The sequence below is a fragment of the Eleginops maclovinus genome, chromosome 8 (assembly GCF_036324505.1).
Source record: "Eleginops maclovinus isolate JMC-PN-2008 ecotype Puerto Natales chromosome 8, JC_Emac_rtc_rv5, whole genome shotgun sequence".
Taxonomy (NCBI): Eukaryota; Metazoa; Chordata; class Actinopteri; order Perciformes; family Eleginopidae; genus Eleginops; species Eleginops maclovinus.
The window spans coordinates 12,408,365-12,517,309 of NC_086356.1; the positions used below are offsets into that span (position 1 = coordinate 12,408,365).

A 108,945-nucleotide genomic window follows, 5' to 3' on the forward strand; every position below is an offset into this window, starting at 1 on the left:
CTTTAAATATGTTGTTGCATAACTTGAAATAAAAAGGAAAATCTGAAAGTTAATTTAGCTTGAAATTTGGATAAGCTGTCACTAAGAGGAACAGGAATGGTTGTCGTTGCCAACTTTATAACTGTAGTGTACCATATAGCAATACTTTTTGTTAAATGTGTTTGTCTCACATCATATTCTCTTTACCGTGAAGGGTGTGGTTCACATTGTCATGGAGAGATGTGCTGAAAAATTGTGAAAAGTTGTGATGAATCCATTCTGTTTTTACTTGCTGATGCTACATGTTTAATATTCAATAACCAGATCAGTTCACAATGCATGATATTTTTTTATCACTGTTTTAATACATTGACACAAATGCACAAGCTTCAATGTGGCAATATTGGATGTTCATCAAGCACAGACCTTACTTTACCTTGTGTAAGGGCATATCATGTTTTTCATGTGAGGCAAGTTGACGTGTAATAGCAGGAACAGCAGACTATGTAACAAAGACCCCATTCTACAGACACTTGAAGTGTCCCGATGGGCCAGCGACTGGGACATTTCAATGTAAGGCAACCACAAACAATGCTATTGATTACACTTTTCCTGCTATAGAAAGCATATTGGTGCATCCCATGTGAAAATCTATATATTCATATTCAATTTAACATTTCAGAATATTTTATTTTCTTCGTAAAGGTTTCTGAACATTTTCTTATGTGGCAGTGTGTTCAGAAGGAGGTGTTGAGAGCCTTTTCACAGTTTCAGCCGTAACTGAAAAAATATAATCAGACCTCATTCTTTGTTTTCCATGTGCTGTTATATTTCACAATGTGGAGATTCTTTTTTTCAAATGTGAAAGCAAATGTTGAAAACTGAAGCTCTGCTTATTGCAATGGTCTTCAAGTTTTCCTTTTGTGTAACAACATCTGACATGCTGGAGAAAAGCAATCTGTTGTGAAATAAATGATCTATGACAAGCATGTAGGATTTGTTTTTTCATCTTGAAGTTCATCATCTCCTAAATGTACAAATATTGACAAGTAAGAACAGATCCAATTTGCATCTTTGATAAAATAATGATTGACAGTGTTGTATTTATGAAAACACATTGAAGCCTTATATAGTCAGCCTCAGGGCCTTTCAATGAAAACATCTATCTGTGATTACAAGTGGCAGCACAACAACTGGCTCTTAGTGCAGCCACAGTTTCCGCTTCCTGTGTAACCTGCCGTCACTGTCAGATGAAGGAGGGCAGCACCCATAGGCACCGCAGACTAGGCAAATTGAGAGCCCAGCTGCAGTGATTTATCTTGATTGAGTCAGGAGGCCACAGCTGATCCCTATTCTTCAGATGAAGTAGCCACATAAAGGGCAAAGGGAATCCCAGCAGCAGTAAGCACAATCATGTTGGTTCTTAATCTCGTGTTCTTGGCTCTTTTGGCCTCATCAACTGCTCAGTCAGGTAAGCAAACAATGACTATGGTTATCTTTTATCAAGCTGAGGATTGTATGTTTGGTCAGGGTTTTATTTGTGAATGAACCTGCTGAAAATGCTGCCTTTACAGGCATTCCTAAGTACATCCAGAGACAGTGGACGTTTGCTGATGACGGTCCACAGTATGAAGACTCTTATGAACCATATCTAGTAGAAAAGGTTTCTGCTTGGCCCCAGAACCAGCTAGAAGTTGTTGAGATGGGGACGATGGAGGACTTCCTTGTGCCAATTACTCCGGAGCCATATACCATGAAGGAAGAAGGTAGATTAGTACCAGCAGTGCATTTATAATCCAGATCACCATAGTACTTTTTGTTGAACCTAAACTTTCCAGACTACCTTCACTGAGTGTTTTTGTTGTTGTTTGTTTTCTCTTAGGGTCAGAAGGAGAGGAAGACTCAGCGGTGTGGAAAATTGTTCTGGTAGTGACTGTCCTGTTGGCGTCTGTTGTGGGATCTCTGAGCATTTCCTATTATATGTGTTTCTGGAGAGGAGGCCGGATTCACTATCGACCTCAGAAGGGAAATCATGCTTAAAAATAAAGTATGTACTAATTATTCTCAAGAAGTGTCATTTTTTTTGTTAAGTTCCGTATTCCATGGACTGTGAGACTATGACTGGAAATATGGCTACACAATGTTGGTTCCTTGTTCTCTTTACAATCAAATTATCTGGCAAGGAAGTGGGTCAAAGTGCAAGCAGAAAGTGATTATGGCCTAAATGATCACTAAAAGTAAAAAGTGTTATATTGCTGACAGCAGTGTTTTACCTGTACCGCTCCATGATTTAGACTGCATTATTTCAGGGTTTAAATGGGGAAAACACATTTCTGTAAATGGCTTCTCAGTAAAACACTTTTCTTGACAGTGTTCAGTTTTTGTAATGGCCACTAGAGGTCATCACTCACATTGTGTTGGTGCCATGGTCCACCTATTCATTGCACAGAACTGCAAATATGCACACTTGTAAGCTCTGTTGACTCTACAGTAAATTTACCTGCTTAAATGTTGCTCCAACCGCTGTTAAGGTTTAGTATGTTACGTTAGTTTGTCTATTAAATAATAACTTGGCTTAAGGTGCAAAAATATAATTTTTGGATAAGAATCTGTGGCTATGTGCCTAAACACCACAACATTATTCAATTGTAGATATTTAGAAATGGCATTGAGACAAAACAGCCTGCATGTGTTTAACAAAGTTATCTGGATTGCTCATTAAGTGAATAGCATTTGACAGTTTCATGCTAAGAGTCCTTAAGCTGCTCTGCATATTCTGAGCCTTTTAAATTATACATGTATAACAAAACAAATGTGATTTGACATTGTTTTTTTATGTTTCCTGGACCTGTATTTTTTTTTTTTCTGTGACCACCATCCAGCGCTCTTCTCACTTTTCAAACTCCAGTTTATTTTATTGTATGCTGCCTTTGGCAAACATTTTCCTGTTCAGAAAAATTCATCAGAATTATGGCAGGCTGTTGGCAATACCCGTGTACTGCTAAAAGTAAAGAGTAATGTTTTAATTTGGTGTCAAGCAAGTGAGCTCAGATCAAATCCACAAACATTTATAAGTCCCCCTTGAGCAGTATCAGGTGGCATTAGGGGGCCCAAGGAGACAAAAAGCTGATGAATTGAATTAATCTCCCCTCCCGTGATGGATGGGCCTGTTCGCAGGGGGCTGGAAAATGGGAGCATTGTTCATCTGTCACTCAGATTGCCATGTCCCTCCATGATTTGTGCCTGGGTTGTGAAGGCCACAAGTGGCCAAAAGACCTCCCTCTCTCCTTCTCACTCGTCTCACTGCTTTTTTCCCCCAAGCCTTTCAAATAGCCTCCACCCCCACACTGATATCCATACAGCCAGATGCAGGAAAACAAGGCTGCACTCAGGACAAGAAAGCATAAACATTTGTCACTCTAGCTTTATTTGGACCAATATGCAAAAAGTGTGTAATTTTATAAAGGAGCATACTGTTGTTTGAGGAAATATATTACACAAAATATAAAAAAAGTAATTAAATATTTCTTTCCATAAAGCAACACAAAACTGGATTATGTCTGTTATTGAAAATAAGCGGATGAGTCTAATAGAATGAAAAAGAGGCTGCTGAATATATTTGGACTTGCAGAGAAGCTGCTTGAAAAAAATGTGTTTGGTTATCTGTATGCATATTTGGTTTTGCTACAAGGTTGTGTTAAAATGATTATCTTTGCAATTAGTTCACTGAGTTTATGTGCATTATTCTGTCCCATTTAAATATAATGAATACAGGAAGTTGCATGGCTAATTTATTTTTCTAAAATTGGTTGTAAATCCTTTTTTCTTGCTGGAAGGTCCATAACAATACAGAGTGGCTGAGCTTTGCTTTTAACTATAACTCTTATTTAAGTTGTCTTGCTTCCAGGCTTTAAAAATATGAATGTTTTGGTCTTAGCAAATAATTGAACCCTGTGTGTCCAGAGCAATTGATTACCATGTTAAGCATACTGTGATGGGTGAAAAAAACAAATTTAAATCAGTTTTAGCAATTAACTTTTCCTTTTCCTCTAAGACACAGATAGTTTTGTTTAAACTTCAACTTGTTAGGGGGGGGGGGACCTTCTCGGCTCTGAGTCTTTAGACTCCTTTGTTTCTCTCAAGCACCTGCCCCTTCAAAGGCACCTGCCCCTCTAAAGGAACAGGTGCTAAAAGGTGATTGAATAGAGAAAACAGAGCTCTAATTTCTTCACTGCTATTGTGCCACATGTGGATTACAAATTGAGATAAGATAATATCTGCTACATGAGAGCAGAGGACACTGGAGTTGACTGAATCTGAGGTAAAGCAGCGAAGCAGAACAGTTCCTGAGTAGGGATCAAAAATGGCAAAGCTTCATTTTACAATAGTATACTTGGGACTTCTTGCCTGGTGCATGCTGGGATATCCCATCATGGTCGCAGGGGGCTTAACCGAACCAACCCTGAACCAGACGTTAAAAATGCTTAAGCATGCTAATATTCCATTATTACCGCTAAAGTAGAGCTAAGGCTATGATAGGAATATCCCAATACAGTATTTATTGAGAAACAAAAGCATTGGGCAATTTGAAATATATGACATGATGATGGCTCCAGAAACAAAATAAGTCTGATCTGAACATGGGCACAACATTTCCATCCAATAATTGTTCAGATGTCTAACTCAAACCCACATGGTGGTGCGAGAGAAAAAGTAAAAGCCAATTTGATTTATCCTCTGGCACAAAAGATGGTGCCATTCCAGTACACACATGATATTTTCATGCTGGACAACATTGTCATCCTTAGAGCAATAACCCTTGACTTTTTCGCTTTCATTTTTCAGCTGGCACCAATATAAATGGCAAACTCAACAGGATCTCTTCCCTTAAAATGACATGAACTAAAATCATTAGTAATGGGCAATGGGCCATAATTCTATTAGGGCTTCAATAATGGTTACTACAAGGCTCCTGCTCCTCTCTCACACTCACACACACACACACACACACACACACACACACACACACAGCTCTCGGTGCCCCCCTTTAGTTAAGGACTGTTTGTGGAAAGGCCACTTTGAGGGCACTAACTGAAATGTTTAACGCTCACTGGTCGATTTATTGAGGTCAGCAGAAGGCTACGTTTTGAGAAACAGAGGAGAGGGCCATGTTTTGATTGATTTTTCATGAATGATTTTATGCTATGAGCAAAAGAGAAACAAAAGACAATCACTGCACATCAAATCACTGCACAAAATAAATAAGGCCCGGCCTCATAAAAAATGAAGGGCAAGGCCAGTGTCGTGTCACTGAGCATTTAACTAATAAATATCAGTTTCTGTCTCTGTAACGTGAAGACAAAAAGCATGCGGAATGCTGCTGGAGTACCCTGTTATGTTCATTTAATTACATTTCAATCTCTGGAGTGGGATGAGACTAGCAGATTATTGGCATTGTACTCAGTGATTTATTTTTGAAACAGTTCCTTTAGAAATAAAAGTAAGCATAAAATAGTTGATGGAAAAATGTCACAAGTAAAACAACATTAGGCTTAAAACATGGTTAAGGAGGAAATTGCATATCATGTGAAAGCAGTTTACAGTAAATAAAATGAATGATCATAAATAATGATAATAGGAAACAAGCTCTGTCTTTAAGATCATTTTTGCAAACCCAGTATATAGCATTCCTTATGAATTTAAGACCTTTTTCTGACAGAGTGAAACTAGCAATAATTCTAGATCATGCGGATCAATATTTATTGGCTTAATAAAGATTCATGCCAAACAAAGAGCAACATGACAGCACTGGATTCAACAAAGGAGCCTTCAGTGATGAAGTGGTGATTCCTGATTTGACACATTTGATACAAGCAGTGTGCTCTCTATGCTCTCTCTCTCTCTCTTTGTGAAATGAATTAGGAGAACATGAAAACTGAGCAGACCTTCAGCGATACATTATGTATGAGGAGCTTGGAGGTTCCTATGAATTCTGTTCAGGTGTCATCAGAGAAAGCAACCAAGTGGAAATGCTGGCTGCTCACTTAAAGCACACTATCTGTGGTAATATTTCTACATGAAGGCGAAGCACGCAACTTAGGCTATATTCTTCTACTTGCAAGTTGAAATATGCAACATAACCAGGTTTCTATAGTGGCCACAGAGGAGGTTTACTGGGCAACAGGGGATTAAAGGCCTTGATCTAACCTTCAGGCTATCTCCCATCCTGCATAATTTAAGCTACTATTTGCAATTTAAATTAAAATCTATATTTTGTTTCCCATCTTGCACTTGATTAACTAGTTACAGCATTTCTGCCGTAATCATCCTTGTCCGCACATGATGAGGCTGGTAGCACAAACACCATCTGTGTATCAGTGATTCTGACAGCTTGACATCATTTCTAAAATCAGATAACTTACCATATGATTCCTCATCTTCTGTTGTTTTGAGATAACATCTAATTTCCCTTCTCTCGAGTAATCCTACAAAGACATCGTCTGCTCATCGTGAAATCAATATGCTGCGGAAACACCATTACAACAATGTTCACAGTGCTTGAGTGAATCATTGGAGATCACAGATGATGTGCACACACAGGCAGACGCAGAGACTCACTCGCACACAGGTTCCCAAACACGCTGTCACCTCAAGTGTGTCCTTTGATATAACAAGACTAATTAAAAAACCTAAAAAGCACAAGAGTGCTCCATCTAATTCAATTGCGTCTCAGTGCTCACAGACAAATCTTTGGCACGTTGAGAAATGTGCATAAAATCACACCAGAGCAGAACCAGTATCAGGATGAATTACGCTGGGTGTAGTGGGCTCACAGGGGAGAGAGGATCATGTTCAATGGAGTGCATCCTTTGCCAACAGAGAAACAGTACACTACAGTCATTAGCAGCAAAGTACAGAGGGAGGTAGCATCTATCATCACAAGGCAGGACAGGCAAAAGAAAAATACCCACGTTATCATCCTTGTTTAGCATGAAAGCATGCTAACATTAGCTAATTAGCACAATGACCAATGCATTAGGCAAAATGAAAAATTGGTGCTACATGAGTGGAATAAAGCTGTTACATTTGTTCCTATGGAGGACATTTATGTTGATTATAGCTATGCCACATTTTACAGCATAAAACACGACAAAATAAATGTTGGTCCTTGAGGGAATTTGACTGTGATAAAGCCAGTAAAGGATTTATCCTCTGGGGACCATGAAAATTAGTAAAATAATGTTTTGCCAATCCATCAGGTTAACAGGAAACAAAATTGTTGACCTGCCAGTGTCAGCAGTTGACGAGGTATGGGTTCCTTAATGTCCTTATTCATCCTCTGGAGAATATGAAGGTCTGTACTAAATGTTATGGCAAGCCATCGAATGGTTCTGGGGTTATTTCAGTCTGAAGTCCATTAGTGGTAGACTAACGGACCGACAGACTGACATTGCCATCCATAGCTAGTAGTACATGTAAGCATCTGTCGGCTACTGTACACAATGGACTGTGCCTGGGCCAGGGTTGCTAGTTTTTTTTAATACAAAATGCCTCTTAAACACTTTGTCACCATGTACTCACATTTTATAGGTTAAACAATTGCAAAAAAGAGTTCAATAGAACATTTGACTATTACAAATTTGCAGTGGCGGGCCGTGCATTTCACACCTAGGCCTTCAGTGATATCCTACAAAGTCCTACCTGAATTATTCCACCTCTTAATACCATCATTATGACGCCATGGCTCTAGAAACTATACATTTAGACAGAAACGCAGTATAACCGGGCGTTGCATCACCTTAACATAGTCAAGTACAACAGAGTTATATTAATATTTCCGAAGCATTTATAATCAATACATCAGCATTTACAGTTAACTTAATTAATCAGATTATCTGACAAACCGCTCCTTGACACCTGTGTCTGTCACATAACGCAGAACAAGTGCCAGCTGTGCTACATTACCCACATCTGACGTCTCGTCCACCATAACAGCGACAAAGGGAGCTTTTTTAATCTTCATTTTGATCTCTTCTCCCATCACTTCAGCAATAGCATAAATCAGGTCGTTTTGTATTTTGCCTGACGTCCCAGTAAACATGTTGTTTGTGGACAGGTGGTAATGCAAATCTGTGTTGTTCTCAGCAAGAAAAGAAAGAAGCTCCACGTAGTTTCCTGTTTCTGGACTCGGCGCTTTCATCGTGTCCCCTAAATGAAAGTTCCTGTTTACCCAAAAACAGGACACAATCAATCAGTCTTTCAATAATTCCCTATTTTTGTTCACCCTTTCGTTGTGGAGCTCCGTTTCCCTGCGCAATTTGCAGTGCCTCTCGGAGGCTGTGAGCCAGGGGTACCGCTCGTAGTTTCCCTGCTGTGCTAGGCTCACTAGCGTTGGAGTTGGTCGTTCCCTTTTCAAGATGTGTAGCTTTACTTGAAAGTTCGTTTTGAAAATGGCGTTGTAATTATATCTTCGACCAAATTGATCTCTTCTCCTCCTTCAGCCATTGTGGGTTGAAAAAAATAGCTTGTAGAAATCTACACAAATTAGCTCGCTCAAGTTCTAGTTCTGTTTGCTAGCTTTGCCCATAGACTGTATGGCTCTGCCTACTGCCTAGCTCTGCCTCTCAATAGTGCGTATCCAATCAGAAGATGTGCACGTGCTAACGTTAGCGTACGCCTGCTAGCTGGCCCGTTGTCGCCACCTCGAAATCTGATTGGTTAACGCCACAGTTTTGTTTGCGTTCACTTTAAGCTACAGCCGCCCGCACTGTTGATTCTGAAGGCCTAAGGGCAGATTTCTTTGACCCTAGCAACACATTATGGCTGAAATATGATTGGATAAAAGCTCTAACATAAAGGCCAGCCCTCCAAATCTCGTTCTGAGGCTGGAAGCAGCGCAGCCAAGACGAACGCTATAAAATGAAGAGAATAGACTATGGGGAATAATTTAATACGTATTTGTGGAAAAAATATATCAAAATTTAATTTATATTCTGATGATGTTTAGGCCAGCAGAGAAGGCCTTGCTGGCCCTGACGGCCCACCACTGCAAATTTGGTAGCAGACCATATAACAGGAAATTAAAGTAGATAGACATCAAACAAGCATATAAGTAGAAAGGAGGTAACTGAGCCTGTATTTAGAGACTAACAGTGGTCATACATTAAACTGACAGGCAGACACATGGTCTGATAGCAAAATCAGAAGGACTGGACTGGACAGTTAAAAAACACAACAAGTGGATGACAGTCTAAGAAGAGTTAGACCTACAGACGTCCTGTGATTTAAAGTCTTCCTCTCTCTGCCTCTCTCTCTCTGGCACTGCTATAATTTTCCTGGGTGGAATGATGGATGAGGCGGTGTCAGCCCATGTTCATTATAATGCACACCATCTATTCTTCTCAGCCTGACTCTTCGCGCTCCAGGAAATGCCAGAGAGGTATTGGAGCCGGGGAGAGAGGAGAAACTCTCATCTGATTTTATGGAGAGAATTTGCTGCTATGTGTGTGTTAGCACACACGGTGATCCATCAATCACTAATGAAGATACTGCAAGCTACTGTTTATTCTTAAAAGAAACACATTTCGCTCTGGGTATGAATAAATACCCCCTCGATATCCATGCCAGCATAATCCCTTGCAATGTGCTCGTCCTAAATTAATAATGAGCGCTCCAACAGTTAGCTGTATACAGAACATGCAGAAAAACATGTAGAAGCAGTGTTTGTCACCATGACCTATTTGTAACGTATTGAAGGCCATTCAATTCTCTCAAACAGCTACTATGAGTGATGGGACAGAACAAAGACACACTTTTCACTGCAAAATATGGATTGGTTATATTAAAAGGTGATGTCCCGTACATTGAAGAGCAAGCTGGGTTTAGCAACATTTAAATCGAAGAGCTGACAGTTACGGTTCGCTGTCCATCAAATCTGGTCAAACCACATAGAGAGAGTCCTGGATTTGGTTGCACAAGATAGTCTTCAATTCATCACAGAGTTTTACTTCTTAGCAGCTACTCCACTAAATCTGGGTGCAAAATTACAGCATAAGACACATAAAGCTCCGTCCAATCAAAGGCAATTGACTATGTAAACAGGAAGTCACTGTTGCATTGTAAACAAGAGATTTAGGGGGGCAAACCATATATTCAATTTAAACGTATTATTTGTTACCTTGTATATTAATATATACATACTTAGAAGAATATATGTTTCTGATTTAGTAACTTGAAATAAAATGACCCTAATGTCCTCACATCTGGCTGCTGATTAAGCAGATTAGAAATAATATCAATAGATACAGTAATTTCCCCCACCATCAAACTTTAGCTTTGTTGTCTTAATCCTACTAAAAGAAGTACTGAACGATTTGTAATACATGTTTTTCGGGGCTTTAGTACACCAGCAAATACTTTAAAATCTTTAGAGAGCTCAAAGTTATAAGGAAAAAAAGACTAAACTAATTTGTATCAAAGTGAAAACTACTAAAACAAGTGAAGAGTAAATAGCATATATTATACTGTAACAAGACTTGTGCCACCTGAATACACATCAGAATTAATTCACGAGTGTATGTTTATAGTTTACTCCATCTTGTCAGTTTACAGAAGAGTAAATAAAAGACCCACACATACTTTTACAGAGCCTGACATTAAATAAAGACACAAATACTCATCCACTTTATCCTAAACAAGACTAAACACATGGTCTAGACAAATGTATTATCTTTAATCACAACAGTAATGCATCTTTCTCTTCACACACAGTTCAGTCAGTGAGGGCCTGATGAGAACATATTGAAATAGATTCATTCAAACTGATAGCATCTCTTGGCTATCAGCTCCACACCAAGAGAGCCCAAATGTGTGCGAGAGTCTTTTGAAAGCCTTTAAGGATATATTGAACAAAAGGAAGGAAAAAAGTCTCTAAATGAGTTCTGGATCATTCCTGGAGCAAAGGGATCAATAACTGCCAGGCTAAGCCCTCGCTCATCCATCTGATTCATATCTTCCCCTCCCTGCTTTTCAGATATAAGAGGAGTCACTGGACTAATGCTCCCTATCTCTGGCAATATGTACCAGCTGCAAGCTGTTTCCTCAAATACATAAAGCTGTACAAAGTGATTAATGTCAGAATTGTTCTTATATCAGAGTGGATTGAATATGTCAGTATATGATGATCTTCTCTAAAGATGTATGGCAGCAAAAAGAATATCAGATGTCTATAAATAGCTCTGTTAGATTTACACTTAGGAGAAATGTAGCCTGCACATCCTATAAATGATAAAACAGAAATCAACCTACTGCCACTATGCATCCGTTTGTACACATCACATGATGGTGGGTTGATGTTCAAATGTCTTTGTGAGAAAATGCGAAACTCCCAATGCTGCAATATTTACATTTAGTGTAATTTACTCACCTGGCTATGATGGCTCTTGCTTAAATAGCTGTCTCCTTCATATGATAATGCTCAGCGGAAAACCTGGCAAGGAAAATCTACTTCACCTGTCACTGTTTGTAGGTTCACTAACTTAGTGTTTAACATAGGCTCAACTGTGTGTTCATGCAGTCACACTGACATTAAAATAAATCCATGAAGCTTGATGTTAGCATAAAGATAATTATCAAAGAGTGTGGGCATTCAGGGAAAAAAATCCTTTTATGTCCCTCAATGAAAAAGAACATTCAATTTGAAATAAGTGAAGGGGGACCCTTGTACAAAGGTCTGTAGCAATATTCATATATTGAGAAGAAGCTGTCGTCCAAATACATTGGTCCAAAGAAATGTAAAAACATGCAGTTTGAAGGCAAAACCAGAAACCAGCAAATCCAGTTACATTTGTAGTCCAAACGTAAGAAAAATCCAACCATATGTGGCACATATTTATGATAAACTAAATAAATGATAACAGCACAAATATTTGATGCACTCACTCCTGGATGGCCTCTTCTGTCTACCTCAGGAAACTGGAGCTGTATTAATAATCTTTTGTTCTTCATCCTCAAAGGGCTCCACCTGCAATATTGAGAACTGAGAGAAGACCTAAAGCTTTTATAGTTTAAACAACTCCTCCAACAATATGTCTACATAAATATGACAATGCACCACACATGACTGGATAGTAGGACGGATAAAAATAAAGTTATGAAATAATCAGCACCAGATGCCATTGGGGACACTATGTTTAAGTCCCAGTGTTATTTCTGAGAATCTTGGGATGTTTAGCAACCTTGAAGTGACTCTATATTCAACATTAAGGGAAACCAAATTAATTATGAATTTATATTCCTCCACCCAAATTTTAATGCTGCGACATAAATTTAATGGTTTCTTTTATAGCCTGTATGTTTCTCTTACATTCTTGGAAAGAACACTGTTATCTGGTGATATAGATTCAGAAAGACTGAACTGCACTGAAAGTGCAATATGCGCCATAAAGATGAGGGAAACTACATTTTTGCATCATAATTCTTTTTTATTTGTAAATATGAAAACATTGATAAGCACAGCTTCAAATAAAACCAATCAACTAACAAATAAAACTACAAATATCATGTGAGCCAAATATTATTTTTAAAATGTATTTTTGGTGTCATGGGGGTAGATATTGTGGGGGGATGTGCAACTAGTTTTAATGACCTTGTATACTGCAGGATAGCTTGTGAAATTTTCTCCAGGCTTAACTAAAGTCTTATTTAAATAGTTATCATATTTCACATCATGAATCCAAATCTGCAAAAGTAAATAAAGGTATTTAATAAAGGTAGAGGAGAAAAACACGACTTATCTCTGAACTGTACCTCAAAATGTAATTACAGTACTTGAGTAAATCTACTTAGTTACTTTACACCACTAAGTGTAAGTCATTCTGACCTCTATTCTGTCACACCCACCGTTGAGAGATATCTACATAACCAAAGCATCACACAGCAAACATCTCCATATACAATAACCTTTCTTCAATCACTTTTAATAAACAGACAGGCAAAAACATAACAACAAAGAGTGTAACAGTCGAGGAACTGCTGACTGACAGCACATCCTCTCCAGTGTCGCATCAAGTCTCACATCAAAGATAATAAACGGTGCTGTAATCCCGATTTTGGTGATCACGTGAGCACAAACTTGGCCAAATGGGAAGGCGAGTCTCGGTAGTATACGCTTCCGACCGCCATTACATTACAATGAGAGGTGGGCTGGACGATCGTACGCGGAAAAAAAAATGCTCCAGCGGCGCTACGCGTAAAGCAAACACACACAGAGGGTGAGGATGACACACTCGAGCCACACGTATTTACCATTTCAGTAACACGCTCCGAGAGATCAACAACGAGGAAGCAGTCGCCCCTGAAAAATTGTGCACATGTTTGAGATTTAATTCAATAATCAAAATCACCATTTCCCCGAAGAAGAGGAAGAAGGATGAGGATTCGCTTTTTAAATGTCGCGGTGGTTTATAAAGAACAGATCTGCAGCATGCAACATTATGTCAATGATCGGCGCCAGACAAGGACTGTCACTTTTGCTTGAATTGTGCATTTGAAAAAAGCCCAACATTTTTTTTCTGAAAGATTGAGGCTGTTGTGGCCGCGAGAGGACGTTTCGTAATGATTTAAAACTGAAAGGAAGGAAGGTTTTTTTCAAACCTCCGTCTACAGAAGCCTGCTTGTCGTTTTCCTGGTGGTGGAGAGTAAGAATAGTTTTTCTTGTCCGAACGCTTTGACTCATAATTTGGGGGGTTACACGGGAACCTGCTCGACTTTGTCCGCCTTGCCACGGAGGAGCACCGGGGGTTTTTCTTCCTCAGCGACCCCTCGTCTGCGGTCCGTTTAATTGAAGAGCAACAGAGGGATTAAACATTCCTGCTGCTCGCCTGTTTGTGTGAGGCAGACTGAGCTACATTGTGAGAGGAACGGTTGTGGTAAGAAAGAAGGCTATAAATAGCTCATGCAATTCTCGAAAACTATCACAAGTGGTGCATCAGCTTGTGGAGCCGACAGAATCAGATATCCTGCGTGTAATATCTCGGCTTTAAGTTAATTGTTTTGCACAGCAGAGAACGTGTGGTATTTTTAAAAAGAAGTTTGGACTCTTAATTTCGCATTTTTGGGGGCTGTTCCTCGGCGCGGAAGAAAAAGGAGTCGTTTTCCCATGGATTATGCTCATTTAATGATGAAACTATTAGCGGAAAGGCTGATATGGAAACAGCCTGATCTTCCTCTGTGTTTAGATTGAAATGGATACATGTCTGTGCTCTCCGCCTTTGACAATGATCACATTTGGAATCGCCTGACCTGGTTTGTAACAATGTTTTGATTCCTGCACACGCTTGGATTTACATTACAACATTATATCCGCCGGGGTTTCATGGATGCATTCTGCACTTCTTTTTGAATACGCCCATTCCTCTGCCCAACCATCCCGAGTCTATTATCTGGACCTCTTGTTAGGTGTTAAGCCTGCTTGTTTTGGGAAGACTACGGGAACCTATTTGTCAGCCCTGCTCGGTGTTTGATACCGATGTAGGATTTCGACATGCCCAGCGCTGACGACCCCAACGGCGGACGATTATGACTACAACAGCGAATTGGGTGGCTAACGGGGCAAGCCTTGAGGACTGCCACTCCAACATCTTCTCTCTGGTACAGTATCCATAATAAATCATGCTCGTCACACACACGCCAGCCAGTTGTGATTGACAAGTCATACGACCGTGGGAGGCACGCTTACATGTGTGTCTGCTGTACAAAGGTGAACCAATAGCTGATGTTGTTATTCGGTAATCATTAACACGGGTTAATGGTCCGAGAAAAAGCACCATATTGCACCTCTAGGACTGTTATAATAACACATTTAAGCCCAGAGGCTCAAATCAACATGGTTTAAAAAATAATAACACTTTATTATGCGATTCAAATCCAAAACGTCCCACATAATGACTAAACATTTTCACTATGCTACCAAAAGAAATCGACCACTAATTTTGGCATGCTTTTACAGTATTGGCATGGGTTTAGCAGATAAACAATAGATTAACACTCATTTTTCACCATCAAGAGCACAGTTTGCTCAGGCCTTTATCCTGCTCCTCTTTATAAATGATCATTTCACTGGAAATCTAGCTGGAACTCTTTTGTATTGCCAAGCAACTAACTTGGAAAGACGGCGTACTGCTGCCACAGTCAAATAATTCTCAAGCCAGAGAATAAAAAAAAAGGTTTTCAGGAAAAATAGTATGATGTTCGACAATAATGGCTCACCGGGTTATAAATTGGAAGATTAGTAACACTTTTCTGTCATTGTAAAATGGACATGCATGTACAAAAGCTCATTTTTCACATAAAAGTTGTGGTGATATTAATCTCTCCCAGAGGAAGGTTAATCTTGACAGACAGCAGCAGATAACAAGCACACAGCAGAAACAACACTTTCAGACTCAGTTTATCTGAAAAGGTTTTTTTTTTTAGGACTCCACAGGCAGTATCGTTTTTGCAGTAGTCAATGGTTTTGTGGGTGGAGGAGATTGAACAATGTTTTCACAGTTTTCATCCTGCAATCAGCGAGTTAACTGTCCTACTACAACAGGCAACCAAGTGGAAAGGCATGCGGTAGACTGAGCTCAGGCACAGACTGCTGAGAACCACAACAACATAGGGGTCCTGAGGGCTTTTTAGGTGATCATGCAGGTTGTCCGCCAGCAACAGCACTAAAAAGATGAGGAAACACATGTCCCATTGTAAAAATGTTGATTGTTATTTTAAAGCAGAAAAGGAAACTTTGTAGTCATCCAAACTTTTAAACAAATAAACCACCAGCAGTTATTCCTATTCGTTTTTGTGACTGTAAGGAGGGAGAGATTGACTCAAAATAGTATCTTTTAGCTCTTCAAAAGCATCTTGTTTCAATTTCTGTGCACTGACGCTGAAATAAACGTAACAGCGCTCCTGTATCAGACCTCTTAAATTCTCTCTGTCTGACATGTTACACTTGAAAACAGCGATTACGCCTCTGTCAACGTCTCAGTCGAGGTGATTCCCCTCGTGGAACAAGCTTTCATTCACTCACCCTGGCGTTGTTGGCCATCGTGCTGGCCCTGTGAACATCCCTTTCAAACCGAGGGAGAAAGAGAGCATCCATCAGCTGGCTTGTTGAGAATATTTATGACTGGCTAGTGCCACAGCGGTTGCTCACTGGCAGGGCTCCTACAGGGATGTCCAAGACCTAACAAAGCCCTAATGACACTCCAAGTGTCCTGGTTAGAGGATTGGACTGAGACAAAGAGACGGAATGAGGCATGCAGATTGCATCCTGGTGTTGAAAATAACATATTTGAGCCACATGAGTTAAGAAGTGTAGGCTGAGGTGTTGTTATTGTAAATGAAGGTATGGTTATTGATCCAGCATAATATGGTTGCATCTGACCACTAATGATTTGGTGCAAAAAACACTTAGTTTTTCTTAGTATTTATTTTATCAACTTGAGGATGTAACCTTTGTGTACAGGAAACTGAAGAGGGAATTTTAACCGTTTTCTGATATTTGACATACCAACAAACATCCAAATTATAATATTCATCAGTTTAAGCATAACTTGCATAAATGAGAAGAATAACATCTCCAAGGTTGATATTTCCTAACCTTTTTCTCCAGGTCATGCTGTCTTACAAAAGGGTCTCATAGCTAACTGGTGAGCGCTCTGGTATGACAGCCTGTTAAACAGCATTCCTACATGCAAAAACCTTGTCCCTCGCAGTTTAACCGGCTGCTTTTGCAACCCGAACAATAAAAAGTGCCTTTAAAAAGCATAACTTCACATACTGTGGGACTTTATGGGGACAAGCCAGGTTAGTGTCATGCACTCTATGAGGCCGGTGTCACATACTGTACTTGAGATCGCTGCCATCGCACAACCCACTAAACAACTGCCTTGTGTTGGTGCTGATCATCCATCTGTGGCAGAAAGCAAACGAGACCCTTGTTAAGTGTGAGAAAATATCAGTGCTGTTGTGCTAATTTGAAGTGGTGACGGCGGAGGGAAGGGTGGAGGAGGAGAGGAGAAACAGAGGAATGTTTTCAGCCGAGGAAGGAGTGAGTGAGACTGCAGCAGAATCTGTTTTCATTTTAGGAAAGTATTATGACTGATGTGCATTTCCTGACTGCTAGCCTCAGCCTCTTTGAGAGAGAAATGGTGAGAGTGAGACAGAGCAAGAGAGAAAATTAAAGAGAGAGGAATGTAATGAGAGAGAGAGGGAGAAAACAGTCATCTTTCTGTGGACTGGGCCGGTTCTTATGATGCCAGAGTCCCAGCCTGAATATGAAATGCAAGGAGACAGACGAGAGCCTCTAAACGCAGGAAGCCTCAGTGTGTGCGGCAGTGTGTGTGTGTATATTGTAAACACTATAAACCAGCGAGACTCTAGAGACAAACTTCAAACACCCATCACATTATACACACACACACATACACAGACACACAGACAAATACACACACGGATGCATTCACCAACACAGACGGGGGGAAAAAATAAACACCCACATGCACACACAAACATATGTAACACACATGCGCACACACAATATCTTCAAGCCACAATCGCATGTTTTTTCTCCTTTATTTGGGATGTGAATGCATCCTATATCCCAGGGACGCTGGACTGTACAAACATAGGTAGAATGCAGCGCCTTTAATTAAAGGACTTCCTCTGTCCCCTCGACAGAGTGCAACACTGGTAATTAAGTGTCCTCAAGTGGAGGTCTAATGTGATCAACTAAGAGGTGCTCATTAGCCAAACTGTATTCCAATAGAGATCTTGCATGTATAATAATGATGCTGCTGTCGGCTATGGAAATAAAGTGCTTGGAGATGAGGCAGAGAGAATACCATTAACAGCAGTGTCTTGATTTATGGCAGGTGAGTGGCTGTGCCTTGTAAGAAGAAGCAGGTAATCAGGGAAGGTGCCTTTTTAATATAGGCTGTTTGCATTTCCTTGCTATTAATGGTGGTGGATATTGTAAGGATGCTAAGGTATGAGGTAGAAGCATTGGTTGGATGAAGTGTGTGTCATGATCTGCTCGGCCAAAGAATCGATAATTTGTACTTTTACAGGTGTGGGTGTTGTTTGTGCTAACAGGATACCTAAGTGTAAAACCATTTTCTTTTGAAATATCCTTTTTTATTCAACACAAAAAGTCTTAATTTCTCAATTAAAGTAAAAAAATCTTATAACCTTAGAGCTAGTTAACATTGTCTTAATAAGAACCTGACTAACATATTGATGTTTTTTACTTGTAATTCTGGCTGACATGTTGCAGATATTGGTTACATACCGTGATAAGATATTGTAATACAGAAATGCAAAAGTTCAAACTGTTGCTAACCATTGATTATTGCAAAAGTAAAATGTCCTGGTCACAATATTTGAATAACCAGATTTAAAGTATTCTTTTAAAGATAGTTTGTTCAAGTTATGGCTATTTGTAATCAATGTATATATGCCAACATATCAATATTAGATATTATAATTCTCAACAATTGTCAAACAGGACACAATACTTAAAAAAAAAGAAATACATAAAACCTTCATTTACAAAAAACATTTACAAAGTATCTGGTCACTATTAATGCTATGCAAGGCAAAACATGAAACAAATAATACACATACAATACTTGTAAGCAGGATCAATTTATTATTGTTTATTATATCTTTTTTTTAATCTATATTTAATGTATTAAAGATGATCACCAGATTTAGGGGACTATGTGATAAGAGAAAGAAAGATCACATAAAAAGTAAACATCACTCTGAAGTGTAATTCATATTCAGATGACATTGAAGCCCTGCCAGCGTCCTCTTATACAAGGAGAGTATCCATCCAGGTTTCCGAGGCTTCACCTCCAGTCCTGTGCTTTGTACCCTACGGAGCAGCTCCATCTGCCTGCTCCTCACTCAACAGTCTACCCCCTACGCCCAACCTGTGCTCTTGGCTCTGCTCGCTTGCAGTTTTGACAGCTAGCACTGGCTTCACCTTGAGACTGCGTGTGGCGCCTCCCACTAATCTGCCCCTGTCACTACTGTGGGAATCCCTTGTCATCGCAATAGGATACAACCTGGCGGTGGCCCACCAGTGTGAACATTGCTTTCTGTGTGTCAGACATACAGGCTCCTCAAATAGTTTGCTGCCATAACGAAATGATTTGTGAACAAGGATTGCTCACTCTTGCCTCTGTTTTTACTACACAACCTTTTTCTATTAAATTCTCCCAGAGTGTAGTCATGGATCTTATCTGAGCAGCAGGCTATTCAGGGCCCTGCCACTGAGGTGAGGAACGGTTCAAAGATGGACAGGGAGGGAGGGAGGGAGGAAGAAGAGGAAGAGGAGGAGGAGAAAGAGGAGGAGGAAGAAGGGAGGGAACCACCGCTGGTCCCGGAGCTGGAAGTGGGACGGGATGGGCATGAGTGTTTTGGAGCACGGTGGCTTGAGTGTGAAATATGTAAGCCCTGTAGTGCCAGCTGTGATCTATTCTTAGCGCCCGCTGGTGTTCCTGCATGTGTGCAGGGCAACAGAAGGCTGAGTGGGACAGGAGGATTGGAGGAATGGGCAGGAACTGGTGCCACCAAGTGCTTGTGATTGCTGTAAAGTTAGCTAGTTAGCTGGCATACGGACCGATAGACTGTGATAGATCGATCGATAGATAGATAGATAGATAGATAGATAGATAGATAGATGTGGCGAAAGAAGAATTCAGATCATAATGCTACTCTGTACAAATAAAAAAAGTCTATAAAATCAGTATTAGATCAATCTTTTTAAAAAAAAATTCTCATACTGACTGTGCTGCTACACCTCTGTTCACCCTCTGTCTGATTGGTTAGCTTGCTGGCATTGCTGTGATTGGTCAACTGCTTGGAGATGTCCAACCCTGAGCATATCAAGTTCAATGTTTTAGAGAGCTGGCCAATACAAGCACGTGTTCGACATAGTGATGTCATTATGATACGGAAGTATACAAAGTGTCCAATGGAGGCGTTTCAGGCAGGGGGGGGAGTGTGTGGGAGAGAAACTTCCTCTGGGGTTAACTTTTGTATTTTAGCCTTTGCAGACCAGCGCAAAAACATATATAACCAGTAAAGAAAAGGGAAAATCCCCGAAAGCATAAAAGGCCCCCTTAAAAAGACTAGTGTTTTTTTCCACCACAGCTGAATTCAGTTGTTCTGTCTCATGTAGCAAGACATGTTCCCCGAGATGTGTTTTTCTCCCCCACAGATTAACACCACCTTCTTCCAAACTATTACATTTTGGATGTGTGTTGCTACAATTTCTCAGCCATGTTGTCTAATTGATAGATCCTTTCTATAAACAGATAAAGCTTGTGTTCGATGAGGCTGCTTCTCTCTGTGCCATCACACAATCTGTATCAATCTCTTCGCCTGAATGCAGACACATTGACAAAGAGAATTTCTTTACAGGGTGATACTGCCGTGCTTATAACTGGGCAAATATTTTCTGCAAGCCAGACAGCTTTGCCAATATCGTGGTTGGCTGGGATTCAACTGCAGTTAAAGAACACTTAGGTTAAAGGGTGTCTTTTTAGAGCGGCACAACAAGGGGAGAGAAAAAACGTTACTGTTGGCTACTGTGCTGTTGCGAATTCTAATTATCATGTGTTTATGTTCCATTGAGAGATTATCTGCAACCAATCAGACGGGTACTTGATTAGAACAAACACATTATATGCAGACTGTTGATTCACAGCCGTTTGTGGTGCATTGATTCTCCCTGCACTGCCAAACGGCACTCTCCCTCTCTCATCTTGAATTAGGCAGACACCCATGATTTTTCAGATGCAAATGAAAATTTGTACAATTTCACTCCTGGCATGCATCATAGAACACATGGACTTTCCAGTATATAAGTGACACAAAAAGGGTTTGATGTATTTACCACGAGCTGCAGGGATACGTGTTTAGGCAGGGTGGTGTTGGAATAGATAAGAACATGGCATGGTACCAGTGTATCTGCTGAAGAGTGAATGGACAGGAGAGGAGAACTTGAGTGGGATTACATAAGATTGTGTGTGTGTGTTGAACATGTTAGCAGAAGTGCAGTGGAGTGTAGTGTTAAAGCTCTGATTGGCTGCCACTCCCATGTAGTAAGCAAACAACAGCTTACAAACAGCAGCCAGGTGAGTTACAGGTTGGAACCTGTTCAGATGTGACCCTCGGTGAAGTTAATGGCTTGGTCCCAGACACACACACACACACACACACACACACACACACACACACACACACACACACACACACACACACACACACACACACACACACACACACACACACACACACACACACACACACACACACACATACACACTGACAGAGGATTTGCTTTCCAGTTATTTTTTTTGCTGGCTTGTAATGAAACAAGTGGAAGTCATGCTGATTTATGCCCTGCATGACTGTCACTTTATCTGAAATGGCATCCCTGTGGAAAAAATCAATGCAGGAAGGAAAGTACAAGCCAAATTAGATATTTTTCAGACTGCTTATGCTCCATTTGCCAAATTTTAGGAACAATTAGACTATTAACTACTTGTAGCCGTTTGCAAAAACCTCCATGCAGGGGTAATTGTACAATTACTGTGTGGTATTCTCTCATTCTCTCACTAAAGAAAGTCAGTGAGTAATCCTATACTGCAACGCTCATGTCTTGCTTCTGGTAATCCCAGGACTTTCTTGACGCATGTATGACGTGCTCGATAATATCTTCAGCCAAATTTGAGCTTATGAATACCAGCTGTAGGGGAACAAATGGAGGTGTAGTTGTGCTCAGGGGACACAACATACAGTACACTCCTTTGTGATTTTTTGAACTAAGAGACCACAGAAGATCTTAAAATATTATATTTCTACTGTAACCCTGGAGACAGAAATCTAAAAAATGGAATACCTTGCTGAATTCCTATAGATGTTGTATGTTGCCTAGCAACTGTTTTTACTTTTTCTCTGGTCTTCTGTTTTTCCTTCTCTGTGATTCTCAGTTCATCTGTCTTTGTCTGCCTGTTTCGCTCCTTTCTCCCTCCTCGTGGCGTGTCACGGGTAATTAAGTTACACCAGAGAGACACTAAAGCAGAGACTGGTTTATTTATTTGCACGTTAATAATTTAAGCTAAGCATGGCCAAGGCTTGAGCCTGTCCCATAAGGCTTTAAACGCAACCTGACGCTGCAGCTTTGTGTTGTTTTATTTGCCAAATGACTGGGGATCTTGTCAGCCCTTTCAGCTGCTGCAGTGCACTGTACACAATGTCTCGCTGTCCTCATTGGTCTTCCCCTGCTGTCGTCTGCTGCCTCCCGCCTCTCTTTGTGTCAGGTGAGAAGTCATGGCTTGATGGAGGCTTTCTGCAGCGTGATTGGCAGGTCTATCCGTCACTCAGCCCAGGGGACTCTCGCTGCTCTAATTAGGTCGCTTGGCTTGCTCACCTCCCAGGGCCGGATGCTACAGCAGAACACAGATCAAATGACGGTCCCTTGTTTTGTAGGGACTTGTAAAGGTGGCGGCAGAAGGCAGAGGAAAAGCATCTGTTTAGTGTCTGCAGCCCCAGAGGCCTTCTCTCTACACCTGTGTGGTGCTTATGTGTCTCTCCTGCTTCCTCACAAGTGCAGTAATGTGCATCCCTCTTCATTTGTGGTGTAAAATGCCAGAGGGGAGCGCGACTCCTTGTGGGTTAATTTGATTTCAGTGAGTTAATTGATGAAGGGGGAGTCGTTGCCTGTTCTGATTTCTGCCACTAGCTGCTCTAACTGGTGACTTCTAACTGCTGACATGGCAGCACAACCCTTCTCTTTGTTCATATTTGTTTCCGATTTTCCACAGCTGCCTCAATATGACAACCATAAAAATTGTCAATAAAGTTTTAATCTTTAAGATTTTAGTCCTGGTGGTGAATTGAAGAGTGGTTCATGAAGACAAACACTCCTTGAGCAGCTACTTTGTCAGGAATACCAAAGAAGAGCACCTGCTGTAGCTGTTTATAGTCCTGCCAGAATTTGTGTTAGTGAAGTCAATATTTAGCCTTTCCCATCATGCAAACAAACCATCATTCCACTACACAACAAAAAGAGTTGATGTGTTTAAACTACTCTGTGTTAATACATTTCCAATTAACTTATGTCTTATGGCAGTTGTTTTGGGTTAGCAGTAGCCGCTGTAACAGATACAAATATTATCCTGTGACTGCTTCACAATAAGATCTGTATTTTATGCTTGTCTGTAGGTGGGTATTTTGACTTGGGAGAGGTAAAGGCAGACTCCGCCACTAACTAAAATAAGATGCTATACAGAATTGGTGAAAAATGCTGGACAAAAATACTATCAAAGCCAGGTCTCGATTTGATTTCCTGAATATTTTAAGGATTGTTACTTTATGCTGAAATTTCAATTAAGTGTTATTGGGCCAGTTATCTCACAGTGTCTGTCAGAAATAATTCAATTGCACCTGTTGTTTGACATTGAATGAAACAGAGATGGCTAGTGTTGCCTGTGTCTGATAAAGACTAGGAGTCTTATCTACAGACTCGAAGGCATCACAAGCGATCTGAACATACCCCAAATGTTGGCAGCTTGTCAAGTGTCTAAACTGATTTGACGTTGATGAGAAAGCTATGCCCGTCTGACAGAATAAGTGTTTCACTTGTGCCAGAGTAGGTAAAACTGCTGATATGAGCTGTCTCTCAATTGCTTAAAGTGCCTCCTTTGTCAGACTATCAAACTGTGAGGCTCTTACACCATTGTGTGATTCCTAAAGAAGTGGCATTTTTCTTAGATGACGGTCTCATACACTTTCTGTCAGCTTTGATAGAGCGCTAGACTTCACTGAGATGAACATTTTCACATCAGCTGCAACTCTGACAGAAAAGTGTCCTTAACTCCAACATCAGATTATAACCAAATACTGCTATTTTCTTATTCTGTAAACATTTTAACAACTGATTTTTAATAGAGTTTCACTTGAATAATTGTAATGTCATTTGTAAAAGCAAAAGGAAGTCCAGAGTAATGTTTAAATATGCTGTCCCAGGCAGCTACCATGTCCCTGTGGAAAAGGTCCAACACAAACATGCATTCAGCTGCATGTTAAGAGGTCTGTTAAAATAGTCCCACAAGTTTTTTTTGAAGAAGAACAGGAGGAGCACGCATATTATCAGTCTGGAGAAGCATTCCTGCAAAGTGCATGTCAAGTGTGTTTTTCCTCTCGGTGTTGCTATCTAAGTGGCAGAGTTTTCCTCTGCATTGTGAGGCTCCTGGGCTGTAAACAATATGCAGTATATATAATATGTAAGTGTCAGTCTTAAACCTGATGTATGACAAACCTTATAATTGTCTCCTCTGCTGAAGCCACATGGTTTTATCCAGCGTTTTCTGTTCGAGCAATGTATGCCAAAGATGAAAGCCCTGACTTCCATATTTCCCCTTGATTACAAGCACATGTTTGCTGCACTGAGGCTGACCTCTGGTTGGGAAACAGATTATGTTTTCCAAGCTGGGGCTCAGTTCACCTTATAGTCAGGAAATTATTCTTAACTCTCTGGTTTTAAGTTTAGATTCCTATTTGAAATCAATGTTCAAAGAATACAAAGGAATGTAAATGAGTAGATAAACCATCTCACTGCCAAAAAAAGGAGAGAATTTTATTAGAATAATACAAAGCGCAATCTTCCAACTTCTCTGTACTAACAAAAAGAAATTCAGGAAACATAAGGTTGGCTGTTATCTCTTCTCTGTTTACTAGACATAAAGAGAGGAATAACACAAAGGCGAGAGGGAAAGCGTGAGATACTTCTGGGTGTATTCAATAGGCATCCGTGACAGTGAGAGAGTGCTGAGAGATGAGAGGGAGAGTGGAGACAAGAAAGATAATAGAGGTGAGAGTGAGGTCAAAGCTTTGGTCTGTCTTAGCAAGGGGAGGAAAAGCTCTAGTTTTTGGTCCTGCACTCAATCAGAAATTGAACTAGCTAACCAACAGAACAAGGGGCTTGGAGGAGTGTTGGCTTTATTAACAGTGAAACAAAATCCACCGTCTTTTTCCTTGACCTTTTTCCCTTTTCACCCCGGTGGTAGTTTTTAAAGAGACGGAGACTCCTGCTCAACGCAAACGTTGATTTGCTCTTCAGTGCTTCGAGGGAGGCTGAGGATTTCACTTTTTTGGAAACATACTTGCTCTGTTCTTCACCTGCTATTTTCACGAACATATATTTCCCCCAAAAATACATTATCATTACCACTGCTCATGACACAAAAGGACATTTCGGTCAGTACATTAATCTAAACTCAATCCCAGTTGGTAAACATTCTCCATTACAACACTTTTTTCAGCATTTACCACATAACATGACAAGTGAATGGTATAATTTATCCTCTGATTATAATCTAAATTTAAAATCTGCGCTTCAGGAACTTTTACTCCCAACTCTTTTATCCCTAACAATAAAATAATTATTGCAAAAATGATCAAACGTTGTTTTTATTTGCGTGACAGGATTTTAGTCACAACACTGATTTGGCACCAAAGCTGCAGAGATAATAACTCGACACGCTTGACAGTTTTACTGTGCTTTCTCTTATCTGTTACAAGGGATCGTGTATTCATACAAAAAATAAGAATAAGCTGTTTTTTAGCACCGGTATTACTGTGACTCAAGACAGCACACACATATATGCATGCTACTAGACAGTAACAGGCAGTGAAACACAGATCTTCACTGTCATCATTGACAAATAACTGGACCTCAGCCAGAAAACACGTTTGCCTCCTGATACATGTCAGTGTCTTTGAGCACTTCTGCTTCGCGTGTCATCACAGCTGTTGTGCGTGAAGTGTGTGTGTGTGTTTGAGTGCAGGCATGTGTTTGCATGGGCCTGCCCTGTGAGCATTTGACTGCAGCTCTGTTCCTCTTCCTGCAACTGTGCCACAGATAATCCTCCACAGAAGTTTAGCAGGGTGTCAGGTTAGTGCTTTACACATGGCTTTCAAATACGCAGCACCTGTGTGTGAAAGACAGTGCAGCCTCTGGCCATTCAATGCAATATTTCACCTGAAATTACATCTTCTTGTTGTAGTAATATTAGACTTCAAGCCATATTTCTGCCGTAGAACGTGAGATGATTCTCCTTTTAAAGCCCCTCTCCACTCAGAAATGTGTTGTTGTTGTTGTAACTCCTCTTGAATGTTGAAACTTCACTGAAAATTACTTATGTGCAGTTTGACTCCTGAATGATCTGCTATCATATTGCCTAATTCATCACCTTCAGGATGAATTCTAATACCTGATTTTTAAATTCTTCACTAAGCTGCATCACAGGGTCAAAATGTAAATTTGTCCAAAAGCTTGTTGTATGACTAAAAACCTGCAGAATTAACGACACATCTATGATCCTCAGCTGTAGTGTATGTTCAGGAACATGTGAAACTAAGATAGTGAACATTGTTAACATTATTAACCATTGATGCAGCAGCATGTCAGCATTGTCATTGTAGAAGTTGTTAACTTTTTCTAGAAAAAAATTCAGACTCAAATTATTATTCCAGGCAGAATATATGTCTGGAGGGGATCATTAACAATCAATTCTCCAGAGAGCATGTGTGGAATTATAAAACTAACAACTGGTTTGCCCTTATTGTGAATATATTTGGTGACATTGCCCTTGCCCTCTGCGCTCCTGATTCAGTAGCAGCAGACTGTGTCAAACAGCCGAGGAACTTTTGACATTGACTGGGAGTGACGAGGCAATGCAAGCAGATGTCTTCCTCTTTGCTTTGGGAGAAACGGCATTCTTGACCTTGTCATGGCTAATTTTAGGGCTTGGCTTATCACAGGGCCAATGTTTATATCTCCCATTACACACACTGTCATTACAGGAGGGACATGGTTGTAATTATGTGTACATTGTGCAGTCAGGATGTTCCTGGAGGTAGTGTGCATACCTCATTGTGCACTCATCTATAAGATGCTGCAGTGTTTGTTTGAGCTCATTCACAGTCTTCTACAATAGCATGGCTTTGGCTGGATTCTTCATTCGGACACAACCCTGCGACCCTTGTTCCCTCTCTCTGTGATTATCAAAGCGTTGGAGCCTTCTTTTCTTCATCCACTCAGACACTACAGGGACGGCTTTAATTATCTTTGAGCCGCTGCTTTATACCTGTCCTTGTGTTAAAATGGGTCAGTGTTTTTCTCTCCTCTCAGCTGCTCTTGGATGTCTTGGTGCCACAGACAGTTTGCCAAATATCATCCTCACAGCTGGGTGAACACAGGAGAGGAGGGCAGTGAGAGATTTCCCCCCCCCCCATCCTGCCAAATCTCTGTACTGTTCAACAATGCCTTTTTTGCGCTCCACTCATTCATGCCGAAATACAAACACAGGACACAAACAAACATGAAAAACTGTTTCCAAAGCACACATGACTATTGCAGCGTCACTGTTTTGCTTGTTCGCATATTTATGCTCATTCACAAACTTTGAATTGAATGAGTTAGAAGTTTGGCTCTTATCTGCAATAGGCAAATAAACCCCTTTCACCCCATTACATTAAAGGGAGAAGCTGCCAGTTGTTGGGCCAGGCGTATTGACCCTATCACTATTTCCTCTCCGCATGTCTCTCTCACCTGCAGCTCCCTCGTATATTTCAGTGCTGTCTCGCCTGTAGTACTTAATTCCCCGCATTTCACTCAAGGCCATTCTTTATGTTTCGCCGTCACTCTCTGCCTCTTCCCTTCCACATCCTCTCGTATCGTAACAGCATCAACAGCAGCGAGTGCAGGTATAATTAAATAAGGTTACAACAACACAACAGGGAGATGTTAAAAATGCTAACACACATTTAAACAAGGAGGGTCACAGCTGTGTAAACAATATGCCAGTGAAAATATAAAATAATTGGACAGAGTCTGTGCCGGTATTGATTAAATCAACATTGTCTGAGGCTCCACTTCATGTGAAAGAAATCTATGTACACCGAAGTAGTGTACTTCAAGGTTAACACAACACTAATAAGGCTGCTATCACGTTATGGATTTGTGCATAATGGTTGTTCCAATCCCTCTACTGGATGTGAGATAAACACATGGCTGTTTGATGACAATAATTAATCGAACTACAAGTAAACAAGACATTTATAGTCTCAATGATTATTTTAATTAACAATTTATCTCTGGCAGATTTTTTTGGAAAAGCTACACATTTTTGTTTTGTATAATGTGACGTATCAAACCAAGAGCTATTGATTTGATAATGATGTAAAACAGAGATCAGCACATTTAAGAAGCCTTAATTAGAGAAAATGAGGTGTGCTTTCTGAAAAAATGACAAATGATTAATGTATTATTAAATTCATTAAGAATGTGTTTTTCTGTTGATTGACTTATCAATGAATCAACTAATTGCCAGACCATTTACATCAGTGATTGAACTGAATCAAGAGAAAAAAAGACTGCGTTATATTTACAGCTTTTTAAATGGACTGTTTGCTGCTTTAATCATTGCTCTCCCCCCCTTCCCCCTGCAGGCGGAGTTGACAGGCATTAAATGGCGTTGCTACAGCTTCCGCAGCAGCGGAGAGTACGGACCGGTGATCTCGGCCCCGGCCCAGGACGACCCGGTTCTGCGCAGCTTCATGCGCTGCGTGCAGGCCAACCTGCTGTGTGTATGGCGACGCAAAATCAAACCTGATGCCAAGGAACTGTGGATCTTCTGGTGGGGCGAAGAGCCCCACCTCTCCGATGTCATTCATCATGAGCTGGAAGGTGAGAAAGTGCTCCTCTCTTCTATCCACCTCATTATTTTTCCGTCCCATCGGTCTTCACTTCAGCTTTCATTTATGCTCAGAGTGTTGATATTAGAGGCTTGTTCATACTGTTTGATTTTATTATTGCTCTTTATTATGTTGCATTGGATTATATACAGTGAAGAGTGATTACATCGAATACAGTCATCTTGTGGTTTTAGCGGATTGTATACAAACCTGACCTGAGAAGTAGTGAAATATATGTAGTGTGTCACAACTAGATGTACAAGATGAAACTGAAAAGTGCGACTTGCAAATAAATTTGAGATTTTATGATAAAGCCTAATGCCTGTGTGTTATACAGGACCTCCTTTATTTAACATACAGCAGGGTTCTGTATTGTATGGTGTTTAGTCTGCTGCAGATTTAATCTGTGTGCAGTTTGTTTAAGATGTGAAAGGTGCATTGATCTAGTCCTATATTTTAGCCTCTTGCAGCACCTATCTGAAATGTGTTTGCTTTGCAACTCAAGTGTTAATATGCTGCTTCAGGACTATGATGAAGCACACAGCAATAAAAAGAGATTTTTCTATTACTATTTATGTGTGTGAATGCACGCTTGTGTGGTTGTATTAGTGAAATTTACACAGATATCTTACTTGAAAGAGTGCTACTGTCAGCACTATTGTCCCTATTTATAGAAACGTTTTCGTTATCTTGCTGTGCATGTGTGTAGAAGTCTAACATATCAACTAAGCCTCTGGAAGACAGGGAGAGGAGGAAACAGGAGAGGGATTATATTGGGTTTGGTTTAGTAGAACAACCGTCAGGAGGAAAAAAGCAGGAATATAGGATGGATAGGTTGAAGCGATAGTAAGAATTGAAGTCCTCAGTAACCTATTAAAGCTGACTTGATGTGAAAAGGCCTCACAGGCACTGCAGCAGATATTTGACAGATGTTCTCACTGCTGCTGTGGAGAGCGCTTTACTCAGACTGCACAAGCTTGTGTAATAGAGAAAGATACAGTGTACATTTCAATCAAGCTTTATTTGTATCACTAACATGATTTAAGATAACTTGTTTCCTTGCCTACGCAACACTCCCAGACATCAAAACTCTGTCTGCAAATCATGTTATAGCACATTTTTAAGATCAAATACTGATGATAACTTTAATTTGTAGTGCTCACAGACTTACAAAAAAGGATGATTATATAAACCAAATGTCAGTGACAAACATTCAGCATTCAGACCAAAAATGCATTACAAGAAGCCACATATCAAATGTCTTGCAGTGGGAGATGTTAGCATTACCTCCCCAATTTCAAGCTGTTAGCTGGCTGCCTTAACCACCAATTATGACTCCGTCTGAGTTGCACTTTGAGGTCTAAAGTTAATAATGATCTTGGCCCATTTAATTACATTTTAAAGCTATTGGTTACTTAGGATTGAGGAAGTGTCCCTGGTGTAAGGATTCTGTCGCTATTCTTTTATATGTCTATGCAGAACAAGACAATGTGCTCTGCTAATGCTCAATTTTATATGTTTAACTAGATAAATCAGTGTATCAAAGTAAAGGGAGCATTATTAGGGGAGTAATACTCTGACTTAAGACGGTAGTACGCTCTGTCACTCTTGCTGTTGGGATTTCTTATGTGTTATGGACTTTAAGAAACTTGAACATCACAATCTCCTCGAGTTAAAGTTGAAGTCACCAAATGTCTTATTTGTCAGATTAAGAGTTCAAAACCTCCAAGTAATTATTACTTATTCACTTATTGTGCTTTATTTTCTATCTTTTATTCTGCTGTTAAGTTTTAACTTAAAGACCAATAATTATGTTACAAAATACAATACACTGTTAAATATAGGACTATTGGATCTTCAACCGGAAATGAGGCAAAGCCTGCGCGCTAGTTCAGGCAGTCAACTCGAGCACCAATGATACATTCGCACATAACGCCCCTTGTCCCTCTTGCAACCAACCAAATACAGTCTCCTAAATCTGGCACTCTATTTAAGCTGTTGGATCTGCCTACCTCTGCCTCGCTAATGCTGCTGCTGCTACTGCTGCTTCCACACTGCTAATGCGTTCAACTCGCTGCTGCTGCTGCTGCATTCATGTTGGCGATGCTCGCCCCTCCTCCCCAGCTTCCACCTATAGGCTCGGGGGTTAGTTATCTAATCATTAGTCTATGTTAATATGTGGAGTGATAAGGCCCGAGCCTAGACGCCAAACTCAAACCATATACTGCTTCTAATAAACATATTAATGAAACAACATTTCTGACTGAAATGTATGTATTACGGCCCCTTGTCATGTTTCAGATATGAGTTGTAAACAGCTCCACCAAAGACACATTTCCCCTCTTAACTTCTCTCATGTTTTAATTAAAATAGTTGATTTGAAATGCAGGACATTTAGGTATAATACGCTTTTCTGATCTGTGGTTTTCCTGATCTTACTTAAGTAAAGGGTCTATTTTTTCTCCACTGGTTGCTTTCAGCTTTGGCAAAAAAATGGTAGTGAGTATAAAATTACAGTTACAGGAGGGTTACAGAAACATAAAGAAAATCTGTTAAAAATAGCTGGAAACTCACCACAATATAAAGTATTGAGTTTCTCTTTCACGTTTTTCTTCTTTGATAAACTGAAAGTAAAATCACTCTTCCCCAATCTTGTTTCCATTCTGCAATGTATCAAATCTACCAATCTAATTCAGTTGCTTTGCATCGCTGTCAGTAGATAAAATCAAATTGAGCAGCCCGTTGTAACAAATGAAATACCGTTTTTGCAAATATATGTCAGATCCATTTACTTATGCTTGTGTTTTTATTTCTACTCATCCATTCAGAAATACTTATTAACACACATATGACTGAACAGCTAAAGCCAGATTTACCGTGGAACTTCACCAGTTTAATTACGTTTTGAGTCGCATAAAGAATATTAAAGTATTGTAAATGGGCATATGTTAAATCGACGGCTCAGAGTGTTTCTTTCAGCAGAGCAGTGAGTTTTCATAAGGTTTGTTAGCCATTTCATTGTAAATAAGAGTATATTGCTTAACAAACTTAACACACCAATTAAACAAAGACCAAATTCTCTATTTAAGTCCTGCGTAAAAAAAAACAAAACTGCTGTAATTGCAACTTCTGATAAACATAACACAGACTAAAAGTGTTGCACCAACCTTACACAGCAGCTCAAAGTCACCTCATTAGGCTGTTGTTTGTTTTTTAAGAAATTATGGCGAAAAATACAACCTCATTATATTTACACCACATTAACTATTTTTCAGCGCACCCGCCAGCAGCTATTAGACTGATATAAATAATCTAAACTGTTTTGTGACCTGTGAAACTGAGAAGAGTCTCACATTTACACACGGAGGCTACACTGCAACAGGTGGGATCAGGGGCAAATTCAGTTCAGCTGGCAGAGAGAGGGTGAGGAGAGATGTGAGGTCGATTTAGAAATAATTTTGATAGAGGTTGAGAGAACAAATTGACCCGCTGACAGGTGACAGGAACAGAGGGGCCCTCACAGCTGATATCATTGATATAAATGCCATGAGAATATATAGTTGGCCATTATTTAGTTATGATACGCTTGACATTGTTATATTTAAGTGACAATATAAATCACGTTTTACTTGTACGTTAAGTCAGGCTAAGTTTGCAGGAGTTTTTGTTGTTCTATAAATGAACTGTTTGGTTCAAGTATGATAATGAAGGACACTGATATGTACTGTAACCCTGTATCCCATACATTGTTAGACAGCTACCTTTAACAACCTTCTTATCAGAGTACTGTTAGTGGAAAGTTCCATTCAGATAAACTAGGGATTTGAGCCTTTGCAGATAACTTACCTGAACAAAAATATATACAACACACTACAGGAAAGGGATAACCCCAAAAAGCAAAGTAGGGTCCCTTTAACTACCAGTAACAACATGAGATGCAAATATATATTTTTTTGTTACAATATTCATGTACATAGAGCACAGGGCTGCATTGTTAGACATAAGTGCTTCATTTATTTATATTTACTGGCGCTTGGCTGCTGCTCGTTTCCATCATATCCCATGCTCATAGACCTCTTCTGCTCTGTAAATCCTGTTAGCCACTTTTCAGGGGCTTTTAAGTAGCCCATTGGATCTGTGGCGAAATCCCTATGAGTTTATTTGACATCATAAAGGGATCACAAACACTGCCTGTAAGAAGAGCTAATAAACAAACCGATTCTAATACAAAATCTTGTGATTATGGCAGCTGTCGTGATGAAGAAGCCTCGAATCCCACAGTGTCACTGGAGTGTAGGACTAATCTAGTCTAAATAAATCATGCCTTTGAAATTGTGCCAGCAGTATGAGTAGCTATGATCCAGTGTTACCTCCCTACTCCTCTCCCTCTGTACTCCAGCACTCTCTGATATTGTCTTTGGTTTCAAAGTTAAGTGTTTTAACATCACATTCAACACACTGTGGCTTGCTTTCTCTAACTCAGATGGCCTTTACTTTTGTGTGTGAGGGTTAAGTACACTTTCAGAGAGAACTGAATTCATTTGTTGAAACACATGAGTTGTGACATATAGTATTTTAGACATGAGTCATAAATATGAATGCATGCACACAGCAGGCTGTCATGCACCGACATGCACGCACGCATGTACGCACACACACACAAACAGACACAATGGTTTATGTATGACTGCACATACGATTTGGACCTTGTTATAATGCAACAGAAGTGGCACATGCTCTGTGGATTTGCAACTGCTAAGATGGCTGATGTGTGTATGTCAATACTGACAATACAAGCTGTGAAAGAGTCATTTATCACGTTTCAATGATGACTGTCATGTATAAAAGCTGTAACATTTTTTATTGCCTTTTTAAAAGTAGGCGTTTAAGCATTTTTCACAGTGTATATTTTTTTACTAAACATCACAGGAGAAGCTTGTGACAAATAACATTAAAGATACAGCTGGTAACTTTATTAAAAATAACTTTATATCCTTTGTACTGTCCCTATATACCGACAGTAGTACATTTTGAAAAAAATCAAGACACATTTAACCTTAAAATCAAAAGTCCTTTAGGTCAGTGCTGACTGTGTGTGAAGGCGATGGAGCATGAACCCTTATAGCTGCTGTAGAAACCAGCGTTGGTTAAAATTACTGTAAGGTGTTTCTCATATGAGAGGTGAATTACTTAAACATGTGTCTGAGTCGTGTCCGGTGCAAACAAGCTTCAGTCACAGCTGGCTGCATACAGACACACAATCAGCAGCCACATTACAGCGACTAGAAAGGGGAACAAATGAAAGCTCAATTTGCCTTCAAAGAACGCATATAATTTATTGGCTTCTAGACTAAATAGAGCGGTGTACACATGAAGTCAACATTTAGGTTTATTTTTGTCTTTGTTGTATTAAATGAACATTTGATGACAAAGCTGTAGCATGTTTAATAACAGATCACACAAAGTAGTATCTGGAAAAAAAGAGTCACATATTCTTCAGCCTTGATGTTAGCTCATGCTTCTTGTGAAGTACGAACATCGCCTTGTTAGATGTGCTGGTATAAGATTCATCGTCTGAGATACATGCGAGTGTCATTGGTGGGAGGAGGTCAAATTAGGATCTTCTTTTTTTCCAAATTGTTCAACATAAAAAATAAATAATTGTGTCAAATATTACAATGAGGTGACTTACAAAGTGAAATGTGCAGTGGAAAGACACTGTAGTTAACAATTCTTACTTGATAGAGTTGAATCAGTGTCTTTATGATGATGTAAGGGCAGTTAACGTTTTTGAACTGATTTACTCCTTAGTCGAAAGCAGCCCTATTTATTATTTTTAAAGTAAAATAATATTACAGGGAATTCTATGATTAACTTTTTTAATGCTTTGATTTTTTAATTACTTACTTTTCGGTACTCAGTAAACATTTGCTCTGTGTCTGCTGAAGTATAAATGGTTGCATAGGAGATGCATTGGGATCACCATTTAAAATAACATAATGTCAACAGAAAGAAAAAGATCAGCATACAATTTGTAAAAGAGTAAACTTTAAAAAATCCAATATGAATCAATTATTATATGTGTAAGAAACAATGCATTTTCTTAATTACCCCCTTTTGTTATTCTTATGTGTTTGTTTCCGACTTATTGCAGATGGGCTGCAAAGAGTTGCTCTGTTTTTTAGCAATCATCTTCTCCACTGGAGTTACCCAGGGCTCACTACTGGGCCTCTGCATTTTATCTTATAGACTCTTGTCTTTGGCTCTTGCTTCACATCCCATAGTTTTCTACTGCTGCTCTGAAACTGGCAACACTGTACTCCTTTACTTTATATCCTCTGACAGCTGGGAGTATGACACATGGGGACTGGTAAAGTTTCATCTCAGCCGAGCATCGTTCGTCTGTTCTTGCCTCCCTGACATCTCCAGTTGATTCCTTGTCCAGTAAGTTTAGCTCAACCTTGACAAGACTCTGCTGCTGTTTTCTTTGGCAAAACCTGTGCAAGACCTCTCTGTCAATACTGGCAACACTGCAGAGGCTTAGATAACACACTGAGGTGTGAGCTTCACATCATAGTCGTTCTCAACCTAACTCATCTCCCGAATGAGACTATCCTTAACCACATTACACAATTGTATTCCGTCCCTGCATCTTATTGAAGGAACTGCAGCCAGAATGGTCCTCAGTGTCCTAACATTTCTCTTGTCACTTTGCTCCTGCCATACATACTGACTTTAAAAACAAAACTCATTTTGTACTTTCAGGTCATGACCTAGACTTCTGTCCATGCTCTCTCTTCTGGTACAATTGTCCAATTATTTATCCCTCTCCCTGCAGTGGCCTTGCTGTCTCCTTTATTCCCTGTAGAGGAATGACTTTCCCACCTGAGTTGGATGAACATTAGTCATTACCTCTTCCCCATCACACATTCAAAACATATATCTGAGTCAGTTTTAAAGCATTTGCTTGCTTTTTCTTTTTTATTAACCACTTACTATTACTTTGGCCAATCCTTCTTTCAGGATTTCTGGAGACTAATATAACATTTTTTAAAGGTGTATTCATTTTCAAAGAAAGTGAAATATTCCTTTGTATTGGATAGATGCCTTATACATTTTTTGTTGTACAACATTGTTAAACAATCCTTAAACAACACTTTTATTAAATGTGCAGATGTCCTTTTATCATAAATAAAGACTAATTAATCAGTATTGTGCTGTTCAGGCTCTGAACCCTTCAGCTCTTTCAGAGGGTTGGTGGCTTGTGATTTTTAAACGCTGTTCCACTCATCACAAAGTACTTTGAATGAAACGCATCAGCTAGATCATGAAAATGGTAATGTAGTTTTTGTTTGTCAGCCAACAAATATGCTAAACTCCCAACCAAAAATGAGTACTGAAATAGGATTGATTTGCAAAGTGTGTGGGTGTAGCGTTATCTTGTTAGGAGCATCAAGCAGAAAAAACCCGAAAGGCTGATGACTTTGATAACACCATAGGCGAGGCTCCTGTGTGTCACCAAAACAGCATGTGGTCAAGGTGAATGCAGGAGGAAGAGGTAAAGGGCCATTCACTTAACACTGTGTAGCAGGTGTTAATCTATGCTGTATGATCGCAGTTATTTCATCTGAGGTTGCTGAAACATTCATCTTGTGCATCTCAGACTCATGTCACATTGCATAAGTGTTTTTTTCATGCTCTTTAAGATGTATTTGTCACCCTTACATTAAGACTCCTAACGGAAATATCTATATGTTGTTGTTGTTGTTTTTTTTTTTACCTCGAGTCTTCCTTCCACCCACTGAGTTTTTCTCTTCTTTCTTGAAACTGTAATACAGCTGAGAGGAATACAAAGTAGGGGAAATCCAGCAGAAAAAAAAGATTGTGACTGGAATCAATCCTAGCTGGGGGTGAATGTTGTTCCAGGGATGGGAGTCTTAACCACACTGTCTCAGAGAAATTATGTGCTTACTTAATTCAAAAATGAAAGTAAAAAAAAGGGAAATGCACAGGCGGTAGAGAGATGACACACGTCTTAAAATAAACTAACAAATCAGTCACCTATAAATCCATTTTTGTCATTATCTTATTTTGAAATGACTTTAAGCATCATTCAGCTGTCATCAACGCAAACAGTCAAAAGGAGAGCCAGCTGAATTAAAAACCTAGTCCATTATCAGCTCAGTGGTTGGCTGGTGCAACAAAGATATGTGACCAACAAGTGGATTAGAGCAGCAATGCTTATGAGACAATAATCAGAGATAATGGAATTACAAAAACAGAGAGAGGGAATGAATTGGAGATGACTTCAGGCACTGGGTTTAAACAAAACAAAAAAACAGAGCAAACTGCCAAATATGTAGGGGAGCGCCACAGTGTGTCCGTCTTCTGCGTAAGAAAGCTTCAGCTGGATGCTGTGCCCTTCATAAACAGAGCTGGTTGCCATTTTTTGTGGAGCTGGGGCGTTTGTGAGTACAGCACACTGCATGACAGGTTTTTGTGTGTGTGGCACGGCTGTGACTGTTATCATTCCTTGTGTGTGTCAGTAATTGGCCAAGTGTGTGTGTTTGAGTATGGGCTGGCAGAGGTTGCAAGGTAATTGTCCAGTGAAAAAATGGTTCGCCAAATTTGTGTGTGTGTCTGTATGTATCAGAACGCAGGATGGAGGGCTAACCTCTGCCTCCATCTGTCCATGTCTGGCTGTGAACTCATAATCTGGCCTGTGGAGACAAACCCTCCTCACCACTTGCCACCTGCTTCAGAAATGCAGGTTAGTTTGAGGTTATTACTGTTATGGATCCGCTGGCGAAGATGCTCGGTTAGTAATGAATGATTCATTTCCTGTTTATTTAAGGGACTGTTTCACTATTAACACAGGATCCAAATCCAATGTTACTTTACGTTTGGATTTAAGCTTGTAGCTTAAAGTTTAAATCAGGGCACCTACCAATGAGCATTTCATATCTTATAGAAAAGTGTTATTTCTATATTAGTTAAGTTTCTGTGTTTGATTTGTTCTAATCATGCAAACCGCTGCTAACCCATTTAAAAAGGTTGTATTGTGACAGTGACTAACAAAGGCATCAGCCAAAATGTTTTCGCTTGTTACTACTCTGCATTACAAAAGAATACAGATGCAGCAGCAGAGGTGCACTTCAAAAGCCTTTCTTTTCACCAGTTTATCTGTAGTTGGAAACACATAATTAGTATTAAATTCAGGACAGGTATTGAAACATTTACATCTTATCCAATTAAAACCGAACAAAGTCTCTCTCATTAAAGAAATTATTTGACTTTCTGAAAAATACACTTACCGAAGTGTAAACGTGATTTAGGGGGAGTTAAGTGCTGAGCTATTTCTTCTCTCCGCTGGTTGCCTGGCAACCTCATGGTGATGACAAAACTCCAGGAAGTCGCTACACCCTGCCAAGAAATTTTGCTCCACATAACCTCCTGTAAAATCATTTTCCACTTAGGCTTTTGTGCAGATTAAACAAACGATATAACTAGACCCAGGTCACATATTGGCTAATATCTGCTTATTCCAGATAATGTTAACATTGTGCATGTGGTTATGTTATATTTAATTTATTTTGACATTTCAATGCACAAAGAACATCAACCTTACAGGAAGAGAAATTATGCTGCAGCTAGGTAGAAAAGACATTAATTTACCGCTGACACACAATATAAATCACAAAACTAGACTTTTAAAGAGTATCGAATACAGTACTAAGTTGTTGAGTAACAAAGTAAACAAAATAGATTGTGTCACAGAAATGCCCCAATAGTTTTTGGGGTATCTAACCCTCATTAAAGGAGCCCTATTATGCTTTTTTTTGGTTTTCCCTTTCCTGTAGTGTGTTGTGTATGTTTTTGAGCATGTAAATGGTTTGCAAGGGCTAAAATCCCCAAATTCCTTCCAGAGGGAGTCTCTCTCCCGCATACTCCCCCCCTGCCTGAAACGCCTCCATTGTAGTCTTTTGTTTACTTCAACGTCATAGTGACATCACTATGTAACATTTGCCCTGCTATTGGCTAGCGCTCCAACACATTGTACGTGATAGGCGAAGGGGCGGGACATCGCTAAGCGGTTGACCAATCAAAGTAGAGCCGGCCAGCTAACCAATCAGAGCAGGCTGGGCTCTGGTTTCAGATGGGGGAAAAGAAGGGCCACAGCACAGGCAGTATGAGACCTTTTTGAACATTAAAGCATTTAAAACACATCACATTAGAAACATACAAATATGTACCTGAAAATTAGCATCATAGAGCCTCTTTAAGAAAGAGAATAAAGTAATGATCAAAGGTGTCCAAATATTACTTTTTGTGCTGAGTTTTGATATGTAATTCTTTAGGGCAGGTTTTTCACACAGTAGCAGCTTCCTCATACAGTGACAGATATTTGCACCTGTACACCTAATAGCACTATCATATCCATGCAGTACTGCCACATTCTCCTACTTAGGGCCCTGTTGAATCAGTGACGGATTAAGTGTTTTGCTGAATTGCATCTGAGCAGCGGTTGTTAAGTGAATAGAGTAGGTTGTCCATTTCACCTCGCTGATTATCGCAGCCAGGATGCAAACTGGTGATCCCAAAGTGCCGGTTCTTCTACTCATTTTGATGATTCCAGCAGGCAGCAAAAAATTCTGTATCTGGTGAAATATCACCTTTAAGGTCAAACTGGGGCCGACAAATTGTCAGTGCCATCATAATATGTGCAATTTTAGGATCTGGGAGGTAGTTGGCAGTTATGATGGGTTTTATTATCCCTTGCCTCTCCCTTTTACTTCTCTTTATTCTCCTGCCTCATTCTTCTTCTGCCTCCACCCTACCTACACAGCCATTGTTACTTATAGCATCATAATGATACCATACAACTGCAAATTATCAAGTGGAGAAGAGAATAAAGTGCGGTTGTCATAGGCGATGCTCCAAAAGCTTCACAGCATTGCTCTGCCTGCTTAGCATTGTGCCAATGTGATCCCTGCATGCACAACAGCAATAATGAGGGCTGTGCAAACACGTTGAAGCAATCCTCCCAGGATGCATGTTGAATACTGTTACAACGAGCAGGTGCCAGTGAGCAGACAGTAAAGTGTTTTTCTGACCTGAAAATGTGGGTGAAAGTGTTAATTTCTGTGCACACAGGTTTGGTTAGGAAGCCTCTTAAGGTTGGGACTCGTAGTAATAAAGCAGTGAATAGGATTTGTATGAAAGGTGTTAAAGATTAACAAGACAAAGGACACACGGGTCAATTCGGGTAAAATAAAGCAGGCAGGAAGTGAATTAAAGAGTAAATGAAAGTGAAAGAAACCTCAGTGAATGTTGAAGAGCAAGCTGATAGTAACATTTTCATACAGAGTAAGCAGATATTCATCACCAATGGCCTTCTACATATAAAACTGTTTTTATTTTCACTGAAAATTCAAATCAAAGCACACCTCAGTTCCAAACCTTCATTGAATCAGATTAACCCTGCTGATTTTAAATAAAGACATTTTTAAAGAGATTCTTCTAATTATCTGTTTGGACAAAATAATTCCAGCCCTGATCTTAAATGACTTCCAAGACCCTTTTTCTTTCAACAAGTTTTACTTGGCATTTAATCCTTCCTCTGACGCTTGCCCCTTCCAGCCCTCTCTCCACCCCCCACCTCCTCCTGCTACTCCTCCTCTTTTCAGGCTTTGTTGTGCTTTATTTTTTCTCTCCTCCCTTGTTTTTGGGTTGCTCTCTGTGATGTTAGGGTGGCGAATGTCTGCGAGCACGCTCAGTTCCTTGGCAAATAAAAGGTGGGGGTGTTCGGTTGCCAATCAAGGCCTACTCCTTCTCTTTATTCCTTCAGGGGTTGTCTTCTCAGAAGCACAACTCAAACAGAGGGAATGAATAATTAGCCTCACAATTTTTTCCTTGAATCGGGAACTAGGTCGCCGGCTGACACATGTCTCAATAGGGAACAACCTCGCTGAAAGAGACGGACGTATGGAGTTATAAGAGCCCCCTTAAGAAATGCTGCTTCACCTAGGGACTCAGAGTCAGAGAGGTAGAGAGGAGACACTTTTTTTTCTGTCTGGCTTTGGCTGGTGAAAAAGTGAGTCACATGTGGAAAGCAGCAATTCCATGATAGCAAAAAAAGAGAGAAAACATGAGCAAGAAAAAAGGAGGGGAGGAGGGGCCGGTAGACGAAGAAGAGGGAGGGGGTAGGACAAGGGAGAGATATATGTAGTGAGAGAGAGAAAGGGAGGGGAGTGTGCGTATGACGGGAATTCATGCTTTAAAAAGCAGAAAAAAAGTGGTTTGTTTGGAGGGAGAGAAGAACATCTGCGATTTCTCTCTGGGCTGTTAGATATGCAGTTGGTTTGTTGTTCTGCATTTTTCTTTTTTAAGTTCCTTATTTGCCATCCTGCCAGCAAAAAAAAACTTACACTGACACATTTTCACTTCACACCTCCTGTTCACATATCTCTCATTTCCAATCTGCGAGAAAGGATCAGTCTGTTCCTCCTTAATGACTGTTTTCAAACTGGACGGACACATGTACAGTATGCTGTCACAGATTTACTTCAAGAAAAAAAAGTGTTTGAGGTGGAAAAACTTTTTTCTCTTACTTTTCTTGGAGAATCAGAGGCAGATATGAGTGCAGTTAGGAGGGAGAGTGAAGAAGGAATCAAGAAATAAAGGAAGCAGACTTGAGAGCTGAGGAAAAAATTGCCTCAGTCATGTTTACTTGTCTGTAAATTTGTTGGGCAAGGACGGAGGATCTCTGATTTCCTTCCCGCCTCCTCTTCTTCTCTCCTCCCCTTGTGGGTTGTCAGGGTGTGGTGGCCTGTGACCTCCTGACCCTGCACCGTGTTTGTGTGTGAGAGAGAGAGAGAGAAAGAGAGAGAGAGAGAGAGAGAGTGAGAGAGATGGTAAGGGTGAAGCTTCCCAGCTGCACCGAGAAGGGGTGGGGGTGTAGGTTTTTTCCTTCACTAGGTTTTGAAAGAAAAGCCACAAACTGAAAGAATAAGAGCTTTGTGTGTGTTGTTGTGTGTTGGTGTGAGAGAGAGACACAGGAAGAGATGGAGGAACTAAAAGAGCAAAAGAGAGAGGGGAGTAGCAGTAAAGAAGAAGTAGATGGAGAAAGAAGAGAGGGTGTGTGGGAATAAGGAAGGAGAAGGAATTGGTGTAAGTGTGGTGAAAATAGTGAAAAAGTTGAGGGGTGTGTTTGGAGGGAAACTGAGATGGAGCATGGAAGGAAGAATGAGGGAGGGAGAGTATGACAATTCTATTTGGCGTTAAGTAAGATGAACAATCTACTGTTATTACAGAATAGAGGTTTATAAGGATGCCTTAAAACACAAGCCTCTGTTTATGTATTTTTCTTAGTTTGCCTCTGCTGCTTTTTTCATGTTAATGGCCAATAATATTGTTACACACTTCTATTCAACTTTACGATACAAGTGCAAGTACATTTTGTTTATTTATCTGACAACTGGAACCAACAATAACCTTTACGTGCAATAAAACAACACATACTGAAATTAATTAATTCAGACCTGACCAACACACCTTCAAGGCATAATAAACTGTATAAATGGACAAATATAATTTTGTATTCTTCGTTTACAAGTGTTTTTTTTGTCAGAATTAAGCATCTAAGGATAGCAGGTGACAAACTGTGTGTAATATTTGTATTCTACTTTAAAATTATTGACGTGTTTCCATGCAATGCAGTCGTAGATAAGTATACAGCTGATTTGGACTAAAAGTAGTTTAAATAGATGCAAAAAACCAACTAAAACACAATCACACTTTGCGCTAAAGAACACGAGGAAACTAAATATAATGTTTTTGCTTCTATACATAGATAAGTAAAGGACACTGCATTTCTTATTTCAGCATTTCTTCAACATTGGGAAATGTATGATGTGCAGATTAAAGGCAAAGATTAATAAAAAATTAGACTAAACATACAGTTTTAAATAAATGACTGGAGATTAATGTTAATGTTAATTAGAATAAATACTGTTTTCGTTTCCCTTACACCTTCCTTCTTGTCGATGAGCCAGCCGTCTTTGATTTCTGCAGCTTGTAAGGCCTTTGCCGGATCAAGTGACTCAAAACGGCAAAATTGATTTTCTCCCATGGCGTTTTTATCAGCAGCATAGAAATGCTGATTTTGTGTTGAATTACCCACAAAATCAATGTCTGCACAGCTATTCACCTATTGGCACTTCAGCTGTTTGTTAAAACAATTATCAATCATGAAAGTCAATTTCTTGATAGTGAAGGAATGCAATCTGTCACTTGGCTTTACATTTGTTCAGTCGCACTATTACTTACTAAATAGATACATGCCAAAATACTTATGACTCTTTTAGTTGTTTGGCTTTTCTAGCAGTCCACTGTGAAGTCATTACTTGGTGATGCTACTAAAATAAATTCCCACACTCTTTTCACGATGGGCCGGCCTATCATCATCAGCACACCTATCTGTTTGTCCATAACCTCACACCCCTCAAATGGCAGAGAAATCTGAAGAATTTAGTCATAAAACCTGAATAATGAAACGTTATGAGGCCAAAAGCAGAAATGATCCTTTTTGTCATTTTAAGCTAAATTCTCACTTAACCCTGTTTGTTTATTTTTTCCCTTTTTAACAAGACAACATTGACATTTTCAGCTATAATGCCAGGTATAATTTAAATTACACAAACATAATAATGTACAAAATTATATATTTACAAACTCAAAAAGCGTGGTTCAGACTATATGGAAATCCTAACTTATCTGATGTGCTCATTAAGTTAGATTTTGAACATTTTTTTAAACAACTGAGCTGTATATAAGACTCTACTCAAATGTACCTGGTATGAATTATGACCACAACTTGCAGCGTCACTTCTTTCTATTGTTCAAATGTCTTTTTCATTTAATTTCTGTATCAATTAAGCCGGTGTGTGGCTACCACCAGATACAAGATGATTGGCAGTGTTTTAAATCTTTATCTGCAGTGCTAAGACATTAATCCTCACACTGTTAGTGCTCTGAGGACCAGGGACAGACATGGCCATGAATGATGCATCCTGGGAAGAGAGGAGAGCTCTCCATCCCTCCCTCATCCTTGAGTGAGAGAGGTTTGCTGTCAATCTCTCTCTCTCCCTCTCTCCTCTCCCCTCTAGTGGCAGTTAGGAAGCCCTGTGGAGTCCCGCTAAGCCTCTCAATAGCTGCCCTGCCTCCCACCTCGAGGCCCATTCACTTGTAATGAGGTGCTCAAGTATCTGTGGCTTAACATAAGGGTCAACACCACAGAAATGGGCCCTTTTACAACGCTACAGCTCCACCGCTTAAGCAAAAGTGATTAATGATATCATGCTCTTATTTTTTAATCTGCTGGTGTTTAATTTGAATGTGCATCAGTAAAATGTGTGTTATTTTTGGTGTGCTACACAATTTCCTTATTAATATTAATTGTGTTTCTCTCTAGCTTGCTTAAATGATGTTAAACTAACATTATTCAGAATATTTACATATATTAAATCCTCAGGTTGTACTTAAAAAAAGACATACTTTAATTTAGATATTTGGCTTGTAGCTGCTTGACACATGACACGCTATTTTGACAGCTGAATGAGCAGGAGTTCACAGTAAGTGTCACATCTACCTGAACAACACTGAAAATATCGAAGAGATGGCGTTGCAGGTAACAAACAGAAACCACTCTTTGTTGCAGCCACTCTCCAGTCTTCTACTTCCTTTGGAACAACAAGTCAAATACATCTTTTTGATCATGCGTCAATAAGCTCCCCTGATGTGGCTTATCTGCCAGAGAAAACGATGCGAGTCCACCTTCCTTTAATGACATGGATATCTTCCCAGTATGAACAAGCACGGACAGATTCAGAGTCAGGTTGAAGTTGTGCTTGTTTCTTATGAGATAAAACCACTTTACAAAAAGTAAAAGAGAATGTGAGTCAATATTTCAGGTGTTTTCTCTTTTGATGGTATTCAATAGTTTCTAGCAGAATAGTTTTGTGAATTTGTCACTGGCTTAGAGTATTTGTATGTACTTATATCCCTGAACTCTTTGTCTATCTTCTACACTTCTCAGTCAGATTCTTAAGAAAGAATAATGTTCTGCATTTCTCAGGGTTTCTTTATGACTCCGTGGTGTTGTTATTCTGCTGTCTAGCTGTTTTTCTCGCCTAGTTTCTATTGAAATTTACACTGCATTTAAAACAAATTTCCAAGAAATCAGTGAAAGAACGTGGAATGGAAAATGCTTTTATTCACTCCTTTTATGTAGATATTAAGTGCACTGGAATAAGCAGTCGGTGTGCTAATTCTCCAGAAGGGTTGCGATTAATCCATTGCAGAAGACAAGGGGATATCGCACCAGTAAAATGTACTTAACAATGGAAAATATGATTGAAATATTTCACATATTTGAGGTATTTCTCCATAGGGGTGCTAACAGGTGTTTTTGTCTGCCGCCGTTTTTTTGTTTTGTTGCTGAACCATCATTTCCAGCTCAGCAGGGCGTAAAAACCTGATTGTGATATTTGAAGGTTTTCTACACATTTTATGCTCAAATAATCAAAGTCTATATGCCTGAAACAGGTGGATGGAAATACTCTATTGCAGTTTTAGTAAAGAGGGGATGGGTAGTACAGATTCCCAACGAAAAGCATACATTCCAGTTGTAAATCTACATTAGATGGATGTGGCCATATAGACCACCAATGCAGTGGCCCATAAACATCTGCTGACATTAAAAGCAAACTGTAAATATATGTCATCCTCACCACATTCAACTACGTGAACATAAATAAACAGGTGTTGTTATTTCCTGTTTATTCAGATAAGGAAAAGGTAGACTGTTAAGCAATTATGGAGCAAAATGAGAAATTCAGGCTGCCGTTTGGGAGCCATAAAACTCAAAATGTGAAGGGAATACACAGTATTATAATAATACAGGTTACATGGTCAGCAAGTGCATGCACTTGGCAAACACTTGAACGTCATGCTAAAGCAACATTTGGGGGATTAGCTTTTTCGCTGTCTTGTTCAATATTAATTAAGTAGAGTTCAGCAGAGAAATTGTTGCGTACAGTCTCTTTCCTACTCCCTGTATGATGTTATTTTTTAACTTCAACTCAAGGATGAATTTAAGAGGCCAGTTGAGATTACGTGAAACCACAGAGACAAAGTGTGTTTTCATGGTAATACATGCACGTCCCATTTGTTTCTTTATTTCTCAGTGACTTATGGGAAATCACTTGGCACTTAGCATCCAACCATCCGCAGCATCCCAAACATTAACAGATCTGTGTGTGGTGCTGCTTTGATTGTGTGTGTGTGCTGGGTTGAATGAGCTAAGTGACTGTCAAATTATGTAATGCTGTGGGATAATTCTGTTGGCTTTTCTCTGCACAGTTGTCTCATTTTTTGATTGTCACGGTTGGCAAGAGGCCAACACACACACGTGCACAGACACACACACACACACACACACACACACACACACACACACACACACACACACACACACACACACACACACACACACACACTCCTCTTTTTCTCTGTCAGCATTATGCAGAATCCATTTTCATTTCCATACATTTTCTATCATAAATGTTCATCCATCTTTCTGTTTAATGCAGACCTCTTTTCCTTCTTCTTTGTTCTATTTTTAATCTGCTTTGTTTCTATTTCCCTCATTCTTACACTCTAACCATCCCCTTGTTTCCGTTTCTGCATGTAACCCAAACCTCTAAACAGACAATTACACACTCACATGCATTTTTATAGCAGGTTATATTAGAGCACAATCTCAGTTTGCTCTAAATGTTGGTTTTATAGCCCCGGCTAGATCCTCTCCAATCACACTAATTATACCATTCCCTCCACATTAATAAAGTAAATATCCCATAAATTATAAATGACACTGTCAACATGCTCTTCCTAATGAATCCAGCACAGAATCACTCCGAATAAGTGGGATTGACTGGTGAGTTGCTAAATAAATGAAGGAGCTTATGTGTCATTTCTGTTTCCCAAATTAAAAATCAATGAATGGCTGACAGATGTGGAAACATGCAGAAGTAAGATTTTAATCTCTAAGAAGTAGAGAAAAACACACATTGAACTTGAAGACAGACCCAGATTAATATCTGCTGCCTGTTTTGTTGGCTTGAAGAGAACATCTGAGCTGTAAGCAGCTGGTGTTAACATGTTGGTTTAGTGATTGTCTTTGTTGTTTTTAATGACGTATTTCTATTGTTCATTATTATTTATTTCCTGCATGCCAATGATACATCCCTTTTCAGTATGTAAAATCTGCTGCTTTGTCTGTGAAACACAACCCTGTTTGCACATGGAGATGCTTTGTCCTTAGAGATTTACACCTTTATATCACTTTCTCTCTGCCTCTTAGTGTATACCCTCTTTTCAATCCCCTGTTAATCTTGCTATTTGACACAAGCAGACACATATACATTACCACTCACTTTATGTTGCATCCCTCTGTCCTCTTCTCATCAGTATGCTTGATGCATGCCAGCAGCCGAGATGCTTTTGACTCCTAGTATTCACACCAGGTCATCTCTGGTAGCACTGTGGCATGCTCTGTAGCAATAATAGCAGAACACATAAACCACATTCTGCAAAACATAAAGTTGTGACATGATATATTCCGTGCATATTGTGACTTCTGCAAATTCAGAGTTGTTCCGTAAACCTCAGCTCCTCTCACAGGGAGATGTAAGCCTTGTACAGCACGGGCTTTCTTCTTTTTTCATTCAAGTCAAATCCCCCCCTCCGTCAGAGCCAGTGATATAAAACAGTGCTCTGAATTCAGTGCAGAAAGAAGTAACGAGGGGAAGTTGTGTAAGGGAACATGGAAAGCTGCTGCGTTGACATGGTTTGGGTCAGTGCCAGCCAGCCGTTCTTACCATCCACTTTGACCCCAGCTCAGGAGAGGTGGGGCTTTTCTGGCTGCAACCTGACTCCTCTGGTCCGGTGCTGCTGGATTGATCCAATACTCACACGCAAAATGTCACCAAATACTCACGCAGTAGGCATTTACTGTTGTTTTTGAGTGCTTGTGTTTATATGAATTCATATGCTCATGGCACAACGTTCACACCCTGGTCCCTTCTCTTGCCTTTCGGCCTGACTCACTCCCACAAATATGCAAGCAACTCCAGCTCAGTCACCTAATTGATTCCAGACTTTCCCCTCATCTCTTCCTCTTCCTCCTCCTCCTCCTCGCTGTCACTGCTGCCCCTTGTTCTGTCCATCTTTCTGGGTCTCAGTGCCTGCCATGTGTGCAGTCAAACTGTATGCAATTACATATAGGTACTGATGAATGTATAAATATGTGTTATATATATAATAACAATTGTTCCTCTTTGTTTCTCCCTTTTCTTTTTTCTCTTTCTCTTTTTTTTCCTATAACATGATACCAAATGATTGCCATCTTCATTGAAATATTATTGCCATCATAAGGTTGATAGGAGAGACATTTGCTAAACTGGGTTAACTGGGATTTGATAAGCAGCCTGTCAAACTGCATAATTTGTGTCTGTGCTGATATGAAGGCAATGTGAGTCTTGTTTAAGGTTTGTAAGGATTTATATTTAGTTTAATTCAAAAGCCTGCAGAGTTTAAGTTTTACTGGCCACTGGATTTTGTGGTGGGGTTTGTGTAATGGCGCTGCAGAGACCTGGTTGGGTTGACAGGTGTTGCAAAAAAGTTTAGAAAACAGTGTCACTGGAGCATGAAAAGTGCAGGGGACTGTCACATGGAGAGGGGTGTTTGCTATTTAATGACCTGAGGGGCAGGTAGAAATAAGGTGAGATAGTGAGAATGAAATATGCCACATTGTGACCATGTCTCTAAGAGCCTATATGTGATGCATTTTACTGCAATGAGCATATGAAATACCCTCTCTCTTGAGAACATATGTATCCCCATATGTCTAAAGCAAACAGTGAGATGAACATAGTTTAGCAAACACTTAAGTATCAACACTATAAACAGCAAGGCCAATGATATGTACAAATACACAATTACATATGAATGGATAAAGGGAAACAGGTTGATATCATGTCTTTGCTACAGGTGTTATTTGCTACTTGATGATAATTAACCTCGTCTGATCCTGTAACTTTTTCAGCTTTAATATCAGCCAGCTCGATGTTCATGTGACTGAAAAATGAAAGTCACAGAAGCAATAACACCTACACCTGTAGAGCTGTATTTATTATACATTTAACAGACAAACACGAATGCTTGGAGGTTAACTTCTATTCTAAAATCCACAAGTGAATATTTACAATAATCCATACACTGCAATAATCCATAACCTGCACTATAATGAATATAATATTCAGCATTACATGTTGTAAATCCAATAGTCTACTTGTCACTCAGTTTACTTATTATCTATGTTCATATTCAGATATATATACGTACATATATATATAATGCCCGTTTATGTATATTTGTTCTGTAAGATGTACATACTTTAGAATTGTTTCTTTCTTTTTTTAAATTGTATTTCTATGTATAATGACGTGTATGTTATTGTATTCTGCTGCTGCAGCGCAAAATTCCCCAGTCTGAGATTAATAAAGTAAATCTTATCTTATCTTATCTTATTATCGTATTTACATAACCAAAAAGAATGGGCTTAAACAGAGAGCCACTTAAAAAACTGACTTCTGTTACACAGGACACTTATGCTATTACAAATAAATGTTAAAGAGAAATTGTGGGAGTAAAATCTGATGAAAATGTCAAGAATGTTTGTGACTAATGGAGGGAGACCGTTCTCAATTCCATGGAACTGTCTGATGATACAGTTGCTTTCGGACACTGCAGATGTTGATGCATTTATATTCATGGCAGTTTATTGAGTAATTGGGGGTTGTTAAATGATAATAAACATTTGGATTTAATCAACAGTGGAAATTGTCACTAAAATGTAATAACACTTAAAATACCATGTATAATGTAATTGATCAGTTGTATATAGCTCAGGTCAGGGGGATCTGACAGTTTTGACCTCAGAATAAGTGGGTCAAAGGAAAAATGTGTCACATATGAGGATGTATATAAGAATGAAAGGAATTCTTACAAGATAAGACAAGTTCCTGATTATTTAAGGCTTTGCTAACATCCTGATTTCTAACTTCCTGCAGTAAATTCACATTGTTAAGGTGTAATGTTCCCTGTCTGAATGAATTAAGAATATATATCTGTTTTGCTGGCCTAGCTCCATTAACTCTGGCTCAGTGCCAGGGTAATACAGCATGTTATTGTGATATTAACAGTGAGCACAAAGACAGTGGACTGTAAGTGCTATAAGTAATCCCTTCTGGGTTTCTTGGGTCTCCCTCCACACTATTCTTTTCATTATTCTCTTGTCCATGTAAATATGTTTTGGGAACTCTGCCCTGTTAGAATTCTGTTTTGCTCATAACGTATAAATGCCTGTTCTTGGTGGGAATTTCCCTCTTATGTGGAGAATGCGACTGAGTCAGAGGAAGCTAGAAAAAATAGGAATCATGAAGTAATAAGAGTGGAGGGAGGAAGGGAGTGACACTGAGGTGTAACATTCAATCCTAATAAAAAATAAGCAGTGCCTTATTAATCAATATTGATGACCTAACAATTACCTTTCTTTGTGCTGATCCTGAACTCACTGATCTGATCTGTGTTTTTAAAACAGTCAGCTATTATGGTCTTTTAATCTTCTTCGTTTATGTCTGCAGACTTCATCCAGCACCTCAGGCTATCGATAAACGGCTAACACTCATGTCAGGTAGAATCGTGAAAATGTAGTACTAGCTTTGCAGGATGCCAAACAGTTTCAGAAGTGTGTCCAATTTCTTGCAGCACTTGTATAACATTATACATTTGGTCTTGTATATCGAGGGTTCACACGGGAGCATGATCAAGTGCATGTGTTGAAGGTTTTCTAATTTCGTAAAACATTGACAATACATTAATCTCAAATCAAATCCATAAATTATTTTCATAAAGATTTAAAAATGTTTATTTAATATTGAAAGATATGATATCGAGATACTGTTCTGATATGTATCGCAATATTGTTTTGGCCTTATCACACACTTCCACAGACTCGTTATTATCATTATCCCTCTCTTATATGTTGCAGATAACAATTACATCCATTATCAATTAATCTGCCACAATAAGCAGGAAACTTCAATATTTGAGACTCTGAAAACAGCATTTTTTGCCCAATTTTGCACACTAAATGTAAGCATACTATGTTGCTGTGCACCACACACACACACATTATCACACACACACACACACACACACACACACACACACACACACACACACACACACACACACACACACACACACACACACACACACACACACACACACACACACACACACACACCACACACTCAGCAAACAGAGACCAACCTCTAGTCAGACATGCAGCAGGGCAGCTAATTAGTAAAGTGGCAGTGGGGTTTTGTGTGAAATCAAACACACATACACACAGTGTTACATTAAACACACACACACATTGCCCAGTGAGAGCTGATAGCCTGCACACACACTGCTGAGACACCACTGGACGCCAATACTGCTGGTGATATTGATCCAAGACAAATGAATGAATGAGGGAGAAAGAGAGAGAGAGAGGAAGGAAATGTGTGGAGAGGGGTCATCGTGTCCGAGACAAAGTGTTGTCACACCTCGTCTCCCGTCTTCTCCCCCTCTTGGATCAATAACATCTTTGTGTTTGTTAGAACAGTATTGTGGTGGTGCGTGGTCACTCCCTCTAGTGGTGTGAGACCAACACAGTCTGGGGATATAAGTGAGAGATGAGAAGAGTTTTGTAAAAATGAGAGAGAGAGGTTCAAACACACTGGGGAAAGAGGGAGGCGAAACAGAGAGAGATGCAGAAAGATGGTGCTGGATAGAGAGAATGAGAGGTGGAAATACAGAGAGTGGTAGTGGCGACCCAGTTCCATCACTGCTTGTTTGTGTTTGGGGTGGCGCTGAGGTTAAGAGCATTGAGGCACGGGGATGGGGGAAGGAAGGTTGTGCTAAATAACTGTGCATTTGTAAGGACATTACCTCACTGTACACACACACACACACACACACACACACACACACACACACACACACACACACACACACACACACACACACACACACACACACACACACGAGCAAAGGCAGGCCCAGAGCTTGCCTGTGCACTAAGGCACTTTGGGAACCAGCTGTCACACACGCTGCGTGCGTTAGGATGAACACATGCACACATTGATAATGGTTCTGACAATTTTTTCACCTGATGTTGCTCTCAAACTGATATCAGTACACAGACTGTTTTTGGATCATGTAATTATAGTGTGCTGCAGACGATTATTTTCATAGTTTTTTTATATAATGATCATTCCACATTGAGTTTGCACAATATAAATGTACGATTGGTGCACATTAGACATTTTGCAGTTTCACGAGTTAAAGTATAAAATACTCATAGGAAACATTTATAATATTTTTTCTTCATTAGAAACCAACATGACTTTCGGCTTGAAATCTAAATTTTGTTTTTATTTATTTACAGAATGGATCTGCTTATTGTAAAATAATCTGGCATTTATCAGAGATAATCAGTTAAAAACATAAAAGATGAGCTTTCAGTTTAACCTAATTGAGGCTGATTACATCCAGTTCCTTTAAGATCTCTCAAGCATGATGCATTTCCCCGTAGCTCAGGCTGTGATGAATGATGGATCATGATGCTTTAAAGCCCTATTGCACTTAGCTGTGCATTTAGTGTCTACAGTGCGCTTTTCCCTCGGGCCATCTGTGTTCCTCCTCTGATTAACAGGCAGTAAAAACCCAAAACATGGTGCTTTTAAAATTACAATTTCATGGTGTTTTTTGGCTCACGCATCCCTCACGAAAATCACTCTTCAATGTATCAGATCATTGTTTTATTTCACACTCCATTTTCTATATTTATGATGTTCATGTGAGGTTGTGTATGCTGCACGCTCGTGTGGATGCCTGACCTTGTTTGCTTGCGAGAGTGATTTGTCACACCTTGTGCTGATATGCTGCAGTGAGCTGGCTCCTTTACAGCTACAATATAAACAGGAGTGTCTTATGTAGATTGCATGTTCTCTCTGGCATCTAAGTATGTGCTGCTGCTGAGATAAAAAAAAAACTGTAACTGTTTAGGAGCTACAGATTCACATGCAGGAGTTAGGGAAGATAATGTGGAAAAGTTGACTTTGAGTCCTTTTTTCTTGGGATGTGTGCTTCATTTTTGTCAAGTTTTGTGTGGGAGGAGGCGGTGTTTGGGGAGTCAGTGACAGTTTTGGAGTTAGAGGGGTCAAGAGCCTGCTGTGGATCGGTCATGGCGAGAGTAAATGAAGATGGGCTGCGCAGGATTGGTGGGAGTGGGAGAAGAAGAAAAAAAAGTTTCGGGATTTTGAACAGAGGGAGATATAGAGACAGTGAGAGCTAATGAGCTGGATTTGCCGGAGACTTGGCATTCTGCTCGTGGTGCTCGCTCTATCTTGCTCTGTAGAGGAGCTGGCTAGAGCGAGCTTCCTGTCTGAGCCCTGAAGCAGGAGTAAATGAGTAGTGGGTGGGTGGGTAGGGGGGAAGAAGGTGGGGGGAGGGTGGAGGGGTGTTGGGCGCATGAGAACAGAGGAAGGAGGAGAAGGAGGAGGGGCGGGAGGGACCAGTGTTGAAATTGAATGCCAGGGCGCCATGTTCTCACCGCCAGCGTTTCCATGGTTACAGGGTAATTCTGGCGAGTAAGGAAATTTCATTCACTCTGGTATGAAGAAGAAAAAAAACCAGGAGTGAAATATCAACAAAGCAACAGCAGAGGAGAAAGGAATACACACATACACACACACACACACACACACACACACACACACACACACACACACACACACACACACACACACACACACAAAAAAATGAAGGAAGAGAAAGAAGGGGAAAGAGAAACCTCTACTGGGGTTTATGCCACCCATCCCCCAGGCTTTCTGCTTCTATTTTTCATTCCTTTTTTTCTTGTGTATTTCTGTGATGCTTGGTTTGTTTGCCACCACCCTATAAGCAAATACAACACCCACCCACAATCCTCCAGTTCTTCCACGAGCCCTGCAGGTATATGGCAAAGAACAAAGAGAAGCACTGTTAACTGGCCGCAGTGTATGTGTGTGTGTGTGTGTGTGTGTGTGTGTGTGTGTGTGTGTGTGTGTGTGTGTGTGTGTGTGTGTGTGTGTGTGTGTTTGTGTTTTTGTGTTCTTTTTAGGAGCAGGGCAATGGGGGTTGGTGTCGGGGTGGGGTCAGGTGGTTAAAGAAATCAGGAGTGTGTTCAATTGTTCACACACACATTTGACACATGTGAACTGCCTGCTGAGATGTCAGAGGCTCGGGCAGAGTGCAACTGATCCGACCAGGTTTTGTCTTGAGTTGCTCAAATATCACATGAAAAAAAAGGGATGAGTTCAGATTCGGGATGCATGTTCAAACCTGAGCACACAAGCGTGTGTCATCCTGCAACAATACAGCCACACTCACTCTATAAACTAACTGCTGTTGACAACTGCATGGGGTTTGAATGGGCTGTCGCTGCAGCCAACCTGACAGCTGCACACACACACACACACACACACACACACACACACACACACACACACACACACACACACACACACACACACACACACACACACACACACACACACACACACACACACTGCAACGTTTCCGCACAACCTCATCTTCAGTGTAATTTCTGATACGATATGCAGGTTTTCTCATCAGCACATGCAGCATGTTTTGACAGAGCGTGCCATAAACACATGCAGTTAAACGCTGAATCATGGGTTGTTTATTATCCTCAAGCTGGTGTGTGCAGATGTTTCTCTGTCACAGAGAATATCATTTGTATTTGTTTTATTATTAGATGTAATAAAATATTTAGATTTATTATCTGATGATTGTTTTCTGCTTTTCTTTCAGTGGCTGAGGAGGGGCTGTGGGAGTGTGGGCTGTCCTACGAGTGCAGGACGCTCCTGTTCAAGGCCATACACAACCTGCTGGAAAGGTAAAGAAGCGCTTCATTATCTGCACAGGGAAAGCTGCTCAGCGATGCACATAGAATATGAAAACCCTTTGCATAGCATAGCCACATTGAATGTAGCACATATGAAATAAAGTATATAGTATTAAGATGATTTTTTGCACAATTTGCAATTTGTGACGGCCATTTAGCATTTATATGCAGCATAATAAACAGTTCATTACATTTAAGTATTAAGTATTTATTTGTCAGAATTCCCCCTGTTAGCACCTATGTGAAGGCTGGGGAATAAACAAGATACTGAGTGACCATGTAAGCAAACAGTGATCATATTACATTTATTATATATTAATATATATATTATATGAATACTGTGCATTTATACACCAAAATGTCATAACATTTGCATAAAGCTGCATAATAGTGTGTTGTCAAGCTAAATCAATGTATTTATTAAGTGTAACAAGGTTTATATAGAGTTTATAAATAATGAATTTGAACTTTAAAGGAAGTCATTTTTATAGATACATATAAACATGCTTTTATACATTTTTTGAGGCAATAACAGCTTGATTTATACAGCATTAGCATACTTTGTTGAAATTGAACATTTTCATGATGGATGACTCAAGCACCCACACACTTGAGAATATTAATGAGCAAGGATTTTGATTGCTCCCAAAAAAAAAAATCACCAAACAAAATAACTTTGAGTCATATTGATAGACTGTTTTAGTTTTCTTCCAGCAGTTTCACCTTAATGAAATTATAATCTGAGTGCTGAATTTCTTGCTAAAGTACCCAAAGCTCTCCTTTCTGAGTCAGAGCCATCTGTTAAATGAAGCAGCACATATTTGCTCTCTATTAAGTTAAGCATCAGTGATCATCATAGGGGGCAGGTGGAATTAACCTTGCTATTACCTTGAAGCTAACTTCTTTTACTGCTTACTATTTCAACACAGGACGGATCATTTCAACTTTGTCTTTCATATCTTACAGACAAAATTGACCTTTGTCTCTGACTGTTATTATTATATTATTTTTAATTATTGTCATTATTTAGAATGAATATACAATTGAATTAAGAAGGTCTTAATCAAACAACTATACTTGAGCAATTAATTAGGAATATTACAACAAGACAAGCAGAGAGAAATAGCACTGTTAACAACTCTGTTGAATGGTTATATATATTTGATGTTTTTATTTAACTTTCATCTAATTCCACTGAGAGGTCAGTTGTAAAGATGTAGTGTGTATTTGCCAATGTGAACTTTGGAGTAGGACTGAAACCAAAGATACATCATTCAAATGACCCTGAAAGACAAAAACAAGGGCATAACCGTTGCCAATAGGTTTCTAAAAGTGTGTGCTAAAGGTGAAAATGTGATAGCTCGAAACACCTTCAAATCAAGCACACATGCTCCTGAAATATGTATCTTTAAAGCTGCCTTCATCAACATCTTTATATAATAAATAAAGCTTTTGATTAAAAAACATATCAATATCTTTACATACACAATGGGTAGGATGGTGTGTGAAGTGAAAGGAGTTGCTCATAGTGGAACATTAACCACATGTGCAATTACGCTACACTATATGTGAAGTATATCAGTGTGGTTCAACTCCTTTAATGAGCCACAACTCTGCTGTTCAGGGTTCAGTGTTACTATTATCATAACATTTGAATGCTGCTGCTTTCATTAAAAAACATTTTATAAACCCACCATACACACTGGACAAATTTAACATCTAGTAGGTTAATAGTACTATACAGACCATTTAGCAGGCCAGATATACCCGCTGGGTACCAAAATTAAGCAAAAATAGTGAGGATATCTACAATTAGATGCAAATGTAGCTCCTCCTGCTTCACGTGTAGCAGCCAGTTGTTAGACATATCAACATTATGTTTAGAGCTGGTTGTAATGCCCCTATAATGCAAAAAAGGAGTTTAAGACATAATATTCCTTGATGGTTGACTAGACCTGCAGCAAGAATTACAGGGAGTACTTTCCTCGAGCGAGCATTTGAAGCAGCTTCTTCTGAAGGCTTTTAAATCAGCTGCAGATTTTAGTTACAGTGTATTCATTGTAAGGGCTCCAAGAAAGTGACAATGCTCCAGGATTCCCTGATCAGATAAGAATTTGTATCAGAGCCAAGACTGACCTTATTATGTGGTTTGAGTCATTATGTATCCAATACCCAGTAAAACGTTTCTATGTTAATGTTCTAATATATATCTTTTTTGGGTCGATAAGACATGTAACAAAGATGGTAGAGCTGGAGGCTGCAAGGTTTGGACCCTGGTCAGAGGATCCAGCAGGGAAATCACTGGCTCCTGCACACAGCGATGAGTCGAAGTTCTGACAGAGCTGCTCAGTTTGGTCTCTGAAAGGAGGTTGACATGAGGCGTAGACATGCACAGATGGTGGGATCTCCAAATAGGGAGCATGATGACTGAGCCGTTTGATGTGATCAAATTTTGGTCTGACCAAAGAAAAGGGGTTTTGGAAAGCTATGTGTAAAAGTGCCCACCACCTTGGGGGGAAGCCGATTAGCAGAAGATTACCTTTCCTTTTTATCTGCGCACTTAAACGCCACATCTCAACCCTTGCCCAGAAGTAGCTCAGGCTCTGCTGCAGTATAAGTAAAGTCATAAAATAACTCTGACAGGCAAACAGCCAAAAACAAAATGATTCTGTCTTGCGTTCTCTGTTGCTTATTTTCTTCACTATATCAAATATGTTGAAAACTGATGCAAGGTCAACTTAATATAAATACGCGATCAACAGTTTTTTACTAAAAAAAGCTAAGTCTTGATATCATGGGAGCCGTCATTGAGAAATACTCTTATGTGATGAAATCCAATACAACCTTACTAGAAGCATAACAAGAAATCATCATTGAGATCAATTTAAAGCCTCTTAAAGCCTCTCAAAATACTATTTGTTTTTCATGATTCATTTGTGAAAGTGCATTTTAGAAGATGTTAAACCATTTTCTGACTCTTTTTTTTCCTTTGTTCCCACTGCAGATGTCTGATGGATAAGGGGTTTGTGAGGATCGGGAAGTGGTTCTTCAAGCCCCACGCACTGGAAGAAAAGTCTTTGGGCAACAGGTAAAAGATTTAAATGCACACTTGTCTCTTTGACATTCTGTTCAGCATATTTTGTGTGCACAATGTTTCATGTATGTTAGTCTGTGAGAAATATACACTGCAGAGGTCCTTATGTGCATGTCAAAGTGTGACTCAGCGAGGCAAGCTGAATGGCTTTCATGTGATTCAGTGTTTGTGTCCTCTCCTCTTCTTGATGTTGCAGCAGCTGGCTCATGGTGGGAGACTATTAAAAACCAGGACAGTGAATGGTGGCGAGAAGTGAGAGCCGTGCTGAGCCGAGCTCTCACAGCTCTCTCTCTCTCTCTCTCTCTCTCTCTCTCTCTGGGTGAGGGGAGGGTGGCTATGTGTGTGTGTCAGTGTCACGCTGTGTAAGTGTGTGGACAATGTGGGAGACAGACAGAGAGACTGAAACAGAGTTAAAAAAGAGGGGCGGGTGTGATGACAGTTGCTCAACTTGTTGCTTCAGCCATTATAGTCTGCCCACTTCAGCCTCTCCTGCTGGGATTCAACATTCCTTACATCTCTAACATAGCGCTGCTCAAATGCTAAATACCCAAATAAGAAAGCACTTTGCTGTCAAGTTGCTCATTCTAGAAATATGTTAGAATATTTCTTACTATCAGCACACATTAAAGCTGTTTATATTTACTTTGTAGTTATGGAGCTGGAAAGCCATAAATTGCCTTGTCAGTTAAATGTTATGCGAAGTGAGAAAAATTGGCGCTTTAGAAGTTGCTGACACAAGTGCAGTCTGGTGTGATGCACTGAGGCAAACTCAAGTTAAGCTTTTCAGAGCAGGTGGAAAACCCAACGTGACATCACCAAACTTCTCACCTTCTGTAGTCCACCCCCCCACAATTATCTATTTCTAATTACCACGGATGCATTTTTTGGCTCTTCACTTTTTATTTGTATTTATTTAGACATCTGTAACAGATTGGCTGCACATGTACTCGGTACATTACATATCTGACAAGTTTAATTTGCTGATTAATTAGCACATTGAAAATACTTTGCTTGGAAATATAAAGATATTAATAAAACATTAAATCAGAAATATAACTGACATTAAAAGTTACCAAACGTTACAGCATACAGAGGATCAGGAAATTACGTTTGTGTGGGAAGTAGAGAATCCTATGTTGAGCTTTTCTCTCTGAAATGATGCACAAGTAGTTTCTGAGTGCAGAGATTTACATGTGAGTGTCACTTTTGTACAGCATGTAATTCCTTTGGTTTTGACAGCCTGTATGAATATGTTGTCAGCTGGTACGCCCCCTGCTGAGCCAATCCTGACTTGTTCTGTCTGTGAATTATTGAACGTCCTTGAATGAGATAGAGAGCAGGAGGAAAGCAGAGAAACATTATTGAGCAGATCGAGAAAAAAAAAAAAGAACTCTAATGTAGATGTCTGCACTGGCCTTTTCGTGCGTGCAATCTGTGGCGTGTTTCACATTGTTTAAATGAACCATGCCATTTTTTTTCTTTCCCACATTTCTCCACTGCTGGCTTCTAGCACACATGCAAACACACATGCTGTCCTAAATGCCCACACTCTCACACACACACACACACACACACACACACACACACACACACACACACACACACACACACACACACACACACACACACACATACACATACACATACACATACACACACACACACACACACACACACACACACACACACACACACACACACACAATGTGCCTTGTTCCCAGAATAGCAGTGTTGCCCCACAATTGACAGTGTGAGCCCTGAGGACCCCTGCAGATCCCTGGCCGTCAGTGTTTTCATGCCATGAGGGAACATTGCTCAGTTAGGCATGCACTGACCTCCTGCCTCAGCTGTAACCAGCTCCTTTGTCTCATCTTCACTCCCACACTGTGCCTTTCACCCCCAACAGGGGGCGCTTCGGTGCTAATATCCATGCCGTGCCCCCTTACCCGTGCCAACTCCTGTGCCTTGGCGCCACCGCCTTTGTCAGGCTTATCTAGTGTTTATCTCATATGTGTCCCGGGGGCACGACGAGGATTGGCACATCCAGGACACATCCAAACCCTCCTCTTCTCCTACACCCCCCCACACTCATCCCTCCTCCTCCTCCTCTCTCAGCACAGCACTCATGCTCTCTTTGTGTCTGAATGGAAGGAAAACACTCTGGGTTGGTAACGGATTGCATCAGACGCTGAGGGGAGCGAGAGAGAGAGTAACAGGGAAACAGAGAGAGTATGTGAGAGAGAAGAGAGAGCAGGGAGGAGGCTCAGTATGTGTGGTGGGGATCAGAGAAGATGGGGGGTCGTAAATTAATCATTACTATAGACGGCTGAATGGATGTATTAGAGGCAGTCTCCCTCATTAGTTCAGTCAATTCTATGCATGCCAAGTACACTGCACAGTATATTTGTTAATCTATGTGCTTTCTTTTTGCATTAATGGCCATATACTCATGCATAAATAATGTTGATATGTTACAGTGTGATAGAGCTGCCCTCTGTTGCTACACCATAAAACAGAATCAAGTTGCTCTGTCTATTGAAAGTATTTTTTTTTACAGTCGCAGAAATCCTTACCTGACCTGAGGAAAGAAACTCCTCTCCTCTCCTCTCCTCTCCTCTCCTCTCTCCTCTCCTCTCCTCTCCTCTCCTCTCCTCTCCTCTCCACCCCTCTTCCTCCCCAGGGACCAATGACATTGAGATATTAGCCATCTCCTAGGCAACAAACATTTGGTGTCCGGCCACATCACAAGGTCACATAATCTCCAGAAATAAAATCAACAAAATGATATATGAATACCCAGTTTCCCATTTCACTAACGCTCTACTGGACTGCATCTCTATTAAAACCTGTGCGATATTTTTACTGCTGCCAAGATTGTTTATTTGTATTTGTTTGTGCAGTTAAAATAGCCTGGTTAATGGAAAATGTTCTCGGAAAGAAGGAAGCCAGGGGGTCTTGTACAAAGTACTTCCTAACATGAACAGAATGTAACTTAATCAAGTTTAATCATAAGTAGACAGATGAGAAGAAACAACGATAATGAGCAAGGAAGAAAAAAAAAAATCTATACTTGGTGTGTTTGGTTAAATCTTTCCCTGGGGCTTTAAAAAATGACTCTCCCAGTTGCAATAAGTGAGAGAATGAAATTCCCTCAGTTCTGCCAAAACATGTTGTGTGTGACATCATGCAATTCATTATTGGATCTTTCAGCTAAAAGTCGATATTTCTTTAATTTATCCCCAACAAAAATCTCCATGATTATATCAAATACTTGGGGAATGGTATAAGATCCCAGATGTTGTTCTGTTCTAAAGAGTTTGTTGCTGGTTGACTTAGGGCCAGGTTATTATTTGATAGAACTGACAAGTGACTGATAGATAGATGGAAGCATGAGTTACTGACTCGCTGGGACTGAACTATAAAGACCAGTTTTATAGAGGCTCCATTGAAAAGCAAAGTGCTCCTTTTTAGAGCTTTAGTTTTGAGAAGTTGTGTTTAGTGATGAGTTCTTAAGTGTTAAGAAGTTTTATTCAGACATCATCCATTGCTTCTCTCACTTTACATTTTTTATCCATTTTGTTTTGTGATCAAGTGCTTTTGGAGAAATGAATGCAGGAATCTCTAAAAATAACCTGCAGGAAGTCACTGGAGATACATTCAACCCTATACTTTCTTTACTGAACTCATTCAGATCACCTGATCAATCTACTTAATTTGTTGAACCTTTCTATCTGCTACAATCAGATTTTGAATAGTTTCAGTTGTTCAATAAAAGCCACTGCTGTGTAAATGACACTGACTGACTTCAGTACATCAGTAATAAAATGGCTTTCATAGAGAACTCGCTGGACAATCTTCTGTATGTGAATACAGCTGCTTAGAGCTGTGAAATAAATACAATGTGGGCAATACAAATATTAATGTACTACAGGGGAATGAGACATTATATGATGTCCTTTTTTGTTTGTACCAGCGTTATTAAAGTCTTCTTTTTAATTTCATTTAAACGTTTTTTTTTAGGAGAGCAATATTTAATTCACTCTTGTTTAAATTTTAAATATCTTGAAATATTTCCATTTTCTCATTTGTTATGTGTTACATATGTCTTGGGCTTCTAAAGACATAGAGCATTTAATGCACTATCACCCAGAGTCCTAATATAAACCACCCTAGAGAGGGAGAGAGAAGGTAGAGGAAAAAAGCACTTTCTGTGAAAATCAATAGAGAGGACAGCGATACATCACAGCAACATCCTACCTATGCTTTTCCTCTTTTTTAATTACAACTGCAGATATGGAGGTAAAAGCCAGTGGTACCTGAAATTATTCACAGCTGCTGTTTTTCCGGACTTACAAGTAATCTAATTTTGATGTTTTTTCTGTGCTTCTTATGCCTGTAGAGAGAGCGATGATGAGTGTGTACAGTTTGTGTCCTTGAGCACCTTTTCATTCTGAATCTTGGTAGAGCAGTGTTTGAGCACAAACATTGGGATAGCAACACTAGCCTTGCCACCCACTGGGGGCCACTGAATAATACATAAAACTGACTACATCCTTCTTATGCTCGTGTTAATACTGGTATGTCATCAAGCGTGTGTGCAAGAACAAATGCACTCACTTGCATTAGCCTGAGATTATACGAGGCTCGGCCCTGTTTGTTTGTATGGAATAAATGTATCGTGCCGGTGCAGTGGGTTGACTTTTAGAGCAAGTGTGCAATTGCTGCTCACAAGAGGGTAAACATACGCTAATCGGTCCAACAGAGAGGTGTTGACACTCTTGTGTTACCATGAGAAGTTTTCAGAATGTGTAAGAAGAGCTAGAATAACTCACAATAGTAGTGCTATGGTGTCAGACACTTTAAGGTACAGATTAAGAAAATTAATCCCCCAGATTTGAGAAAAACAAGAAAATGCATTCATCTTCATCGTGCATATGACGGTTAATGATATCTTAACACAGTCGTCACATCATGGGCTTCAGATGCCTGTAGCAGAGGACAATAACAGGGTGCACATATTTATTTCTTCACTGTTTATTGCTTTCTAACTAATGCTGATCTAATCCCGTTTTATTTTTTGTTCCTACTGGGTTAGACATAAGAGTGTCCCCACGACTGGGATGCTATTCTGTGTGCATGTGATTGTACAAACAGATGCATGTGTGTCAATTCCATGATGCATGTCAGACATTAACCGGCTCCCCTGCTGGCTGGCTGGTGGCATCATGATGGGGAGAACAGTCACATTGTCACATGAGCTGCTTTATCTTTTTTTTCACAGGCCTTCAAACATGCGTGTGATGCACAAACGTGTTCACATGTTGTTATGATAACTGTGGCATTGTCTGTGTGCATTTGTGCTTCCCACTTCACGCAGTACATACACAGGTGCACAAATATGTGAATATAACTGTGTGTTTGCTGTTCCCACTGGATATAAACTTGGAAAGTGACGTGTGTGTGTTTTCTGTTTCTACATTCCCAGATTGATTTCACCATAAAATTGTGCTCAGTAGCCACCCATTAAAACTCTGATCTCATCGATATGTGTGCAGCAGTTATAGTGCGTGGCACTGAATTATTCACCTCCTCCTCTTTCTCTCACACTCGTTTTGCTCTCACTCCTCAGTTTACACTGCATCTTTCTTTTCTTGTTCTCCTAATTTGCTTTCTATTTTCCTTTCTCCTCTCAGTTCATGCATAGCCTTAATTGTTATACCTCCAGTGCTCACTCTGTCTCCATCTTTTGTCTTTTTTTCTATCCTGCTCTTCCTCAATTCTTCCTCCTCGCACTCACTTCTTTTTCATCCCCCCCTCTCCCCCCTTCCCTTTCTCTCTCCGTCTCCTCTCTATCTCTCCAGTTCTGTCAGCCCCAAGGCGAGTCTCAGCCATCACTCCTGTTCATTTATTAATACCTGTACTCATACAGCCCAGCACACAGCCGCCTCACATCTCTGTCCACTGTCCTCACACACATACATACAAACACACACACCCTTGCCAAGTGCACATATGTCCCCCGAGGATGCAAGAAGCCCAGTGTGTCCACACGCTCACACCCGCTTACTGTGCAGAAAAATGCCCTTTGTTAAAGGACAGGGAGCATCAATCTCCAAGCTGCGTCAGCCTACAGTTTGAAACTCTTTTTGTAGTCCGGCTTTTCCCTGACTTGCATTTAATTGCACTTTATTGCAGCTATAATGTATCTTAGGTCATGATTGTTGCACATTACTTAATGTTGAGACTGGTTGTTGTATGGTTTATCACTTATAATGATGTACAAGTGAGCTTTCCCTATGTATACTATAATAAATGACTAGAGTGTTTTAATCAGTAGCCTTTTTTTTCAGGCTTTGCTTTGTGATATATCAGGTAGATTTTATTGAGAGCACTTAGATGAACAACTCTTTATAAACACACACTAATTTCAGCCTCTAATCCTGTAGAGACAGTGATACAAAGAGAGAACAGATGATTTCCAACATTGATTTGCCGCTATTCGATAAGTGCTGCCGTTTTATGAGTTGTCTTATGGGAGTCATTTTTTTTGTACACACATCAGGCCCGACACATCTCATAAAAATATATAACACAAACAGAATTATCAACACAATAAAGAATACATTCTAATGGATGCTTCATTTCACATCCTTATTTAATCAGTGCAGGGTAGCCATAACAGAAAGTGAAACACAATTTTTCAACCAATGAACAAATCATGAAAACACTTCCTTAATTATTTGTTTTAGGAGCCTCAGCTGTTATTATTAATAAAGATGCGAAACTTTATAAAGAATCTGTTGGAACATGTGGCTTTTCAAAATTCTGGTTAAATGTCCTAAATGTAAACTGTGATTGTTTGTGCATATGTGCATGTCTTAGCTGTGCTGGTACTCTTGACTTGCAGCTGTTCTCCTGAACGTCTCCATGCTGCTATATATAGCTCTTCATATGGCGTAATGATGCACTGAGGACGAGGTTGCAGGGCAGTGACATTGAAAGCATTTTGACTCATGTGTTGTACAAAGGAGAATTGTGGAGATGTTAGACTAGTGCTGTGTATGTTTCTGTGAGCGAGTGTGTGTGTGCAAAGGTGACGCACGCTTGTGTCACAGGCTTGCATATGAATGTGCTTTTATCTGTTCTCTTTCTCCTGTGGATGTGCGCCATTGTGTTAAACAACCTGTGATGAGGGTATGTTTTTATCTCAGAGAGCATATAGATGTTTATGAATTAGAGAAATCAGCCTCTTCTGTCTTAGGGTGCACTCGGCGCCATCTGGAGGCCGCCACGGTCAACGCCAAAATATATTTATCTCCCTTAAGACTGTGTTCAGTTCGGCTCATGAGGGACTATGGTACTGGCCATTTTATTGGATTTGATGATTCATTATGGCTCAAAAGGAGAAGCAGCTCCCTCAGGGCGAAGGAGATATTGCCTAGACAGCAGCGTTATCACAAGGAGATTACAGTACCTGCTGACTTTATTGTCAGTCTGATGTAAACCAAGGTGGTTAGGATCTTTTATAGATTAAAAATATACATCAGTGAAGCCATCTTGGTAGTTAATGATGTCCAACCCGCCCACTGGTATGTAGATTGCAATAAGGCCCCAAAAAAAGACTCCTCTGTGATTAAAAAGAAAAAGAAAAAAACAGCAATGTGTGATGGACTATGCCTGGGCTGTGTAATAAAGAGAGCGCTGCGTATGTAAACATGGAGTCACCACAATCAGTCATAAGCAAATGAGGATTTATACCTGCAATAAGGAGCCCGTGTGGGAAATGATGAAGATGATCAATGTAGGTAGAGCTTAGCGGGGCTTTTAGAAAGATACATTCTGAGTGTTGTGTTCTCTAAATTGCTGTTTGGAGCAAAGCACTCATCATCTGTCATGCCGCTGCCCAAAAGACCGGCATATTCATTTTGTACATTGGTTTTTCAATAGATGTGATTTATGGGTTTGTTTAATTTCAGGTTTAACATAATTAAATGTCATTCAGATTTGATTTAAATCTCTATTCAATTATGTTAACCAATGTGAAGGTATGTGTACATGTAATTACATTTGACAGAGATCCTGTGTTGCTATGCAAACTTATATTGCCAATCCATTACATTTTTCACAGTATGAAGTATTTTGTTCACACCTTTCTATGATCAGCTCACTGTCGACACAGATAAGACAGTCCTGTACTGTTCCTGCCGATCGGTGGTCTCACAATCTGAATGATTACTGTCTTCTTCCCCCAGTGAACACCTATCATGTTCCTTCTCCTTCTTCCTCCACGGGGAGAGCAACGTGTGCACGAGTGTGGAGATTGCCCAGCACCAGCCTGCATACCACATCACAGAACACCACATCTGCCTCGCACAGACTTCCATCACACCAGTACAAGGTGACACCAAGAAAGCCATTTTTACTCCTATGGATTACTTCCACAGACCAAAACAGAAACAATGTTAAATGAGCTAAACTGCATGGAAGTACAATCAGTAACTGATGAAAATGCAAACTTCAAAACATGTTTTTCAAAGATTAAATCAGCAATGGTGAACATTCTCATCAGATCCTTTATCCTTTAATTAAAGAATGTAAGTGTGTATATATTACTTAACATATGTAAGAATCATTAACAAAATATACAAGAAGATATTTTGTAAGTAATTAGTGACTCAATTTAAATGTTGCTGGGTTCTAAGTATAAAAGTATAACATAGCCTTAAAATGGAAATACTTAATTTAAGCACCTCAGAATAATACTTAAGTTTTGCTTGAGTAAATGTGCTCAAGGGCTGCCAAGTTAAGTTCCTGATTTTAGGAAGATTATTCGAGATTATCTTAACTTCTCTTTGGATAGAACAGGAAAAAAAAGTCATTAATATGGGCAACCCTCTGCAAACTCATTATGCTTACCATCTACCTCCTCAGTGTCTATGTTTTCTGTTTGATACATTGAAACACAGGACAATTTAAGAGATAATTACTGAATATCACTGTGCTTTATATCCTCCCAGTGATCCTGAGTCCATACGGTCTGAGCGGCACTCTAACAGGTCAGGCCTTTAAGATGAGTGACCCTGCTACACGGAAGCTGATGGAGGAGTGGAGCTACTTCTACCCAATAGTACTTCCTCAGAAAGAGGGAAGTGGACAAAAGGAAAAAGAAGAAGCAAGTCAAGCTTATGATCGCAACTGTCACGCGGCAGTGGAGGTCATTGTAGGTATGGAAAAAGTAAAACATTTTGTTGGATTTTAAAAAGTATGGAACTCTCTGTCTCCATTTCATGTCTCGATTAAGCTGAGGCATTGGTGTATAGGGTGCTATTGAAGTGTACTTTAGCTGCAATGATCCTCACAGTCTTTTATCACATCTCAGAGTGGAGAAGGGGAAATGACTGGAAGGGAGGAGGACTCAGGAAATTAGGAGAGGACAGACAGTGAATTTGAGGCCCCGGGGAGTTACTCCAACAGCTTGGACTAATCAGTCTGATCCTACAGCGTTGGTCTGACCTGATTAAAATCAAAGCTCCTATGGATTCCAGTAGCTTTTACTTATAAGAAGAAAACATTGTCTAGTCTTTGCTGTATGAAATGATAATGAAGAAGTGCACGAAGAGATTTAAGATTATATGTTCTAAATTGCAGTGAAACTGTTTAATTACATTAATAGATAAGGAGGAGATACATTGCATTGAGTATATACTGCTTTACTTATATTCTTACATGAATTCTTATGAAGGTATTGCATAATAAGAAAATACATCCAGCTGTTGTTTTAAATGACTTGATGCAAAATAAGCCTTGCCCTTAGAAGTGAGCATTGGCCATCCCATTGCTTCATAACAGTGAATAATGCCCTTGTTTTCTTCTTTTAAGGTGGAGTAAGGATGACATACCCAGTGGCTTTAGTGCTATTAGCCCAGGGAGACCTACCAGTGGAGCAGCCTCCATCTCTCCCAGCAGCTCAGGGCCTCAGCAGGGAGCTAAACCACTGCAGCGTGCCGCTAACACCTCCAACGTCACCGCAGCAGCCCTGCTCAGGTAGCAAAACACACACAGACACACCTTTCTGCAGGATATTACATACAACATTAAACAAACGTCTTCAAAATGATGTGCTCAGTCATGCATTCTGACATCTGCTCCACGCTTCATCTTTTTAGCGGACAGCGGCTTTGTGACCTCCGTCTCTAGTGTCCCCACACCTGACAGCAGCATGGGGGTTGCCAGCATCAGCCCAAAGCACTCTGGGAAGAAACTCACCTGTCAGGTGGTCCATCAGGCATGGCGGGAGTGTTATCTCAACCAGCCTCAGCATGTGTAAGTTCAACTATCAGTGTGTTTCCGCTGTTTGGTGGGATTATTGTGGAAGTGCAGTGATGCAGTTGAGCTGCTGTCCTCATGGATCTGTTTGTTCTCCGCAGACCGAATCAGACAACTGACGTGACGCCTGAGAAGGAAGTGCCAAATGGAGTAACCACGTGGGACTTCAACGATCTGGGGGCGAGAACATCCTGCAGCTGCTCCAGGTACCACAGAGCTGCACCCAAGCTGCTCAATATCAGTTATTAGATTTATTCACACATTATCTGAGCCTTAAATTTGTCCTCATTACAAATTACATATTTATATTCAAAACCTTTTACAAATCTGATAATCAAATCTACATGGATTCAGAGAGTGTTTATACTTAAGTCAACATCCTTCATTGTAAAATACTGTGAATAATTTAGCTGCAAGTGTCAGATAAGAGTCTAAACTTAAATAAAACCACAGACATGCTATCCAAAAAGATGGATGGAAAGAATAAATAGGACTTTAAAACACTCAAAAATAAGTGTGGACATTTGATAACTCAATGATTGTCATTATTGTGTCTTTAAGAAATACCAATGTAATAATTAACAGTTCCTTTAAGGTTTTTCCCATTATTTGTGTTTTTGTCTCTCAAACTACTTGATTTTTTCACAGGTTGAAGCAGCAGAAGTTAAATCTGACCACCACATCCACCACCAACCCACAGAGTAGTGCCAACCCCCCTCAGTCTTCGGGCCCCTCATTATACCCTCCCTCGCTGCCCAAACACAAGACCAGTGACAAGACAGAGAAGGCGGACAAACAATCCAAGAGGCCAGCAACGATCCCCTTCCACCACCGTCTATCTGTCACACAGGAGAGCCCTCTGGAGCAGGACTCGCCGGTAGGGCCCCAGCTCGGGGGTCTCGTGGCTTTAGAGCCTTCATTGGAGCCTATGGCCTCTCTGCCAAACTGCAAGTATCCTAAACCACTCTCCAATGGCAGAAAAGCCCCTGACTCCCTGCTCCATTCGCCAATGTCTCCCCTTCCTCCTACACTCAGCCCCCACCCCCGAATGCAGGACCCGGAGGTCCTGGATGGTCCAGTGGATATGCCTGTCTGTCAGGATGGGGCTTCAGGGCTGGGGATGATTAACAGCGAGACAGCCATGTATACAGCTCTGCTGAGGCAGAGGGAGAATGAGGCCGGCTGGTGGAGAGGCTTCAGGACTCCCAGGACTGATAAGACTGACTTCAGACCCTGTGAACTCCCCACTGATAAGTTAGAGGAAGTGAAGGCAGAGACAGCGACTGAGGGAGCTCCACTAAAGAGGTGGGGGAGACAAAGCAAGAGGGTTTTGCAAAAAATGTCAATAGTAAAGACCAGCTAAGAATACAGATAAAGACATGCAGGCTTCTAGCAAAACTGACTTTGATACCTGAGCCAGAGTCATACTAAACAACACAGCAACAATACAAACGGCAATAATTTAGCGGCTTTAGCAGCTAGAACTGGTGTTATTTGATCACACATCGAATTAAAGTATTTATGAGATAATTAAACAGAGTTTTTAATAGGATGTGAGTTTCCATATGAGGCAACAAAAGAAGGAAAGTTAGACAGAATGTTCTACTACTACGCTTTATGTTATGTTTGTACTCTTTTTGTCCTCCAGACTATACACACAGACTCACAAGAGATTTAAAATCTCAGAAGATAGGCTGAAGGACCACATCCAGATGTTGGGCCTGTTGCAGCAGCCGGGTGTGGAGGTGCTGCGGGAGCCGGGCGATGATCCCTACGACTTTAAGGAAGGAGACATCGAGTACACTTTCTCCTCTTCCAAGAGGTTAAAGGGTCAAGGGCGAGAACCCAGCAAAAAGGCTAAGGTAGGACACAGTTTGATAACACAATGCAGTGATAGTTTAGATTCCAACACATCATACATTTTCTAAACATGGATCAAATGACTGCTTGTGCTGTGGCAAAACATGCAGTATGTTACAGGTCTTATTCAAAAATATTTTTTACTTTATTGTTATTGATCCACCAGGGAGAAGAAATCACCAGCAATGGAACGCTGCCTGAGGGGAATGATGCTATGTCCATTTTTAGCTCAACTCCAAAATCAGGTGGGTGCAAACAAATAGTTTCAGTGCAGTATTACATATGTTGTTAGCAGCCATTGTTCCTAAGTATTTTGTGTCGTCTTTAGACGAATCAGGTCAGGATGACGCAGCTGCCAAAGCCAACCCTTCTCTGACCAGAGAGAAAGATCTGGTGGTCAACATCTCTGATCTCGACAACATATTTGATGAAGATGATGAAGAGTTGGGGGTGAGGCATATTCTATATTCTGACATTTGTTTGTTTTTATCGAAACAAAACGCTTGTAAATGTAAGATATTTGGTCTGACTACTGTTTTATTTCTGTAGTTAAAGTTTTTATATTGAAAGTTTAAGTGAAAACACAAGCTGTGATATTATTTATTGGTATACTAATCAATTATGCGTATTGCCTAAATATGTTGAAGCTGGAAAAAATGTATTAAGTCAAAGGTATTCTGTTGTGTAATAATACGTAGACCGTTTACCCCAACAAGCACTCAACCAAGCTACCAGTATCAACAGAGGATCGCCCTTTGGGGAAAGAGGGAAGAGTTGCAGTACCTTATCCATCAAGTAAGTAACTTTAATGATTAAATCATGTAAAAAATTCTATTTAAGGACCGTTTTATGTGTTTTCCCATTACATCTGTGTAAACTTCATATGTTCATCTCCTTCCTCCTTCTCTTTCTCCATTTCTGTCTCCTTCCAGCAGTAGCAGACCTTCAGAGGATGTTTCCCACACCGCCTTCTTTAGAGCAGCACCCAGCCTTCTCTCCCATCACAATGTATCGTGATCTCCCCAGCCAAGAGCCCCCTGCTCACAGCGGGGCAGCTGACCACCTGCTGCCTTTCTCCTCCTCCCAGTTTACAGACTACAGGATGGAGATTGAGGATGGCATGGCCAGTCCCAGGCAGGAGGATATCAAGGTGAGGAGAGCCAATCAACCACAAATAATGCAAATGCATATGCAGCACATATAGCTGCATTTTCATGTATTAAAACATGAACTGAGTGAATTAAACTACAGTAGAGGAAAGGGACTGGTTCATTTATTTCATAAATGTACTTTTATCCAAAAAAAAGGGGAAAGTCAATACAATGACTTTTTGACTGACTGACAATCGACTCTTAAGCAGCCTGTCACGCTAAAACAGCATATATATATATATATATATATATCACCGTAACCTGCTCGCTAATTAGCTATCTCTGTGTTGTGACACCTGTAGGCACTGCAGCTGGGACATGTAAATTATAGACTAGACAAGAGACAATGCACTTAGTGGCCACTATAAAGTGCAGCTGCTTGTCATCACAAACAACAAGTATTGTTCGTGCCACTCAATATGCAAACAGAATAGAAATGTTCAATTTAGCAGCAGAATGTTTTTCATCAAAATAGAGTATATTAATGACAACTGTGTGTGTCAACTCTGAATGTAGTGGATTTTTATTGGAATGTGCCACTGCTTCTATAGTTTATAAAATGTTTATGCTATACAGTATAACCATGGTGGTAAGAGGTCAATTGTAGATGGCAAAAGGGGCTCTTCCCTGCTACATTAACATAGAAGATGATTGTAGATCAAATTCCGTGAAAGCTGCTTTTAGTTTGGATTTTCACATGATGTTTTGTGTAATTTTACACAAGTTATTATTTACATGTACATGTAGCGTAACATGTAACCTGCTTACTAGTGTACATTATTTCTTGCAAGGCATACTTACTAGATTGATATGTGAACCAGACTCCTCTTTGTATTTCTCCTTTTTTGTCTATATTACTAAGAGACTAACTTGTATTTTTCCATTACATCTTCTTTATCCAGCTAACGATAGGCTCCTCCGTGTTTGCTCCACTCTCCTGCTTACCCAGTCAAAATCTCCCGCCACTCAAGATTCCTGATCAATGCTACTATCGACCATCCTGGGCCCTGTTGCCCAAAATGGAGCATTTCCCAGTAATACATAACCAGAATGCAAATTTCAACAGAGATGGATACACGTGAGTAGTTAGAAATGGCAAGCTTTTGTCACTAGGAGATCCTAAATATCCACATTAAATTTTTTATGTTGATGATGTGATGTTAATCTTGTAGTCTTGGCCTTTAAAAGATCCTGCTCAAACATATAAGGTGATCTTGTTTTTTTTTTCAGAAACATGCCCAGTGTCAACATCTTCACTGACCAGGAGTACGGCCAGATGAGCGCCACCACGGCCTCTGTGGGCACCAGTGCTGGCATCCTCCCCTCTCCTGCCACTCCCCGCTTCTCTGTGCCCACTCCACGCACCCCTCGTACACCGCGGGGTATCAACGCTGCAAGTTCTGGCCATGGTTCTGTAAAGCAGGATGGTACTGAGCTCAGCTCACCAGCTTCCACCCCCTCCACCAGCCTGCCTCTTAGCTCTGGGGATCACCTAGCTCGGCCAGGACCCTCCCTGCCTGAGGCCCACAGTCTCTACGCTATCCTCCTGCTTTCAGACTCCGTCCTCAACGTCTTCAAGGATCGCAACTTTGATAGCTGCTGTATCTGTGCGTGCAATATGAATGTCAAAGGAGCAGATGTGGGCGTGTATATCCCTGACTCCACTTGTGAAGATCAGTACCGCTGTATGTGTGGCTTCAGTGCCATTGTGAACAGGCGGCTGGCCCACGGCACCGGCCTCTTCCTGGAGGATGAGCTGGATATTTTTGGTCGGACCTCTGAGGTCGGCCGAGCAGCTGAGAGGAGGCTGGCTCTTTGCCGGAGGGACCCAACTATGGGTGACCCTAGGGCCAAACGGACGCAGGACGCAGCCCCTGCCTCTCCGTTAGTAATGATCCTTCTACAGGAGCAGTGCTCACAGCCCATCTCTTCCCTGGCATCACTGCATCTCCCCCTCAGCTGTTCCTGTCATGGCCGCAAGGGGGCACTGCTGCAAAGCTGGACGTCTGAAAAGCAGTGGGCAGATGAGAGTGATGCCTGTGTGGACTGTTACAATGCCTTGGGACAAGGGTTGCAGTATGTGGATAACCCCACAGGAGGAAAAGTAGATCCAGCTGTTGTCAGAAGTACCGCTCTTCACTCCTGGCCGCACACAAATGGTAAGAAGTTGCCTAAGAAAGTATTGGAAAAGTATACAGCATTAAAATAACCAAATGCATTGTTGGGATAACAGTGTGTGATAAAATACCTTAATTAATTCCTACTTAACGAATATGGTGAGCTGACATTATGTTATCTAAACTATGTGTTTATGTGTGTTTATTTGTTTATTTGTTTATTTGGTGTATAGAATCATGTTAACATGTGTGCATCCGTTGTTCATGTATCCTTTTTGTGTGTTTGTGTGTGTGTTTGTCCAACAATCTCCACAGTGGTGGACATGAACATGTTGTCGTCCCAGGATATGGTCCGTATGCTGCTGTCTCTGCAGCCTTTCCTGCAGGATGCTATCCAGAAGAAGAGAACAGGACGGACATGGGAAAACATCCAGCATGTTCAGGGTCCACTCACCTGGCAGCAGTTCCATAAGATGGCCGGCAGAGGATCCTATGGTGAGTCAAGATATTTTACCTTATGCAGAATACAAATCTTCTGTCTGTTACTGTATTTTGCCTGTGAGATTAAGCACAGAGCCAACTAAACAAGGTACTTTTTCTATTTGTTCAAGGTTCGGAGGAGTCCCCGGAGCCCTTGCCAATCCCTACAGTGTTACTAGGCTATGACCGGGAGAGGGACTTCTTGGCATTGTCACCGTTGGCATTACCGTTTTGGGAGAAACTGCTGCTGGAGCCTTATGGTGGGCAGCGGGATGTGGCGTATTTGGTTTTGTGTCCCAATAGTCCTTCTCTGCTGACTGCAGCCCGAGCCTTCTTCCAGGAGCTCAGCGCTGTTTACGAGGTAAGTGATTGGATTCTGAATTGTAAGCATTGTAGTTTTTCAACACACATTGATAAATGTTTCTAATCAGAGAGTAAACATAAGCCTTGACTCTGTTTCCAGACGTGCCGCCTGGGGAAGCACCGTCCTCTGACCAAAGTGTCCAGGGATGGTCTTGTGCGAGTGGGGGAAGAAGTGGAGCCAGAAAAGCTGGAGGAGCTGGACGTGGACCAGTGGGTGACTGGACCCTGGGCTGGACAGCAGCACTCAGACAACATCAGCAAACTTAAACTTTATGCATATGCCTGCAAACAGCAGCTTGGTGAGAATATTTACACTGACTCATTTTATTTACTCACACCATACCACCACTTAGAGGGTGGCTGTTTTTTTTTTTTGCGTCCGACACAGATAATACCTACAGTGATGTGACAGCCTAGGGAAAGACGTTGTGAAGTAGATGAAAAATGCTTGTTTCTCTGTAATCATGACTGATGGTGAGACTATATCCTTCAAGAAAGTAGGTCCTGTTGTGTTTATTTATAGGCTCACAGACCTAGTTTGGTAGATTGGTAGGGAGTAGATTGCTCTCAAAATACTGAACCAAGTTTTTGTCTCAGAAATTCAAATCACTGATAGAAAGGTGCGTATGAGTAAAAGTGAATGACACATTGTGATGATTCTACAGTGTTTCTTGGTGTATTTTATGCTTACAACAAATATGGATACTCTATTTATACTATGTACTGTTTTAAAACTGTATTTTTTTCTGTTCTTGCAGGTCCCCAGCTGTCAGCCCTGCCTTTGGACAGCAGTCTTCTTTTGCCTCCCAATGTCCAGCCTCCCTCAAACTTCACATCCTCAGCCCAGCCTGCCTCTTCAGGGCAGCCTCAAGCTCGTGGCCCTGATGGTGGACAAGCTCCAGACACTGTTGGGTCAGCAAACACTTCTGCCCCAACTGCAGCAACTTCAAATCAAACAGGGGAAACAACCCAAGGAGCAACCAGCGACTCTAAAGCGCCTTCCAGTGCCACACCAGCCAACACACCAGCAGAAATCCCTGAACTGTGAGACTCAACTTATTGAGGAAAAAATCTCAACTCAAATTCTACCCAACTAGTACAATAAATGTACAACTTCTTTCTTCTCTTGCTCTCTTTTAGCACTGCTGAGCAGTCCAGAATCGGCATCCCAACTGCGGCCGACTCGATGGACAGCCGCACCAACCCACCAGCTATTGTTATTTACATAGTGGATGCTTTCCTCAGCTCAAGTGGAGCGAGAAATGAAGTGGGAGAGGACGAAGAGGGTGACGAAGTGGAGTCCAGTAGCATTTGGCTACTAGGGCTACTTCGCTGTTACACAGATATGCTGCAGACTCTGCCTGAGACGATGAGACCTGCCCTGGTGCTACGGGTAGGCAGCTACTCAGAGTTACACAGGACAGAATTAAACAGAACACTCCCGCTCCTGTCATCCTCATCGTTTCTTTGTATCTTAAATGTGTCTAACCTAGGTGGTGCCATGCCAGTACCTTCTCCAGCCGGCTAGTGGGGAGAGTCATTTCTACCTACAGCATCTGCGCTCCTTGTCCTTCTCTTGTTACTCCCAATGCAGACGTCTGCTGCCCCAGCAAACATTCATAAAATCCCTGACTGGCTTTGGACCAGTTTCCACTGTCAATTCTGTACTCAAGAGTCCAGAGGTAGGCAAAGAAATTAATCAAATTTCCGGACTGATTATTATATACTTGCTCCTCATATTAACTCACTATACTAACATGAAATTGTATTTCCTGCTGCAGCATCCCAGCCCACTGCAGCTGTACACTCCCCCCTTCATCCTTGGTCCGACCCGTTCCAAGCAGCCAGAACAAGGGGAGATATGGGCAGAGATCATTCCCAAATATAATGTGCTCTTTGTTGGATACTGCTTATCACACGACCAGCGCTGGATCCTTGTTTCCTGCACCGACCAGCAGGGGGAGCTCCTAGAGACCAGCATTATCAACATTGATGTACCCAACAGGTAAAAAATAGGGTTACCTCTGTACTCAGTTTATTTAAATATAATTCTCTGCTTTTGTTTGCGATATCTCTACGTATTGAATTGTTCCTTTCTTCATTCCAGATCGAGACGTCCCAAGGTTTCAGCTAGAAAGATGGGACTACAGAAGTTGTGGGAATGGTGTATTGGGATCATCCAAATGACCTCAATGCCATGGAGGATTGTGATTGGTCGATTAGGAAGACTGGGGCACGGGGAGCTGAAAGGTGAGTGACGTCTGTCTAGAAGAAACCAGACTTGTCTTGATGAAAATCACTTGAGCCACGTTGAAAGGGATTATTAAGTACTTGTTTGAGGAAAGATATCATTTTAGATTTTTTTTCCTAATGTGGATAAAACATTACTTTAAGATCACTACACTATAAGTGCATATACTGACAAATACAAATGATTGAATGTTCATTTGGGAAAATGTGTCAGCTTCAAGGTAAGACAAAGCCGTAAGTAGGGACATTTCTTCAACATCAACTATGACCAGAATAGAGCTTTGAATAATTAGATAATGATCCATTTAAAAACGCTTTCATATCTTTCTCTCCTTCTGTTTTACACATGCATCTCCCTCTCTCTCTCTGAACCAGATTGGAGCTCACTCCTTGGGGAGCATTCCCTCCATTCAATAGGGCGCCAGCTGAAGGAGGCTTGTCGCATGTGTGGGATCTCAGCTGCTGACTCCCCCAGTATCCTCAGTGCCTGCCTGGTAGCCATGGAGCCACAAGGTTCCTTTGTGATCATGCCTGGTTAGTAGCCTGTACACTTTGTAAAACTACAACGTGAATGATGGGCAGAAAAAAGTTACATAGTACAGTATGCCGAAAAAAATCAAGTAATAGTATGTCATAAATAGAAATAAAAAAAGAACATAGTATAGTATGTATTTTTACACATTGTATTAAAGTCAAATAATAGTATGTGGAAAATCCAGTTGATCCAAAAACTGATAAGGTACAAGATTGTTGTGCTAAAATGTGCAAACAAGAAAAAACTGTAAATGAGTTTCAGCAAGAAATAGGAAATCGGTAGTTGTGATCCATTTTATTTCACACAAATGTTTGTTATACCTTGTATTTATAGACCTATCACCTTTGCTGTGTTTGTCTTTGTGTCCAGATGCAGTCACCATGGGCTCAGTGTTTGGCCGCAGTACTGCTCTGAACTTGCAGACGTCGCAGCTGAACACGCCTCAGGATGCTTCCTGTACACACATCCTTGTCTTCCCAACTTCTGCCACTACCCAGCTGGCCCCCAGCTCCTACCCCACTGAGGACAATAATGGTAACAACTAGCACAAATTATTTAGTTAAAAGATTACTCAAGGCTACAGTAAGTACAATAAAGGAGGAAACCATTCCAGTGATGATGATTCATTTCTATTATCAAAATGAAATATTGAGTGGTAAATTAAGTGACTTGAAAATCTTTCCTCCTTGCTTTTGAAAAGACATTCTGGTTTAAAATAACATTAATTGTTATGCAAGAAAGAACGGACTCAAACAATTATGTGACGTATTTGTATGGAAAGGTAGCAACATGTTATTAAAGGGATTCCAGTATCTCTTGGTGCCATCTTAAGTTTCAGGCATGTTTTGATGATTACTGGGATAATAAAATCTTAATTATTTTGACAAGGGTAACCATAACCTGAATATTTTAGATTTTCAGATTCGTAGCCTGGAAACAAAACTCAAACCTTGTTTGAAATGGTTCGGATGTAATATGTTATACCAACAGGTGGCATCTTAGTGCTGAAACATCTCTACCAGTCACAGATAACATGTCCTGGTTATGGACTACATTGTGCCACTTTCTTTAAATATTAAATGTGATGGTGGGAAATTACCTTAGAGTGGAGATGTGTCATTGTTAGTGACTAGGGTTTAAGTTGATTAGGGCTGTGCTGACATCAGTTTTATTTATTTTTTCCCCTCAGATGACATGTTCGATCTGCCTTTCCCTGATGAACTGGAGAACGACATTGGCCATGACATGATGTTGATCACAGGGAACCTCCACCCTTCCCCCAACACCTCCCCTGTGCCCTCGCCAGGCTCTCCGTCTGGGCTGGGAATGGGATCAAATTTCCAGCACACCAAGGTGAGTCATGGGCCAGTGGAATGAAGCCATCCTACAGGAGCGTGAGCAGTAGTGAATGACACCCTCTTACAAACGAAAACAATGACAAAAGCAGAGTGATATACAGTACCTTACATTTCTACTTAAACATTGTTTTTGGAGATAAAATAAAGGCTGCACTGACTCTGCACAGAAGTAAGTGGATGTGATTGGCACAATCTCAAACATATATAATCCATGACCTTGATATACCTTAAAAAATAAACCGGTTGTTATAGCCCTATGTGACCTATAGAGTGAATCATATACCATGTAAGAAGCACTTTAATTGCTATGTATAACTGTTTATTACAGAAATGTTTTATTGGAAACGTAATGCATACCTCTTCAGGTTCAGATGTGATTTTGTACTTTGTGGCCTGGGAGCTTCTTCTATGTCTGACACGCAACACTTCATATTATCAAACAAGAATCAGAATTACAGTTTTGCCAGGTATAATAAATGCATAGGAATTTGTCTTGGAGGCACAGCCGAAGAGACATGTTGACAACCTATATTACAGAACATTTCCTTTAGTACCGACAAACTGTGGGAACAGTGTGTAGCTGTACAATAGCACGCTATAGTAACTTAATACTAATGTTTGCTGTGTATGTCATGTCCCTATTGACCTACGGGCAAAACATGCAAATATACAGCCCCGAAAAAAATTAAGAGACCACTGCAGTTTCTCCGGTTGTAATATTTATAGGTATGTCTTTGAGTTAAATTATTATTATTTTAAATCATGTATTCTATTAACTCCCGACACAACCAAAAGCATCGGAAACCAAACAATAAGTGCATTTGCTGAATATTATCAGGAGGTCTTAAAATGTGATATTAACCTTTGTTAGAAGATTCAGCAGTACTCTTTTCATGCTTTCAGGCAATACCTTGAAAATTACATGTTTACTTGAAGAGAACATACCAGTCATGCCAGTGCAAAGGCACAGAGAGATGAATAACAGTGGTATACCATGATGCAGGATTTTAAAGGATCTTCATGAAGGTTTGTAATTAATAAGTGGCCTTCTCCTGTTTTTATAAAGAGCCAGGGAGAGCGCCTGATGTCCAGGGACAGTCCGCCAGAAGAACTGAAGCAGCAGCCTCTTGCTCTGGGCTACTATGTTTCGACTGCACAAGCGAATGGACTCCCTCACTGGTTCTGGGCCTCCTGTCCGCAGGCTGAGAGCCAGTGTCCACTCTTCCTCAAGGTAACCAAAGCTCTGTTTGCTTGTGCCTGTGGGTGCAAGTGACAATGCCAGTTAAGCCTATTATAATTCAACAGAAGAAATACAAAGACAAATATAGCAGAAATACTTTTAACTATGTGATATAACTTTAAGAATGCACACAGCTGCTCACATGGTTTATTGAGGCATGCTTCAACATTTGACATTTTCCCGTCTTTTTTTTTGTCCAGGCCTCCCTCCACCACCACATCTCCATAGCCCAGCCTGATGAGCTGGTGTCGGACAAGACAAAAAGGACCCCTCACCCCTTAGACTCAAAGACCACCTCTGATGTGCTCAGGTAAATGCACAACACATGTTGTCCCTTTACACTTCATTATCATCTGCTCTATAGTAATATAGTGGAGAGTGAGTACAAAACAGGATGTAGCCTGCAAAGCCTGTGGCCAGTTGCCTTATTTAAGTAGTAATTATGACATTTTTAGATGTATTTAAAATATATGCGTTTAAAAGTAAGTGTACAATTCCCCTAAAGTAACATGAATTTAAATATTGACATTAAATACTGTGCAAATATTTATTTTTGAGTAAAAGTCAACATTTTATCATTTGCAAATACATACATTATAACTGATAAGACATTATAATCTGTGGTTTTAGATAACAGTGCAAACATGTTTATTTATTCTTTCAATTGTACTGATTAAATCTCCATCCGTCATTAATAATTGATCGATACAAATAAATTAAAAATAACGGTCATTGAGTGCTATTATATGCTATGTATAGTTTTAATTAATACTTAATAAAGAGTTGCTTTCAGTATTGACGGTGAACATTTTATTTTAGTGCAGACTATGGTTAAGGGCATAAAATTATATTTGCAGGATAGAAACTAGAATATACATCTTTAAAATAATTTTAGAAAGTCTTATAAATTGTCATAGCTAATATTTTATATATTTTTAAACCCAGGTTTGTATTGGAGCAGTACAACGCACTGTCCTGGCTGACGTGTACCCCTGCCTCCCAAGACCGCCAGTCCTGCCTGCCCGTCCACTTGGCTGTACTGGTCCAAATGTACAATGCCATCCTGAACATGCTTTAGCAGCGTGAGACTTACAGGACAACTTTAAGGGACAGATGTTACCTTCATTTCCTGTGTGCCTACGCTTCCTCCTTTTGGGCACCAGAGAGCACCAGAGCTCTTCTGTTGTTTCGGGTAGACATGGATTTAAAGGCCAAATGGGGAAAAGGACAGGGCAAAAAAGACTCTCCCATGCCTGGAATGTATTGAATAGGAAAGTGAAAAGCTCTGAACAATAACTAAAACTGTCACTTGTGAATTGTGACAGCCTGCAAACCCATTACAGTTTGAGCCTTCACAACTGGTCCTGTTCCATGATGGTGCTTTCTGAGGGGGAAAACCGATGGATCCAACAAACCGTGTCCATCTTTATTGACATATCACAATGTTAAATTTCTTCTGATCAAAAAAGCATTACGTCTCACTCGGGCTACACCTCTTAGTGGCATTTGAAGCATCTGACATTTACAGAGAAGCTTTTTACAAGTTTTTTTCTTTTTTTCTACACCTTCACTTGTGAAAAGTGACATCCGTGCAGAGCCACATAACTTCGTATTGTACAACCAGCAAAGTGGCATGACATCACAAACACATGGCTTTGTTTCATCAAAGATGCTTTTACATTTTTGTATAGAACTGCACTCTTGAGCTTTTTGGGACTTGCAGTGGGTCGATGAAACTTGTACCTTTACTCCGAAAGGGGCAAAAGGTCCTCATTTACTCCAAAAGGAGGAGCATTTGATAACGGCACTTTTTCCTCACCTTCCAAAGTGTTGTAGATATGAACACAAAGGAAAATATTTGACCAGTTAAGACAGTGTTGTTTATGATGTAAGACATACATTTGCAAAGAATTGAGACTTATTTTTAATATTTAAAACAAGAAAATGAGAAACTTAAACAAGGCCTTTTTTCCCAAATGACTGTTAATGGTCTTGGGATCAGAAATAAAATTGTCATTTTAATGCAATTGTAAAGATGCCATATTTATACAAATTATATCATGTCATAGAATTTGATATATAAATATATAAATGTGTATATAAATATATATTACCTCTTCCAAGCAGGCACTTAATGATAAGGGTGATGGAAAAAAGCATCTCTTTAAAAGTGGACACAGTATGAACATTTATCAAAGAAAATGCATTTTAGTTGTTTTTTATTTTCTACATATATTGAACATTTTACCTTTTTATTTAATGAGTTTAAATTAAACTAATTGATGCAGAAGATACAATATACTCTATATTTATAAAGTGTTCCTCTTCTGCTAAAAAAACTTGAAATAGGCAATAGAAGACTATGGTTTTGGACATTGCAAGGTTATTAAATATTTAAGAACGATGCTTTATTTCATTGGCGCTACTAAATGATGTCAAGCAAAGCATTACAAAGTCTCTTCAGCTCCACTCAGCCTGCTCTATGTTAGGATCCTAGCATGTTTGTATATACACTTTTCAGCTGTGTTTTTATTTTGATTTTCTTAAAGCTGTACATTTCATGCTGGTTGGTTTACTTTGATTAAGTGATTCATATCAAAGTATTTTTTTGCTGTGAGCTTTTTTGATATACAGTATACAGTACAAAACTCATTTAATTAAAGCCAAGAGGTTGAATTGCCAAGTAAGTGTACCCAAATGAACAGAGGCGGGCAAGTTTGCAAAAATTTGTTACATCTGTCATCACTTTGAATATTAACAGATCCACTTTAGTGGGTGACATCTGTTACTTTTACACTCTTTTGTAGTAAATTATTAAAACTCTTGAAAATGATGCTGTGTTCAATGTTCTCTTTTAATCCAAAGTATTGTAAACCACATTTTATTCATGTAACAGCTTAGTTGGGTAAGCCTATACTCCTATCACTAATTAATAATAATTTAGGCACTGTTTTACACTCCTACTAGACATTTTTGAGACAAATACATTTATTTACTGCACTACATTTTACAGTCACTAGATAATGTCTGAGTTATTTTAAAAGCTGTTTCACAAAATGTGTTGCTATAGTTTCAAATTAATTCACGATAGAATAGTAACATTTATTCCATATCTTACTATTCTTTACTTTTACATTGTTAATTCAATGCAATGCTAATTTTATTTAAGTCAACAATCCGAATACTTCTTCCAACACTGCTGGTAATCGTCAACTTGCAAAGTATATAGAAAGGCACATTTCAAAATATTATTATCTGACAAATGTATCTGATAAACACACAAATCCAGTTTACTTACAGTATTTTATGTTTTGAGCATTTTTGTTCCTTTGACATTAGATTTATATATATATATATTTGCAAATAGGAAATGATGGCAGTTTAGATAATTATTTAGAAGATGAAATGGTGTGTATACAGTGTGAAGCAGGAACTAGAATCTAACACACTGCCCTGTTTGCTACATCTTACAACGTTCAAAAGGATCACATATAATCGTTTTCCATATGCATTACTTCTAGCATTGTGAATGAGGCTGAAGGTGAAGATGAGATGATCGCCCCACCTTTGAAGAAGAGCAATGTTTACTCACTGGTTCTTTGAAGCCAATAAAAAAAAATAGTGCATGATGCTGCGGAGTGAATACCACTCGCTCCTGTTCAACAAGAAATTCTTGTTTTATGAGATGTGTAGGGCTCCCTCGTGCAAACATAAGAGCTGATTAAATTGCTTTGGAAAGCACAGAGACAAATTGGCATAAAGAAGGTTAACTTTTATCACATAAAAAAAAGCCTTTCCTGCACTTAGCCATATCAGCTGGCATAGGTCAGGGTAAAAAAACAAAAACAAAGCTGCTGAGGAAATGGCAATGAGCCCAAAATACAAGGAGTGCCACATTAGTGTCGTACGGTACTCAAAGTGAAGCCAACTGAAGGCTGCGGGAACGCCTGCGTCGCAGTGGCATGTTTGATCTCATAAACTCGTGAAAATAGGTACGCTGTCACATCTATGATCAGACCGAAATTATCAGAGTCTACTGCAGGGAAATACTGCTTAAATTAACAATTTCATAGCTTAAACATCAATGAATATTTGTGAACAGGAGATACTCACTCTCAGAAAACGAAATAAATCTTTACCACATGGTCTCATGTCTGGAACTATGAATGGTAGACACGTTGAGGACCCCAAGACAGATTGTCTCTTATTGTCATACCATAATGAGATATATTATAGTGAACTGTTCCCAGGTCTGCATTTAAGATGGGGTCTACATTCTCAGCACACTCCCCTTAGTGTTCTTAGTGTCATCTAACAGACTTTATACTTGATGAAATTTACAAATATGAGTTTAGCAAACTAGCTTTTAGATTTAGGAGAGAGATGTTAATTATTGATTTGAATTTTAAAAAAATCTATATAAATGAAATAATAATAGGAGAAAATATTAAGATATTAACATATGTCCCTTTTAAAGTGTGTGTATGTGTGCGTGGTTGAGCGTGTGTGTTGAAAATAGTAAATGTAAAATGTTATGGACTAAATTATTTTATTGTGTGTATGTTATTATTCTCAAGTATGTCCTCTCCAGAGGAAGGAAGAGCTATGTTTCTTTTGTGTGGTGTAGTGGGGGAAATAAAATGAGCAGGACAGCAGGGATAAATAGGTAGTGAAGGAGACTCTGTTTGACCATCAGGGTCACATAAAATCCTTGAGAGGAAAACTGCATTTTGATAGAACCTAGAAAAGCCTGGTGGACAACAGAACTAGACAAAAAGACAGTCTGTGAGGGACTGAGCAGCTCGAGGACAGCATGTATGAAAAGGAGTGGGCAGGGTAAAAGCCACTGAAGAGTCACTTGTCAAAGTGGGGCTTTTTAATGGCCACAACTAGAAGCAGTGGACTCGTAATTGACTGCAATGTGTTTTCCACAGATGGCCTATTAGGCCATGGCCATTCACCTGTTATCTTGCTTGCCAAGTGTATTGCTGAAGCCAAATGCCCTACAGACTGGACAAAGGAGACCAGGGCCTGGATTGACATAGCATTAGTGCAAACACAATTACAAGTCAATGACGTTTTACGTTCCTTTCCTGCCAACTGTGAGAGACAACAAGGTTGTTCGAAAAAGGCCTCTTAAGAGAGCTGAGAGGTCGACTAAACACTTAAATTCAGGCTTACTATTATAAAACAGAATGTCCAAAAATAGCCACTTTCAACTGAAATGTGACATAAAATGAAAATGTTTTTTCAATTGATTATTAGAATATGCACGATCTACTGATTCTACAACTTGATGCCCACAACTTTAATTTACAGTAACTAAGCCACTATTATATTACTGGATTTACAACATAAAAGCTGAAGTGCTTCCTCACTCACATTTGCACTTGTTGGAAATTCTGCTTAATTAATTATTTGAAGAGATGAACACTTCAAATATCACCAAAACAGTGTATTAGGTATTCCTACTTCAGTTTCATGCACAGTAACATGCCTGGTGTAATTCCATTTTTTTGTAAATGCACATCTTTACAGAATTGAAATTCTTGTGTCCTCTGATAAAAACAGAGCAGAGGTGTGTGAATGAGTGTGGCTGTTTTGTCGCCACAGATGACCCGTGAGAGTGCTCCACTTGCAGGCGTGACTCCGGCAGGGCAGAGCCATGTGCTGTTTTGACATGCCATCTCCCACTGAAGTGGAGGCAGCTGGGGGCTGTAGCTTCACACAGCTTTGTAGATAATGCTTACACTGCTGATTTTTCTAAACTTCAAAGAGAGAAGAAAAGGGACACACAGCACACAGCACACAGCACACAGCACACAGACACACACACACACACACACACACACACACACACACACACACACACACACACACACACACACACACACACACACACACACACACACACACACACACAGTCTGGTATCTGTCATGGCAGCCTTTAGTTAGTGGTCATTTGGGGGGTGAACAACGTGGTAGGTCCTATCAGCCGGACCTCTGATATGCTAGACAGGTCAACGAGGGTTCAACTCTGAGCTGTGGGTGGTACAGGTCAGGGTCATCACCATCTGATGTGAGAGCCGTGAGTTTGGGAGCTTCATAGCTCCCGCTTCAACCGTCACCAGGTTTGGCACAGTTAAGTGTTATTGTGGTAGATAAATACCCTGATAACCTATAGAAAATGGTTTGGGAGCTGTGGTCTAAAGTCAGATTTTATTAACAGGTTTGATTACAACGGAATATTTTCTCATTTCAAATGGAATAGATCAAATATAAAAAGGCATTATGTCTGCATCAAAGCCTCTATCTAATTTGCTATGGCCCTAAAGTTACGCTATAAATCTTAGTTGGGTATCTTTTTCCAAAGGATTCATTATAAGTGTTAATGAAATATATACTTTAAGGGTAAATATGTTTTAAATGACGTTTTTTTTTCCGTTTGCAGAACATGTACTGAGGTGACACATCCTTATTTGTTTACTCGTATTATTGCATCAAAATTCAACATAAATCATTCTCCACCCTTAGGTCAACATTGGTGGTGACTTTATAAAGTGACTCCAACACAATTATAACTGGTTACTACTATTGATTTAATCCACATTCATTTGATATTTACCTCACCTCAAACATCAAAATTGTTTATTTTCATCAGGTAATAAATGATCACCTTATGAAAGTTGTCAATATAGCCCGATATAGTGAACATGAAAAAAACACATGTTGTTGTTGCATTGTAACGCAACACTTCCTAAATCAAAAATATTTAGTTATTTACCATAATTGGGTGATCAGGCCCCCATTTAAAATATGGCCATCAGTTGATCTGTATTTTATTGATGAGAAGAAAATGATATTATTGGAGGCGGTCAGTGGCCATTATTAGGTTATTAGTATCGTTTCAATTAGTGCCCTCAATTTCCTGTGGCTCCTGTGCAAGGCCAGCTCCAGCCAAACAAATACTAATCTTCCAGATGGCTCGAAGGAAATGCAGCTCTTGGCTTACACTCAGCGCAGAGAGCCATCAACAGCTTTTGTTTAAAGGGTCCCTGCTGAAGTGTCAGAACATCTAGCAACTCAGCACGGCAGCCTGTTCTGAAACATCTGATTTTGTCTGGAAGTGCTTTCCGTCCACAGTCTCTGCATTTGCATAAATAGTTTTTGTTAGAAGGGGGCCGCAGAAAGGTGCACAGAGAATTTGCAATTTCCCTTCCTGTAAATCTCTCATTGCAGGGAATTACATCCTTTAAGCCAAACGAGAACCCCACTTAACACTTTAGCCAATGTAAATAGAGGGAGATAAAAGCTCTGCCGACTTCAAAGCAGTCCCTCTGCGCCCCTCTCGTGCACACATCAAAACGCAAGAGAGAAAACAATCTGTCATTTATGTCGGATATAAAAGTTTGAAGGACATTAATCCTCTTGATGAGTGTATGCCACAAGCAGGCCAGAAAGGCTGAGTGGGAAACATAGACCTTGAAGAAAAGGATGTGGACTGGAATTTTGTATTCATTTTGGGAATCATGTTGAACTAGCTAAACATATTTATAATTTATGAACTGAAATGAGTGAATTGTAATTAGTAGCATAGATACGCAAGGGTCTCCTGGTCGGATGTGAACTAAATAACTCAGTGTTATTAATTATATTCATGTCATATGTTAGTAACATTTCAGTGTTCCTTTATATACTTTATCTTTTTAGTGTTTGCTGGTTATTTCATTGATTCAACTTCAATTTAGAATTTTTATTAAGTTAGAAGATCACATTACTTTATTTGTTAATGGTTTTATGCAAAGCAACATACAAACACTTTAGATAAATCAGAAGATAAATGGGATTTCAAGGTATTTTTCTTCATATTGCTTATTGTGAAGTTGGTAGGTATTATGAAAATTCTGCATCTGGAAATGTAACTACTCTTTCTATTTCATATACTACAAGACTATTTGTCTGATGTCCCTGTCTGCTGAGGAGAAGATGATTTATTCAGTTATTCAATGGCCTTCATAAGAGTGTCTTTCATATGCTGTCGAGTACTATATTAGATCTAATTGAATAGTAAGCCTGTTCATTAGATTGCAGCAAAACAAGATTCAAATTGATGTGTGTGGATAGCTTTAGAATATTTATGTGTTTTGGCTTGGTGATATTTTCCACATTAGTCTGTTAAAAGACTGAAAGTCGCAAACCCTGACACTTGTAACAGCTGTTTATAATACATCACATCACTGACACAAATAAGCACTAATGGTACTTAAAATACATACATAGTGAAAGGCTAAAAACTAAATGTGTGCATACAGGTTATTTGTGATTCCGTTTTTGAATTGAATTATTGATTGCATAGTTGATCTTTTTTTAAATATAGAAAAAACAGACACATTGAGTGTTATGGTTGATTCTTAAAACAAATAAGCTATTGCACACTCCAATGCATGCTTGGTTTCGTGATGAGGCCTATCAACGCCTCTGAGATGCAAAACATGTCCTCTCCAGTGTCATTGTCCCATTATTGAATTCAGTATTTGACCCAATTATTGAGAGGAAGTTCCCGTACGCTGTGATTGGCTGAGCGGCTATAAAACACCCACGAACGGCACACCTGTGGCTGATTCACAGAACTTCAACCTCATACGTGCTGATGGAAAACTGCCACTCACGCAGGTAAAACAAGAGTGTATAATTAACTGTATGAGTGGCAGTTTTCCATCATCACACTGTTCCTGTTACATAGCAACCACAATATTTGTAGATCAACAGCCCATTATTTAACAATATTTGATTTGGTGATAGATAGTATTGTGTTTAACCATTATTTCCTAGGAAATATCAAGAGTACAAGGATGTAAACATCTAAAAGATATTCACAAAGATGTTTTGAACTCTGTTGAGTATTCCAAATGAAAATAAAAGAGGTATGTCATAATGTTTTGTATTTAGAAATGACACATTAAATATGTCTTTATTCTTTGTGAGAAGATATTCAGAGAGAGCCTTATATGTCTATATGAAATATGGAAAGGAGAAACTGAGGCAGCATATACCTGTGGTTTGAAAAGGGGGGGAAAATGAGAAGAGAGAGCCAGCATGATGGGAAACTAAAAGGTGGTTGTGCTTTTTAAGATGTCATTTGCTGTATTCATGCAATGTCCTGCCTGCCCACAAGGGAGAGTTGTTAGTCAACAGATGAACTAGGCATTTGCACAGGCTTATAATAAAAGTTTAAGCATATCCACTGCTATGATTCATTTACAACAATCGTTTTACACTATATAATTATTTCAATCAACTGTGACCAATTACAAGTAATATTAGTCATTGGGAAGTCTTGGGTACACACACAGGTGACACACACCGACACAAACAATCATGCACTGGACAGACATATGAACAGCTATTGGGTTAATGGTTAAGAGAGAAATATTAATTTTTTATAATGAAGACTATATATTGTAAATGATTTATTTATTTAATTGTGTTGAAATAAAACTCCTTAACTTTGAGTGTTTTGGGGCAAACACATATGCCTTTTAACCCAATCAGTGTTCTCATGTGAGTGCAGTACCAGAGAAACAGAATCACATTAAGCTTTTCAGACCCTTTTCTTTTAAAATGATTACTCTAATTTTATTTCTAGGAAAACTGGATTACATTTACATTTCACCTCTAATGGGAAACACGTTTATTTCCTCCCATGTGTTTCTACTGAACATATAATCACATTTTAACTAATTATGCCCATGGACTGGATCATCATGTTGTATCTGATTTGAGAAACCTTTTGGAAGATGACTATATTTCACCAGACTTTAAACAAACGGTCTTCTTTTAAAGGATCACTATAGGCGTTATTGCAAACTGCTTTTACTATTATTATTTTGTTTGACCTGCTCATAGTGGTTTTTTATCCTTTAAAACCCAATCAATAACAGTAAAAAAACTCTCTTTCTCTCCCCGTCTTGCTCTCTTTTTCCCAAACAGCAGAGAGATAGAGAAAGTCAAGTGCCATATAAATAAATGTCTTGTCAAAGGCACTTACTCTGCAATCTCCTGAAAATTGTGTCTTAGCTCAGCTAGTCCACTCAAGTCACATGGGAGAATGGGCTCCAAATCAAAGCCAGAAATCGCGAGACCCTGCAGTCATTAGATAGATGTTGGAGTGAGGAACACATAATAATGATACATTAGCTTTCTCTCTTTGCATATTCTCAAGATCTGCCTCTTATGGTAAGATAAATCAACTTACTGACATGCCTGTAACCGAGAACATAAGCACACGTTCCCTTTTCCCAGTTTTTCAGCTTCCATGGAGGATCAACAACTGTATGTAAATCAACACTAATGTGGTGAGATGAGAAATGTTATTAAACATAATGTTGTGCGTGTCTGCCTTGATCATCAGAACAACAGACATGCGATGAAGCAAAGGTGTGCCTCCTTGTGCCATAAGCCCTGTGTATGCTAATTATCATTACAATAACTACGACAGCATTCATCTTTTTGAAACAAAGGCATATTGGCTCTGTGTATCAATACTAGAACAAGTAGTAGGCAGAAATGGTCCTCGCTTGGCCGCTCAAGCTGTTTCTGTCTGTCTTTCTCCTGCTTTGCTTTCTCTGGTTCTAATTTAGTCGTCCTAATCATAAAAAGCATCAACAAGCCGCTGTTGAAGAGTAAACCAAAAGGTGAAACGTGCCCCTAAAAATTCCATTTTCACTCAAGTGGATTCAACACAACAAGGAACATGCAGTAGACAGAGACAGACTTCTCAGCTGCCAGATCAAATGGCAGAGAGGCTGATTATTAGAGACAGACAACAAACAACCCTGCTGATATGTGTTTTGTTGTGGTCGTTCCAGCAAGCACACAAGGTGAGGTAGCCTACACTTTGACATGTGTGGATCGACTTAGCAGAGAGGTATTACAGCTTATCTTTTGAACTTTCATTTTAAAACACAAACACCCTGACGTGCCAGATTTTTAAAAGCGTGTAAATGAGAAAAAGTTATATTTTGTGTTTTATTATCCAATAGCTTTTGGGGTAAGGCGTCGAAGGGATGTGGTTTTATCCATATTTTTGCCATTACATTAAGCTGGAAGACCCTCTGACTGCATATAATTTGAGTCATCAGTCTCTATTTCTACACGGCAGATGTTTCCCCATGTCAGCAGGCCCCCTGACAAAGCTAGATGGAGAACCCTCCTCCTTTAAAGTGTTGCACATGAGTCTCCCTTCTCTCCTTTCCTTCCCTCCACCCGCACCAACCTTCATATCTCATGGGACACCATTCCCATCCTGATGGTGGGAAAACATATTTTAATCGATGCCTGTGTTCTCAACCTAAATGAAAAAGTACACACAGGAACAAAAGGCAGTTATTTATTGTATATTTGCGGTTGGCTTGATGACTAATTTATCCTGAACCATGGGCAGGAACTCCCTCTGAAAGCCCGGTAAAAGACACTAATGGAAGGTGATTAATAGGCAACTGGAGTAAATGATGACTATTATAGAATGATATCAACACTGATGTAATGTCATTGAATTGGCCATGATGCAGAATCATATTTTTTTTAATATCATTTTGGGTTAAGGGGAAAAAAGAAGTGCAACAGAACACAAATCATGATTTTATTTATTGAAAGCTGATATATAACTGATATTGTCATATTGATATATTGTGTTTTGCTGAGAAGTCATTGATCTAAAATCTCCCTTCATAGTAAAACTGTTTTATTTGTATATATATATAGAGAGAGATATCAGATCTGCTTTGTATATATTGGACAATGATCATGATGTTTGTCAAGCAAGGTGTATGAAAATGTTTTAAAGACAGATAGAAAGAAAGACAACTACCTTAGAAGTCAGAAGTAACGACTGCAAGGACTGCTCTGGTTTTTCTGATTTCGAGCAGGACATATTTAACATTGAGAAGATAAGAATATATTTTGTTCTCACTACTGCCATTTTTGTTTTTACTGCGTTATTATTGTGGAGAGGTATACGCCTATTTTTTGGGAGCACAAAGTACTTTAATATTTTAATACACAATAATATAGATCAAAAGAGACACATATAAATAAAAAGATAAAAGATAACAATTAAATCGAAAAAATCAAAACCAAAACAATCATAACATAGATTGCCTTGTGCATGTACGTTGGATGTGACTTTCAGAAATGGTGCACTCTTTATGGCGGAATAATTATTCTAAAAAGAATAATAATCTTTTTTGTAATAATCTGTAGTTCAAATCCCAAACAGGACAAACTCCTGGATTCGTGTGTGATGTTTGAAGCGCTAATTAAGGCCGACATGTTTTCAAACTCCCCTCAGGAGCGACCTGGAGAAATTGTTTCAAAGAAAAATCATGCTCAAATGGTCCCATGTAATATTTCCGCCGCTCGACGGCAAATGAGTCCGGGTGGATGAAAATTGCAGGGGTCATTACACGAAAAAAAAGAAAAGTGTCACAGTTTTCTTTGGGCATTCTTTGAACCGCTCGAGGGGATGTTATTGTATCAATTTTACTTGATAGACCCAATTAGGCTATTAGGCTTTCCTGCTGAAACAGATTTGGTGCTAAAACGCTTTTGATTTTCGACATCAAAGTTTACTCGAACTAAAGTTTATTTAGCTTTTGACAAGATATATCTGGATCCCTTTAAAGCCAAAGGATAATAATTTTTAGCGCAGGCACTATTTTATAACTATCTGACAATAGTAATCATCAATCAAAAGAGTCAAAAAGCATATCTTTAATGAAAAGGAATTGCATGGATTTATATATTTAGGGTTATCAACCTAAAGTGGAATAAGGGAATCATGCCTCTGATGTACCAAATGAGCAGAAATCCCTCCTGGCAGTGAGGAGAGGAAAATGAATCCGTATTGGAAATAGTTTCCCTCCACTGCATGGCGCTAGGGAACTGCAGAACACACGGCAGGACGATAATAGGGTCCTGTATATAAAATAATAATAATAATAATAATAATAATAATAATAATAATAATAATAATAATAATAATAATAATAATAATAATAATAATAATAATAATACGGATCTTAAAATACTGATAAAATGTGTTGAAATTTTAGGTTAATGGAAAATCGTCTAAAAAAATAACATTGAAATTGAATATAAATGTTCACACCTAATTAACACAAAAAACGTCTATGAATACTTTTATCTCCATTTGGAAGGGCACTGATATTATATATATTACATAGTTGGATGCAGCACTGAACTTGATATGCAAATATTTTACGAGTCAAATTAAACCAATATGGAAAATTACAGTTGATTTACTAATCTTTAAATGCTTCATTTGTTGCGTTAAAAAACTCATCGAGTTAGGCTTATCCGACATTACAAGCCACACCATCGTTCAAAATTAGATTAAATATATTAAAGCACTTAACACATTTCAGAACGAGTGCACATTGGAATTATTTGTGAATAACGATGCAAATAAAAAAGGCCTCTCCATCGCGCGTGCATAAATACATTCTGAATAATCTGGGCTAGAAAATTAAGTGAGTTATTCTTTTCAAAAAATATTAATGAAATAAAGCATACATGCCTGTCGTTAAGATGATAAATTGTTAGTTTAAATGATCTTACTCTATCGGATTCAGGCCTGCTGTCTGTCTCTGCTCCATGGAAACAGTGCTGTATGCGTGCTGCCTATGGCGCTGCATGCAGCATGATACTGTATACTGTATGTCTGGTATGCTCACACACACACACACACACACACACACACACACACACACACACACACACACACACACACACACACACACACACACACACACACACACACACACACACACACACGCTTCACTGAAAAGTCCCGAAGATCAGAACAAAATATACAATATCAAAGATCTACTGCGAAAGACAAAAACAAAAACAAAAAAAATCAACCCAGGAAATTGACGTCCCTTACAGCAAACGCACCGGTGTTTTCCACATTGCAGTAGCCCGCTGTCCCCCGCCCTCTCTGCTCGGCTACCGCTGCTCTCTCATTCAGACAGGCAGATAGTATGGATCAGTACGAGTCGCACAAACAACCGGCCCGTTGACATTCAGACGTTGTCAACTGTGGGGATTGCATGATTACAGTCTTAAATAGAGGGCTCGTTTCCAGTGAAATCAAAAGAGGGCCAATCACAGAATAACAAAAGTGCCATCACTAAGAAGCTATCCAAAGATTATATGAGGTTCATCAGCCTTCACTCCACAAAAAGTTGGTAAAAAGAAACATTTCAGAGAATTTGTGAAAAGTTGGATCAAAGATGTGACAGTCAGTGTTCACTTGGTAATGATTAATTCTGATAATAAATAATGATTTGGAAAATGTATTGTTTATGTTAATAATAGTAATAATAATAATAATAATACAAATTGAATTATTTTGGCATCATTATACAGCTTATTTCACTGTATTATAATTTTCTCAATTATAAGTACAATTATCTTCTCAGTTAATATGTTAGTGTTTTTAAATGAATTACGTATTTTCATAATAGGTTTTTTGTTACTTATAATGCTTTTTGCTCGAAAGTAACTGAGCATTTTTGCTTGTTAAATATGACAGATATTGCACGAGATGTTCATGATATTCTTTTTTAATCCAGGCATAAAATTCTGACTGTACTGAATTCAGAGAACATTATGACATTATAGTGAAACAAACTCTCCTGTCTAAACATGCCTTGTGATGGATGAATTATGTCATGAACTATTACTTACATACCATGTTCAGGAGGAATCTCATGTTTCAATAAGTCTTTACAGATAAATGTATGTCATTGTAAAATGTGTGCTAGCAGTCAGCATCTAACCAAGTGATATGGCAAGTGTGTGCAAATGCGAGTGCATCTGCAGAGTGTGTAAATGTAATGACAGCCAAGGTGTCTAGTGTTCGGCTTGACAGAGAAGTAGCTATGTAGCTGTTGTTTTCAGGCTTTTCTGTCCACATCTGTGTCAACTGATGAACAAGGTGATGAAATACCTGCAACAGGCAACACAGATACACACGTGTCACCTTGGACAACCAGACAGAGATTTACTCACTGTATGTGGTTGCAGGCAGTATACATTAGGGAACTTGAATGTGCACAGACACACATTCAGTTAACCTTGTGCACAATGAGCGTTATATAACAAGACTAATTCATCTGTCAAACTCTCAATTTCACTCCCCTTATCTGACCCACAGATCAACCAACCCATCCTTAGTGCCCCACAAAGAACATTTTATCTCTCCTCTATGTTTTTTCTCCAAGCTGCTGGGATCAAGTCTGGAGACGAGACCCCGTGATACCCCCCCCCCCCCGCCCCCCCCAACACCACCCTCAAGAGAACAACCTTGTTTAGGACTGTCAGTAAGTTGGGGAAAATCACTGCTTTTTCATCCTGCTCATATCATCACCCAACACTCCCACTCCCCCAGAACTTCCACCCCCCAAAAAAACCTTCTCCAAATCTGATTATTCTTGTGTTTCATCAGGTTGAGAGATTTGGCCGATGGCGTATTGGCATTTGACTTCTGATTTATCCCCGCTCTCCCTCAGCTGCAAATGGTGCTGTGCAGCTGGCAGCAATTCCACAAGTAGTATCTGTTTCATTAAATCCTATGCAGACTAGATTTAAGTTTTTCAACCTTGCCAATTTGTTTAGGTGACACCAATACATTTCACAACTCCTCAGTGATGTTGTCTTTCCATAAGAATAATGTCTATCAAGGTATTTTGCTTTACAGGAGCAAAAAGCTTTATCTGTCATTTCACTGCTTCAACACCTCTGCCTATTAACCTCTTTTCTTCCTTACTTCGTTACACTGACATAAAGAAGAGAACCTATACAGATCAGCTTCAATTAATCCAGCTGATTGTAATGCTCAACATCCAAATAGCATGCTAAACTTAAATATCTTTGCTTCATTGTGACAGAAATTGCTACCCTTATTTAGAGATGTTGTTTTTATAATTCAGCCCCTAATGTTACCCTCCTTTAGCTGAGAGTCTGAAAGCCATCTCTGTAAGGTATTCCTCCACACTGACTATACACCATTTTATTGCCACACCTCCACACTGGGTCCATTAGCTGCCAAGAAGAGTAGATGAGTTCTCTGAAGATAAGAAGCAGATCTAAGGTGACAGCCAAATGGAAAGTCTTAGACACACTCAGACATGAAAAAAGAAAAGAAGAGGAAGAAAAACAGTAAAAAAATAAAAACTCCTTTCAAGTTATCTTCTCTTTGTCAAGGGCGAACATTGTACAGTTTATGGCTGTACAATAGAGGATACAGCCCTCAAAAATGACATTCAAACACAAATATATAACATTCACAAGTATTTTTTAGGACACACTGCCACAAATCTTTATACTGAAGTGCTTTATCTGCAAACTGCTCACTGTCAGAATATTTATTTTGTCCTTCTACAATACCTGCTCCTGTAAAATAAAACATTATAGATGTTAAATGGTTATTTTTTGGGTGACTCGTAGAATGTGTTTAAGTTTGGGAAAAGAATGTTTTGGTTGAATATCAAAGATCATGCTGATCATATGCATGGAGTTTTAATACATTTCATATTACTCTCAGCTAGAAAGGGTGTATCGCCCCAAATGTGAAATTGTTGCCCTAACCAACTGTTGTAGTAGTCTAAAAACAACTCCAGTGCCAAATTCCTGTGCTTTGGACACCAATTCAGCCTCTGACCTCCTGGCAAGATTTTCTCTGAAGTAAAGGAATGTTGTAATTCTAGAATAGTAATTTAACACTTAATCAACATATTGTGTACATCGATTGGATGGTTTCTGCAGTGATAACACCTGAAATGATCACCCATCGGCTTTTGGTTTCTGTGTGTACTTGTTATAGAGAATGTGACATTTGTTGTGTCAGCAGCTGTACCAACCCACATTTGCTTATGCTTTGCTGAGAAGATTCAACCTTGTCCTCATTACTTCACACTTCAGAATTCACTTCTTCCAACCTGCTTTCCCAATAAAGCAACAAGCTTTTATGTGACATGCTGTCTGTCTTCTCCTCACATCTTTTGTTAAAAACCTCCACCAGCCTCCATCAGCAGCGCCACTGATCAAAGACACTAAATTTAGAACAAGCACCTGCCAACACCGGACTGAAAGTGGGTGCACCATGTTTGCTTCTTGATTTGTGTAGGTTGAAGTGTATGCGAGTATGTTTGCTATTATTTTCTGTGTACTGTATGTTTGTGCATATAAGTGTGAGTGCTTATTATAAAATACACACATCTTCTTCCCTACATTGGCAATCTCCTGCCATTTTTTATTTACTATTTCTGCAGACTATGATCTTCTCTATTTTGATTCGTGCTGATTTTATTAGCCTGATTTGAAACACTGTAGTGCTCAGTGGATACTTTCGGGCCAACATTTTCCTGGGTTTCATCCAGGTCCAACAAGCTGTGGCCTATGTTAATTTTTCATGCTCTCCCAGTGTTGGTGTTGTTTTCACTCAATGTCCAATGGATTAGATGAAATAGAAACTATAAATATCTAATTTTCTCACCATGAATGAAAATGTGTCCAATTGACAAGCAAAAAGCACTATAGAGCAGAACAAGTACTTTTGGTTTTCATCTGGATCTACTGGGGTTAATATATATATTGCTACTGATACCATAGGGTATTACCATGACTATTGCTTTGTCTTGCTCCTCACACTAAGTGGGACAGGAATGGCACATGAGGAAATGAGAGTGAAGAAGAACAGAATGAAAGTGAGCATAAAAGAGGCTAAAAGCATTTTTCCTTTTTTTCCTCCCACTCCTTGTCTTCCTATTTTAGGCCTTGGGGAGGTAATGAGGGCCTTGGCTTTGTAAACATTATTTCTGGCATATTGCACCTGGCATCAGCTTATTTATGGCCTGAATTTTAATAATCATGGGAGCTAATATGCTTCAGAAAGAAGGGAAACACACAGTAAAGCCTGAGCACAGGCAAACATTGCTTTCCTACCCTCAGCAAGGAGGCCACTCAACAGGAACATCAAACGCTTGCTCTCCCGTGCCTGCCCACGTTAATTGTACATCTATTGTTCCCACATAGGTCCCTGGGAACCAAAGAAGGGGAAAATTGGCAGAGAAAGGAAAGAGAGAGAGAGAGAAAGAGAGGGAGAGAGAGTAATGAAGCTCAATCTGGATAAATACGTTCTAAAACAATATTAGGCTGACAAAGGTTTTGATGCCTTCCCCTGGGCTCTTTATTGCCTGTATCCCCATTACTCACTCTTAATGACAAAAGAGGCCTTATTACAACGGTCCAGTTCTAACCATACTATACTGTACATGTATGCACATACAGTAGTCAGTGCCATAGCCAGAGAAAACTTCATGTACAGCATCCGATTTCCCCTCTGAGCTATAACAACGTTGATATTTACATTTAAATTCATCCAATAGAGTGATATAATAATATAGGACGGAATTAAGGGAGGAATGGATTTTGTGAGAGGCTGCTGAATCATGATCCTTATGAAATATTGCCCACAATGTTTTTTATGTGACTTCAAATTCCTACTCTTTTTGGGATTTACTGTATTTATAATTAACAAATAAATAAACAGCTTTACATTGAGAATTCTTTGCTTACACTATAAAGGTTCTCTGGTTAATCTTCACCTTTCTACTTGCAGATCAACACGCCAACAGACAAGACAGAAAACTACAAAATATGAAGTCAACCCTCAAAGCAAAAGCGGCTTTTAATAATTTCAACAAAAGATATCAATGTGGGAAAGGACAGGGAGATTTGGGTAGGACTCTGACAGAAAAACAAAACAAAAAACATAATAAAACTGCTGCAGCACCAGCAATGAATATTATGCTAACTCAAAAATCTTTAATCATAAATTCCAACTCATTTGAATGATTATTATAATGGCCATTAGAGGTCTTAGGGTTTGTTAAAGGTAAATAAATGCTGTTTTGGGGGCATCTGCTTCCTTCCCCCAATCTTATTGTATACTGTATATTTATTGCTGCAGGTGAAACTGACTTGCAGGAGGTAATTTAACAAGTTTATAATCATTAGCAATTTAAAGATTAACTTTGGTTGTCAGCGCTAGAATAACATTGCCACTTAATTAACGCTATAGACAGAAAGTATTAACAGTGTGAGGGCCAAAGTGTCCTGTGATTGAAAGAAACTATGTTCTGTGTGTGGAGAGATATTTTCTATACACAGAAATAATAGAAGAGAGTCAAAAGAAGGTTTTTATCCTTAATATAAAAACACATCAAAGCAAGTACAAGAAGCAGATTGGCAAACAGGAGACATCATTCAGTGATGCACAGCTTAAGAGCAACATGAGGTGCAAAATAAAACTACCCAGCGAACAGAACAGCCAGTAAATACACAGCTGCTTGTCTCGCATTGCCACGCAGGCTGAGGGAAAAACCTAACAGGCAGTCGACAGCAGGACCAAGGTGACTGCAAGTTTAAAGGGCAGGGTTCAGAAAAGTAACTGACCCCATCTTGCCTCACACACTCCCTAGCTGTACATATTTACGAGGTGTAATTTTTATGTGAGCGCCAGGCAACAACAGGTTTAAGAGGGCCAGTGTAACCTTGCTGGGGCCCGGGGTGACCCGCAGCCCAGCTACAATGGTTTCCCTGGGCCACAATTAGAAGCAGGGCTTCACTGATTCACCCTAGCATCATGCTAGGCCCTGACTCTCCCTCTCTTCTACTTAATAAACCTGGCTTTAAATGGCCATAGCTGGCTTTTCTCACCAGTGAACAATTGATCCAGTTCCATCAAACAGCACTGCTAGGTATCAAAGGTAAGAAAGAAAACAAAGGAGAAGTGAGATGAGAAATACAAAAAAGACTCTGTCTTCATCTTATCTCTCCTCCCCACACTACCCCTTCCTCCATTCTTTTCTCTCTGCCTTGGTGAGCTGTGACAGTTGCCGCGATGCCCTGCGACACAGTGAATATGCAGCGGGGCTCACTGGGTCTGGCCACACAGACTTGTCACCAATGTTCAGGATCAAACTACAAACTACCAATTAACTCCTGAGCCCACCCCCACCTGCCTGAAGGCACAGTGACCTGCCCCCCTTCAGTCTGCTCCATTCCACACAGCACTAACCCCCACGCCCCTCAACCCCGCTCTGTACTCTCTAAACATGCCCCATGAGATGCCTCATGACTCCCTGACATACAGATGCTCACAGATATTCCGCCCCTTCTGTGTGTCTCTGTCCGTCTGTCAGACCCCTGAACTTTACAAAAGAGGATAAAGTCAATTTGTCTGTGCTTGTTCCAGGCAGTGCCCAGTTTGGCTATAACCATCATGGTAAGAGAGAAAGACATGCAGGCTGCTGCACCGAGGCAAAAAAAGTAGGCAGCCAAGAGCAGAAACAACTGTAGCCCATGAGTGGGCCAAGAAAACAAAATTCCAGGTGAATTATGTTTATGTTTTTAATCAAATTTGTATGCAAAAAAGTTTTATTTGATGTTTCTTTGATACAAATATATATATTTAGATTGTACATAAAGAATTGATCAATTATCCAATGCAATGTATTACAGCATTCATAGCTCCTGCAACTTTCCAATGCATGTACCTACAATGGTCTTAACCAACAAATATATTGCCAACATACTCATAATTACCGTTATATATATATATATATATATATATATATATATATATATATATATATATATCAATTAGCAATAGCATTGAAATATAAATGATGACAAAATGGAAAAGAAAAGCATGACAATAGGACCTTTTAAGTGCAAAATAATATATGAATTTCCCCAAAATAATTCTTACATCTAAAGCTGTTTAGATTGCTAATCAGTTCTGTGTATTCACTTATGATGCTATGGTGAAACACAAAAGAAATATACTGAAAATAAAAACGTTCTCTCTACACAGTTTCTGCGAAATCATCAGCCTTGTTTGCTTGGAGGAAAATGTTTGACCTAAAGGATCATGAGCAAACCGCTCATTCTGTAAGTCTGCAGGGCTCGGTCCCTTTGTTGTCCCATGGGGGACATTCTGGATTAACATGGACACGTCACGTAGCAGAGGATGACACACTCCCATAGCCGCAGAACTGGCCGCAGTCACTCTAACCCTCCATTCCCCAGCACCAAAGAGGTCACCTCAACAGCGATCAGCAATCCCTTTCACCTTCTGTGTGGCCCTAATTACAGGATCACTGGGCTCCAAGAAATGCCTCCTCACCAAGCCATGTTGGAACCTCTCAGTTCTGCTCCATTACTGATGTTTGTTTGTAAAAGAATCAGAAAGCATGACTTCTTTACTGTGTCTTTTGCAGATCAAATCTGTGTACTAATAGGGACACAGATGACTGTATGTGTTTAACATGTTTGGAGACTGTGTGTTTGGACACAGTTTGCATTAATGGATTCTTTTAGAGGATCAAACTTGGGCGAAACTAGTGATGGTATTGACGGGTCTCTGAAAGAGTGATCTGATCCATTAGTCACGCTTACATCATCCTTAACTACTCATTAGACAAAAACATTTGTGAAACAAGCAGGTCACTGAGAAATTAAAATGGATGATGACAATACTGAAGCAATAGGTCCTTGACAATATAAGACGTTTGGCTAAAATTGGTAGAAAACAATTATTGACTGACTGCCTGTGTTTCCTGCCCTGTCCTGATGTTATGTATAGAGGAATAATCCTTTAGATCTAAGTGTGTTTCTTTTTTTAAAAATAATTTTTGGGCAACCAGTGCCTTTAATACAGTGACAGTGCAGTTCAGAAATGGGGAGACAGAGGGGAAGACGCGCGGCAAAGGGACTCAGGCCGGATTCAAACCTGGGTCCACCGCATGGGGTTCAAACCCCAGTATATGGCCGCCTGCTCTACACACTGAGCTATACGACGGCTAAAGTGTGTTTCTTGACTCCGAAACTTACGGTGACCTTTCCCTGCCTGCTTATTTATTGCCTTTTATCTCCCAGACAAACGTGTCCATATGATTCATAGGAGACATGTGTTGGGTCGGTTGTTCACAGTACAATGGTGAGATGTGATTTGTTTAGCTTTGTGACACCAGGGTCTTCCCAGTCTGCTGCACTGTGCAGCTTCCTGTGACACATAGTTACATCAGTCATGCAAGACAATAAGTCATTTGAGGGGATATAGATAAAACAGCAACCATCAACAGTTAGCACAGGTTTATGTAATGATTTTGTAAGATTATAAGAGCGCATAACTGCATCTTCTACTCTGAAAAAGCGTATTTGTGGAAGATCAAAGTCACCATAATCTCAGCGGCTCAGCCTCTAACATTTACCCTCTGTGGAAATTGAACTGGAGAAAGGTGAAGCGTCATTTTTTAAAATCAGGACACCTCTGTTGACAGTTCAACAATAGAATCCAGATTTCTCCTCCCATCTGAGGATGCGCGGTATCAAGAGAGAAAGCTCTTACTTTACGCATCTCCCTGTATCTCGCTCATAGTTCAACATCACCTGTTGGCACTCCTGTAATCACAAAGACTAAAAGTCAAAGGGCACTTCCTCATCCTTGTTGCTCACAGCAGTGTTCAATTTGAAGCCCTGAACTGCTCGTGTGGCTTGGTGCAGGTTGAGAGAGTGAGAAAAAACAACACACAGTAGCTAAAAAGGGAAACAGGAAGTTAGATACAATAGAGGAGACCTTTGATCCATGATGAGGGGGAAGACTTCCCCTCTGGGTGCAAACTATAATGTGAAAGTGACTCTGCCCATTGCACATTTGTTAGAGCAAATAATAGGCCTAAAATTAGCACACAATGGCAGGCAGACGGGCGACACTTGCACCCAGCCATGTGCAGGAAGGGAGCGGGAGGTAATTGTATAAAAATGAGTGATTTGTCAGGGTCAGGGCTGGTTAGGAGCGCCGGCCGGTCGGTATCTAAGGGCAAAGGACAGGGAAGATAGAAGTTGAGACGACAGACTCTTATGATTGAGCTCCTCCAGCTTTGCCCGCGGGTTACTGTAGCTGTGTAAACCTAGGAGGTGTGTAAAACTGTTGCTGCTTAAAGTGTGACAGCAATAAACTCCTAATGGAATGTAGCTCTTCTTCTTAGGTATCAGTTGAAGGTTCACAATTCAAGCCAGTCTCAACAAATCATGTCTCTGCATTGTCAAGGATTTACATTTGTGCATCTTTATACAGCTTTTTATATGTAAGTAGGGCACACGTCCAAAGAATCATAACAAGTTAATATAGGGACCATTCTTACAAGAACCTTGTGAGAATATTAAATATCATCTTTGTGTCTTTACTGAAGCAGATAAATATTTATATTAAGTCTTAAAAAAATGTTTAAATGTTGTAATTGCACAAATTGCTGCATAAGTGTTATATATATATAATATAATATATATATAATATAATATGTTATAATATACTATAACTGTCAATGTATATAGTATGACATTTAATGCATTACTATATTTTATTTCTTAAAGATTTATTTTCTTCTGACATTGACACTATACTTATTTATATGGACCATTAAATGAATTACAAAATGTAATACATTTTCCCAGGACATACTAGATTTTTTATAGAATCCTGGCAGCTGCACAAATGATAAGAGGTAGCTGACAAGTTCCAGTTTGACAAAAGCCTAAACGGCTATCTGTCAGGGGAAGTTGACACTCTTACAATCTTACGGGTCACTCAGAAACAGTCAGTAGAGCTGTAGATCCAGCAGGGGTTCTGACACAATATGCTCTCCACCAGGACACAGCGGCAGGCCACAAGAACCAAGCAGCAGCAGCAGAGACTTGTCAAGTTGAATAGCTCTGAAAGCCCCAGTGTTCCTTTAACAAAAACAACAATTATACAACCCTGATGGAAAGCGGATTTGATTTGCAGAGGTTTAACAAGGCCAAATGGATAAAGAGAGAGAGAGAGAGAGAGAGAGAGAGAGAGAGAGAGAGAGAGAGAGAGAGAGAGAGAGAGAGAGAGAGAAGGAGAGCGGTCTGTTGTGCATTAACTTTTTTGGACAGCAAAGAGTTTTTCCCAGGTGCTGAGAGATTCCAGAGATGCTGATGTGAAAGTGTGTTATGTTGTGCTTGTGTTTTTGTGTGCATACAATCATTTATCACCATCAACTGTAGAACATTGTTGAAAGAAAGGTCATAATACATGTGAAAAAGTAACCACCTTTACCACTACTTGTTCTTCTTTTTAGTTTTAAGAGCCTAACCAGCAGTGTTGATTATGAGATCAGATTTCCAGAAAGCGTTGGTTACTGAAAATGTCTACATATGGATGCACAAAAATGTACAAACACACCAACAGAATTACCACCGCAAAGATAGGCGCAGATACCGTTATATTGTTTATGGTGGTTATAAAATTGTTACTGTAAATGTTGAAGTTGCAGAGTAAGAAGCCAAGAAGCAACAGTGTCATTTCAGTTCCAGTCTGCTGCAGCTGAGAAAAGGCCCTGAGGTAGACAAGCCCCTACTGAAGACACTTTACATGACCTCCTGTAATGAGAATGGTGAAGTACATGGTGCAGATTGGTGGTGGACGCAGACAATAGGATCTGCTGCGGATCGAAACCTGTAATGGACTGATTAGGAAATAAGCAGATATATATTGTTAAACGCTCATGGGTGTATCTCAATTACTGTTGCCGTTCACTATTTATTGGCCATAGTATCAAAAGGGGAGTTTATTTCCCCCTGCAATTTTGGTATCCAACAATGTTTCTTGCTTTTGAGATCAGTGTAAAGCATACAAACTGAATTGAGGATCAGAAATGGGGCAGAGACACCTTCCAACAACGTCTGCTGCAGATAAGAAATGATACAATGCTTTACTCAAATGTAAGCATCAAACTTATTCAATGCTTTGATGTGATGGATAGGTAGAATAGATAGGTATATAGGTAGGTAGATAGGTATATAGGTAGATAGGTATATAGGTATATAGGTAGATAGGTAGATAGGTAGATAGGTAGATAGGTAGATAGGTAGATAGGTAGATAGGTAGATAGGTAGATAGGTAGATAGGTAGATAGGTAGTAGGTAGATAGATAGATAGATAGATAGATAGATAGATAGATAGATAGATAGATAGATAGATAGATAGATAGATAGATAGATAGATAGATAGATAGATAGATAGATAGATAGATAGATAGATAGATAGATAGATAGATAGATAGATAGATAGATAGATAGATAGATAGATAGATAGATAGATAGATAGATAGATAGATAGATAGGTAGACGGACAGATAGACAGATAGACAGATAGACAGATAGACAGATAGACAGATAGACAGATAGACAGACAGACAGATAGATAGATAGATAGATTTCTGAATCTACTATTAGACAGAGGGAAGGAGAAAGAGAGGAATGAAGTGCCCCCAGCTGGTTTTGGCTATCTAATAAACATGTAAACACTCTGCGTTCTCTACCTCATTAGGTGATTGCAGAGGCCTCTTGCTCTCCATAAATCAGGGGCCAGGTTATCAAGGCCTCTGATCTTAACTGTAGTGGGCGCCCAGCTGTCTACAGGCGCACTGACTAGGAACAGCAGGGTCGGAGGAATCCAATTCCCAACCTCTCCCACCTTTCTCATTTTGCAAATAAAAAGAGGAGATATGCTCGTAAGTGTGTGAGTACACATGCTAAGCAGTCATCCAACTCACGGTATGTTGTTTTGTTGGACTGGAATGCTTTCAAAAAACTGACAGTATAATGTCTCCTTCACAAATGTCAGGTGATTTTATTTGCTAGATCAGTGTTTTTTTCCAAAGGGGGTTTTACTTCATCACAACGGTGAGAAAAGCTTGATCTCCAGAGAGGGAGCTTGGCTAGAAAGATGAAAAAGTTCAAAGAATGAAAAACGGCTGTGTGAGTTTGACTTCAACTGCCTCTCATACCACCATAAAGGTTACTACTTGCCAGGTTCAAGCACAGTATCACTCTCTTATTCCCTAATGTAAAACACACTCTGGCTGTGTGCTAGCCAGCCTGCTAAACATTACAGAGCTAACTGTCCATGGATGAGATTTCTCAAGGCATCTTTAAAACTGCCTGGAGCTTGAGTATCCTTGTCTTGTTGTCGACTGATTATTCGCTATTTTAAGTCTAACAGATGTTAATTTAAAACTATATTAAATAAAGAATTGAATCAGTCAGTACAACACTCACACTGAGGTCCCCACTGAAACTAAACTAATTAGATTTACAATATGGATACTTGTCTGAAAATAATTCAAAAATGGTTTGCAAATTGCCTGTTATTAAGAGCACTAAAGTCTTTATTGCCACTATGCAAATAAAAAGTGTCACATCGTCTCAGTTCTTTTGAGAGTGTTAATCTCCAAAGCGAATTGAAATATGGGATCGTGGCAATTGAATAGGGGTAATAATAAAAAGGAAATTCAAAATGCATTACAAAAATGATTATTAAAACCAAATAAAACATTGTATGTACAATAAAACCTCATATAGCTATAATGAAGACACGCCATTATATTATATTTGTGAAAGCTGATTTGAGGATTTAGTGTGAGTTTTTTTTCAAATTTAAACAAAAAAGATATACTAGATGAAGAGGACAGGTGATAGACACTGTCCTTTTTAGTGCCAGAATGGGTGTTGTTGCAATTGCAATGATTTCTATTTACCAATGACCTTGCATATTTAACAGCCATGCATGTTGACTGCAATAGAGGCCAGTGGGAAGTGGAAGTGTTGAGGGTTGGCGGGGATCTCGAGGTCCTCAGCAGAGCTTGAAATCTGTTTAAGAGCTGTAGATACTCTTTGGCCCGCTCTCAGTTGAAAGCCTCGCTCTGTGGACTTAAAATTCAGGGCTCGGGTTTCTGGGCAAGTAGTGCAAAATAAACCTTTCCCTAAGTCGAGCCCATGAGACCTTGTCGTTAGCTGATGCAGTAACAGGTGGATGGAAACGCTCAGAAGGACCTTTGGACGGTTAGTTAGAGGGCACAGGAAGCCTTAATGCTATGAAGCCAATGTGCTTGCAAGCAGTTTTTTTTATCCTTATTATATAGAATTGAAATGTGACCCCAAATCCCAGCAATTGTTTGATACAAACCACCAGAGAGAAACTCTTCAGTCAGCTCTATCTAGAAGTGCATTTAGCTCCCAGACTCATTAAAATCCAGGCGATGTTCTTATTGAAATCAGAGCCCTGTAACTAAGCCATCATAACTTTAGAGGGATAAAGTCATCATAAACATGGATAAATGAATAATAATATGGAAGACTATAGGATCAAGGAATAAATGACAATAAATAAGAGATTTTGTATTGAGTTGGGAAAGGATTTTCAGCAGTGGGAAGATGTTTTCTTTATACTTGTTGAAGCATACCAGCTATTACGGCAGCACTCATATTCAGGAGCCCAGGTCAACTACTTAAAAAAACTCCTAGTTCATGGCAGCATTACTTACAGAAAGAATATATCACTGCAAATCTTGGCATCGGCAATTATCATCTATTAAGGAGTGGTTTCCTTTTAAACTATTATGTAATTAGTATGCGTGTAAATTCCTAATAATGCCACTGACAAATCAACACAAATAAGATTTGAAAGGGAGGAACGTTAACAGATCAAAAGCTGCAGAACATTTCATTCAATGTTCAAGCATGTCACAAAGCTCTGGTCACACCCAAGTCAGTGCGGTGCTTTCTATGGCTGCGCTCCATTTGTTCCTGCTGTGCCATGCAAGGGTGCGGAAAACTGGTTAACTGGAAGTGCTTATGGCATATGAGGCAATAGGTATGACGTTGACTCTACATGATCTAACAGCATGAAGAAGTAGAGATTAACTTTAATTGCAGCTTGATAGTGTTGGCAAAGACACAACAAGACATTTTCTCTATTTGTATTGGCAAGTGCAACAATAATGGAAGTTGTAAAATACATAAGACCATTGAAGCATAAATCTTTTTCCCAGTGTAATTCAGCTGTATCCTCTACTTGCCCTTAGATAAGTTTAAATAAGGAGTAGCATTCATTGCAATTTCCCTAACAACATTTCCTTTGCAATAATAAAGTTTTTCATCTTTCCCTCTGGTCAAATGTCTGGGTCTGTCTGCTGTTATAAACAGATATGTGCATTTAAAGGCAATGTTTATGGAACAAATATAATACAGAAGGGCCCATATGTATAAAACGTGTGTGTTTTTATCAAGCCACAGCACTGATAGATTTGACAGATAAGAGCTATCAAAACAGATGTATTTGGTAAGATTCTTCATTAGTAGGCAGGCAAAAGCCCAAAACACATAAAAAGAGCATTTATGGTATCTCATGAATTCCTTTTGTCTCGTAACTTATGATCTCTTTACAGCTGATTTTGTCAGACCTATAACATCTGCTATAAAACTGAATAGAAAACTATTTAAAACTATGTCTATTCTGAATCAAACAAATATTCAATATATGATATTTATTTTCAAAAGTATCCTTCTCTTAAGAGAGGAAACACCTTGTTGATCAGTTTGAACAGTTGCTAGAACTACCCTGCTGATGGCAATGCTGATATTGCTCTGACTTATTCCAGTAACATTGTTTCATTATGTGCTTGATGGCTGAGCACAGCTGTTGACCGAGCAGAAAATGAAGAGTGTGATTGTAATCTGGGCCTCTTTCATTACTCCCTTTACGCAGTAAAGTGATGTAGCAAAGAGAAGAAAAAAAGTGAAGAGACGATGAAGAGAAGATGAAGAGAAGAGAAGAGAAGAGAAGAGAAGAGAAGAGAAGAGAAGAGAAGAGAAGAGAAGAGAAGAGAAGAGAAGAGAAGAGAAGAGTTCACAGTTCAGCAGAGAGCGGCCAGATGAGCCACACTTGGTGTGATTGGTATAGCTGGTGGATGTGAAGCTAACAGCTATTGACAGGCCAGGCAGGCCGCGGCTACTCTTCACCTCTAATCAGCCTTAGCCTTTAATCAAGTCTGATCCTGGGACACAATCTCCAAACTACTGATGAACAGCACTATTGGATTACATCATGACCTGAATATAGGCTGGACTCTGCATCCCTAACAAAATGCACAAATATGTTCACATGAATTCAACCCTTAACCAAACAACATTTGCATGCATTCCTTCCCCATTTGCCAACTCCTATTTTTGAGAAACTCATAGCCTGTTGGCGCGGCTGGCAACATGTAATG

General features: G+C 39.7%; 2 protein-coding genes across 3 annotated transcripts in view; both read left to right on the top strand.

Annotated features, from left to right (window-relative positions):
- Positions 1–968, top strand: part of mtfp1 (mitochondrial fission process 1) — a 6,631-nt gene extending 5,663 nt beyond the window's left edge. Inside the window, exon 4 of the mRNA XM_063889544.1 lies at positions 1–968. This exon is cut by the window's left edge and continues 1,208 nt beyond it. The gene's annotated coding sequence lies outside the window, so the exon portion shown is untranslated.
- A 12,254-nt stretch (positions 969–13,222) lies between these two features.
- On the top strand, positions 13,223–82,547 carry LOC134868287 (mediator of RNA polymerase II transcription subunit 13-like). 2 transcript variants are annotated; one of them, XM_063889314.1, is made up of 31 exons: positions 13,223–14,628; positions 28,552–28,789; positions 54,847–54,931; positions 57,945–58,028; positions 66,287–66,432; positions 67,052–67,258; positions 67,914–68,078; positions 68,201–68,357; positions 68,462–68,566; positions 69,009–69,665; positions 70,009–70,222; positions 70,387–70,465; positions 70,549–70,670; positions 70,937–71,015; positions 71,153–71,370; positions 72,274–72,449; positions 72,602–73,530; positions 73,804–73,983; positions 74,100–74,329; positions 74,432–74,630; positions 75,090–75,375; positions 75,472–75,724; positions 75,825–76,013; positions 76,113–76,336; positions 76,439–76,581; positions 76,957–77,115; positions 77,486–77,650; positions 78,306–78,469; positions 79,541–79,705; positions 79,915–80,024; positions 80,660–82,547. In XM_063889314.1, exons 1-31 carry the CDS (start codon positions 14,557–14,559, stop codon positions 80,790–80,792), a joined length of 6,333 nt encoding a protein of 2,110 aa, XP_063745384.1. In that variant the 5' UTR covers positions 13,223–14,556; the 3' UTR covers positions 80,793–82,547. The 2 variants fall into 2 exon arrangements, with proteins under 2 accessions (XP_063745384.1, XP_063745385.1); XM_063889315.1 differs by having other exon boundaries at positions 71,156–71,370.
- Positions 82,548–108,945: the final 26,398 nt, after the last annotated feature.

Coding starts and splice junctions, on each gene's coding strand:
- LOC134868287 (XM_063889314.1), top strand. CDS start 14,557: ATGACTACAACAGCGAATTGGGTGGCTAACGGGGCAAGCCTTGAGGAC. Junction 71,016..71,152: donor TGCAGTACCTTATCCATCAA/GTAAGTAACTTT, acceptor GTCTCCTTCCAG/CAGTAGCAGACCTTCAGAGG. Junction 76,582..76,956: donor GGGGCACGGGGAGCTGAAAG/GTGAGTGACGTC, acceptor TCTCTGAACCAG/ATTGGAGCTCACTCCTTGGG.